The sequence below is a fragment of the Chrysemys picta genome, chromosome 7 (assembly GCF_011386835.1).
Source record: "Chrysemys picta bellii isolate R12L10 chromosome 7, ASM1138683v2, whole genome shotgun sequence".
Classification (NCBI taxonomy): domain Eukaryota; kingdom Metazoa; phylum Chordata; order Testudines; family Emydidae; genus Chrysemys; species Chrysemys picta.
In genome coordinates this window covers 125,216,164-125,325,865 of record NC_088797.1, presented here as the reverse complement: position 1 = coordinate 125,325,865, position 109,702 = coordinate 125,216,164, and the positions used below count along the sequence as shown (strand labels likewise).

At 52.3% G+C, this 109,702-nt stretch overlaps 1 protein-coding gene across 1 annotated transcript; it reads left to right on the top strand.

Moving 5' to 3' along the window:
• The first annotated feature begins 40,917 nt into the window (after positions 1-40,917).
• TRIM8 (tripartite motif containing 8) lies at positions 40,918-94,031 on the top strand. The gene is made up of 6 exons (XM_065552636.1): positions 40,918-43,546; positions 85,822-85,917; positions 87,629-87,862; positions 88,673-88,704; positions 89,860-89,975; positions 93,371-94,031. The coding sequence occupies exons 1-6, from the start codon at positions 42,977-42,979 to the stop codon at positions 93,979-93,981; spliced, it is 1,659 nt and encodes a 552-aa protein (XP_065408708.1). The 5' UTR covers positions 40,918-42,976; the 3' UTR covers positions 93,982-94,031.
• Positions 94,032-109,702: the final 15,671 nt, after the last annotated feature.

Genomic DNA, 109,702 nt, shown 5'->3' with positions numbered 1-109,702 from the left:
GTGCCAGAACCACGCTCCAACCGGCGCAGCCCTTCTCCAGCCAGCTGGCCATGCCCAGGCGGCAGGGCTGGAAACCAAGGAGAGACGAGAAGAGAGAGCACCAGAGAGATTTGAGTGAAGGCCAGGCCCCTGGTGCAGCTCGTGAATCAGAGCAGGGATCCCTCTAGTTCAGTGTCCTGTCCCCAGTAGCGCTATGGAACCAGAGGAAGTGTGCGAGCACCCCAATGGAGGGTTATGCAGTCTGGGAGAACACCTATCTTCCTTACCCCTGCCAGCCAGGGCTTATTTTGTGCCCTGACGCATGAGGTTTGTATTGATTTTATGCTTTTATTCCAGCTAGTGTAATCGCAGCTCTTCTTGGTATCCCTGTATACCGATTATGAGGCCAGAAGCGACCATTGTGATTACCCACTCTCTCACCTCTGGTGTAATGAAGGCCAGAGATTTTCACCCAGTGATCCCTGCACATCTCAGCAGTCTTAATCCAGTACTACATTATTGCCGTCTTGTGGTAGTGAGTTCCACAGGCTTTTACATGCGTTACCTTTTAATGTAACTGGCTGCCTCCTTGTTTCTAACCTGACGAGGGACTGAACAGGAGCCTTCTCTCTCTCCCATTCATTATTTTGTTTACATGTCCTCTATTTGTCTCACTAACCTAATCTTTCCACTCTCTGCTCTGATGGAAACATTTCTGAGCCCCTTAGTCATTTGCATAGCCCTTTGCTTTCTGCTCTATTCTTTTTGAGGTGAGGCAGCCAGAACTGAAGGTGGCATCCCAGCTGAGGTTTATACAATACCAATCAGCATTATTCGCCCTTAATACTCTCGAGCGTTGCACTGGATAATTTGGGAGATCTCACTTTATACCAGACTGAAATGTGGCATGTTCCAGCGTGGCCCCAACCCCTGGGAGCTCTCTAGTCCAATCGCACGTGCCCTTTGAGTATCCACTGCGTGATACGGAGCCAGAAATGCTGCTGATAGTAATGAACAAAATGATTATATTAATTCTGTTTCTGACAGCACCAAATCCCAGAGCTTTGCACGCCTCATGAAACAGGAGCCCATCTCCTTAACCACGCCTCCCTACCCATCCCAGCATACAGCCTGCCGCTGAGCACATGCAAACACAGCTGGGGTCTCCTCCCTGATTCCCACAGGTAAACCTGACACTGGCCCAGCCCCAGCTAGCAGATGATTAAAGATTTAACTTGGCGTGTAATTGAGCAGCTCCCGAAAGGTCCCAGCTTGGGTGAGGACAGTAGTTTGAATTGATTAGACTGTTATGAGAACAGGGTCAGGCAGCCGCTGACCTCGCCCACATAGCCTAAAGACGAGGGAAACGGAAAGCAGGCTGGCTTTTGGGCTGGAGGCAGATCAGGGTAAGTTTCACCAAGTGTTGACTGAAATATACAGGATGCTGCCTCTTTAGCTGCATAAGTCTTGATGAATCCTGCAGCTTGACTGGTCATGGGAGCATGGGTTACATTTAGAGAGCTCCTGCCACACAGTGTTGGCTGAGGTTGCAGGAGTGAGTGGCAGTAGTGGGATTAGAACCCAGGCCTTCCTGCCCCTTGCACAGCCCATGAGGCCATGCTGCCCCTGGAGTGAATTGCATCATTTTCTTCTCTTGATATGCTTATTTTTCCACAATGAAAAAATAAACAATTTAGTGGCTATCGTCCAAGTTCTGAAAACGATGCGATTCTCAGTGTGTGTTCAAAACTTCTGACCAATAGTAGCTTTCGGGGGTTGATAGTATCACGGCTCAGCGGTCATATGCTATGAAGGGATATGGCCCTGAACTAGCCCTTAGTTCGTGTATTGCTGTTCAGAATTTGTCTAAAAGATACCATATAAAAACGTCATACGTCACTGCAAACCTACCTTGGGGTTAGTTCACATAGACGCACTCCTCCCTCACCCTCCGCATGTGTTGCAAACACATAGCTAGGCTTGGATTTTTCTTGGTAAACGTCGATTTCACCGCGCACACACAAATGGATGAAAAATATTTCCATCAATAATAATCGAAATATAGAGAGAGGCAACGTAAGAGAACTGCTGCTTGAGAACTTAGTGGAGTTTGATTTAAGGATATTTATTTTGTATATTTTTGACACGTGATGGTGACGATTTGTGCTATAACGGTTCTGAAGCTTTCCCTTTTTGAAATCAGTTTCTGCTGTCATGGGATAATTATTGCCTGATCCGCCCTGGTGTCTGACTCCCCCATAATTGCCCACAACCGTGAACATTTAAATCAATAAAAATTGAAAAAGTGCTTCAAACTAACCATCAATATTATTGCTCGAAATGATTAAAAACATTAATTCTGCCAAGCCTACACATGGTCCATATGTAGAAATGGACCCAAACTGCCATGTTGATAGCCAGATGCCAAATTCACCATATTTCCAGGGTAGTCTAAGTGGGGAGATTAATGTTTCACCAAACTTTTGAGGCTCTTTGGATCCAGGATTTTGATTCGGGCCTTCAAGCAGCATTAAACCTAGAGGCAGCAGATAAGACACTGAACTGGGAAACAAGAGACCTGGGTTTTACCACTGACTTGCTCTGTGACTTAGAGCAGGTCCCTTTGTTTCTCTTTCTTCTTTACCCGCTTTAAAGCTCTTTTTGCTTTCCAGATAGAAGATCCTATCTAAGAGCTAAGTATTGTTCCTCTCTCAAATTCCTCCAGCACTAGTGACTGGAGAATGTATTCTTCACTCAGTGTCCTAACCTGTGGTGGCCATGTGCTTTGAAACAGCTGCAATGGTCCACCCTAGAGTGGCTGCATTTCAGAGGTGGGTGAGGCCATTCTTGTGTGTCTTTGTTGTAAAACACTTTTGTGAGCCTTTGATGCTACAGAAATGCCAAATAGCGTTAGCTTTGTTTCCTAGCTGCCATTTCCTTTCATGAGTTACTGCAGCTGATTTAACAAACTCACTGGTAGTAGGGGAATCTGTGAATCTATTTTACCCAGTTAATGAGCAAAACAAATACAATTGCTTCCTATGTATAGGGGTAGATTTTCCTTCAGATCAGACTGGATGCCTTTCCCAAATATATGCTTGAGTCAAACCCAAGTTATTGGGCTCAAGTCAGGGGTGACTCAGTGAAATTTTTGGGCCTGTGTTATGCAGGAGGTCAGGGGTAGTTAATTATTTTTTGTCAAGGTCCAGGTTTCTTGATCAAGGTATAGTCAAGGTCCAGACTCTGGGGAAAAGAATAATTAAAAAAGAACAATCATGATGATAATAAGTAAATAAAAAGATTTCGGGATCCGTTCAAAAGTGTCTGGTGGTCTGGACTGCCCACAGTCTGCCTATCGACTATCCCTGGACCAGATGATCTAATGATCCCGTCTGGCCTCAAAATCTATCAGCTTATGAATTATCTTTGGTCTTTCCAGACTAAATTTGTGGTTTTCATTGTGCAGCCATGGCATTCCATTAATACAGTATTTTGCATCTTGATTTCTTAGCTTTAAAAACAAAAGAGAAAATACATTTGCAGATCTTACTATCTGAAATGTAGGGGCCTTTGATCAGGGGAGTTTGTAATGCCACAATCTAAGTAGCATGCATGCAGCGAGGTGAGAAGGCGTGTGCCCTCCATCCATTGTTAAGGGCCTCGTTGTAAATTTCATGGAACTTTTTTACTTTGTAAGAGTAAAGTAAAAAGTGATTCACAAACAGAGCCTTTATGAAATCAAAACCAGTTTTTTTCCAACCAAACTGAGACACTCGGCCTCAAAGGCCCTGTTGACACGAGATAAACTGGGAAGCGCATCTGTGCTCCAGGGCAGCGCCCGGTGCTACCAAAGGTAGACGCTATAATATAAAGAAGGGGGAAAGCGGTTTTGTTTATATTATGAATGTGTTCGACAGTAGCTCTTAGAGGCCCGGTTGTGCTAGGACTGTACGTTTGTCAGGAGTGACAGTCTCTGCCCTGAAGAAATTCCAAGCTAGGCAGAGGCGTGGAGAGGGAAATGACACACCCAAGGGTACAGAAATAGAACCCAGGTCTCTAGAGTCCCGGCTCTGTTAGCCCGTGCTGCTTCCTCTCTTACTAGTCTTTGAACGGGAGCTCTCAAACTTTTTTTGCTGGGACCCGCTTTGAAAATATTTCAGGTGGTGAGGCCCACCCCCAAAAAGTGACGATCCTCCCATACCAGGCCACCCTTACTTCTGCGCTGCTGCTGGGGGCGGCGCTGCCTTCAGAGCTGACCAGCAGCCGCTGCTCTCCAGCTGCCCATCTCTGAAGCGCTCCGGCCGGCTCTCAGCCCCACGCATACGCAGGAGTTGACAGCTTGCAACCCTCCCATAACAACCTCATGTCCCCCAGTGTGAGAACCCCTGGCTTAGAAGAAGACGCTTGCGTCTGTTTGTGCTACAGTTTCCACCAATGGTAACTCAAATGGGGCTGGCCCAGTAGAAGGCAACTCGTCCTCCTTGTCCCATTCCAGCTGTGCCCGAGGACAACACTGACTGCCTCAGATTTCAAACTGCAGCTGTTTGTGCTGCAACCCTTTTCCAAAAGAGGTGGATCGTCTTTTCGCTGTGTGGGAACAGTATTCGTAATTTGCTTTCCCGTAACTCTCGTTTTCTCAAACTTACCACACCCTAACCACAAATCATTCACCTTGGGGCAGACGCCGAGGCCAAAAGGTGAGTGGGTTAGAGCAGGTGTACGCGGGGGAGTGCCATAGAAACGGCTCTGCCAATACAGTCTGAACATCCAGACCGAGAATTGGTCCAAAGCCGGCTCAAAGGGAACAAGAGGAACAAAATGGAAAATGAAGGGTGACGCTTAGGGATAACTCCTAGCAGTGAGATCTCTTAGGCTGCTGAACAGCGGCCTAAAGCAAGCGGTTTGAGTCATTGAAACGTAGACTGATCAAAGCACTGGAGAAGAGACTGTGTGGTTATTTGTACTGCTAGAGGCCTGCTCTGCGCAAGACAAGGAAAGGAGCGGCAGAAGAAAGGTTGAAGGTCAAAGTTCGCACAGCCCGGCAAAGCCAGGCATAGTACCTTGTTCTCCAGAGTCTCCGTCTAGCGGAGACGACGCTGCCTCTGAACCAGAGGGAACAATCCTGACCCAACTGAGAGAGGGTGCAGATGGTGAACTGGCAGATTTTTGTTTTTCTCTCTCAAATTTCTCTGAACTTATCTACCTTGTTCGCCTCACTGTCAGGAAGAAAAAAAACCCCACTCCACAGCCTGCGCCGTGTAGCGTACAGAGTTCACCGTGCTGCACTAATAGATCTGATATCATCCAGAGGCATTGCATGCCGTATCCCGGAGCACTTCAATTGCCACCATTTTATCTATTTTTAGAGCAGTCGTGAGCCCCATTAGCATGATTACTGCTCCGAAAACTTTACAACTCACGGCTTAATACGCTGCGGAGACCCAAGTGTATTTCATACTTTAGAGAGAAACTAAGAGCTCCATCTCCTGTTGGTCTCTACTCAGAAGGCGGGGGGAATCCATGTTTATTTCAATAGACTAAATCGGAGTATTTTGTGGGAAGGTGGCTGGTCGTTCCTCAGTCCAGATCCTAGTGAGCAGCTGTCCTCATCACCCTCTCCTGCTTGTTCCAGCCTTGTCACTTGCAAGCAGATCTGCCAAGCAGACAACTCTTTTCTCCTCCTTGGAGCTGCTCCCTTCGGGTCAGGGCTGAGATGTATGTTGTTCTATGAAGATGGAGCTACTCGGGGCACAACCTGCAAGGCAAATAAACGGCTAAAGGCGAAATCTCATTGCCCTGGTGGGAGCTGCCCGGCAAACCAAAGAGGATTCGTGGGAGCGGTCGTTAAATTCAGCAGTGCCACTAGGCGTGGCGGGGGACAAGGGATTCTTATGAAAACCCCTTGCCCAGATCTCAGACCCAGACTAAGGGGTGTGATATATCACCGAGTGCTAATGTTCTTCCCATAATCTCTCCGCATCCAGAACCCCTGATAAAAGCTTTTGTTCTCTGCTGGCACATGCTCCCTCCTTTGCCCAACTCGCTCCTGTAGATTTAGCCTACAACCAGTTTATAAAGGGGAATTGTCCTAACCATAGTTAAGAGAACATGGTAATGCACTTGCATTTGTGGCATAGCTTGCTGCTGGGTACGAGTGGAATTACTCCGCTGTGTCTCATAAGCTCCGTACTGGTTGACATTCATGGAGATTCTCCTATGGCTCCAGTAAGCAGTAGCTTGGGATTTTGGAACCAGCCGATCGGCGTTCCAGCCCCCTTCCTGCAATGACGTTCCAAGCGAACAGCGTGCGTGTTTGTTACACTCCTCAGCATTCATGTAGTGCCTGACATTTTTTTCAAACAAACGGCAGCTAATTAAGCCTCACCCCACCCCCTCCACTCCCACACACAAACTCTGAAACCCAAAGGCCGTTCCAATTGCTCCTGCTTTAGCTCTGCTTGCCTTCTGGACGACGGCTTGGAAGGGCAGCTCGGAGTCAAGACGCCTCATGATGGAGGAAAACGCCAATCACCACATGGACAAAAAAATTCTGCAAATACAAATTGGAGGAGAAGTGCCGGGGTTCACAAAGACACCTTTGGGGTGAGCTATTTCTGAGTTAAATGGTAATGTGCTTCATATTTATTCTTAGATTAGTTTGCAAATTTCATGTAGCTGGTGGTTTTTAGAAAACTAAAACCATTTTTTTTCTCCCGTACCCCAGGGCCAGCAGCCCAGTACGCAGGAGTGACCCGCTGATAACACCCTGGAGTATGCAGGCCTAGCCCACACGAAACACCCTCCAGTGACATACTGCGTGCTCCACTGTGCGTTTGTGAGCCACTGTACAACAACAAACTGTTGTGTAAAACCCAGTGCTCGTGAGAGACGCTACAATAACAATCCAAAGCATGTAATTCAGTCCTCATGGGCAGCCCTAGCAAATGAGTATGGGGAAACCTTACAGCTGACCTGTGGAACTCATTGCCACTGGATACTGAAGTCAAGAGCTTGCTAGGGTTCAAAAGAGAATAATCTCTTTAGCTGGAGAATGAGATTATCCAGACTGGATTAAAATGAATAAAAAGGATATTGAACCCTCCTGCCTAAACCAGTCACTAATTGGTTGGGATTTGGATGAACCTTCTCCTGTGAGTGGCTTCTTCCATAATTGTGTGCCTCAGGAATCCTTTCACCTTCCTGTGAAACATCACTGACTCCAGCCAGAGCCAGGCCACTGGACTACATGGACCCTGTGGCTGATCCAGTCTGGCATTTCCCATGGAATGAGCTGGGAGAAGACCTGTTTTAATATGAAGAATACTTTGAGAGTCCTTTAAAGAACAAAAGAAAAATAATCAAAACCAGAACGAATTTGTAGACGCCTGGCAAATAGCTCTGTCCTGGGCCTCTGAGCCAGCCAACGAGTCGCTGATCGGTCTTCTCTGATGCATGGGAGGCTGCCTTGATGAGCGGACCAAGAGGCATTGGGAACGTGATCAGCAATGGGAATTCCAGTCATTGCCTTCAAAGGAGCCAGCGGGGTGCTTTGACTGGAAATTGGGTTGCAAATAACAAGATGAAACTCGACAAGAGGGCTTTAGGGAGGCACCCGACAGACTTCAAAACAGCGGCAGAGGGTGTTTTCAGAGATTCATAGCATTTAAGGCCGGAAGGGACCATTGTGATCATCTAGTCTGACCTTCTGTATAGCACAGACCAGAGAATTTCACCCAGTCACACCTGTATCTCAGCCCAATAAATGGTGTTTGACTCAAGCATATGGCCTAGATAGTCTTGAGCAGAAGACTTCAGGAGGTGATAAATCCAGCACTTCCCTTGGTCGTTTGTTCCAGTGGTTAAAAACGTGTGTTTAATTTCTGTTTGGAGTTGTCTGGCTTTCCTTGGCCTACGAAGGCCTATTCCAGCTGGTGCAATGACTCCTCCCTTTGAGGGACCCGACATGACGAGACTGCAGGTGGTTAATACAGGCAGGGATGATTACCTTTCCTGATGAGAGAGAGAGACAGAGACTTCCATAGGGAAAACTCCGAACTGCCCGTCCGCCCAGGCTCTCTCTAAACCTTGACCCGTATATTTTTATCACATTCACTATTACGGTTCCGTTCATAAATGGCTTGTAAAGAGTTAATACACAACTCACAGACATGATAGGCGTGTCACCCCCATGCCCAGGATGTGTCATGGAGGATTAGAAGCGTATTGGTGGAGGGTTATATGCCCTGGCTATAAGACACCTGTTGTCTTGTCTGGACTCTATTTGATCAACCATCTATGAAAACATGTAATGTTAACCCTTTATAAACTATCATTGGACCTTAATCTAAAGTCAGACTTTTTTAAACTAAAGCCACAAGAATTTTCCTTCTTTCTGCATTTTTGCTTTCAGAAGAGGAAGTCTGGGTCAATGGTTGGGGCGCTAACCTAGATTCAGGTGATCAGACTTTGGTTCCTGGCCCCACCCCTGACTTCTTGTGTGATTGGAGGCAAGTGACTTAGGCTCAGCTCCTCGAATGTATTTAGGCTTCTAACTTCCATTAAGCAGGAACTGCGAGACCTTTGAGAATTTGAGCCTTAGTCTGGTTGCGTCTTGGTTCTCCACCTGTCCAACGCAGATGAGGGCACAGCCCTCCCTCACTGCGGTGTCGTGAGGCTAAATACACTAAAGATGGTGAGATGCGCCAATATGAGAGTCATGGGGACAAGATAAGTACCTGTGAGCGCAAATCAAAAATGATGCCTTTGGCCCTATGCATCTCAGACCACAACTACAAGCCTGCCTGTCCATCAGTGTGTCACACGCGTATCACCCCGTGTTTTTCTATGCTGCCCTTTATACACAGAGCAGTGTCCCAGACATCAGCTGTAAGTTGCCTTCAAACCCTATCTCAAGACCCATCCACCATAGGCCCTGAGTTTTACTTTTCCCCGGGAGTGCTCCGCCCCCTGCACTGCCCCGAAGCCCTGCCCCCACTCCACCCCTCCCCAAAGCCCTGCCCTTGCCCCGCCTCTTCCTGCCCCCACTCCACCCTCTCTCCATGGCCCTTGAACACCAGCCGCTCGCTTCTCTCTGCCTTCCCCCAAGCTGTGGGTGCTTCAGCCCCAGAGCATCCATAGAGTCGGTGCCTAGGACCACCTCTTCCTAGGACACCAGCCCATTAATAATGGCTCCATTGCGGGGAGATGGGGCTAAGTGGCACACCCTACAAAGAAATGACACACATGCGGCCCATCTTGTATCACCATCTTACCGCCCTTCATATGTCACTTGTGTGCTTTGTGTCGCTGCATGTGTTTGTACAGCACCCTGCACAAGAGGGGTCCTGCTCCTGATTGGGAGCGACTATAAAACAAGAGATGTTTGCTCCTAGAGATAACCCCGACCCGCGACTCGCAGCGTGTTTGGATCCAGGTTTTGTGATGGTGAATGGGGCCGGCTGCACAAGATGGACCCAGATTCAAATTCCACCAGGTTCCAGTGTTCAAGTTTGGGCCCCTTTGTCACTTTTCTGGTCCGTTAGCGGGGCGTTTGGTATTTAATGGCTGGGTTAACCTGTGGATGATTTTTAAAAGGCAGCTGAGAACAATGGGACCATTTTGTGGCTTCCGCCGGTCATGTGTTTTCCCCTCAGTAACTCACGCCCCAGCAAAATAGCCAGCATGTCACACGCCCTGCTGCGATATGCGGATTTGGTATCTGACGTGCCTGACTCAGAGCCCCCAGGGCCTGGCCTGGATGAAGTGATCACAGGAGGAAAGCTATTTTATTCGGTTGCTAGGGGACCAAACCTGCACCCATGCAAGGAAATTCTGCGTCAGAATTCCGGTCCCTTATTGCGTTCAGTCTCCATTCAGTCCTTGGCCATTCTGCTGAAGCAGCCAACGAGGGAGTCTACAAGAGCCACTTGCAAAGCCAGCTGTTTAGAAATCCGCTTCTCTTTGGTTTTCCTGCCAGCGTTCAGGATTCTGTTCTCTGGAGAGCACCAGTGGGCCAGCACTACATGATCTGCAAGACACGACCCACAAAGGGCCCCAAAATCAGCCTTGGTGCAAGCTGGGGCCACAGACCCCAGTCTGTCTGGCTTTTGTTTGTCAGTAGAAGCGTTGAGGGAATCTTTCCTTGCTCTGTTAGGATCCACACGTACATCAGCTGTTGGCTTCAGGTTGGAGGGAGGATACAGTAGTGTGTCTCCCGAAGACCTGATGAAGCCTGTCCCGTACAGTCAAGCGCAGGGGAGTCTGCCTGGCTCCGCAGAAGTTAATTCCACATGGTCTCTCTCCGAGAGGAGGTTGCTTTTTAGCTGAGCTCTAACCCAGCCTTTGGTGTGGATTTTTGCTCTTCTACAAAATGGTGGCAGGCTTCCCTCAGCGGAGATGGCTACCATTTCTCCTCAGGCCTGTGGACGCAAACTGCTCCTAGTCAAGATGGCTGCCATCTCCCATTATTTCCCAGTGGGACTGAAGCCAGGCTGCCCTCTGGGTTCAGTGGTTAGAAAACTGGCCAGGGAAATGCGAGGGAGACTGGGAGCAGCCTTGTGGGAGGGTTGGAAAGGATTTGGGGAGGGCAGGGTAGACTGAGGGGATGTGTGGGAAATCTGGGGCCCGGAGGGGCAGACTGCGAGGGGATGCAGGAGGTAAAGGGAGGAGCAGAGAAATGTGGGTGCGGGGCAGATGGGGGCCAGGAAGATGGGTAGGGAGAGAGAATGTAAGTGATAAGATACTGAAGGGAAATGGAGGGAAATGGGGGCAGGTGGCTGAGGGGAAGTCTGGTGGGAGGCTGGGTGGGACTCAGAGGTGTTAGTGGCGGCAGGGGGCCCAACTGGGGAATGCTGATTTGGCCACCCTGACTATAGCTAATGAATAAATGCTTGTGCTCCAGGTATAAGATACCAAGGTCATGGGCACCTTAGAAACACTTGATCCAAGGGTAGATTTCGGTCTGATCCCTCATATAGGAAGAGAGCGCATTCATCAGATTAATACAGTGGACTTTATAGAATGGTGATGCCCAACCTCCGGAGCCGATTTTGTGACCCCCGGGGTGGGTGACTGTATTAGGAAAAAGTGTGTTGGATTATGAATAGAAAATGGCAGACCCCGCAATGTTAAAGCTGTGAGCCAAGAACGCTTTAAGCAGAAGCCAACGATTGCCCTGCGGCAACTGCTCTGCAGCGCCCCCACTGGCTGCCCGCTGTGTTGCAGGAGAAGGAAGTGCGTAGGTTCTGGCTGTGGGACCCATCCAGGGAGAGTGGAATAGTGGCTCAGCTGGCAAAGGGGTGGAGTCAGGAAAGCCTCCCTATTCAGAAAAGGCGCTTACATATGTGCATAAATCACCTGGCACCTGCTTCAACGCGTGCCTGAATCTCCTAGCAAGCTGAAGGTGGTAAGAGACCTTGCTTGACCCTGTTGCAAGCCCTCTGTCAGTAGACCATCCTCTGTCTTTGATCTGAAGGAGTCACCCTGGAAGGACAGTGGTGTTTTTTGGTCATGTCCTTTCCAAATATACACAGGCCTAGATCCATAATTGCTCCTGGTACACAACCAGCACTGACATTTGACTCGCAGGCATTCCTGGCCGATTTTACATCGATAGCTTTGTGCTTTTAAAGGGCTTTTCACATTGCTCTTGGGCAAACAAAACGTTTGGTCTTTGGCGAGAAGAGTTGGTTTTGTGCTTAGGGCACTGGACTGGCAATCAGGAGGTCTGGATTCTATTCCCAGCTCTACTCCTTTGGGCAAGTTACCTCAGCTTTCCATGCCTCAGTTTCCCCATCTGTAAAAGGGCAGGAGGAAGTAGCTTCACTTCTCTACCGCACAGGGGTGCTGTGAGGCTAAGTGGATGTTTGCAAAGCATGCTGGGATGAGTAGGTGGAAGGCACTATATAAGTCTGAAGCATTAACTTTTTTTTTTTTTAATTATTAATGGAGATATCCTATCTCCTAGAACTGGAAGGGACCTTGAAAGGTCATTGAGTCCAGCCCCCTGCCTTCACTAGCAGGACCAAGTACCAATTTTGCCCCAGATCCCTAGGTGGCCCCCTCAAGGATTGAACTCACAATCCTGGGTTTAGCAGGCCAATGCTCAAACCACTGAGCTATCCCTCCCCTTCCTGGGCGGTGGGTTTATTAACAAGCACGTGATGCTAGTTGTTTGGATGCAGCGGGGTTTAACTGTGTGACGCACGTAGAAGAGGAAGGAACAGCAGAGAAATAGGTCCTTAAAAAGCATAAATACAGATCGCAAAGGTTACAAAATGTCTCGACCGGGCATAGACTGTCACAGCCTCCAAAAGTCACTCTCATGATAAGGTGACTGAACTGCTGAAGGTTTCAAATGCCAGAGAAACTGACAGCATCTTTGCTTGGTTTCTTTTCAGTAAATTGGGTGCAGGTGAAGATGGAGGGATGGCTCAGGACCTTCGCAGACTGAAGGCTTCTCTGTGCCCTCGGAACAGGGACGTCGTGGATGACGTCTGCACACACACACACTCTCCCCGCATCTCCCAAGCTCCAGAGACCTGAGGTGCCATGGCTGAGGGCACATCTACCGTGGAATAAAAGACGGGCCCTGTCGCGGCTGGCCTGGGTTAGCTGACTTGGGCTGTTTAATTGCCGTGTAGCTGTTTGGGCTGAGGCTGGAGGCCAGGCTCTGGGACCCTCCCCCGATGCAAGGCCCAGAGCCCAGTCCGAGCCTGAATGTCTATACAGCAATTTCACAGCCCTGCAGTCTGAGACCCGCGAGCCCGGGTCAGCTGACCTGGGCCAGCCGTGGGTGTTTAACTGCTGTATATATAGATATACCCTGAGTGGTTAAGACTTGACTCCAATCCTGAAGGTTGTGGGTTTGTATCTCAGTTGATCTCACGCTGAAAGGCCACCTCTAGTTCCCCCAGCTGCAAAATGGGTACCCGATCCACCCGGTTAGGACACTCGAAGGTAGTCAGTGCTGGCCACTCTCTTGTGTCCCTTTGGTTATGAAACAGACATGTCTTAACAGCATCATCCTGAAGCATAGAATCTCAGGGTCGGAAGGGACCTCAGGAGGTATCTAGTCCAACCCCCTGATCAAAGCAGGACTAATCCCCAACTAAATCATCAATCCTGATGCACCTTTGGCTTTGGGGGAGCTGTGACTTTGACCCTGGAAAGAGTATTGTCTGCGCTAGCAAATCTCTCCCCACTGCACTAACACTGGTGCATCCCCTGGTGAGAGTGAGCGCACTAGCAGGCTCAGACACGGCTACCATTGTAACAGCTAGACCCGTTTTGACCAAAAGGGGAGTTCATTTTCCATGGTTCATTCAGCTCTCAGCTGAGGCCGCCAGCAAGAAGCCATTACTAACGCATTCTAAACATTTGTGCAGTGTTGCCATGTGCTGTTCAACAGCTGCTACGTTCTGCCCAGAAGTGGCTGCATTTCACTGGTAGATGAAGTGATCCCTGAGTACGTAATTTAAGCCCTCTAGAAGTATGAGGAGTTGTTATATATGCAAGGCACCAAATTCATCAGAGGAGTATTGTGAGGGAATATTTCTAACTGAACGTGCTGTTCCTCAACAAACCTCCCTACCCAAAAAGTGCCGAGATGTCGTAAACAGCTCAGACAAAAAGTTCAGGCTTATCCAGGGGAGTACGGACAGTCCCCGGGAACAGGGTTCAGGAGGGCTGGAATCAGACCATGGCCCTGTAATTACAGCTTCGACCGCCTCATTCACTCTGGACACCCTTGCACTAGGGGGTGCCTGCTGTGCCCCCTGCTGCTGGCCGGATCCCGTGGGGAGTAAAGTAGCGAAGGAGGCCTCTCAGTATTTCTCACGTTCACATCCCCGTGACCTCTAGGCATCTAGGGCCGTGTGCAGATCCAGAATGATGTGGTTCTATCAGCATGAGTGAGTTAGGCAAATCACGCCAAACAGGTGCTGATAAAACCTTTATCCCCTTCCCTCCCCCCAATTCCAACACGCTTTCTAGAAATGCCATATCGAATAGAAAAACCGTTCAAATAAACCCCACACCCCATCTAACACTTAAACCCATTTTTAATGCTCGGCTCCACCTGCAGAACCAGGCCTGGAAGGGCAGGGCCGGCTCCAGGCACCAGTATAGCAAGCAGGTGCCTGGGGCGGCCAATGAAGAGGGGGGCGGCACGTCCGGCTGTTCGGCGGCAAGTCGGCGGCGGGGCCGTCACTCCCTCTCGGAGCGAAGGCCCTGCCGCCGAATTGCTGCCGTAGAATGAAGCGGCGGTAGAGCTGCCGCCGATCGCGATCGCGGCTTTTTTTTTTTTTTGCTGTTGGGGCGGCAAAAACGCTAGAGCCGGCCCTGTGGAAGGGAGAGGAAAGTTGAACTAACGACATTTGAGGAACTATCCCTCAAATAGCTTATCTCCACTCATCTCAGCTTTCCGGGCTGATAGCGCTGGACCTGCCTGGGCTAAGCAGTAACTGCTGGAAAATCTTCTCTTTCCAAGGGTATAAAGAGCCCACTTCTAGCCCTCAGGGGTTGCGAGATATCGGCACTTTCACACCGTGCCAGCATGTATTACACAGGCCTTGTCTGCACTAGGGTTTGGAAGGTGTTTGCTAAGCGATTAACATCTATTGGTGTAGATCAGTGGTTCTCAACCTGTTTACCATTGGGGGCTACATAGGCAGCTCTCCCTGTGTTATGTGGGCTGCGTCCACACAATATATATAGTGACAGGTTTCAGAGTGGTAGACTAAGGCCTTGGCTACACTCGGGACTTCACAGCGCTGCCGTAGTCGCACCGGCAGCGCTGTATGTACTCCACCTCGCCGAGGGGAATAGCTTGCAATGCTGCAGGCTCTGATTACACTGCCGCTTTACAGCGCTGTACTCGCGGCGCTCAGGGGGGTGTTTTTTCACACCCCTGAGCGCAGCAAGTTGCAGCGCTGTACACCGCCAGTGTAGCCAAGGCCTAACACAATATATATACTACCTGCATGGCCCTGAGGATGTCACATGGGCCATAGCTGTGGGCTGACTCGGTGGCAAGAACCACTCAACTCAACCAGTTTAACAGGTGCTAAAGCTGGAGGTCTAGGCTTTACCTTGACCAGTTTAACGCATGTTAAAGGAACGCTGGCTTGACTATACAGGGCTGCTGACGCACGTTGGCGAACACCATCCAAATCCCAGTGTAGACAAGCAACAATACTACTGTGAACTATCTGGACTGTGGGAGACTGGAGTTACAATTACCTCGAGAGTCACAGCTGTAGTTTTGGATTTTCTAGTGTTCTGCAGGAGCCAGTGCAGTGAACTTTTCCTGTTCTTGTCCTCCTACCCCTTGGGCTCCCCCATTGCGCCTCTGGGTTGGCTCATCTCCCCTGGAGAAACAGAAGGGGCGTGGAAGAGGAGTCGTCTGAACTTGTCTCTCTCTCCCAACAAGTATCTAGGGTGACCAGACAGCAAATGAGAAATATCGGGACAGGGGGTGGGAGGTAATAAGAGCCCATATAAGAAAAAGACCCCAAATCGGGACTGTCCCTATAAAATCGGGACATCTGGTCACTCTACAAGTATCAGAGGGGTAGCCGTGTTAGTCTGAATCTGTAAAAAGCAACAGAGGGTCCTGTGGCACCTTTAAGACTAACAGAAGTATTGGAGCATAAGCTTTCGTGGGTAAGAACCTCACTTCTTCAGATGCAACAACACACTTGATTGTCCTTTTTCCCCCTCCTTCTTCTGTGTGTGGCTTTGACGCAGTTTCCTGAAACTCCCTGCCTCCTTCTGCCAGGGCCTGAGCGAAGGCACACCCCCGATCTCGGAGGAGGGGCAGAGAGCTGGGGAAAACGAGCAAAGACTTTGCCAAACTGGCCTGACCAGAACGTGACACAAGAGCAGGAAATGAGTCACTCCACTGGGGCAGCTGCTCGGCTCTCAGGCATTTGCATAGAAAGAAACCTCACCAGCCCAGGGGAAATTGACACCATCCCTTGGAGCTTTCGCTCAATCTGAGGTGCAAGGGGGTTATCTCGCTGGATCCATCTGTCCATCCTTGATTGTTTCTCCAAGCTTGGAGGGGAGGGGGGGAAGACCTCCTACCATGTCAACACATCAGCCTCTATTTAAAACCAAACCAAAGCAACCCCTTTGCTAGGCCAGGAAAGGCTCTGGCCCCTTGTGCCCCAGGATGGGCCAGGCCAGGGGGAAGGCTGTTGGGGGCCCTGCTAAGCCCCGCTGGCCTGCTCGTTGCACAAGGACAAAGCGCTGCTGAGGGGATGATACAGACATAAATGGTTCAGCATCAGAGCCATTGTCTGCACTGGCTCCTAGCTGCAAAGGGGTTTATTTGTCTCTGGCGCTGGACCCAGCCCGCGGTGGGGACGGGGCTAGGGGGGGACAGGAGGGGTGAGGGGCTCGCTTTCTGTGTTTAGATGTTGATAGCCGGTGGATTGTTGGCTTTTATTAATCATTAAGGACGGGCGCCTGTCCCTTCAAATGGCAGCGCTGCTCTTAAAAGGGCAAAGCCACCCGCGCCTCAGGTGCCACGGCAGGTGGGAGGCTGCTGGAGAGAAACCCACTAGATTGTCCTGTGTGTGTAGCACACATGTACATGGCACAAACCGTCACCAGCAGGAAGGCCTACACGTGTCTGTGCACTAGTGCAATTGTGCATGAGGGTGAGTAGTGTGTGCCTGTGTGTGTCTGTGCGATTGGTGTGTGAGAGACAGATTGGGGTGTGTGAGTGTGCGTGTGTGATCATAGGAGAGTGGTGTGTACACGCATGTGTGTCTCTATGGTGTGTGTGTGTGTACGTATGTGTCTGTATGGTGTATGTTGGTGTGTGTCTGTGTGGAAGGTAACTGGGGTGTGACTGGGGTGTATGTCTGTGTGGTGTGTGTGTATATGTGTGTCAAGTGTGTGACTGTGTTTATATATGTGTGTCAGCATGAGTGGTGTGTGTTGGTATGGTGTACTTCTGTGTGTCTCTATGATGTATGTGTAGACCTGTGTGTCTACATGGTGTACGTCTATGTGATTGTTGTGGGGGGCGGTGTTTGTAAGGGACGAAGAGATGTGTATACCCCCTCAGGCCGGGGCCGTGAAGTGACAAGTGTTAAGTCATTTCTAGTCTATGACACTCTCTCATAGCATGGTCCAGGGGCTGCCATTAAGCAGACGTATTTAGGGCTGCAGCCATTTGAATCCTGGATCATGCCACCCTGTGAGTTCACTTAATCCATAAACCTTCAGCCCAGTCTTAAAACTTCAGCTGAAGCCTTTACTGTATTACTCACCACAGGGGGAGAAGTTTGTTCCACAGTAGCCAGCCACTTGGCTTTAACGGGGGTTTAGCCGGGGGAGTCAGGTCTGAGTCAGGGCTTTCAGCCTCGCCCCTGGCTGTTTAGTTTAGTTATAAACCTTTTTTAAAAGGTCACAGATTTTTACAAGAGTAGATTTCTGGCAAACTAAAGTGAACCCTCTGCTCAGAGCCGGTGACCATTGTCCTGGGCAGTGGTGGAGAAGGGACCTGTCACTTTAATAAACCGTCACTCAATAAATCTGTGCAAACAGCGCCATTCTTCAATCAGATTATAAGGGTCTGCGGCCTTACATAGCAAATACCGGCTCTGTACCTCTGTGGGCTGATGAAATATAGTGCAAGTAGCTTTGGGAAGCAGAGGCAAGTTCTTAATGTGATCCACCAGGCACAAGTCTGCTTTGTAGACAGCATGAAACAGCATTTTCATGCATGCCGAGTGACAAAGCGACCTTCGCTTCCTGGATGTGAAGCAATTTTTTCCTACAGTGCCCGAGACATTTACAGCACATAAAAGCTGGTTTGGGGGATTGAGATGCCTTGGGCTGTGGAACCTTTTGCTGCTAGGACTCCAAAATAGGTCATTAGTGAAGAAAGCTGTTACCGGCCGATGGGCATTTTGGTGGCCTGTGACCGTAAGTGAAATAAGCTACTGGACTCCCATCAGTTCGAAATGGGCAGGCATCCAATACCTCCCAGAGCCAGTAGCTCTCACTGGCAGCCTCAGCGGAGAAGCCAATGATTTAAAGGGCCATAGAGACTGAATTCCTTTCTGATCTCTTTTCAGAGTAGCAGCCGTGTTAGTCTGTATCCGCAAAAAGAAGAACAGGAGTACTTGTGGCACCTTAGAGACTAACAAATTTATTAGAGCATAAGCTTTCGTGGACTACAGCCCACTTCTTCGGATGCATAACGAAGAAGTGGGCTGTAGTCCACGAAAGCTTATGCTCTAATAAATTTGTTAGTCTCTAAGGTGCCACAAGTCCTCCTGTTCTTCTTTTTTCTGATCTCTGTGGTGGTCCCTCCCCATCAGAACTGACAGTGGCAAGGTGGCTCCCAGTGGCAGGGCAGCAGAACATAGATGAGAGTGGTCAATTTATCAGCGAGCTGGGTGCCATTAAGATCATCTGTCACTGCTGGGGAAATGAGGAAGCAGACAGGTGCGGTGACCACTCTAGCTCTGATGCACGGTCTATTGCATGCAGCCAGGGTTAGGGTTATATCCCCTGGTGCATACAGTGCCACATGCCTAGCAAAGCCGCCCTGACCTACTCCCTCTAACCATACCTCTGTTTAGTCTAAACACATCCTTTTCTGCAGCGCCCTGCGCATCGAGTGTGGAACTGAGGGGCCGCAAGGAGAGGGTGAGAGCACTTCCTTGATTAGTTGGAAGGCTCTGAGTTCTTGCCATGTGCAACTCGATCTCTGTGGCTCGGATTCCCTGTGTGCGGCAAGGGCCGTTAACGATTGTAAAAACAACGAGGAGTCCTTGTGGCACCTTAGAGACTAACAAATTTATTTGGGCATAAGCTTTCGAGGGCTACAGCCCAAATACACGTGTTGGTCTCAAAGGTGCCACAAGGACTCCTCGTTGTTTTTGCTGATACAAACTAACGCGGCTACCACTCCAAATGATTGTAAAGTGCTTTGCGTTCCACACATGGAGCCATGACGTTTTAGAGGCTCCCAGGCACAGATTACCCCTTTCCATCCTTTCTAGTCCTTGCTCCATTGGCCTTGGGAAAGGAATGGCAGGCGAGAGGGGAATTCTATTTCAGCTGTCCAGGAAGCCCCAGTAAGAAGAGTTACCAGCAATTAAACGTACGAAAGGCTTCAAGTTCAGTGAACAAATTGAGTTGTCTGTTTGTTTTTAAAGCTTTTCTTATGTTAACAGTGAGGGTAATTAACCGTCGGGACAGCTTTTAAGGCCGGAAGGGACTGTCTGATCCAATACTGACGTCCTGTGTATCATAGGCCAGAAGATTTCAGCCTTTTCCCCCTGTATTGAGCCCAGCCTCTGGGGTTTGGCTAAAGTTTCTCTTCCAGCAAAGCAGCCAGACTGACGTGAGGGTGGGGTGGATTCTTCATCACGGGAAGATTTTAAGTCCCTCTAGGACCCGGGGAGGTGGCAGGGTCCCACAGCTCGGGGGCTGCAGCCAGAACATCTACACTGCAATGGTGTAGGTGCCTTTTTAAGAGACCTGCTCCATGCGCAAACAGAAGGTCTGGACTTGAAGCAGCAATTACTGGGTGAGGCTCTCTGGCCTGTGTTAAGCAGAGCTCAGGCTAGGGGATCCTCATAGTCTCTTATAGCCTTAAAAGCTATTTAACGATTGCAGGGTGGGGTCATTTTTTGGCTTCTGTTTGCGCCATTTCAGAGGTTGCTATTTGTAGTCTCCCTGCTCCCAGGGGGGCGGCGAGGGAAGGCGATCTAGACCTGTGTAGAATGGAACCCTGGACCGGCTCTCTTCTGTGTAGACAGACCCAGAATGTCAAGGCATTAGCGAGCACAGCTGCGGGCTGCCTCTCAGGAATGAGACTATTGTGTTAGCCTCTTGAGCCCCAGCCTCTAAATCCTGTGAGTCACAACTTCATTTGGGATCATCCTCATAGCTCTGTGTGTGTGTGTGCGTGTGCATGTGTGTGTATTTACTGCTGTGTGTGTATTCCCACTGGGTGGAATCAAAACAGCTGTCCCATGTGTCATGGCCCTATACTGCTGCTAGCACACGGGGATTCTCCTTTAGTTCAAGTGGATGGGTGCCAGTGCTTTACAGTGCATCTACACTTGGAGCTGGGGGTGTGATTCCCACTTGAGGAGCAATACTGGCGCTAGCTCTGATGGAGCTAGCTTGCTAATAACAGAGCGTAGCCGTGGCACTGCGAGCTAGTCACCCTGACTACACACCTAGAGTCTCGGACAGGTACGTGCTCGGTGCAGTTAGCCCCTGCTGCTAGAGTGTCTCCTGGAGCTGCGAATCCCACCCCCACTCCCAGCTCTGTGTCCACATCCCCTTTGAGCAGGATCAGAGTTGGTTCTCACTGCTGCTGGGACGTTCCAAGTGTGCCACATGAATGCCCAGGTGGACGCTGATTTGTTACCAATTAATTCTGCATTCCTGCAGCGTGTTCTAACTCAGGCTCACAAAGCACTCTACAAAGGGTAATACATTCAGTTCTACAGCATCCCACGGGAGTCTGGGAGCTGCTAATGTCCTCTTTTTGCAGATGGGGAAACTGAGGCACTGAGCGGCTAAGTGACATGCCTATGGTTACATTGGGACTCTTGCCCAAAGATAGCCTCTGTAGCAGCTTCGCACCCCCTAGCACCATGATGGGATACTGGATTTAATACTGAATCAGAGGGCAGAGCGCCCCTGCCCCCAAATCATGCGCACCACTTCCTGCTGCGTGCTGGGTTCTTTTCTTTTCTGAGCTCTCTCCTCTCAGTACTGGGTCCGGTCCATCTCTACGAGCTATGATAAGATCACAGCCCGTGGGCGCGGAGCTGTGAACACAGCGTACAGTGGTGTCTAGGTGGGAGCAGTAAGAAAGAACAAGCCACTTCGTCATATAAAAATCCAAAGAAGGGCCATGTTGTGTGGTTGAAGAATGACAACGACCGCTTGAATTGCCTTACGAAAATATTTTGCTTGTATTACACAGGCAAAGATTTTTTCTGACGTGTGAGACTGATCAAAGCTTCCAGAAGCTGCAGCCCCCACTCTCAAGTTGCTGTTGTACACAGAGCTGTGTCTTCAGACTAACTACACAAACACAGCAGGTGCAGGCTAGAACGTTGGTTGAAACAATGACGATTTTTTTTTTGTCTGCAGCACTCGTAGCCAATAAGAAAGCAGCAGATTTCCTAGACTCCAGTTTAGTCCTTGTTCATACATGCTGATATAATTAACACTTTTGTTACCGGTCTAAAATATAACATGGGTCAAAGCACATATCTGATGACTTGGCACCAACTGTTCCTGTTTTAAAATCAACATGATTGCAGTCTGCTAATGGAAGAATGAACCACGCACACGGATGCTGCCACGGCCTGTTTGTCTGCGTCTCACCGTAGGTATTTATAAAGTGACACACAGGATCTAGGTGCTTACGGCCTTACACATTTAAAGCAGCGCACTCTTGAACGTTGTATTAGATAGCAGGGTTGCTGTGTGTCGGGGGAGTGGGGCATCGGAAGAGCTGGAGAGAGGAGTGGCCCCAAGACAAAACCGCAGTGGACTGATCTGTGTTACAGAGCGGGAGGCCCAGGATTGGAACAACAGTGAGGCTGCGTGTCCAGGTTGACGTGTTTGGTAGAACTTCCTAAGGACTAGTGGGAGGGGCTGCAGGCCGAAGCTGAAATGCACGTGCAGAGCTGTGCCGAGGACGGGCTAGGCCGGTCAGCGTTGGCAGAGCTGCGTGGAAGACGCTTGCTCAGCACTTGCCTTACGCCTGTGCTATTCGCCTGCCACTTTTACAAGCCCTCCATGTAGGTTCCCCTCCCCCGGAATGAACGCCCTGCACTTGCAAAGCTAGAATCAAAGTTGAGCATTTTCTTCTGCAAGCCACTGACGCAGCCCCATGCCCTCCGGACACAGTGGGGATTGCCAGGGAGTGACTTGTGCCGTTTCCAGGGTGGAGCCGGTCGGCTGTCACTCACGATTGCCAGGGAGTGCAGGAGTTTATATAGAAGCAAGAGTCATGAATAGTTTTGAGCTGAGCTTTTCCAAGGGGAGGTTTTCCTTATTAATAATTTGTCTGGCTGACAGAGCCTGTGACACAGCACCCTCCACCCTGCCCAGCTCCCACAGATCTGAGTCTTAAGAGAGCTTGTAAAATCCAGGAGGAGGAGGACAGCCCCAGGCTTCTAGTGCTGTACAAGAAATTACTTTCCGCTGTTTAAATAGACAGATTCTTTCAGTCGGCCTGCTCCCTTTAAAATAAAACAAAAATCATCCAAGGAGCTCAAAGAATTTTAGAGACCTTAATGAAGTCTCACACCACCCTGAGAAGTAAGTAAAGGTACTAGAGAGGGATCATGTCACCCATCACTGGAATGCAGCCACCTCTGAGGTGGTACATGGCAGCCGTTTAATACCACAAAGCAACATTATGCAGGCGTTCAGGACAAGAAGTGAAAAATACCATATCCAAGTCAAACAGCAGGGCTAAATTTAAAGTGCCCAGGAAGGCAATACTGGAGCTAACATTTGGCCAGCACACTTGGGCGTTACCCTTACTTTTGCGCAAAAACAAAACAAAAAAAACCCACCTGTAATGAAAGCAAAGTCTCAGAACTTTGGCTTTAAATATTATCTAGATGGCAGAACCTCAGCGCCCCTTAATACCATGTTGCATTCAGAGGGACGAGCGCGATCTACTGCATTGCTAGCATCCTTTCCTGTACTATCATGGGTTTTCTTACGGGGTCTCATCCACCTGTAGACGAAGCCAAACTCTGCACAGCGTGTGCACTGAAAAGTTCTCAGTACAAAGGAGCCTGGTTGCAGCCACACCTTGTTTTACTGCATTCTAATGCTAAAGGCAAATGATGTACCACACACAGAGCAACAACTCTGTGCTGTTGGGGCATGACCTCTTAAGGGATCACAGCAGTTTTCTGCCAGGAAGTTGTTTGGTTCACAGGCCCACACACAAAGAAGTTAGATAAAAACAAAATACTCTTGCTGGAAGTTGTAATGTAACATGACTTTATATCTTAGTATTCGGAACGATAACGCACAAGAACCGAAAAACAGAGAGAGAGAAAGCAGGCTGCTCCCTAAAAATGGAGTGAAACAACTCACCCTTCCTTATTCTAGACTGGTTCTCTGCAGAGTGATTGCTGCTAGGTCCGAATTGCACACATCCGTACAGAGCCACCTAGACTGCAAGCAGCACCAGGAAAACCCCCTGCAATTTAAAGTGTCAGTCGACAATTTTAACAGAATTTTCAATACACCACAGAGGTGAGCCTGCGCCCTCTTGTCCGTTTCTGACCTTTACTCAGTCACCAGCTACCCCAAGTGCCAGGAACCCATGCGTCAATACTTGTGGCTCCTTTTTGGACGTGCTAGAGGGACTGGCACAGAGGAGTCTCAGGGAACGGTGTCCACGGAGTATAGGTAGCGACAGGGCCGTATGGTATGAGCAAGGCTGTGAAATCCTGACACGGAGCCCTATCGTGATCTGTATTAATGGCCCTTTAAACAGCCTGACTGGTATGTATGGAGTAGGGGGCGGAGCTCCTGATCCAAAGACGGAGCCTATTCAACTGCGATGAAATTCTAGCTGGCTCGGGGTTGCTTCTACCCTCTGCTTCTTATGATTTCTATTAAAAACCCCTGGCTGGTCCATGCCTGCTGAGTGACTCGGCCTTGCAGGGCTTGGGCTAAGGGGCTGTTTAATAGCCGTGAGAGGGTCCCCAGTCAAGGATCAAGGCCCTGTTGTATCAGGCGCTGTACAGACAAGTAACAAAGACGACAGTCTCGCTACCCTAGCGAACGTACAAACAAGTATTATTATGACAGTTGTGTCCGCAACAATTACACAGTTGTTTCTGGGTGTAATTTTGCACCCTCAGAAATGGAAGCTGGGGTAAAAATCAGTAATCCCAAGTAGTCAGGTCATCTGCTTTGCCTCAGCTGAAATGGGGTGTATATGTTCAGATGTGTTTTTAACACACAGAACAAAAACTTCAACACTCAGTCCAGAGGAATTCTTAACTAAGCATCCTCCAGCATCCCCTTCCAGGTGTAGATTTTGGCTGCCAAGAGGGGCCAGGTGACAGAGCTTACAGCCGGAACACCTGGTAGCCGGCTCAGCCAGTCAGCCTCCCAACACTTTGCTAGCGAACCAGGTGTGTGCTAGAATCCTAACATTGTTATTATGAATTATTTGTGTTACCATAATGCACAGGATTCCAAGTTGTAGCTTCAGAGATTCCAAGGCCAGAAGGGACCACTGTGATAATCCAGCCTGATCTCCTGCATAACAGGCCAGAGAACTTCCCCCAAATAATTCCTAGAGCCGAACTTTTCAAAAAACATCCCGTCTTGATTTAAAAACTGCCAGTGATGGAGAATCCCCCACAACCCTTGGTAAATTGTTCCAATGGTTAATTACTTTCACTGTTAAAAGTTTACATCTTATTTAATTCCAGTCTGAATTTGTCTAACTTCAACTTCTAGCCATTGGATTGTGTTCTACCTTTCTCTGTTAGAATGAAGAGCCCATTATCCAATATTTGTTCCCCATGACGGTATTTACAGACGGTGAGCAAGTCACCCCTTAACCGTCTCCTTGCTAAGCTAAATAGATTGAGCTCCTCGAGTCTATCACTGTAAGGCATGTTTTCTAATCCTTTAATCATTCTCCTGGCTCTTCTCTGAACCCTCTCCAATTGATCAACATCCTTCTTGAATTGTGAACGCTAGAAGCCACATATTATTCCAGCAGCGATCACACTGGTGCCAAATGCAGAGGGAAAATAACTTCTCTACTTCTACTCGTGATTACGCCGATCAAGGGCCAGGACCCCATTGTGCTAGGCACTGTACAAACACAGAACAAAAAGACAGTCCCTGCACTAAGGAATTTACAATCAAAGTAGGAGACAACAGATGGATATACACAGACAGAAGGGGGGAGCACAAGGAATCAATGAGACAATATTGGTCAGCATGACAGGCAGTGGTCTGAGCCATCTCACCAGGGCCAGCTCCAGGGTTTTGGCCGCCCCAAGCAGCCAAACAAAACAAAACAAAACAAAAAGCCGCGATCTGCGGCGGCAATTCGGCGGGAGGTCCTTCACTCCGAGCAGCTGGATTGCCGCCGAACAGCTGGACGTGCCGCCCCTCTCCGAAGTGGCTGCCCCAATCACCTGGTTGGTAAGCTGGTGCCTGGAGCCGGCCCTGCATCTCACTGCCTAATCGTTGTCAATGTTTTTGTAGCCATCATTGCAAAGGAGAGTTAACACCCTCTTCAGATGCCCAGCAATGAAATTCTAACTGGCAGTTGGTATCTGTCATAATAATAACAAGTGCACTCTCCCTTTCTACAGTGCCTTTCAGCCCCGGCTCTCAAGCAGTGAGATCTCAGCAGCTTCAGGCCTGGTCAGTTCTTGGGTAAGAGCCCTCCAATGAAATCCTGGAATGGTCCTATGGGTTTTGTGAGTAGAACGCATTCCTCTGGAACCATCCTGGAGGTGAATGCTTGGCTGCAAGGATGGTGTCGCCAGAAGGGCTTTGGCTTCCTTGACCACAGGATGCTGTTCCAGGAAGAAGGACTGCTAAACAGAGATGGGGTCCACCCATCGAGGAAGGGGAAGAGCATATTTGGCTACAGACTGGCTAACCTTGTGAGGAAGGCTTTAACGTAGGTTCGACTGGGGCAGGTGACCAAAGCCCACAGGTAAGTCAAAAACATGGAGACCTGGGAGAAGGGTCAGAATCTGGGGGGAGCATGGGCTGTTATAGCAGAAATAAGGGAGAGACAAGACAGAACTTGTGGGGGGAAAGGGGGAGTATCCAATCAGTATCTTAGATGTCTGTATATTAATGCAAGAAGTATGCGGAATAAGCAGGAAGAAGTCGAAATGCTAGTAGATAAACACAACTATGACATAGTTGGCATCACAGAGACTAGGTGGGATAACACACATGACTAGAATATTGGTATAGAAGGATATCGCTTGCTCAGGAAGGACGCAGGGGAAAAAAGGGAGGAGGTGTTGCCTTATATATTAAAAATGTATACACTTGAACTGAGGTTGAGATGGAAATAAGAGACAGACTTGTTGAAAGTCTCTGGGTAAGGATAAAAGGGGTAAAAAACAAGGATAATGTCATGGTAGGGGTCTACTACAGACCACCTAGCCAGGAAGAGGTGGATGAGGCTTTTTTTAAACAACTAACAAAATCATCCAAAGCACAGGACTTGGTGGTGATGGGGGACTTCAACCAACCAGACATCTGCTGGGAAAATAACACAGCAGGGAACAGATTATCCAACAAGTTCTTGGAATGTATTGAGACAATTTTTTATTTCAGAAGGTGGAGAAAGCTACTAGGGGGGAGGCTGTTCTAGATTTGATTTTGACAAATAGGGAGGAACTGGTTGAGAATTTGAAAGTGGAAGGCAGCTTGGGTGGGAGTGATCATGAAATGGTCGAGTTCATGATTCTCAGGAATGATAGGAGGGAGAACAGCACAATAAAGACAATGGATTTCAAGAAGGCGACTTTAGCAAACTCAGGGAGTTGGTAGGTAAAATCCCATGGGAAGCAAATCTAAGGGGAAAAACAATTGAAGACAGTTGGCAATTTTTCAAAGAGACATTATTAAGGGCTGTGACGAACTGGGACTGTTCTTGCTGGGGTGTGTGAATGCTGACAGGGGAGTGTGACTAGGATGGTCTGCATCGGGGGATGGGAGCCGGCCCAAGGGAACATACCTGAGCTTGTAACATGAGAACCCAGGAGGGGGTTGGAGGTCAGATGACTCCGGGGCCCGGGAAACTGAACAAAGGCTGTGGGAGGGGTCGCTGAAGGCAGAGTGCTGGAAGCAGGCTGGAAGGAGGCTGGAGAGATGGCTGGGAGGCAGAGATGGCTCTGACCCCCCAAAGGGGGGGGGCTGGGATGCCCTGGGACCCCAAGCTGGACCTAACTGAGGGGGGGCCCTGTTGTCTGTGCCTGCAAGACCTGTCTTGGACTGTGTTCCTGTCATCCAAATAAACCTTCTGCTTTACTGGCTGGCTGAGAGTCATGGTGAATCGCAGGAAGCCGGGGGTGCAGGGCCCTGAGTTCCCCAATACTCCGTGACAACTGGTGGCAGCGGTGGGATCTACTGCACCCCGTGGACGGCGCTTCCTGCAGTAAGTGACTGGGGAGCAGTAAAACGAAGGGGGATTGACGGGGACCAGGCCTGCTGAAGAGTGGGAGAGAGACGGTTATTACCCCTGGGAGTGTGTGACCAGCGAGAAGGACTTTTGCAGTAACAGGGTCCCCCGTGGGATCACAGCGAGTGGTCCCAGGGGCGGAGGAGTCTGCAGCTCGACCCTGGCAGAGAGGTGGTGACCTCGAGAAGGGCTGGCACACTAGGGGGCCCCCTGCAAACTGTGGGGAGCTGTGAGCACACAGGCCGGTGAGTGGCCAGCAGGAAGATGTATGCCAAGCGGCTTAAGAGCGACCTGGTGGAGCTGTGCAAGCAGAGGCGGCTGCGCATTGGGAGGCTCACCAAAGAACAGCTCATCGCCCAGCTGGAGGCGGAAGATCGCGCGAATGAACTGATCCCTGTGTCTCAGGGAAGCAGCCTGGCAAATGCAGCGCAGGCACCAGTGTCTGTCCCAGCTGGGAGTGGTCAGCCGGCTGCTGAGGGCTTCCCGAGACCCCTCCTTCCTATGCCTAGGGGAAGGGTGGGGAGGAGCCCAGCAAATACCGAAGGCGCCGTGATCCCCCCGGCCAGCAGGGGGTCCCCCCGGCGAAGCTCGCCGGCCAGCAGAGGATCCTCCCGGCGACGTTCGGCATCCGGGGAGCGGAATTGGCTGGAATGGGAGAAAGAGCTAAAACTGAGGGAGCTGGAGGATCGTGAACAACAGAGACAGCATGAAGAGAGACAGCATCAGCGTGAAGAGAGACAGCGTCAGCATGAACGGGAGGAGAAAGAGAGACAGCATCAGCGTGAACGGGAGGAGAATGAGAGACAGAGACAGGAGAATGAGAGACAGCGTCAGCATGAACTGGAACTGGCGAGACTGAGGGGCAGCGAACCCCCGGCTGCGGTGAGTGAGGGGGGACCCAGGACTGCACGGAGCTTTGATAAGTGCATCATGGCCCCATACAAGGAGGGGGAGGACATGGATGACTTCCTGGAGGCCTTTGAGACGGCCTGCGAGCTGCACCGGGTTGATCCCGCGGACAGACTCCGGGTCCTTACCCCCTTACTGGACCCCAAATCCGTGGCATTGTACCGCCAACTGGGAGAGGCAGAGAAAGGGGACTACGAACTATTCAAAAAGGCCCTGCTACGTGAGTTTGGGCTGACTCCTGAGATGTACCGGGGAAGGTTCCGGAGTCAAGATAAAACCCCTGAGATCTCATATCTGCAACTAGCCGTCCGCATGGAAAGATACGCCAGCAAGTGGGCTGGTGGGGCCCAGACGAAGGAGGACCTGATTAAACTGCTGGTACTGGAGCAACTGTATGAGCGGTGCCCATCCGACCTGAGGCTGTGGTTGGTGGACAGAAAGCCAGAGAACCCGCGACACGCCGGGCAGCTGGCTGATGAGTTTGTAAAGAGCCGGTCAGGGGGTGGCAGGGAGGAGCCCCAAAGGAACAGGCCCGCCGTGATGCAGAGAGAGAGTCACCCTGGGACCTCCCAAAGAGGGAATATGGGGAATCCCCTCCCACGGGGAATGCCCAGCGTCAGGGACAACCGACCGGCTCGAGGGGACCCACAGGACATGAGCTGCTATTACTGCGGCCGAAGAGGCCACGTTCGGGCCCAGTGCCCCAAGCTCAAGGACAGACTGAGCAGACCGAACCCGCATAGGGTTAACTTGGTAGAGGCCCAGACGGACGAGGGGCAGGCTTCTCACGCAAGAGGGGCTGGCAGCTTATCAACTGCTCAAGAGAGAGAAGGGCCCCAGGCCAGCTCCTCTAGGGGGCTGGATGCCCCAGACTCAGGGTTTTTGGTTTATACGGTGGGCGCGGGGCTGTCCCTCCGGAGAGAGTACCTTGTTCCCCTGGAGGTGGATGGGAGGAAGGTCAATGGATACTGGGATACGGGCGCAGAGGTGACGCTGGCCCGGCCCGAGGTGGTGGCCCCAGATCAGGTGGTGCCCAACTCCTACCTGACCCTGATGGGGGTGGGCGGAACACCAGTCAAAGTGCCCGTGGCAAGGGTACACCTGAAGTGGGGGGCCAAGGAGGGCCCCAAGGATGTGGGGGTACACCCGTATCTGCCCACTGAGGTATTGATGGGGGGGGACCTGGAGAACTGGCCAAGCAACCCCCAAAAGGCACTGGTTGTGACCCGCAGTCAGAGCCGGCGAGGGGCCCTGCGCCCTGGCCTTGGGGGGGGTGCCTTGCCTGAGGCGCAGGACCCTAACCTGGTGGGGAGGGAACGCCCAGGGACGCGGCTCAGGGAGGCTGCAGCTTCGGACCCAGCGGGCGAGAAAGAGCAGGTGGCCATCCCTGTCCCAGCTGCTGAGTTCCAGGCCGAGTTACAGAGAGACCCCTCCTTGCGGAAGATAAGGGACCTGGCCGACCTCAATGCGGTACAGACCATGGAACGAGGTGGCCGGAAAAGGTTCCTGTGGGAGAAGGGGTTCCTGTACCGAGAATGGGCTCCCCCAGGGAAAATGGAGTCAGGGGGGATCAGGAGGCAGCTGGTGGTACCCCAGAAGTATCGCCGCCAGCTGCTGTGCCGGGCCCATGACATTCCCCTCTCAGGGCACCAGGGAACCTGGCGTACCCAGCAGAGGCTGCTACGGAGCTTTTACTGGCCTGGGGTCTTTGTTACTGTCCGACAGTACTGCGGATCCTGTGACCCCTGTCAGAGGGGGAGGAAGGCCTGGGACAAGGGGAAAAGAGCTTTAGGACCCTTGCCCAGCATAAAGGATCCTTTCCAGAGGGTGGCCAAGGTTAAAAGGGCGGCTCTAAACCAAGAGAGCCCAAAGCACAGACCTCCAGACTGGAGCGCTGGGAGAAGACCACAGCCCAGTTGGAACCCCAGAGGTATGGGGGTGGGAAAAGGGCACAGGCCGCATAAACCTTCCCACATGCGAACTGCGAGTGCCATCAAGCACCCCCGACCTAAGGGGGGGCGTGGAACGGAAGGGGCCTGGTGTAATTCTCACCAAGGAACTGGAGGGATGCGGGGGCATCCATGGGAACGGGGGTAGGTTCGAACTTCCCCGGGTCACTGGCTAAAGTGACCCTGCTCAGTTCGGTCTCGAAGGGGGGAGAGATGTGACGAACTGGGACTGTTCTTGCTGGGGTGTGTGAATGCTGACAGGGGAGTGTGACTAGGATGGTCTGCATCGGGGGATGGGAGCCGGCCCAAGGGAACATACCTGAGCTTGTAACATGAGAACCCAGGAGGGGGTTGGAGGTCAGATGACTCCGGGGCCCGGGAAACTGAACAAAGGCTGTGGGAGGGGTCGCTGAAGGCAGAGTGCTGGAAGCAGGCTGGAAGGAGGCTGGAGAGATGGCTGGGAGGCAGAGATGGCTCTGACCCCCCAAAGGGGGGGGGCTGGGATGCCCTGGGACCCCAAGCTGGACCTAACTGAGGGGGGGCCCTGTTGTCTGTGCCTGCAAGACCTGTCTTGGACTGTGTTCCTGTCATCCAAATAAACCTTCTGCTTTACTGGCTGGCTGAGAGTCATGGTGAATCGCAGGAAGCCGGGGGTGCAGGGCCCTGAGTTCCCCAATACTCCGTGACAAGGGCACAAGAGCAAACTATCCCACCCTGGCTTAACCAAGAGATCTTCAATGATCTAAAACTCAAAAAAAGTCCTACAAAAAGTGGAAACTTGGTCAAATTGCAAAGGAAGAATATAAACAAATAACACAAGTATGTAGGGACAAAATTAGAAAGGCCAAAGCACAAAACGAGATCAAACTAGCTAGGGACATAAAGGGTAACAAGAAAACATTCTACAAATACATTAGAAGCAAGAGGAAGACCAAGGACAGAGTAGGCCCGTTACTCAATGAGGGGGAAAGACGATAACAGAAAATGTGGAAATGGCAGAGGTGCTTAATGACTTCTTTGTTTCGGTTTTCACCTAGAAGGTTGGTGACGATTGGACGTCTAACATAGTGAATGCCAATGAAAATGAGGTAGGATCAGAGTCTAAAATAGGGAAAGAACAAGTCAAAAATTACTTAGACAAGTTAGATGTCTTCAAATCACCAGGGCCTGATTAAATGCATCCTAGAATATTCAAGGAGCTGACTGAGGATAATCTGAGCCATTAGCAATTATCTTTGAAAAGTCATAGAAGACGGGAGACATTCCAGAAGACTGGAAAAGGGCAAATCTAGTGCCCATCTATAAAAAGGGAAATAAGGACAACCTGGGGAATTACACACCAGTCAGCTTAACTTCTGTACCCGGAAAGATAATGGAGCAAATAATTAAGAAATCAATTTGCAAACATTTGAAGATAATGAGGTGATAAGTAACAGTCAGCATGGATTTGTCAAGAACAAATTGTATCAAACCAAGCTGATAGCTTTCTTTGACAGGGTAACAAGCCTTGTGGATAGGGGGGAAGTGGTAGATGTGGTATATCTTGACTTTAGTAAGGCTTCTGATACTGTCTCTCATGACCTTCTCATAAACAAACTAGGGAAGTACAACCTAGATGGAGCTACTATAAGGTGGGTGAATAACTGGTTGGAAAATCGTTCCCACAGAGTAGTTATCAGTGGTTCACAGTCATGCTGGAAGGGCATAACGAGTGGGATCAGTTCTGGGTCTGGTTTTGTTCAATATCTTCATCAATGATTTAGATAATGGCATAGAGGGTACACTTATAAAGTTTGGGGCCGATACCAAGCTGGGAGGGGTTGCAAGCGCTTTGGAAGATAGGATTAAAATTCAAAATGATCTGGACAAACTGGAGAAATGGTCTGAAGTAAATAGGATGAAATTCAATCAGGGCAAATGCACAGTATTCCACTTCGGAAGGAACAATCTGTTGCACGCATACAAAATGGGAAATGACCGCCTAGGAGGGAGTACTGTGGAAAGGGATCTGGGGGTCATAGTGGATCACAAGCTAAATATGAGTCAACAGTGTAACACTGTTGCAAAAAAAAAAAAAAAAGTGAACATGGTTCCGGGATGTATTAGCAGGAGTGTTGTAAGCAAGACACAAGAAGTAATTCTTCTGCTCTACTCCGCGCTGATTAGGCCTCAACTGGAGTATTGTATCCAGTTCTGGGCACCACATTTCAGGAAAGATGTGGACAAATTGGAGAGAGTCCAGAGAAGAGCAACAAAAATGATGAAAGGTCTAGAAAACATGACCCATGATGGAAGATTGAAAAAATTGGGCTTGTTTAATCTGGAAAAGAGAAGACTGACAGGGGACATGATAACAGTTTTCAAGTACATAAAAGGTTGTTACAAGAAGGAGGGAGAAAATTTGTTCTTCTTTACCTCTGAAGATAGGACAAGAAGCAATGGGCTTAAATTGCATCAAGGCCGGTTTAGGTTGGACATTAGGAAAAACTTCCCAACTGTCAGGGTGGTTAAACACTGGAATAAATTGCCTAGGGAGGTTGTGAAATCTCCATCATCGGGGATTTTTAAGAGCAGGTTAGACAAACACCTGTCAGGAATGGTCTAGATAATACTTAGTTCTGCCATGAGTGCAGGGACTGGACTAGACGACCTCTCGAGGTCCCTTCCAGTCCTATGATTCTATGCTCCAACATGGTTTGCAACTTGTTTCTATAGTGCCTGAGTGGCAGAGGGCCAAGAATCTGTCCTCATATTTAAAGATATTGGTATGAACTGGGTGCAGGGGTGCCAGAACAGGGGGTAGGGCCACAGTTTGGGCTCTAGGAGGTTTCCAGAGGGGTCACTGATTTTCACCTGTGGCCCCCCACCTTTAGAGCACTTGCGCCGCTCCTGACTGGGTGAATCCTTGTCGTGGGTGGAGACAAAATTTTGTTCAAACTGATATGTGAACACGCCCTTCATTTAAAACAGGGTAAGAGATCGTTAGGGGGCCACACCCAACACAAGGCCTAATAGAGTCTGCCCATAGACTAGCTTCGTTGCGCACCAGAGCTTCCCAGAACGCAGATGTTAAATGTCTGCCGGGCTTGTTAGAACGATGCCAATTCAACTGCAACCCACTTTATCTGGTTTTCTGCTGCAACTAGATTTACTAGTTCGTGGTGAGCTCTTGCTAGGTCACGGTCCCAGCTGGGCCTTCTGGATAATGTGTCTTCTGTGTGCTCAAGGAGTGTGCCTGCCTGTTTCAATAGCCTCGGCAAAGCAAATACATGCATGTTGGAGCGTGTCTCGTAGCACAGTCAGAAATCCATCGATGTTTGTTTTCTTGCTGCTCATCAGGGGAACTGGTGCAAAAGTCTTACGTGCTGCAGCTCCTTCTCGAACCTCGGGCCTAGCCTAGGGTTGCCAGGCATCCGGTTTTCGACTGGAACGCCCGGTCAAAAAGATCAGCGATGCAGGGGGGCTAAGGCAGGCTCCCTGCCTGCCCTGGGTCTGCGCAGCTCCCGGAAGCAGCTGGCATGTCCCTGAGGCCCCTAGCCGCAGGGGCCGTCAGGGAAGCTCCGCGCGCTGCCCCCGCCACGAGCTCTGGCTCCGCAGCTCCCATTGGCCGGTAACCGTGGCCAATGGGAGCTGCAGGGGCGGCGCCTGTGGGCACAGAGCTGCCTGGCCGCCCCTGCACCTAGGAACTGGGCCGGACATGCCAGCCGCTTCTGGGAGCCACGTGGAGCCTGGGCATGCAGGGAGCCTGCCTTAGATCTGCTGTGCTTCCAACTGAAGTAAGTGCTGCCCAGCTGGAGTTTGCACTCCTCACCCCCTCCTGCACCCCAACTCCCTGCCCCAGCCCTGAGCTCCCTCCTGCACCCAAACACCCTCCTAGAGCCTGCACCCCTCACCCCCTCCCGCATTCCAACTCCCTGCCCCAAGCTCCCTCCCACATCCAAACTCCCTCCCAGAGCCTGCATCCCTCACCCCCTCCCGCACCCCTACTCCCTGCCCCAGCCCTAAGCTCCCTCCTGCACCCAAACACCCTCCCAGAGCCTACACTCCTTTCTGCACCCCAAACCCCCTCCTGTACCCCATCCCCCGGTCCCAGATCAGAACCCCCTCCTGCACTCTAACTCCCTCCCAGAGCTTGCACCACAACCCCCTGCCCCTTCCCGGAGCCCACACCTCCTCCTGCGCCCCAGCCCTGAGCCTGCTCTTGCACTCCGAACCCCTCGGCTCCAGCCCAGAGCCCCCTCCTGCACCCCAAACCCCTCATCCCCATCCCAGAGCCCGCACCCCCTCTCGCACCTGAACCCCCTGCTCCAGCCCAGTGAAAGTGAGAGAGGGTTGGGGAGAGTGAGCGATGGAGGGAGGAGGGATGGAGTGAGTGGGGGGCAGGGCCTTGGAGAAGGGACGGGGCATCAGGGAAGGGGTGGGGCAGGAGGTGGGGCAAGGGTGTTTGGTTTCCTGGGATTAGAAAGTTGACAATGGCGAGAGCCATCCAAGGGGGATCGGTATTTACAAGGGTAAGGAGAGCACCAGATCTGCCCGTTGAGAGCTGCATTGAAGTGCGGGGAGCTTAGGGCAGAGAGCTCTTTGGGGAGGAACATAAAGAGTGGGGGTGGGTGCACACCACGGGAAAGTCCCAGCTATTCTTCAGCATGTTCATAAGTCCCTCCTTAAGGACAGCATCATCCTTTACTTCAGATTTCCACCAGGGAAGGGCATGAACTGCATGAGCAGCTGCCTGGATTGACTCTGCCACTTCTAGTGACTCCCATTCGGGGACCATCCAAGCTGGGTTTCCTCACCTTGCCTTTCCACTCAATCCCCTCCTGATTTACCTGAAAAAAATTCCCAACCACCCTCAATCATTCCCTTTTTTAACGAGCCTGGGGGGGAAGCAGGAGAGAGTTTGCATTAGGATAGAGCTGTAGCAGGAATGACTGCTAGGTAAATATGTATGCAGCGGTGGTGTAGCTGGGTGGGTCCCAGGATATTCGAGAGAGAAGGTGGGTGAGGTAATATCTTTTATTGGACCAACTTCTGGTGCTGAGAGAGACAAGCCTTTGAGCTACACAGAGCTCTTCTGCAGGTCGTTATTTGCTAGGCAAATAGTGAGACTCTTCTGACTAACCACGAGCTGGGTTCTCGGAACCTCGCGGTGCATACAAATCTTCGGGGCTGTTACTCTGTGTCTGGGGCTCCTGTGTCTCCTCTTCGGGACGGAAACAGGCTGTTTGTCTCAGGCCCACAGAGGTACGTCCTGACTGGCTTTCAGCCCCTGCTCGCTGGCTCTCACACAATCGCACCGAAGTTTTACATAAAGTTATGAAATGGGGAAGTGTGGAAAGAACCCAGCAAACCAATTTCATTCACGAATGACTGAACTCAAGTACAGCTTAAACTACGGCTCATGGAGCCCGAGTCTCTTTGCTGCCCAAATAGACTCTACTTAAAGAGGAAAGTTGGTCTTGTGGTTCAGGCACATGACTGGGGGTCAGGCAGGTCGGATTTGATCCTCCCTGACCTTGGGAAACTCCGCTAAAGCCAAGTTTCCAGAGGGGTCACTGATTTTCAGGTGGGCACCTCGGGCTGGATTTTGCAGAGGGACTGAGCCACTGGTTTCAACGGGAGGCGTGAGCGCTCAGCCAGTCTGGAAATCAGGTGTCGCAAGCCAGGTACACAAAAGCAGGGACCAGGCATGCATCCGAAGAAGTGGGCTGTAGTCCACGAAAGCTTATGCTCTAATAAATTTGTTAGTCTCTAAGGTGCCACAAGTCCTCCTGTTCTAAAAGCAGGGACTGCTCTTGAAAATGCCGGCCGGACTCGCTGGGTTTCATTTTCCTCATCTGTAAAACAGGAATAATTACCTGCTTCACTGATATGTGCAAAGTGCTTTGAGATCCTTGGATGGGAGGTATTACTAGATTACAAATCGTATTTCCTTAACCCAGCTAAAAAAGAGGTGTGAATGGTGTGGATCTTTGGGGGTGTCTACACAGCAGCTGGAAGCATGGGTTACAGCCCCCCCTCCCCCCCGAGACCGACACACGCTAGCTCTGCTCGAGCAAACATGCTAAAAACATCAGTGTGGCCACAGCGTCCCAGGCTAGCCTCCTGAGTACATACTCAGGGGCTTGGGCGGGTTTGCACTTGGGTGGCTAGCCCAAGCTGATGTTTTGAGCACAGCGTGAGCCTGTTGACCCACACTGGGAAGCCCACTCCCAGCTGCAAGTGTAGACGGACCCTGTAAGTCTTGGGCAAGGGTTTGACCTGTCAGCTGAACTCAGTGAATCTGGAAATATATTTAGTCATTTTGTGCCGGTTTGACAGTGCTGGGGACCAGCGTCTCCTGTTTATCCCCAGACCAGGCAGGGTGGCAGTGACAGTGCTGCCCATTCTGGCGCGACCATTTCTAGAGGTGTCAAGAGAGGTCAGTCTGCAGGGTTCATTCAGTGCTTGGCCCCTGAGCCCAAATTGCCATCAACGGGGCCAGGGGCATTGGTGGCTTCTGCGACGCAGAGACTCCTGTCTGCTAGAGATTGGATTCAGCCCCACCAGTGCACAGCACAAGGGGCACCAACCACCCATTGGGTTGCGGTGACTTGCAGGCACTTCCAAAGTTAGCAAAGGCAGAAGATTTCACATCCCGCACTGCCATCAGCAGGTCACGTCGGGGCAGATGAGCACTTTGGTCTGGTTGTATTTATATTGTGCTGGGCCATCTGCCAGCCTGATGGCTGTGTTTTGTGATGCTAAAGAAGCTCGCAGTGCCCTGTAATAATGAGCGTACTATGCTTTGCCATGCTCTAGTTTCCTCTCTCTGAGGAGCTCAAAGCATTGTTACAAACAGTGACAAATTAAATCTCACAACCCACTGAGAGGTAAATCACTGGTATCCCCATTTTACAGATGGGCAAAGAGAGGCACGGAGAGGTCACGTGACTAACCTAAGGTCACACAGTGAGTCAGGAGTCCTGACTCCCAGTCCTGGGCTTTCACCACAAGGTAGTGCTTCCTTCTGTAAACATGCATTACAGTGGTATCTTGATTCGGCAGAAAGCACTACGTGGTGTTTTAATCTAAACGTTCTGTTTTTAAGCCACTCTTGTGTTCTGCCTTTTCAGTTCTCCTTATGGGAAATGTGTTTACATTGGAAACATATTTTGCTTCCAACACCTTAGCACATTCAGCAGGAGTCGGATATACAACCCCCCTTCTCCGGCGAAAGCAGCTGCTGATAAGGAGATTGGCAGGAGAGATGTGATAACAGGCACACCCCTATGTGCTCTTCCAAGGGAAAAGGAGAATTGCCCAGTCTCCAAGAGAAAGAAAAATAAAACAAAAGAAAACAACACAGGTGAGAATTTGGGGTTTAAAGAGACTGTGTGGGCAAAACAGAAATTGTTCAAAACACAGCGAAAATGTCTGGATGCAAACTAATGGCCCCATTCTGACCCTAGGGTAAAATGTTCACTGGGAGCTAGATTGGCCCATGAGTTTTTGGTCCCCACGGCCAGTCTTGCAGTTCGCAAGACCCCAAGCTAGAACCGGCTGCTGGAAGGGCTGGATCAGTCTACGAATTGCTCCCCTGTGTGGCTGGAGATGAGGTTCTCCATCCCACGCTGGTATCACAGCATGATAGGGACGCAGGCCCTAGGTGAGCTGTCCTGGGACACTGCGTTCAGATTGTGTGTGAGGCTGACCCCGATTGTACTCATTTGCCAGGCTAGCAACTTGATTCCTCATCCCCTGTTTGTGTGGGTCAGGACTTGGCTCTGTCTTTAACTGAAGTATATTCTCCTTATTTTTCACCAGTTAGCTGCTGCCCTCCACCCTAGAGATGGCAGCATTCAGATCCTGATGTCGGTTACACGGAGCAGCTCTCCTGAGGCAAGGTGCCATAGACCGTAGTCTGTAAAATGGTGTGAAGGTTTCTGTAGATTGTCAGCAGCTGCTTCCTGGTCTGCTGTGCGCTCTCTAACCCGGCTGGCTGGGAAATCGTGACTGCTGTTCGGAGCCGACTCAGCTCCCCTGAGCCCGAGGGTGGGGGCAGCTGAGTCGGATGCAGTAGCACATCACGGCCCAACTATTAAGGCAGGAACAGGCCAGCTACAGGCTCCGGGGCCCGCGGAATCAGTACCTGGAGGTGCTTGGGAACAATTGCTGTAAACCACTAATGGCGCTTCTCACCCTCCAGCTTGCTAGGTGCTACTTCAGCTGTGTTTGAAACCATGGCATGGATGCAAGCCGCCACCAACCCTTTCAAATGTGGTTATGAACCCTGGTGAGGACAGGCCATACAGAGGCTGTTGGGCCCCAGTTTAAAAGCAAGTGACTATCGGCTCCTCCTTTCTCACTTGACCTGCTGCCCGTGTGTGTTCAGAGTCAGATCGGCTCATTTTCATGAGTAAAATGAGTGCTTACTACTTCTCTCTTCCTCAGTACGTTGGTCTTCACCACTGTAGCCTCCGAGCACCTGCTTTATACGCCTCTTCTCCTTGCAGAACCAACGCAGCATCGAGAGAGAGAGAGAGAGAGAGATCCGGATTCTAGGCTGCGTTGCTCATGGTCAAAAGAATTAACGAAACGGTGATGTTATGGGTATTGTTTCTTGAAATCTGTAGCAATCCGCCAGGCAGCACTGAGGCTCGGGGAGCTTCTAGGCAGAGCTCTACAGTAAAGCAGAGAGAAACAGAGGAGCTTTAGGGTTAGCATTGCGTTGAGCAACAGAGGGTCTTGTGGCACCTTTAAGACTAACAGAAGTATTGGGAGCATAAGCTTTCGTGGGTAAGAACCTCACTTCTTCAGATGCAAGCATTGCGTTGCTTATTCTAATAAAGGTCCATGTTCCATGTTGGAAGAAAGTGATGCTCTCTAGGATTCTTTGCCACTGGCACATGACGGTGTCCGAGATAAACTCCTTCTGGAGCAGGATCAATAACAGGAAAAGAAAACTGCCAAATTCAGCGCTCCCCGGCCCTTTGGGTTTGACAAGCCCCTGGACTGGCCCGAGTGAAAGGAGTTTCACCAAATCCCAAGCGGCGATGAAGCTAATCGCAGAGCGCGGTGAAGTACAAGTCAGCTCACCGTGATCAGCATTGGTGAGTAAAGCTGGAAATATTTCTAAATCATTTATCTTCGCTGAGGAAAGAGATAAGAATCACGCCTAAAAACTGGGGTGAGCATTTAATTCCAGAAAGGATTTGGCTCCAGGGACACTTATAGTGTTGCCCACTCTCACAATTTTATCCCGACTCTCATGGTATTTGGTTGGGTTTTTTTCTTAAAGCCCCAGCTCCCAGATTCATGTGACTATTCATATTTTTAAAAGGGTAAGGTCTGGGCTTCAAAAACATGACCCAAGTGTAGCTCAGAGGCTCAAAACACAGAAGTAAGATAACAAGTAACCAAACTTCATTATTTTTGGTTTCAGTCTCATGATTTTGAAGCCAATCTCAGTCTTTTTTTGGGGGGGTGACTCATGATTTTGGAACACTTGGGGTTGGCCGTACTTAGACTGCTCTTCTCATAGGGTGCAGAAAACGTGGAGGCCTTTACAAGGTTGTATGCAAATCTGTAAGACTCTGCTATGCTTAAAAACCAACACCCCTAAAACCAGTGCACACATCCCTACAACGTCCTAGCTCCAGGATCAGTATTGTTGGCAATGCGTTAATCTGTCTCTCAGATCTCAGGCTGAGTTTGCAGGGCGGGCAGCTAGAAAAACCACCTATTTTCCTGGAGAGCTTTGGTCGCACACAACATGGTCTAGTGCTTAGGACTTAGCTGCTCTGTGCCTCAGTCTCCCATCTGTAAAATGGGGATGATAGCGTTTCCCTATTGCACAGGGGTGTTGTGAGGGTAAATATATTAAAGATTGTGAGGCCCAGCTCCCCAAAGGTATTTGGGCACCTACCTGACGTCGATTGCAATGGGAATTACGTGTCTAAGGGTGTCTCTACACCGCCTGCAGCAGCGAGCCTCCGAGCGCACGTTGACAGACTTTGCTGCCTTGCGCGTTCGGCCTCTCGCGCTAACCAGCGGGGCCTGGTTGTTTCTTGCAGGTCCCCTCCCGGGTGACCCCAGACGTCCCGATAAAATTGGGACTGTCCCAATATTTAGGCGTTCGTCCCGCATCCCGACCGATGTTTAGTCGGGACGCCATTTGTCCTGCTATTTAATGGCGCACCCCCTGCGACCCGATATTTTCTTCCTCTCATCTGGTCACCCTACTGCCCCCGTCCTCTCCTGCCAAGGATCGGACGCGCTTTGGGGCAGCGGCTGTCTTGGTACCGCTGCGGGACCCAGGCCTGGGGGTGCTGAGTGCCACGGTCACAGCCCTAACCCTGCCAGGGGTGGGGTGAGGGTCGCAGGCGTGGGGGAGGTGGAGATCGGTGGAGATCGGTGGGCCCCCCCCCCCGCCACTTCTGCCGCCTAGGTGCGGCCGCTTTAAGGCAGGAGGCCGAACGCGGCGGTGTTTCAATGTATCGAATTGTGGCGGTCACGTGGGCCGGCGGGGCGGGGCCCGGGCTAGAGGCTGCAGCGGCGGCTCAGCCCCGGTGTGAGACGGCGGCGGCGCGGCCACGGGCGGGGGGCGGCAGCAGCAGCAGCAGCAGCGGCAGCAGCGGGCGAGGAGGAGTCGGCGGCCGCGGCACCCTCCGGACCGGATCCCCCCGCGCTCCCCGGGTTGTCACTCGCCGGCGGCGAACGAGGCGCCGCGGCCCCAGGGGAGCCCGCTCGGGGCGGGGGGATCGGGCCGCCCCCCTGCGCAGCGACAGCCCGAAGAGGACCCGGACCCCCCCCCTCCCTGCAGCCTCCATCGCCCCCCCCCCCCCGGGAGCCGCTTCCCTGGCTGAGCCCCCCCCAATCCCGAGGACTTTGGGGTCCCCGCACCCCCTTGAGGATTTATAGTGCGCTGTGGGGGTCGCTTCTGCTGCTCTGGGCTGCCCCCCCCACACGCACCCCCCCTGCACCTGGGATGTGACAGCCTGTTTCTGGAGCTGCCCATTGACTATGGCCCCGTAGCTGTCAGGAGACCTTATTCCTTCTGTATGGCCCAGCCTAGGGGAGCCGCTGCCCCGGTCGCCTTCCCCCCGGCGGGCGTGTGACATCGGGGCGAGCCCGCTTGGGTTGTGGCTGTTTCGTGGTGTGTGGGGGGGTTTCTTTTTCTTTTAATTTAGTAGGAGTCGGTTTATTTCCCCCCACCTCCCCCTGCGTGTGGCAGAGACTCCGGGGGGAGAGAAGGGAGAGCCTTGAAACCATTGTACTGCCAGACTATTTTTGTATGATTCTGGGGGCGTAGGGAGGAAAAGAAGAGACGTCTATTTTTATTAAAGAGATTATTTAAAAAAAAAAAGAAAAGAAAAAGAAAACCAAGATGGCTGGAGGTGGCCGTGATGAGCGTGTTGGCTTTTTTTTTTGATCTGATGATAAAGCCAAAAGACAACAGCAGCTGGTGCTACACAGACTCGATTTGGAGTTTCCCCTCCTTAAACTGACACATCAGGCGCATACTTTACAGGGTGGTGCCGTCTACCAGGTCGATTCTTTTTTCTTGTTTTTATTACTTTTTTTTTAAATCTACCCTTCTTTCTCTGGTGGCTCTATTTTTAAAATCCAAACTGAGAGAGGCAACTCAAAATGGCTGAGAATTGACTAGATCCTGCTGGAATTGTACATTTCAGCCGTCTTCTTTCAGCTTCTCCCTCTCACCCCCTTTTTTGCAGGCTGGATCTGAAAGGAGAAATAGCTTTCATGTCAGAGAGAAAACAGAGAAGAGAAGGAAAAGGAGGGGGAAGGGCTCTTCATTAGCAGTTGAGAAATTCCTTTTCAGTTTGATCAAGGCATGCTTGTTTTCCTACCAGCGACCCAGCTCTCTCCCAAATATTGAGCTTCTGTTTTGTTTTATTATTTCTCCTTTTGGATGTTTTTACCTTGAATCAGAATCTCTCCAGATCCTGAAACAAGATTTTCATTTTCTAAACCTGTTCCCTAGTGAGAATTTAGAGCACAGGTTGATTTTTGTTTCATGGGCCTTTTTTTCCCTCCCTCTCCCGAACCTTTTTTCTTCTTCTTTCGTTCTCATTCCTGTCTGTGAAAGGAGGAAGGAACAGGGAGCGTTCCTTTGGCTCTGGGCTGGAATTTCATCTGAATGATTGACCCATCTTCCCACTGTATTCTTCCGTCCAAGATCTCACTATTCCAAAGCAACCGACAGAATTTTTTTTGCTGCTCAGCTGGGTTAGAAGAAAATCTTTGGGGCAGTTGAAAGAATCCAGTTAGTTGTTTCATTGTTTTTTTAATCTTCCATTTGGATCTTAACTCTTTTTTTTTTTTTTTTTTTTTTTTTTTTTAAGACTAATTCCTAGCTCCCCTCAGGGAGAAAAGGAAGGGGGGAAAAAACCGGAGACAGTCTATTCTCTTGGGCTTCTGACCGGGTTGGTGGACAAAAGTCCCTTTAAAATATTGAATGTCAGTTGCAAACCGAAGACAAGAAAAATCAAATCCGGAGTTCTAAATTTAGGAGGTTTTTATAGAACTTGGACTCTGCTACTGGATTTTGTATGGATTTTTTTTTTCCAACCTTCAGTAAGTTTCGATTCACCTTCCGGAATCAAAAGAAACAAAACTGCTCCTAAGAGTTGTTAAAATTGTGGGCTCTAAACCCTGAAAGCTTCTGTGTTTTTTTTCAACTGACACTGGCCCTTAATCAAATCATATATATACATTTTGTTAGTGTTTGAGTTTCGTAGAACTCTGCTCTGTAGGTTATTTTACTTTGAATTTTAGGATAGACTGTAGTTTTTATTTTTTATTATTATTTTATTTTTCAATAGCAGTTTTCCGGCAGACTTCCCACTGCAGGGGGAAGAGCCCACTCTCCAGCTGCATCTGTAGATCAAACTGAAATAGTAAGAGAGAGATTATAAATCTATCCGTAGAAATGGCTGAAAATTGGAAGAACTGTTTTGAAGAGGAACTTATATGTCCCATTTGCCTGCATGTCTTTGTGGAACCCGTTCAGCTTCCTTGTAAGCACAATTTCTGCAGGGGCTGCATAGGGGAGGCGTGGGCCAAAGAGACTGGGTTAGTGCGCTGTCCGGAATGCAATCAGGCCTACAACCAGAAACCCAACCTGGAGAAGAACTTGAAACTGACCAACATTGTGGAAAAGTTCAACTCCCTCAACCTGGAGAAGACCCCCTCGGTCTTGCACTGCGTCTTCTGCCGCAGGGGCCCCCCGCTGCCCGCCCAAAAGATTTGTCTGAGGTGTGAGGCCCCCTGCTGTCAATCTCACGTGCAGACGCACCTGCAGCAGCCCTCCACGGCCCGGGGGCACCTCCTGGTGGAGGCGGACGATGTCCGGGCCTGGAGCTGCCCCCAACACAATGCCTACCGACTGTACCACTGTGAAGCGGAGCAGGTCGCCGTGTGCCAATTCTGCTGCTACTACAGCGGGGCCCACCAGGGCCATTCGGTGTGTGACGTGGAAATCCGGCGTAACGAGATCAGGGTAAGTGGACCCCGCGGTTGTCCCTTTCTCTGAGACGGTCGTGCTGGTTGCAGCGCGCCCGTGGTGTGCATGGTGCTGTCCAAGAGATGAGCAAAGGCAAGTAAGTCCTTGCCCCGAGGAGATTCCAGTCGCAAAGAGATGGTCAAAGTCCTTAAAAATAATGTGTCATTGGAACTGACCTGGGTCTGGCCAGTGGGGCAAGGCGAAGGGACTTCATAGATCTCTTCCAATTTGAGTGGGGGATGGAAGCGAATCACTTCCCCTGCGTATTTGCCTATCTGAATCTTTACCTAGCCCCCCCCGGCGATTCTTTTTGATCAAGGGCTTTTACTCAGTTGTGAAGATTCCAGACTCAAGTGGGCACAGTCAAATCTGACACCCCCTCCCCAAATTCCATCTGCTTTAAAATCATTAGGGGAGGAATTTGCCACCTATTCCCCGATCTACCTCATCTTTAATCCTCTGTTGTGCTTTGAGAATCTTTTTATTTGTTTATTGAAAAGGCCCAGTGTTTATGTAGGACCTACAAAATAACTCCTGGCACTCCTCCTCCCTGAGGGTTCTGCAGCTGCCATTTGATGCAATGTCCTGTTCCTAGCTCCTCAGTGGTGCTGGGGTAGAAATGAGGAAGTAAACAAAAGCAGACATGAGAGACACAAAGTAATATCTTTGACTGGACCAACCTACATACTGTGTCTCATATCCTGTGGACTAGTGTGGCTACAAAAGCACTAAAGCAGACGTTAATTTCAAGCTGAGCTGGAAAGGCATCGTGGGGGTGGGGGAAAGTGCGCGCCAAACAGGGGTGGGTGATAAAATCACTGGGATGGGGTATGTGTTTTCCGCTTTCAAGGGGTTATTCAGACAATGGAGTGGAGGTGGAGGAGAGGAAGCAGCGAGGCATTTGATGGGGATCTTTTGAAGTCATTTGTCACCCACTGGTGACAATAGGACTTGAAACCTTCCAACTGCTTTGCAGACTAATTAACAAAGAGGATATGGGTAACTTGGCGAGGCAGCTAATTATGGGTATGTGGTTATAAGGTAAAGGGTCTGAGTGATCCCCTCCTTGGGCCATTTGTTGCAGCGAATGAACGCTGAACGAAATCATCCTGGTTTAGAACAAAACATCAGCAAAGAGAGGCCCTTTGCCCGAGGACTTGCTTCCAGAACCTTTTCTGAAGGCCCTGTTTGCTTTCCAAATAAGCGAGGGTGGAAGGGAAATCAGATGGGTTCGTAGGTTGAATTGCATTGAAATCTGGTTTCAGGCAGCTTGCTCCCAGGGGTGGCAAGCAATGCCTTGATTACAATGCATCCCTCCCTTGGTATGGCTTGTCCGGGTCAAATCAGCCTCTCCTCTCTCTTCCCACCGCCCCGGGCTCCACCAGAGTCTCCCTCCTCTGGCGATGTTTGAAACCCCTTGGAGGTGCGTGTTGGGGAGGAGGGGTGAGGCAGGGGTAGGAACTTGAGCAGCTGGGGTTGGTGTCACCAGTGCTTGGCCTTCTCGGGGAGAGGGCAGCATGGGGGCGCAGAGGGCTAATGCGCCAGCTTTTCTGCCTGTGGGCGCTTAGGCTGACATTTGGCTGAACAATGAAGAGTTTGTGGTGGGGACGGGTGGGACCCGTGCCCATCCTGGGAGGAGCACAGACCACTGGGGTTTCGCGAGCTCGTGCCCAGAACTGGAATAATAGGGGGTTTTGTACGTTGAAGCTTGTTTGGCAGCGTGGCCTGGTGGAGTCCTTCCTGCCCTAATCCTGGGGTCTAGTCCCTGCCTTTAGCTGCGGAGACTGGGGACAGCTAACAAGCGCGGAGGCCATCAACCCATCCCAGCGTTGCTGTCTTCCTTGGGAGAGGCCTCTCCTCTTCTGTTCTGCTGTCTCCCGCACAACTGCTTCAGGGCAGTGGGGCCCTCGCTTCCTCCCAGCGCCAGAGTGCGCGGAATAAATATTTAACAGTGAATCTAATGGTGATTGCTGTGAAATGGGGATGATTTCCTGTGTATTTTAATGCTGCCAAGATGAGTCACCGTTTAGCAATTAAAAAAAAAAAACACACACGGTAATAAATAAAAAGCGCAACATAATTACTTTCCAGTTGGATGGCCAGGCTGGGGGGGGGAGGGGAGATGCTCTGCAGAGAGGACCCAGTGTGAGCTCACACGAAAGTGGTTTTTCCCCCTCCGGGTTTGTTTGGGAAAACCAAGGCTTGCATGGAGCAGCTAGTGGTTCCCCCCCCGCCGACACCCACCCTGAGGAAGGGCAAAGACTCAGCCAGGCTTGTGAGAAGCGTTTGCTTCTGTTAATTCATCCTCTCTGGGAAAAGTAGAAAAGATACCTTCATCCCAGAGTCGGGAGTGGCTGGCCGGGCTGGGAAACCCACGCAATGGGGTGGTCCGCTGCGCAGCGCCAAGGAATTTTCCGGGTGCGTTCCCAGCAGACTTGGATCTCATCCACGCCCACTTTTAAAATGTGTTGCTGCTCGAAGGATACCTTCTGCTGGCTCGCCATCAGCCCCTTCAGGGGGTTTCCTGGCTAAACTGCAGGGTGCAAAGCTACGGCCAGTCAAGGAATACACTTCAGCCTCACTGCAAACCTTTACTATTTAGGAAAGATGGTCCAGAGGTTAGGGAACTAGCTTGAGACGCGAGACCTGGGTTTGATTCCCTGTTCTGCCACAGACTTCTTGTGTGACCTTAGGGGGGTCACTTAGCCCTTGTGTGCCTCAGTTTCTGCTCTGTGCAATGGGGATGGTGGCACTGGTCCCCCCTACAGGGCCATGCACTGAAGATTGTGAAGTGCTCCGATGTTGTAATGGGGACCCGATGCATTCCTTACATAGATTAGGCCAAATATTGAGGTTCTTAATCAACAGTTCTACAAGTCATCAGCCTGAGTTTGTCTGAATAATCAAGGCACCATGATCCAGTGGATAAAGCCCAGAGCTGGGAGTCAGGAGATCTGGCTTCTGTTCCCAGTTCTCCCATTAGCTCACTATGTGACCTAGGTCTTGTGCCTCAGTTTCCCCGTTCAATAAAATAGCAAGAAACCCACCTTTTGTCAGTAGGCCTTGGGATCTGCCCATCTATATGTTCAGTGTGCATGGTGCTTTGCAGACAAATAAGAAATGGCAACTTCCTGCCCTCGGGATCTTGGACTCTAAGGGCCGGATCTGGTGGTTCTTTCTCAGGCGAATATTTCCCTTTGACTCCCATGTCTGAGTGTGGTTAGCCACAACACAACAAGAGACGGCAAAGAACCCCAAAGAGCTGGGCTATATAATGACATTGATGAATGGCTAATAGCACGGAGCTAGTGAGATCTGGGGCTGCGGGGAAGGTGTCTGAGAGTAACTGGTCATGCGATATTCCTCATGGATTTTTTTGTAGCTCCTTTTTTTTCATAGAATATCGGGGTTGGAAGGGACCTCAGGAGATCTAGTCCAACCCCCTGCTCAAAGCAGGACCAGTCCCCAGACAGATTTTTGCCCCAGATCCCTATAATGGCCTCCTCAAGGATTGAACTCACAACCCTGGGTTTAGCAGGCCAGTGCTCAAACCACTGAGCTATCCCTCCCCCCTGTTCGGAGATTCCGGGCCTGATTCTCTCCTGTCACCTTCCTAATATCAATGTGTAGCGGGACTCTGAATCCAGCTCCATGTCTGAACAAGGGCCTGGGGCTGACATCGGCATTGGAGGCCTTTGAAGGTAACCTGATCACAGCTAGCCAGGTGACAAGTTGTGATCATTGCCTCGACAGGCCCAAGGCATGTGGCCATCGTATTAGTTTTCTTACCCGAGTCCCCTGCGCCGATCTCTGACCCTTTGTTTGTGTCCTCCACTTGTTAGGTCTAGTCTTGGAGACTGTACGCTCTTTGGGTGCAGGGACTGTCATTTTCAGTGTGTTTGGTCTCAGTTGTGCTAGGGCTGTACAATCTAGTTGAGACCTTCGAGTACCACCACACTATAAACAGTATGTTGAGCATGAGTCAGGCGAGATCTTTCCAGGTTGGCAGGCGTGGGGGCGCAGCGTCGGCGCGAAGACCGTATGGGAGAAGGGGCAGGTGGGTCTCGAATAAACACATGCAGAATTGCAAAGGCAGATAGTCTTGTACGTAGATTTCAACTCTTCAGGGCAAAGGATTGTCGTTTTGCTCTCTGTGTGTACAGTGCCTGGCACAGTGGAGTCCTGGTTCATGATTGAAGCTCACGGACACTGTTGCAATACAGATAGCACATATCGTTTGTGGTTAATCTTTCGCGTGCGAATGTGTGTAATATATCCCCCCCCCCCCCCCCGAGATGTTTTCTCCTTTATTTCCTGTTTTTGTGGCGTGGAAATAAAAACCCTCTGTTTTGTTCCATTTCATTTTGTTTGTATCAAGGAATCAAAAAATGAGGTGTTTCTCTTCAGGCCCTGCCTTCATTGTTGAAATCTTAAAGTTCCTGGGCTGCCCTTTATCCCTGGTCATAATGGAATCTCCTTCCAACCTGGCAAAAGAACCCATCTTGGGAACAATTATTTGTTGTTCTTTTGGTTTTTATTTGTCTAGTTAAAGAAAAGTTTGTTTCCGATTCTGAAGTCACCTAATGGGGATTTGAAGGAAGACAGGAAACAAAACCAGCAAGATATTTTTCCTCCCAAACATTCTCCAAATGTTGCCATGTTCATCACTGGATGCAATTGACTCACTGAATCAAAGCTCACTTGAGAATCTCAAAGCAGACAGGACAGAGTTAAAATGCTGTTTATAACCTGTGCTTTGGCCTTTCTTTTTTTTTTTTTTAAGGGATGCTGAGGGTTTTTAATCCTGCTATTTGTCTTGCCTTAAAGGTAGAACAGTTTGGTGTGTGTGTGTTTGGGGGGATTCTTCTATATTCTGAATAGCTGTCGTATTTTTTTAAGAAGAATGGGAGTTCTATATATGAAGAGCATTATTTTGGTGAGACCTTTTGCAAACAATGTTCAGTGCTCCCCCTTCAGGCGCTGAGGCAGTACAGCACGGTTTCCAGAGCAGGGCTGATTGGGCTATTGCACGGGGAAGATGGTTTTGGCTTTATAGATGGCCGTGGTGGGTTGGGGAGTTGTTTGTTTTTAATCACACAAAGAGCTGAGTTGATTTCAGCTCTGTGTTAAAATCCAGGAGGGAGGAGACCCGTAGTATTTGCCAAAAGTCTGAAATGGATTGGTGGGGGGAACAGTGATGAATTCTCAGCTCCTGCTGGGGGAGATTTTTTGGGAGCGAAATTTCTGTACAGAGGCAGGCCTTGTGCCAGTGCACTGCTGGGAGAATTGGCTGCAGAGCCTGACACAGATGTGACCTGTTAATCGTGCCTGTCCAGGCAAAGCAGTGGCCGGCCATACCCTCCCTGCAGATGATCTGTGAAAAATGTCCATTGTGGCTTTTTTCCACCCCCTTTCCTGGCTGGCCCTATCGATTTTTCCCTGACGCACTCCAGCAAGGACAAAAAATTGTCAGTTACACAATGGGTTTCAAAGGGGGAGCTCTGCAGGCCTCTGTTTGATAGACAGCTGTGGAGCTGGGGGAATTTTTTTTTTTTCCCCTTGAAAGGGTCCTTCTCTCCCAATGGTAAAAAAATGTTATTGGAACTGGAGTGCCTCTAAATACTGGGTGGCGGGCACCGGCTAGAACGGAGAACCTGTAGGCAGAGCTGAGGTGGGTTGCATTTTAAAAACAAAACCAGGTTTTGTATCTTATCGTGCGTAGGGTTTGATTTAATAGGCGTGATTTCCAGGTGATTTGTTAGCAGGTGTGCGTGCGCGGTACAGATCATCGGATGGGTAGTGTTTATACATATTTGCCTAGAGCTTGGGGTAAGTGAGTACACGTGACTGTGGTCAGTGAGGGCAGATGCTATGCAAGCATTTTCCCATAGTGCTCTGCAAATGTGCCTCACTCCAGACTCACGACTATTCCAGCACTAGGTCCCACCCAGTGCACCTCCGCACTCGCGGGAAGTCCCTGGCTATTCTAGTCCTAGACACCCCGTACATAGCTCTGCTGATGTTCAATTCCCTGCCCACAGCCCTTCGATGTTCCTCGGCCCTGACCTGGATTGCCCCTTGTTATTCCGGTGCTGGGCTGCCAAATGGGACCTGGGTTCTGTGCCCTGGGATTCTGCGTTTCTGTGCAGTGTCTTTTTAGGCCATCATAGGTGATCTCGTCAGACTGCCCTGGCCCCATCTCCATGGCTTTAACAGTCGTTGGTTTGTGTAGGCTTTGCTGCTGCCCTTGGTTTGCCTGACGATTTAGAAGACAGGAAATTAAATGCATTGGATAGCAGGAAAGGGTGTTTCAGAGGAATCTTGGGGGCGCCTAGCCATCCTTGCTGTAAAGCCTTTGAAGTCCGGGAAGTTACCCCAAGCATGAACTTGTCTTGATCCTAGGAGTCTCTCAAAGCAAGACGGTACCTTTAGGCCATCAGTCAACTAAAACGGTCTTGAATTTCCCTATTGAATTCCTTGGCTGTGGGTTGAAATAGTTCTTTCCTCTTCCTATACCCTCTCCCTCGTCTTCCTTACTGCATTTATACTAAGGCCTCGGAATGCAGTCACACCTAGACAGCTTGGTTGCTTGTGCCTGCTTTGCTACAGATCCCCATCCCTGAGTGCTTTGTACAGAGCTAACTAAAAAATCAGGGCAGAGACCGGAGGAATTAAGAGGCAGAGGTCGGGGAGAGGTTTTTGGCGGAGACCGGATACAAGATATGGAGCTGATGAAATGGGAAGGATGGAAGAAGGCTGCTTGGTGTGGTAGGAGCTGCAGAGGAGAAGGCCCTTGGGCCTCAATTTGAGACTGCATATAGGCATGTGCAGTGGAGGAGGGACAACGTTAGGGGTAGGCGTATATAGATTACACACGCATGAGAGACAGGTCCATGTGATACTGTGCATAGCATCTTTTATCGAGGCTCTCAGTGCTTTAGAACCAGTAGTGAGTTGAGGTCCTCCCCCCCACCCATGGTTTAGGTATTATCCCATTTTACAGATGGGGAAACTGAGGCACAGAAAGACTGGATGATTTGCTCACCCACTGAGTCCGACAGCTTGGGGTTAGAACCTCCTTCTTCCAACTGCTCTCCCTGTTTCACAAATTCTGGCCCCAGGGCCTTCTCCTCTGCAGCTCCTACCACACCACACAGTCTGCTTTGAAGAGCTTCAAAAGCAAAGGGAGGCAACCGTGAAATAGACAGGGAGTCAGTGCAGTGTTGGCCGGGTCTGTTCCAGTATAAACCTGCAGGTATTTACACAGCTTTTGATGGCTGTGGAAATACCCTTGTTGTAATAAACTTGGTCCAGCATCTTGTTAGGTCTGAGGCTAACCCGTGGGATTCATAGAGTGCCATTCGCCAGAGAAGCTAGGCAGTGGAGAACCATTCTCTTCTACATGTGCTCTGGCTGGGGGAGGAAAGGGCTGGGTAGTTGAAAAAGAGAGGAGAGAAAAGAGGCCTTAATTTGAAAGTATAATTTCTTCCCCTTCCCCCCCTCTCTCCTCCTGTTGGGAACAGAGGCGTGATGGGGAAGTTTGACACCCTCCCTGACCAGCTGTAATCAAAGGAGCGGAGGAGTTTTGGAAAATATTAGAGAGGTTTTGAAGACGCTTCCCGCTGGCCTCCCCTCCTCCTATCTCCATGAATGGATTGTTCCCAAACTTCCCGATTGCAAGGGCTGGTTTAGGCCAAAATCAGATCTCCTGGCTCATACCAGCATAAGCAAGAGCAGAATGAAGCCGCCTGTCTGGCCGCCCGAGGAGCAGGTTGTTGGATTAGTGGCACTAGGTTAGAGTAACGAGGGAAGCTATGACTGCCTTGCAGTGCGTTGGCCTATTCCGTTGGGGTGTGTGTGTGTGTGGGGGGGGGGGGGGTATTTTGTTTTTCCTTAGCACACCTCAGTGATCCTACCAGTTTTTGCACTTGTAATCAGAGCTGAGCTGGGCCTGACAACAGCAGATCCTCCCCTGGGGGGGGACGGACAACAAAAGGTGGGGAAGGAAAGGAGGGACTAACATTGAAACAATGAAATAGCCGAGAGAGGGCAGCCCCGTGAGGGAGCTTTGCAGAAATGCTAGCCAGTGCGGGTGTTTTATAATCCGCTTCTGTGCTGCACTGGCCTGCAGCGATCAATGTGATCTGCGCGGAATGCTGTGAATTCAGCGGCTGCCGGCCGTCATTCTGTCAGAATTCAAATGGACGTGTACATACGGATTTATAAATCAACACTCAGGGCCGGATCCTGCTCTGGGTCGTGCATGTTGCGCCCGTGGGCTCCAGGGCAGAATCCAGTCTGTGCTTTTTATTGATCTCCAGACTGGTGACTGTCACCTTTCTGCCTTAGCCGCAGAGTAGGCTAAGGGGGGGTAGGGTTATCAGCCCCTTCTTGTTAAGAGAGATGGTGTTTAGTGGACTTGTAGCCAGGGACTCCTGAGTTAATCTTAGGCTCCTTTATTCACATGTCGTGTGAATGTAGACAGGCTGCTTCACTTCTCCATTCCTCGGTTTGCCCACCTATAAAATGGGGCTAACATTTATTATACTGTAAAGGGGGGTTGTGTTTGTTTGCACAGTGCCGTGGACAGAAGCGTTGCAGTAAACTGGCTAGTGCGGAGTGGGTGTGTACACCACTTCCCTTTATTGCATGGAATCAGAACTGTTCAGCTGTGTGTCATAAACCCTGTACTGATCAAGAAGATTCTCCTTTAGCTCACAGGGTAGGGGCCTGTGCTTTTGGAGGAAGAGGGAACTAGTCCTGAGCAGCTGTTGGAGGGCAGCATAGTTTTAGCCACGAAATCCTGGGGTTGTTATAAGTATTTTATGTCTCTCCCCCAGATCAAGCCCGTGAAAATAGTCCTTGTCCAAACCCAGTTGTTTTCAGCAAAGGAGAATCTGCAGCCCCAGGTCCAGCATTCAGTCACAACCTCAACCTCTTCCTCTTTCTTATTGGTTGTATTACGGCAGCACCAAGAGACCCCAGCCAAAACTGGGGTTCGCTTCTGCTGGGTGCTACATAGCTATCTAGCAAGACGTCGCAGTCTAAATTCTTCCTGTCTCCTGGTGATGATGTACCTGAAAAAATGGGGATTTATTTTTCAGCCTGAGGTTCTTCTCTCCCCTGTCTTCCCTCCTCCCCGCCCCCACTGATGCTTTTTATTCTTTGATTTGTGCCTTTTATTTTTGGACACCTCCACAAGTGGATTTGGAAACTTCTCAGTTGCGGATGGATCCAGAGGAAGCGCTTGGCAGACACGGAAGTTCTGGCTGGGGAACGAGCGCTCGCACGCTCTCTAAAATATGAGTGAATATTGGCAGGCCGACAGATAGTATAATCTAGTGGATTCGTGGTGAGCTGGGCTCTCTCTCTCCCCCCCCCCCCCCCCTCCCAGCCTGTTCTCCTAGGACGGATCCTCTTGTCTCCTCCTTGCTCCTGCTTTCACAAACCTCAGGGTGACCTGGTTTCTGAAGCTTTGCTTCAGTGCTGGACCTCTTTAATAATAATAAAAAAGGTTATTAAATTGAACTGGCAATTTCCCTAGAAATACATGGGGGTGGTATAAACCCTGCTTTGAGCCCAGTTATTGTGTGGGTTTCATATCCTGTCCCCTGGAACCTCCCTCCAGTCGGTTCTGATGTTTTGCTGGGGCGCTGCAGGTGAGTTGAAAGATTGATGCTCCACCGCAGACAGACGAGCGTTGATTGGGATTGGAGGGGGAGGGGGTTGGGGCCTCTTCAAGGTTGTGCAGCAGGCATGAGATGCAGGTGTAACCCCCCCCTTCCTCTCCTCCCCTCCCCCCTGCATCAGCACAAACGGCAGGTCGCTCAGTGGAAACTGATGTGGCTGGGCGAGGATCCCTGCTTGCAGACAAAGGGATTCTCTCGCTCTTGTGTGCGCGCGCGCCTGTCTCTTTGTTCTCTTGGCCGGGCACGCCGGGCTCTGACGGCGAAAGCTCATTTGAGCTCGGCTTTCCAACAGGCTCAAAGGGGGGAAATACATAATAAAGCCACGAGGTCTCCGTCACCGCCAGAAGCGTTGGGGGAGGGATGAACGATGGGAGATTTGGCCCCTGGTTGGTTTAATTTCATTTGGACATCCCTGGGCAAATGACACTTTTAGCTCCAGGGTTGTTGGGTCTAGTGGGGCGCAGGGCTGGGGTGGGCTGGCAGGCCAATAGACCATTCTAGCTCTGATATTGAGGGCCTGTCCACCTCAGCTTGACTTCAATAGAGCTGTTCTGGAGCTGGTGGTGTGGGACATCCTGCAGCTCACATCTTGCTCCGATGGGAAGACCCTTGTGGATGGGGTCATAAGATTACATCCCTGCACCACACAGGGTCCCCAGTTTTCTCTCTTCGCCCCTGCTGTGCTGTTCCCGCAGGTAAGCTGCCTCCCCATGCGTGCCCTGTTAGCCTCGCGTGTTAGCCAGCAGGAGGTGACTACCCCGCCCCAGGCCAGCGTTCCAACCCAGCAGTCGTAACAATGTGCTTGTCTGTGGCCTCCATCCAGGGATTTCAAAGCACGCGCCATGTGTCGGGGAAGTGAGCTTAATCGTACCGCGGGGATGTAGGCTGGCGTGACCCTCGTTTGACAGCTGGGGAAACTGAGGCACAGAAAGGGGACGCGTCTTGCCCAAGGTCACACGGCAAGTCGTGGGCAGAGCCAGGAGTCCTGTTTTCTAACCGCTCGTCCCTGTGCAGACGCCATCACCACACACGCTGCAGTGCTGAGAAGGTGGCCAAGACTGGCGCGGGCGGCTTCTGGCCCCGATTCAGCAAGCTACTTAGGCACATGCCAAGCATGCGAGACGTCCCCATTGAAGTCAGCATGGCTACTCAGGGGCTTACGTACCTTGCTGAATTGGGGCCCCAGTGGCCCAGTTTTCCTTCCTGCCCTTGATTCACTTCAAGGTTGGCTTGTGATTCTGGTTACCTGTTAATGTGAACGGCACTAATCTCCATGCACCAGAGTGCACCACGGGCGGCTCATAATAAACACTGACTCGACAAACCAAAGCTCAACCTCCAGCTCGGTGGTGAAGCTCCCCCCAGAACAGAATGATGTTCTGCCCGAGAGGCGAGGCATGCAAAGGGGCGCGCTGGATGATGGAGGGGCTGGAGAGGAGGGTCGAAGGGGGCATCGACACTGATAAAAGACCCGCTGCACAGCCGCAGCTGGCCTGCATCAGCCGCCGTAGGCTCCTGAGATTTGGGCTGCAGGCTCTGAAATTGCAATGTAGATGTTGGACTCCCCTTCAAGGGGGAGGGTCTCAGAGCCCAGGCTCTGATTGGTGGAATCTCCTTCGTTGGAGGTTTTTCAGGTCAGGCTTGACGAAGCCCTGGCTGGGACGATTTAGTTGGGGATTGGTCCTGCTTTGAGCAGGGGGTTGGACTAGATGACCTCCTGAGGTCCCTTTCAACCCTGATATTCTATGATTCCAGCCCACCGCAGTTTTTAGCCCCCTAGCTTGCAAGCCTGAATCGGCTGATCTGGGATCTGAGGCAGGGTGCTGTGGGTATTTTTAATCCCAGTGTGTAGCCATATCCTAAGGGAGACTGAAGAGACCCCTAGAATAACATGTAACCTGAATGTAGCACTTCTCCGTGAAAGATCTCAAAGCACCTGAAAAAAGGGGGAATAAGGGTCAGTTTTCCCACTTTTCTGGGATTTGTGGGGAAATGAAGGAACAGAAATTGATTTGCCCCAGGCCACAGCAGTGAGTCAGTGGCTGAGTGAGGAAAAGAACCCAGGAGTCCTGGCTCCCAGCCCCCAGGCACACCATTAGCCCACAGCTGCCTGACCCAGATCCTGCCAGTTGAAGGGAGCAAATGTTCACCTGTTGAAGGTCAAACCAGATTTCAGACCGGATTCTGAGGTGTGCAAATATCCAGATAACATGGAAACAGCCAAGAAAAACCTGCAAGCAGTCAGGCTCTAAGTCCCTAGGTCAGAATAAACACCGTTGTGAGTGAAGCCAGGAGCGCCTGGTAAGGATCTGGGAGCACAAAAGGTCAAAAGAGATTTTGGAGAGAATGAGACCTCCAGAATTTCCCAGAAGAACAGGGGGCATGATGAGCAAACTCTAAATCCGGGCAAACCAAGTCTCCGAGAGCCATTGCTGCAGCTGCAGTGGAAGGGCATGCTGGAAGAAGACAGAGTTTCAGTGAAGACACTTGGACACCAGAAAATTGGCCTCCTTCTTCGATCCCTGCTTCAGAAAATGGCAGTGCACCCGAATCCAGAAATTAGGCCTGAATTTGAATCAGTGCTCTGACATGGACTCCATCTGTGGCCACGGGCAAGTCACTTAACCTTGCTGCCTCAGTTTCCCTATCTTTAAAATGGAGCTAATGTTAAGATATGGGGAGGGAGAATGAAAAGGTGTCATAGACCTTGTGCTGCTGAATGCTACAGAGTCCTAATGGAGACTTTTGGAGCTTCAGGGGCTGTACTTTTGAGTCAGGAGACCCGATTTCTATTTCTGCTGATAGCCAACTTCCTTGGGGCTGCTCTGGTTTACATGTACCCCTATGGCTGTGGGAAGCAGGAGCACACTCTTTATGCCAGAACTGAACTAGCGCAGAGTTCTTATGCTAGTTATGTGCCAGCTGGGAAGATCCCCTGTGCAGGGGTTTTTTCCCGGACTTGTCTCCACCAGCTGTATACCCCTCTGAAGTGGAGTGGATTGTGACGGAGAATCTTTAGATATATTAATATCATCTGCAGAGAGAGGATACTGAAATCCACTGTAGCTTTATCAACCTCAGGGTCGGTTTGCAGATCCCAAGATAAACAACCAAAGTCCAAGGATGGTTCCCTCAAATACCTCAGCTTAACTCTCCAAAACTAGAAAGAAATTCTTGCCACACATCACTTGAGGTAATTGACTAGGCTAGATTCAAACCCCTGAGCACCAGTCCCTGGAAATCAAAACAAGAAGATAAATGAGGCATCGGGATCTTAAGATCAATAGTGTCAAAGGCTGCTAACAAATCAGGGAAGATTAAAAACCAATGATAGACATCCGGATGCTAACAGAAAAAAAAAATGTAATTTTAAAACAAAACAGTTACAATAATTGATTCTCATGGCAAGTACCCAGAATGTGCTTCCCAAACACAGAGGGAGATGCTGTCCCTTCCCCAAGGAGCATATGATGCAAGAAGATCCCCAGATCAATATTTACTAATCATACCTATTGAAAAGGAATGTCTGAAACACCTGCCACTACTTCATGGTCTCCATCAAACGGCCGGGACATCTCAGTCCCTGAGAACGGCCATGGGTCTGACGCTCCCCGGGAAGAGGTGCAGTCTGATTATAGCTTGAGACCAAGGAAATTCAGCTCCGCATCTGAGCATGGGGGTCTCTCAGGGTTGCAAGGTAAATTGGGTTGTGTGTCAGGGAGGAAAAAAAATGTCTTGGGTTAATTAACAATGGCTTAACCACTGTTCAACTTGGCATCGCTGGTGCTAGTCAAGGGAAGCGTATGGTCATAAAGAAAGGTGGGTGCAAAGCAGGGTGTGAAGAAGACCCTGGAAATCGATAGTAAGAAGCTGCAGAGATTTTCATGGAGTAGGAACTGCTGCTGGCCATGTGTACACCTGGTCTGAACTTGGGTTTTTAATGCCATTTGGCCCTGTTGGTATTTTAGTTAGTGCTGGTTTAATGCAAGTATAGCCAGGGTTCAAAGAAGGTTCTCTACTATCCCAGGGAGCGAGCAAAAAGAAAAGACAGGTGTGTTCATGAGTTGATGGGCAGATTAGGATGGCCAGCAATCCTGACCCGTTGATCTTAAAGGTGATCTGCAAAGAGGAAGGAAATAACAATTGTGCTCTTTATTCCTTCTTCATGATGTGTAGAAAAAGCTGTAAGGTTGTTTTCGGTGTGTTTGGGTATTTTTGTTTTTAACCTGACATATTAAGAATTAAACCCTTGTCTCCCTTGCTTTTGCTGGCAATCTCCTCGGAGCACTTAAGGTATGTCTATACTACCCGCCGGATCAGCAGGCAGCGATCAATCCAGCGGGGCTCGATTTATCGTGTCTAGTCTAGACGCGATGAACCGATTCCCAAGCGCTCTCCCGTCGACTCCTGTACTGCACCGCGGTGAGAGGCGCAGGCAGAGTTGATGGGGGAGCGGCAGCAGTGAAGACACGGGGGTGAGTAGATCTAAGTACATCAACTTAGATCGTAACTTAGATTGATTTCCCCCCCCCCCCCCCCCGCCCAGTGTAGACCAGGGCTTAGAGACCTGTGGATGAGTGTTTACACAGCCTTTGCCTGCAGGAGCAGTACTGTTGGATGCCTTCACAAAGAGAACTTTTCTCCCAAGTGTGTGTTGGGTGTTTGAATTCAAACACCAAGTGTAGAGCAAAGCCAAGGGTTTAAGCCAGGGATAGTCAATTACTTTTTGTCAAGGTCCAAATTTCTTGGTCAAGGTATAGTCAAGGTCCAGACTCCAGAAAAAATGATAAGTAAATAAAAAGATTTCAGGGTCCATTCAGAAGCGTCTGGAGGTCCAGATTTGGCCCACGGTCTGCCTATTGACTACCCCTGATTAAAACAGTGCAATTGGAAAACCCCACCCCAGCTCTCCCTTGCTCAACTTTAATCTCTTGAAATGTCACAATTCTACTAAATTTTCCAACAAAAATGAGGAAGTCGGGACTTCATAGATTTCCCAGGCCAGAAGGGACCATTATGATCATCTACTCTGACCTCCTTTATCACATAGGTCGTAGAACTTTCCCCAGATAATTCCTAGAGCATAAATAATTCCTAGGTTTGGTATTTTGGGTGGGTTTTTTTTTTGTTTGTTTAAAAAAAAAACACTTAACAGATCTTTTTAAATTTCAACTTCTCCTTTGAACCTCATAAAGGGGTACAAACTGATGTGGCTGTGATAAGGCTGAGCAACTGATGGTCTCCTAGGCACATTGGCCTGACAGTAAAGACACTGGGAATTTAGCCGTATGGACTGGGAAATACAACATTTCCTTTCTTTCTCAGCTGTGAGCCCATACTGTTCTTCCAAACTGGTGCGCTCATCAACCACATGGTGTTAGCTAGAGGCCCTGGTTTGCCATAGGCACAGTGAGTTTCCATCCCATGTCTTCCCAGGAGGCGTGGCCTTTGTGCGAAATAATCCTCATGACATCAGAAGGGATCTGTGACTTCCTGAATGGCCTATCCGCTGGCCCAGCAAGGGGAGGGAGGTGCTGCTCTCAGTAAGGGGCAAAGAAAGCCAGAGGCTCACTGGCAGATGCCTGGCATGGGAGGAAACACTCCACACATGTTGACAGCCTGGGCTCGTTCACATCAAGTGCCCCTAGTAAGCAGCAAAATACCCATCGCTGTCCCATTGGCGTGACCCCCTTTGGTGCTTTCAGTGACCTCTTTATGAGCAGTAAAGTGCATGGGCAGAGCACCCAGGAAACTATTTTCTTGTATCCCCTCCCATCTGGGCTGTGCATGAAATTTACCTACGACGGGCGCCACTGGAATTAAGAACCGAGAAGCCTGTGCAAGAGATTTCCCTCCTTTATTAGGCAAGCTCTCATCTTAAAGCACCACCCCAAGCTGTTGGGTCTGATTTCCCTCCTGCTTGCAGCTGTAACTCCATTTGCTTAAATGGAATCGGTCGGAAATCACACAGCTGAGTGGGAAGGATTGGGCTTTAGCATTGGGGAAATTCCCACGATCTGTCTACAGGAGGTCAGCTGAGATGGCCTTACGGTCCCTTTGGGCGTTCGTATACCGGTTCAGTGGAAATGAGGAGCCTAAATGCCATTGTGGAGCTGGCCCTGAGCTAGTTTACTGGGCCTAGCGTAGAGGCCAAATCCCAGAAAACTGGGGTGTAGGTAGACTCAGCTGGGAAAGCCAGCGGTAGAAGAGGGATTAGAACCCAGATTTGCTGGCTCCCAGTCCTGGCCCTTATTCATTAGAGAAGCATTCCTGCTTAGGTGCTGCATCTCTTTGGTGAGGACACTTTTACAGCTGAGCACAGGTAGGTTAATGGACTTCACTCAGGCCCCCTTAGGGAAGCTGGCAGCCCTGGCCTGGGGTGACCAGATGTCCCAGTTTTATAGGGAAAGTCCCGATATCTGGGGCTTTTTTAATATGGGCTCCTATTACCCCCCCCATCCCGATTTTTCACACTTGCTATCTGGTCACCCTTCGCTGGCCTAGCTTAAAAGGCAAGGAGACCAACATGGTGGTCAGACCCAATTTTTTCCCAGACGGGAGGCTGCATTCGCCGTACTGGATTCTTACCAAAATGATTTGCAGCTGCCCCCGCATGACCGTGGGACTCCATCTCCCAGAATGCAATGTTCTACATAGCCTGGCTCCTGAGAACAAGATGGAGCGTTGCATGCTGGGACACAGTCATTGTTGCCACTTTGATGCTCCTTTTGCCATCAATGGGAGATTTGCCATTAACTTCAGTGGAAATGGGATCTGGCCCAGAACCCCCAGGAGCGACGTTTGCTCTGTGGCTGCTCCCCTGCTCCCCGTTAGCCTCCATCCTCCCAGCATAGGCCTGGATTCAGCATGGGAGTCAATACGGTTTGGCCTGTTTATGCCAACAGAGAATTTGGTCCCTTCGGTGTGAGCGCAAGATTTAAATGATCTGATGTCAAGTATTTGTTGAGGGCCTTACTTAAGACTAAGGGCAAAGATTCATTAATGGCTGTGCCGTGCTAAGTATAACAAATTATTGTTGGACCTGATCTGGACAGGTACGGAGCACTTGCAATGGGACAGAAAATATCAGACAGGCTGTTCTGAGCGAGGTAAAAATCTGTTTTCCCCATGGAGGTGGTTATATCCTCTCTCGATGTGCAGGAAGCTTATTGCCATGGATAGAGAAGATTATTTCACACAATGTGTGATTAACCTCTGGAACTCCCTGCCGCATTATATTAGTGAGGCAAATAATTTATTAAGTTTGCTCAAAGGAGCAGATGCTTAGCAGTAGGAACAGAATCTGAAGTTACTTAAGCAAGGGTTAGCTTTGGAGCGGAGTCAAAACTCCAGATCTGAATACCCCACCCTTGAGAGTGTTTGAATTATGGGATTGCAATCCTGTAAACTAATCGCCATGTGGGGTTTCCCCATGGGGTTGCATTGTGCCACTGGCCAGATGTATTTCCGCTAGGGGTTTGTCTCCTTCCTTGGAAGCATCCCACAGTGGTCATGGTGAGAGATGGGATGTTGGACTTGAGGGACTATGGGGCTGTTCCAACAGGACAACTCCTTTGTCCTGTGCCATTCAGTGCAAGTAGCCTGCAGTATTAACTTCAAAGTCAGGTCCCGTTCCTGCCTTGGATTCTTCTTGCTAGGGTTGGTTTGCCCCAGCATTATAATGAAAGCTGGGGCAAGATAATAAATAGTCTTAACCGACACCTCAAAATGTGAAGAAACGTGGAGGCTAAAGGTAGCTGAAATTGTTTTCTGGTATTACTTTACTAATCGGACTGAAGCTGCCCTTCTCCACTGCCTTCCATTGGAGGATCGCAGAGCACTTTACAAATGTTCATTAAGTTCCAACATAGCGAAGCATTATTATCCCCACTTTACAGTCACAGAAACTGACCAGAAAAGGGAAAGCGATCAATGCAGGGAATCGGCGTCAGATCTTGATAGTATCTGGATTTCCAGTTTCCTGCTTCAACCACTAGACCCCACTCCTCCGCAGCTGGGTGATCAGGATGACTTTTAGTCAGTCTCCATCCTGCGAGAGGCTCTGTATCCCTTCAGCGCCTCATCCTGAAACTGCCACCCCGTGGTACCGTACATGTTCCTTTTATAGCGTGTTGGGGGTGGGGAATCTTATCATGAGCGAAAAATGAAAGTGTGTGGGATTCTGCTCTTGTGAGTTGTGGTGGCAGGGGAGCCCCGAAGTGTTAAATGGGCGCAGGGGTAAGTGAAATCAGTAAATATAATTATCCCCATTTCATGGGGAAACTGAGGCACCATGGTTCAGTGACTTGTGCCCAGCGAGTCTGTCACTGAGCTGAGCATAAACCAAGATCTGGCTCCTATTCCTGTGACTTAATCACAAGATCATCCTCTCTCTCCCCCCAGACCTTCCCCCACACCCCTCAACTAACCCTGATCTGAATAGAAACTCAGAATGGCCCCTCTTCACACACCACCCCCTGCCCCCCTGTGCATCTCAAGATAAACAGTGCCAGCGAGGTGATGCCATTAGACCCGGGTGCTGGCACCGGTAGTTAGATGGTGTTTATTTGTGGTGCTTTTCTTTTTATTGGCAAGTTTGGACAGACCTTCAGAAATCCACCTCCCACTCGGAAAGTAACGTGACTCTTTCCTAGTAGGAAAAGGGCCAGGTTTCAAGGGAGGGTTGTGGCAGAGATCCGTCCCTCTGCTGCCATTCCCACATAAGAGAAGCAAAACCCACAGCCTCAATCAATACCATGAGGCGTGCGTGTATCTAAAATGTGTATAATTTTTTTTAAGAGAGATCTATATCCTTTTGCTTTTTAAAATAAAACCAGGCTGCAAGCAGCTGCTGGTTGGCAGCTTTGCGGGAACATCTGGTGTTCCCGGGCCGTTTTTCAGCACATTCGAATGATGGGATTCATAAAGATCCTAATCCAAGCCTTTAGAATTCTGAGCAAACACCCCCTCCAAAAAAAAAAAAATTATCCAAGCTGATTTTGTTTTAAAGGAGACAGCTGACGGGTCCTGAGCTTCAGTAACGTTGTAATTGGTAATGGCATTTCATGGTTGAAATGCCAAGCTGCACGGGCAGAAATCTCACGGTGCTGTACACTGCTGTTGCTGGGCGCTGTTTAATCAGCGGTCGGGTTTTGCTCCAGAAGTGAGTGCCTTTCACCATTTGTAGCGAGATCCCCATGTGTCCCTTACTGTGTGTGGGATTTGAGCAGGCCTAAATTAATGTTTGTAAACCGCTTTGGGATCCTGCGACGGACGGCGCGGGAGCAGTGCAAAAGCTGATTTTATTTTTCGTGTTGATTGCCGAGTCCAGCTGGCTCTCAAATTCCTCTGGTTTGTTTCTCTCTGTTTAGCTGAGGCAGCAGTTTTGCCGTTTGCTGGACTAGCCATTTGCAACTGTTAGAAGCACCAAGGGACTATTTGTAAAAACTGGAGTGTTTGTATAAAGCGAATGATGATGCAACAACATTTTCAAAGAGTGCCTAAGCCTAAATCCTATTCAAAAGGGGTTAGGGTCAGATTATCAAAGGTATTTAGGCACCTACGATCCAAATAGGCACCTACTGGAATTGCTCCTATCTGCAGGTTGAGGTGCCTAAATCCCACTGACTTTCAGTGAGGTTCTTGAATGCCTGAGTCACTTTGGAAAATGGGTCTAGGTTCCTGGGTACTTTAGACAATGTTGCCCCACATCGGCACTAGAAAAGTTGCCCTGGTTTAACTTAATCCGTGTGGAAATCTGTCCCTTTAAACTAGCGGAACCGCCTCCTAGAGATGCATTTAAGCAGCTTGAACCCGGGCGCATATCGATTTAGTCGAAAAGGGTTAAACCACCAAGTGCCTCTATATTAGGGTTTTGCATCAGTTTAACTAGATTGAGTTTAAAAATCAATTTATTTAAAACGGGGCAAGCTTTCTAATGTAGACAGGACGGAGGGGCTGGATAGCGAAGAGTGGGCACTTCAGAGCCAGACTGTAGAGACAACTGAAAGTTGTTACTTTCTCGTCCTGCTGGGTGGTCTCAACCCAATTCCCAGTGATGGGCAAAGTGCCCACCACAGTGGGCAGCGACTAGTCCCCTTGTTGCTGGTCTTGGCAGAGGGCGATCGAGGACTGAATGGAGATCGAACCGCCCGCTCGCCCCTGAAGCAGTGTCTTCCGCGTCAGGACTGAGACAGGTGGGCCAGTTTTTGCTGCCTGGTCTGTTCCCTAGGGGTGCCAGTGTATCATCAGCTGGAAGTGTGGGCAAAACATAAGGATTTTTTCAGCCCATTGTTAGAATAAGAATGAGAGCAGATTGGGGTGGGTGGGGGGGGGGGGGAGCCTGTCAGGTTCAAATCCTGGCTTAGGTAACAGATAAAGATGGATTTAGATGATCCCATCTCAGTTGAAATCATAAACTCCCCACACAACTGGCAGACCGAGATCCGGGGCTGGGATAGCTGTGGGGGCTCTGGGTTGGGATTGAGGGGCATCAGCAGAGCTGTGGGGGTGGGAGGAGAGCCCTGGACTGGAATAGCCAGATCGGGCTTGAGGGGGCAGGCAGGTGGTGAGGAGGTGCCCAGGTCTGCGATAGCAGTGGGAGCTGTGGACCGGGATTAAGGGACGTGGAGGCGAATTGCAATTGAGGGGCACTGGCAGTGCTGTGTGTGTTGAGTCCAGGGCTGGGAAGCAGGGGCTGTTGCAAGACCAGATGCACGGGCAGAACATTTTGGGGGGCGGGAGAGGTCATCAGAGCGGGTTTGATCTCCCATAGCACATGTCTCTGCTGCACCTGGCTCAAGCCGGAGCTAGGGGTTCTCCCCCTCTGACGAGCATTAAATCCACTCGTGCTTTCTTTAAAAGATCTCCCCTCGTGCTCCAGAACAGGTGAGGGAAGCGGCGCAGCAATAAGCTAGATTTGTACCGTGTTCCTGTTTGAAAACACTCTGGATCAAAGATCCCCAAGGAGCTTGAGGACACGGTCTTCCCCTGGTGCCTGTGTGTAGATTGCCATGTGCTCTCAGGCTGGAGGGACACAGGAGTTCTGGCGATGATGAATTTCCCCCAGTAAGAAAGGGGGTGAGGGTGTGTTTGCCACGGTTAGTGGCTGAATGCAGTGGAGGACCAGAATTCTCTGCTCACTAAACGGCACAGAGCGAAATAGCGTGAAGCATTTTAAAGGCTGAGATCTTATTGTCTATCATGCTTTCCATCTGAAGCTCTCAAAGCACTCGAGAAACCCTAATTAACCCTTTTTCACGTACCCCCAAGATAGGGAAACTGAGGCCCTGAGACATGAATTGATTGGCTTGAGGTTACCCAGGTCTCCTGACTCTTCCTTCCTGTGGTCTGAGCCACAAAACCACCCGTTGCTCTCTCTCATTTATTTTCCCTGCGCTGTAGCCAACACAGCCTGTGTTTTCCAGGATTTCATGGCTGCGGAATTCACACAGTGTTGAAGAATTTGACTGCAGAATCTAGATTTTCATTGGGGAAAATAAAGGTCCGGTCTCTAACCATTAGGAGTGTGGAGTTGATCTGAATGTAATCAATGCTGTGATGTCTGCAGGCAGCCTGAAAGCTCTGAGAGGTCACGCCTTGCGCACATCTAGTTGTGGTGTTAACTCTGAAGCCTAATGCTAACGCAAGTGATTATTTCACTCCTTAACCTTTTAGCAAAATCATTGGCTGTTGTGCTTATCCACCATTGATGCAGTGAGTGTATTAGGGAGGTGGAATTGCTGGGATACAAGAAGAGGAGTTCAAACTCCCCGGAGAATTTCAAGGTCTTTTCCCCTCTCACGCTCCTCGGAGCCTAGGCTGGAAATAAAGGAAGGCAGCATTGCAGTGTGACTGATTCAGCCATTGCATGTCCCCAGTTCTGCACGCCGTCTGCCCACCGGGAAATGGACTGGGTTCTAATGCCGTTTTGCATTGCCTTCGGAGACCAGACAACTGCTGCTTGGTGGAGCTGGGGGTGAGATTGTGGAGCTGAGGAGTAGCTGTGTCTTGTGTTGGGCACTTGCAGGCTCCCATCGGCTCGCGCTGCCTGTTGTGAACTGGAGGGAAGGGGCAGCTTGCTCACCACTGAAACCGAAGTGTTTTGCGTCACAGTAAAAAATAAACTGAGAAAGGCCCCGCAGGTTCCACCCTGCCCCCACATGGAGCAGACACAGGACTTGGCTGTAGCCCGTCGAAAGGGGGTTTCTTTTTTGAGGCTGCCGGACACAGGCAGACCCTGTGGTTCCTTTTGGCCAACCACAGTCTGTGCTACCTAGTTTTTCCATGCAGGAGCTCCCTGAATCTTGGCCTGCACTTTGCAGTCGTGGAAAGGACTGCTGATTACAATCCGCCCCTGGCCCCGCAGCCTCTTAGCAGCTGGGTGGGGAGATCTGCCTCTTTCCCTTCTGAGTACCAGGTCGCTGGTTTGTGCAGGATTTCCTGAGTTCCTGTCCCTCTGAGAGCCTGCCTGGTTACTGGTTACCCTACCCTCTTGAAATCCAGCAGGGCCTCTCTGTGCTGCCTCCAATCTGGCCCCACGCCCCAGCCTGAGTGTATTAGCAGAGCCACCTCGTGCCAGAGGAGGTGGCTTGGCGAGCACAGTGCATGGGAGGAGTGGGGGCTGGCAGCACCACTCGGCAACAGGGTAAGCCGCAGTGCGACCTAGTTTAGATCTTCCAAAGTACAGAGCGGATCTTCCTGGGCTTGGCAGGGGATGGAATGGAGTTGGGGAGGGGAGGGGCTCGCCTGCTTCCGCAGAGGAGGAAGGGACCCGAAGCAAAGCTGGGAGCACGACCAGCCAGCCAACAGATGTCGGAAGTTTGATAGCAGGCTGCGTAGCACTGGCTTCAAGCAACAGCCCAGCATCTCTCTCTGTTCCCGGCCTGCGCTGCTGGGCTCTGAGAAGGACCAGAGGAGGGTTTGGGTTCAGAGCGCCCCGCAGCTCAGGGGGTTAGGCTCATCTCTGGCTCATTTATACCGTAACCTTGCCAGCATCACAACAAGGGGGAGAGATTCAAGGCACCCAGCTCCCAGAAGGTGTTAGCAATATCGGGGCAGTTAAGCGGCGATCTCCTATTCTAAAGCTGGGGACGCATGATGGTGGCTCCCCAGGAGTTAGGCGAGCCACCCAAGGTTGCGCAATGAGTTGGTGGCACAGCCGGGATTAGAACCCCAGGGCTTCCAGGCATCCGCTGATTATGTTCAAGCCAGCAGGAGAGATGAGCTGCTGGCTTTGGTGTCACATTGTTTCCCTGGGTTGGCCCCACCAGGAGCAATGAGCTGCTTGTGAAAGAGAGAATTAGGGAAAATCCAGGGACTGGACGTCCCACCCCTGGTGAAGTCAGTGGGAGTTTTTCCACTGTCCTCAGTGAGGGCAGGACTTCACCCCCAGCTCTTTTGTGATTGTTGTAAAGGGCTCTGGCCAGGACTTTCAATGTCCCAGGGGTTTGGTGCCTGACTCCCTTAGGCTCCTTTGCAAACACCAGCTGCTGGCTTCAGCCCCTGTCCTGTTGATACAGCACCTGGTCCCTGACTGCGCCTCCCCGGTGCTGCCACAATACACAGTATAAATCATCATTTCTGTGCTCCGTGGGCGCGCCCGGACTGCGGGAATAAATCCCTCTTCCGCAGCCCTCGTCTCTTACCATACCGTGGCCGTCTTGTTCTTTTTCCTCTGGCTTTTCATCCTCTCTCCCTCCTCTTCCTGGCCAGACTTCCTTTCTGCTACCCCTCCTCTTTGTCTCCTATGCTCTGTGCCCCCCACCCCCACACACACACACCTGGTATTGCTGTTTTGCTGAAAATCAATACAACTCTTAAGCGTTAAAAAGCACAAGAGAGAAGTGATGAGCTAAGGAGCCGATGGAGGCGAGCGGGGTGTGGGGCCGGGCACTGGAGCCCGCCAGGGCTGAGCACTGTGCATTTGGAGGGGCTGTGCTTCAGGGGTCGGGAAAGGGGTGGCCTTAAACCCACGTTCTAGCAGTTAGATGGGGGGGGGACACGACACTGTGGATACAGGGTTGAGTTCTAATGCAGGCCTTGCCTCCTCCTCGTCCTGTGACGTTTCGGGGCCCGACGTGCTACATCCCAGTCAAGCTGGGCGCCCAGAATTAAAAATGTACCCTGTGCCCTTGTCAACCAACGGGAGACAGTTACCACCACCCCCTTTGCAAAGCGCTTTGAGATCCCCCCGTGAAAGGCAGCTGTCGAAGAGCTAAGGGTTGCTGCAAGAAGATCTAGGATGATGAGCAGTCAGGGGGGGAGCTCCCAACCAGGGCGTCCTAGCTCCGTTTATGTACCCGTAACGGTTTTGATTTTGCCTTGGGCCATATAACCTCTAGGTTGCCCTTTGCAGCCCTGCTTTCTGCAGGGAGGTTACGGTTTCGCTGGCCCATCATCTCTCTTATCTCCTTTGCTTTAGAGCAGACGGGAGCGTGGGCTACTGTTAGCCATTCAGCCGCTCGCTGGGCCAGAGGCCGCACTCTGGGGTCCTTGCGCTGATGAGGCCACGTTGGCTCAGAGCTTCTGACCTATTTCCCCTCCCTCCCCGAAAGGCCTTCCCTAGCTGTTGCCCCTGGTTTCTCCATCCTGTTGCCATGGTGACTGGGCAAGTGAAAGTAGCTGTCTCTGATTTGATGTGGTGGGGCCTCCCCCTTAGGAAGTTTATGGCTGGGGATGTTGTTATGCCCTTAGAGAGACTTCCCTGCTTGTCATGCAATTATGGCCAGGAGGTTGATCTCCTCCTTGGGAAATGTCAATATTGATCAGTTTCCCTCCCCCCTCCCCATGGTCCAGAAAGGGGGAATTTTTCATTGTTAATCATCAGGATTTATAAAGAGGGATATCCCCCCCCCCCCCCCCAACTATCGATTGAGGGAAAATTCCAGAGAGAGACTGTCTCTCTGCTGGACCATGGGGCTGTGATTGAGTGTGAGAGCATGTGTAGGTGAAACCCAGATCTCTGCAAAGAACTCGTCCGTCCGTCATGCCTGATGCAGCATTAAAAAAACCAACACAATCTGTGGCCGTTGTGAACTATCCCGGTTACGAAATCCGCGTTTATTTTCGACTCTGGGAGCAGTGCCGTCTCTTGCGATGGTGCCGTGCGGCCGAGCTAACCATTAGTATTCAGGGTGTTCGGGGTTTTGGAATTCTGCCAGGGCAAACGTAAGTTGATTGCAGATCGAAAATCAGCCGAGGTCACTAGAAGAGCCTCTCTGTAGACCCGGAGACAGCACATCCTCTCACTGGCATTTGACCACTGCCTTAGCATTATTATTTGCATGACGGTAGCACCTTGAGCTGTGCAAACATAGTGAGAGACCGTCCTTGCGTCGGAGAGCATGTCCAAACCTAAACGTGGGAGACAAAAGGCGGGAAGGGAAACGGAGCAAATCAGTAGGTCACACATCCGGTCCGTAGCGAGCTGGGAATCGAATCCAGGTCTCCAGAGTCCTGAGCCTGTTTGTTATCCACTAGGCCACACTGCCTCCCCCATCCCACATGTACGGTCTTCCTCTCTCCAGCCAGCCTTTGCCTTCTGCCACGTTCCTGTTAGTCTAGTGGCCAACGCAGGAGCCCTCTGCTCTGCAGAGTATTTTGATGCATATAAAGCACCTGTGCCTGGATTATGGCGTTGCAGAACCTGGACTGTGTCGTCTTCTAATGAGTCTGTCGGGGGGAGCAGCCTGATGAGAAAGGAAAAGCGTTCTCCTCTAGTGCTCGGGAAGGGCAGGCAGATAGAAGAGGAGGTGTGTCTGGCTGGCCCGAGATGGAGCTGTGACGTCCTCTCCCTGTCCGATCTGTCCTCTAACCACAGCGATATTTGTCCTGGCTGTCGCACCTGAGTTAAGCGTCAGGCTGTGACTCTAGGCAGTAGTTCCCCAGGACTGGGGTGGATCGTGCTGGTGCAGTGTCTCTGCACGAGGGGTTCACACTGATGTTACCATGCGTGTCTGGTTCCCCTTTGCAGATCCCTGCCTGCAGCTCCATGCTCAGCCTCACGGTATCAGTGCTGGGATTGAGGGAAGGAGCTCGTGGATGGAACAGAGAGATCACCAATGTGACCAGGATAAAGCCACCGTCCCCACCTTACCTGTGGCCGGGGGAACGGGGGTGGGGGGAAGCGCTGGGTGTGGGGGAGGGCTCCTCCTGCATTCACTCCCGCCAGGAGCTTTCTGCTCTTCCACTTTCTCCCCTCCTGTTTATCCTTCCTAACCCCCTTTTCTCTCTCTCCCCCTCTCCTTCCTACTCTGGCAGAGGAGCCTGGCCAGCTAAGGACATGTCTGACAGCATGCACTGGTCTCCAGCGGTTGGAGGAAGGCTTTGCCTGCTTGAGGGGGTGGCAGCCTTGGGCGGGGGAGAGCCGGGAAAGGATCAGATCATCCGCCTCGCTGTGCAATCACAATCATTGGCATTGTCTCCCCCTGGAAACCGCTGACTGTGGCTTTCCTGTCTCAGGCACTCCCCACCCCAGAGGGGTGACCCATAACAATGCCGCTGAGGACCGGGCGACCCCGCAGAGGTCCCTGGCTCACACGGTTCCAAGAGGGGACGTTTTCTAGTGTCTCTAAAGAAAACGGGCCCATTTGCGGGGCCATTGAAACAGGCAGGACTCTTGCCAGGCGGGCCCCCCGCGGCGGTACCAGCACCCAGGAAGTGAATTCAGCAGAGGGCACTCTCAGGCTGCCCCATGGGAAATGCGGCTTGTCTCTTTCTACGACTGCAGTGTCAGGGTAAGAGGGGAGAGAGAAGGGGCTTCTTCTGTGGCTGTAGGATGTGACGTGGGTGGAGCCGCAACACAAGGAAGGAAGGCAGGCCCAGTGGTATTTAGGCTCCTAACTCCCATTGGTTTCAGTGGAAGTGAGGTGCCTCAATACCTCTGAAGATCTTCCATAGGAACGCTTGGCCAACCCGACCATGGGGCCAGTGTGTGATGCTTCAGAGGGAGGCCACTGTGCACACAGGGAGGGGTGGGGAATTTCTTCCTGACCTCAGCCTCCTGAAGCATGAAATTTAATTACCTCGATCTTGCCATGCGTGACTTGAACATTATGGCCCATAAAATTATCCAGCCGCAACATTTGACTCCTTGACCCTCTGTGAATGGGCTTTCCCAGGCTGGGGGAAAAGGAGTTCCTCTTGCTTGTTCTGACTGTGTTTGCTCTTCCTTGCTCCCCGTTTACGGGTGGGACCGAGCAGCGTTTGCTGGGCCCTTTGTTGCCTCAGGTGCCCCGTTCTGAACCATTTTGCACATGGTGTCCATGGGGGGGGGTAGGCAGTATCTAGACAGAGGGAGGGGGAGTTTCTCATAAGAATGGCCAGACCAAAGATCCATCCAACCCAGTATACTATCTTCGGACAGTGGCCCCAGAGGGAGTGAACCTAACAGGCAATGATCAAGTGATCTCTCTCCTGCCGTCCATCTCCACCCTCTGACAGAGGCTAGGGGCACCATTCCTTACCCATCCTGGCTAATAGCCATTGATGGTCTTAATCTAGTTCTCACTGGTCACTGGATTCTCTGCTTGTGTGTGTTTGGCTTTGTAGGGGGTAGATTTCTGGGCAGGACTGGAGTGATGCACAGACCCCCGGCGTGCAATAATTCCCCACCCCCTTGGCGAATCCAGACCCTGTGTGGTGGGAAGGCTGCCCCTGGAGTTCATTAGAAAGTCTGATGAGCTCTCTGGCATGTTGAAGCGAGTGTGGGGAGCTGTGACCAATGACTATCCCCCTCGCTGTCAGCTGTGCTGGGGAGCAGAGCGTGATTGACTGGGTGCAGCGGGGCCTTTTGCTTTAGCGTTGTGGGTGGGTGGTTGGAAACAGCAGGGAGCAATGACTGGAAACGGGGCTGGCGGTGCGAACCCCGGAGGAAACCCAGGCACACCATTTAATATATGGAGATTTATCTATCTCATAGAACTGGAAGGGACCCTGAAAGGTCATTGAGTCCAGCCCCCTGCCTTCACTAGCAGGACCACATACTGATTTTGCCCCAGATCCCCCTAAATGGCCCCCTCAAGGATTAAACTCACAACCCTGGGTTTAGCAGGCCAATGCTCAAACCACTGCGCTATCCCTCCCCCCCACCCCTTCTGTTTCATACCAAGCTGGGTTGGAGCCTGGTGCAGTGCAAGCCCCCCTCACCCCCAGTTCTGCAGGTAAACCTCAATCCAGACCTCATGGTGTTCTCTAATTCCCCCACCCCCCCCCGGAGCTCCCCCAAGGAGAATGGGGAGCGAGCCCGCAGTGTCTCCTGAGCAGGGGAGCTGGCTGCGTGGGGGCTTTTTCGCAGGGTAGGGATGGAGGGCCACCTGGTTGACAAAATAAAGAAACCGGGAACACGATGCATCTTTCTCCTCCCAAACTAGCCAGTGGTAAGAAGGATCCTACGGGCATCCATGTCCCCCTCCCCTTCCCGCCCAGCCTGCAGGCAGTAATCTGATGGGATGGGGGAAAAGGGGACGTACCATTAGGGAATGAAGTCACTGCTGCTGTAACACAGATTCGGATTGCTCTGTCCAGAGCCGTGCGATGTTTCAGCAGCAGGCGATGACAGGAAACGGGCTCTCAGCCCTCTCCCACCCAACGTCCTCCCATGGGGCTCCTTCCATGTGTCCCAGTGGGGAACATCAAAATTACACTCAGTGGTACCCAGACCCCAGTGCGGACAGGTGCAAATGAGGGCGGAGCTTGACTGCCGGTGTTGTGCAAGTAGCATCTCACGACATCCGTTACGGCCATGGGGTTTTTTGGGGCCAAGAGCTGACCTTGATCCATGTCCCGCTATGGTTGTGAGTCCTGACTCCAAGGAAGGACTGGAAGCGGACCGAAATATACGAGCAATAGCATATTGTTGCATCTTACTGGGGAGCGGGGAGGTGGCTGGACTCCTGGGTTCTCTTCCTCGCTTGCTGTGTGAATTTTAAACAAGTCACTTCCGCCCTCCGTGCGTTAGTTTCCCACGTGTAGAAGGGGGCTCCAGCTCACAGGGGTGTTGTGAGGTTTGATTAAATGTTTGTCCGGTGCTTTGCGATCCTCCGATGAGGCGCTAGAGTCAACCGAAAGTGGTTATTTGGGAAGGTGACAGGTGCTGCCCCAAGGAGGCATTTGGTCACGACTTCACCACCCAACATGTTGGTTTCAAACACATCGGAGCGAACTGTGGAATTTCAGTGCCCATATATCTATTTTTTTTTAATTGTGGCAGATCTGCAGGAGGGCTCTGTGCATAGCCCCCAAACATAGAAGTCAATAAACGCGGCAACCATTTGGGGAATCATGTTCAAATTCCACTTAGAAGTACTTTTGCGATTACATAACTTATTCTGTTCAAGGATCTTAAACCAAATGGCTCCTCTGTGTGTCATGGGCCCTATAGAGCTTGGTGCTAGGGAAGATTTTCCTTTAGTTCAAGTGGGCAAGGCCTGTCGTTTTGGAGCAGGAGGATCTGAGTTCTGTCCCTGCTGGGAGTGTGAAGTTCAATGTGGCCCTGCTGTATTCAGCCCAATCACCTCCGTGAAGCGATTCCTGGTTTTGTTACAAGGCTGTCCACAGAAATACGAGGCACCTTTGTCAAATCATTAAACTTGCAAGCACCAAAAGCCAAAATGCAACTGAATAGATTGCAAGGCCAGACGGTAACCACTGTGATTGTGGAGTCTGAATTCCTGTATATCACAGGCCACAGAGCTTCCCTAAAACGACACCTGATTTCCTTATAAAAGGCTGGACCTGACAGGAAGAACAGATCGGTGCAAGCAGTGTGGTTTTGATGCATCCGTAATGGTTTGCAAAACAAGACAGGCCTCTTTGAAATCCAACTGCAAGAGTGATCTTGAGGTGTAGCTGAGCGGGGGTGGGTCAGTTCTCAAGACCAGTTTTGCATTGTCTCCCTCCTAGGGCGACATTCAGCCCTTGCGGGCGTTGTGTATATTTTCCCCTTATCCTGGTAGCGTTGGTGGAACTTGGCCCGAGATTTGGATCCACCCGAAAGTAGCATGAGCTGGCCAGACCTGAAAATAGATGATATGTGTGTTTAGCTAGCTGGGGGGGAGGCGAGGCGTTCCGCTCGCCTAAGACCTCCTCTGTTGACTGCTGGTTACTGTACATTTGTGTAAGATGAAACCCAGAAAACATTTCCTTCCTGTCTATGTAAATGGATCGGCCTACAGTCAGTCTCCTGGGGGTTGGAGAGATAATTAAAGGGCCAGCGACTCTCTGTTTGCGTCAGTCGGAGGCACTCATCCGGAGCGGAGCGTGTTTCACCCCTTCAGAGGCTGGGGTTGTTTCAGGTGGGGTCCCAACGTTTGCCCAAGGAGTTAGCTGCTTCCTGCTCTGAGGCCGTGAAGTTCTGCGCACTGATTTCTCTGTGTTAAAGGCAACACGATGCTCCTTCTCCTACAGAGACATTGCGCATCGCATCTGATGAACTAAGGCGGGGGTGGGCTTGCATAGGATTTGCATGAGAGGCATGAAGGGGTCTCGGGGTCACTGATCTCCTCCTCCGGCAGTATTGGAGCGATTCCCCAGCACCGTACTAAGAGAGGAGGCCCTGTCTTCTGTATCGGGACCCTAAATGCTCTTTGTCATTTAAAGTTTCTGCAGTAGGTGGGGTGTTCACCCCAGTGCCCTGGCCAAATTCCAGCCCTAGTGTTTACTTCCGCCCTCCCACCCCCCCGAAATTCCTTCTGTGGTTTCAAATGGGTCCGATGTTCGTCACTTCCTGTCTTAAATTGCACTCGTGCTGCGGCGTGCTGTTAAACACGCTCCACCCCAGAGATGGCTGCGTTTTAGTGGTGGCTGAGCCATCTCCATATAAAGTCTGTTGCTTGTTTACAGGCTGGAGCACGGTAGCCCTCCCCTGGATGGGAAGGGGTCGCCATAGTTACGAACGCGTTTCTCGTAGGAAATTCACTTTTTTGTGGCGCGGGCTGAAAAGCAGGACGTTGGCAACCATGGAGGGAGGAGTCTGGTGTTGGATGCAGCCTGTGTGTGTGTGTGTGTGTGTGTGTGTGTGTGTGTGTGTGTGTGTGATGTGTCTCTTAGTTCATTGTGTTCTAAAATCCAGTGCTGGTGACTTAACCTCACTGCTATGCTGGGACGCTGGGGCAGCCAGGATCAGTTTTCCCACAGGACTCTGGTCTCATTGTGGAGCCCGGATACCGTTTTACCTCTGGCCGATTTAAGGTGTCTGGAGCCATTGCTCCGTTTGTGACCTCTTTGCTCTTGCTGCATCTTCCTCCTTCTGTGCCGCCCCCCTCGTTCCCTCCACACACACACACACACACCCGGTTCCCTCTGCTCTGTCTTTCTGGTTGTTGCAAACAATGTCCTTATTCACTCGGGTGCTCAGCGCTGTAATTTGGCTGCAAGGGGAGAGCCAGAGCGAGGAGAGAGAGAGAGATCAAAGCCCGCTGTACAGTGAGAGAACTGCGCTAGCTAGCCAGTTGTGGTTAAAGGGACAGTGTCAGGTGGTGTAGATTTAAAAAAAAAAAGTTTTGGGTATTTAAAACAAATATTGTAATACACTCTGATCAGAATATAAATTTTAATCGTGGCTCAGTGAAAGCGTGTTATTTATTGTTTGCATTATGGTTGCCTTGAGAGACCCCAGTCTGCGATCGAGGCCTCCCTTGTGCAAGGCGCTGTACACAGATAACAAAAGGATGGTCCTCGTAAGTTACAAGAGGAGAGAGAAATAACCAACAGACAGGGTGAGGAACAAGAGGATGGCAAAGTGATTCTGATCAGCGGTCACAGAACGCGAACTAGCTAGCCAAAGTTTTTGTGTGTGGGGAGGGGGGTGGGGGAGGATTTCAAATTGCCTTGTGGCATTTGCAGCCCAGACTTCTGCCGCAGCATGAGAACTAGCGAGCAAAACTCACTAGAGCCAAAAAGAAACGGGGGCTCCTCTGATTGTGCACTGCCCCAAGCTCAATGAAGGAGCAAAAATGTCAACGAAGGGCAGAACCAGCGTGCAGCGAAATGTAAAGGCTTAAAATGCTGCTTTCGTGATCGCGGGGGTTTGTTAGTAAGGACTTAAACAAGCCTTCCTTGGAAACGGTCAGAACCCCCTTCTCACCGGTGGGCACCGGTCTGCGTCTGATGCGATGCAGAGATCCCAGCAAGAGGTGCCATGGGAGAACCACAGCCAGACAAAGCTTTTTGGTTCTTGCCACCAGCTGAGCTGCTGGGGGAGGGGGCTTCACAGGGGTGGATCGTGTGGCAGATTCACGTGCAAGTTTGAATTTAGTCTGGGTAGGTGCAAAAGCACGAAAGGGCTCGCTGACAGGAGGCGGATCCCCTTTGTTTTCAAGGGGAAGGGCGTGCACGGGAAATCTCGCTTCTGTGATCCCGAGAGCAGGAAAAACAGCTTTCCAAGGACGGCCTGGGGTGGGACCCACTCCCATAGAACTCCATAGGAGCTTGGCCATTGACGTCCGTGAGAGCGGGATTGGAGCGCGTCGTTTTCAGCTTCTGCCGTGGGTACAGCTCAGACACCGAACTACCCCAGGCTGGGCTGTCGCCTTGGGTTAGCGATGGCGGCTTCCAGGCAGGGCTGGGGGGTGCTGCCGGGGGTATCGATTATTATCTGCTAAGCGCTGACCAGGGCTCCACACTGTTCAACGCTTGAAAGTAGGACAGTGGCAGGATCACGATCGAATGGATTGGGTAGAAACACGGCGTACAAGCGGCCAGCTGCAGAAAGTATGGCCTAGTGGTTAGGGCATTCGCCTAGACCATGGGAAACTCCGCTTCAGTTCCCTCCCGTACTAGTATGGGCTTCCTCTGTGACCTTGGATGAGTGTCTCTGGCCCTCAGTTCCCATCTGTCCAATGCAGATAACAGCCCTGCCTTGCTCTCTTTACCTTGTTTGTTTGTTTCCCTTCTGTCTGGAAACTTAAAATATAGATATAATTTCTACAAAGTTTTAGTCCCTAGTACCAAAATCACCTCCCCCCAGGTCTGTGTATGTATTGTGCCCAGCACCATGGGGCCCTGATCTGTGATTAAATGCTGCTGTAATACAAGCAATAATCGTGTGTGTGTGTGTGTGTGTGTAATGATTGCTGGAATTTTTATAGGCAAATCCTATTGCCGTTCAGTGAGATTTGCGCACCTAACTCCCCTCGGCACCTTTGCAAGATTCCAGTTCCCGTGCACTCACTGTGCTCTAGACATGTTTAGATCAGAGAGAGAGAGCTAGCTTAGCTGAAATTTTCAAAATGGATAGTGCTGTAAGGTCCCTCTGTTTTGGGGGTGCCCGATTTGAGACGTCACAGGGTACATCTATGCTCCCGTGAAAGCGAGTCTCGGAACCCGGGTCACTGACTGGGGCTTGCGAGGCTCATGCTATGGCACTAAAAGTAGCAATGTAGACATTTGGGCTCAGTCTGGAGCCTGGGCTCTGAAACCTGGCAAGGGGTGAGTGGGTCTCGGGGCCCAGGCTCCAGCCCAAGCAGGAACGTCAACGCGGCTATGTTTAGCCCTGTGACATGAGCCCGAGTCCATTGGCCCAGGCGCTGACCCTCACTCCCGTGGGGTGTTCTTTGTTGCAGTGTAGACGTGCCCCGAAAGGGGCCTGGTTTTCAGGAAGTGCCGAGCCTCCTCCACGCTTGTGCCCTGCAATTAGAGTTAGCCGTTTTCGCAGCGAGTGCAACCTCTCCTTCCTGCTCACCAGTTCCCCGCTCCCAGGCCTCGATCCTTACCAGTGTATCCGTCGGTCTGAACAACCCGGCGATTGGTTTCTGTCAGTGGAGCTCCGTCTGGGAGCTGCTCGCAAGCTGTTGGTGGTGACTTAGAATCATAGAATCTCAGGGTTGGAAGGGACCTCAGGAGGTATCTAGTCCAACCCCCTGCTCAAAGTGGGACCAATCCCCAACTAAATCATCCCAGCCAGGGCTTCCTCAAGCCATCACAGGGTACTTAGCGCTTAGGATCCTTGCACTGCCAGGTCGATGATGCATGTACCGGTTTGAACAAGCATTTGCGAGTCCGTCTCTTCCCACAAACAAAATTTCACTCCTGTTCCTGATCGCAGGGGACCTCAACACCGCTAACCCGAATAAACATTCCCAGGTGTTCGCCCAGCCCAGACCAACATAGATCCTCTGATCATTAACCGGGGTTTGCTTTCCTCTGGTTACCTTTAATAACAACTCGGTGTTTGTGGCCTTCGTATACTCGCAGAGCATGATCCCATCCTTCCCTTATCATGGTTGGATCCCATCCTGGCTGGGATGATGTAGTTGGGGATTGGCCCTGCTTTGAGCAGGGGGTTGGACTAGATACCTCCTGAGGTCCCTTCCAACCCTGATATTCTATGATTCTAAGTCACCACTATCAAGCTAACCTTACAGCTACTTTTTTGGGGGGGGAAATGATATGTGCCGATAATAGAACAGACAGGCGGGGAGTGCTGTGCTGCTGGGGGTCGGAATACGTCCGCTCAGCCCAGGCTCCGATTCATTTGGGATCCCCACTGGCAGGCTGCTCTGAGGAAGTAAAACAGTATTTCCCTCCATTCAGAAATCCATTGTGCTCTGCTGCTGGAACCGCTTCCGCTTTCCGCCTGTGAACCAATGTATCGCCGGCTGCTAAGGAACCAGTTACTGCCGTGGTAACTATGTACGGAGTGAACAATAGACTCAACACAGTGGGGGCCAGTCCTGCCAGGTGCTGAGTGGCCTGCTTCCTATGTGCTCAGCACCCAACTCCTGCAGCACCTTGCAGGACTCGGCCCTTGTCAGGTTGGACTATAAAAGAGACTGTGTTAAGTGTTGGGGCAGCATCTCCTTACTTGTGGGGATTTCTGGGGCTAGTAACGTTATTTATTAATAAGACACTGTCAAAATTTGCATATAAAATAAGAATCCTTCCCTGTGTTACTGACGGCACCGGGAATTACTAAGCCTCAGAGAGTCTAAACAAACAGATCTGCTTTTCACCATTGATGCGGTTGATTTTCTTTTTGCGTTTCATTTGGCTGGAGCAGTGAAACTGGACCAGTCAGTTTCTCTCAGTGTTTCTGGTCAGTTTCACTTTTGGTTTTCATAGGCTACTAGCTTCATGTCCTTGTATTTGGGTTCACAACACCACAGGGGAAGGCTTAAATTTAAAACAAAACAAAACAAAACCCCACCTCTCTACCCTGAAACAAAAAGGAAATAAAATGAAGATTATTAATCTTTTGTACTTTTTGTTCCTCAAAATTCATGTTGTGGGGCAGTGTAAACTGGGTTTTTTTTTATTGCTTTTTAAGGATAAGGGTTGTTTTTTTGTTTTTGTTTTTTAAATGGAATAAATTGATCAGCTGCCATCCCAGCAAATGGTTGCACCGTCCCATTTCTCAGAGAGAGGGCATAAGGTTTCTTAGACTCTGGGAAATGCAAACAGATATCCAGACATCAAACAGATGCAAAGGGGCTCAGGTTATCCCAACAGGAAAGTTGGCATGAACTGTGAGACTTTGCTGCAAATCTTGGGGTGCGGGTGGGGGGAGGGGAAGGATCACTCGTTAAGTGGTGAACCCTGCTGAGCTGCGGGGAGGAGGTAGTTCCCGAATTCAGAAATACCTATTTGGGAGGAAGTCACGGGGAGAGGGAAGGGATATATTTTCCTTTTCAAAAATATTATTATTAATGGAGATATCCTATCTCCTAGAACTGGAAGGGACCTTGGAAGGTCATCAAGTCCAGCCCCCTGCCTTCATTAGCAGGACCAAGTACTGATTTTGCCCCAGATCCCTAAGTGGACCCCTCAAGGATTGAGCTTACAACCCTGGGTTTAGCAGGCCAATGCTCAAACCACTGAGCTATCTCTCCCACCCCCCATACCTAAATATACCTAAAGAACTCAGTCCATATTACAGAGAAAGGAAAGTGCTCTCATCAATACAGCAAGGGGTGGTTTCTGCCTATATTTTTTATTATTGGAACTAGTTGCGGTGGGTGCAAATACCTCTTATCCCATTGTACCCTCAAGCATTCAAAATCATGAGTCAGGACCCCCAAAATCAGAGATTGGCTTCTGAATCATGAGCTGAATCAAACTGTCATAAATGTCAGGTTCTTTTATTGGTCTTCTGGTGTCTGAGTCTTTAGATCATACTTATGACACATTTTCCAGCTTTTCTCTGCACCAGTGAGGCCTGGGAACTTCAAGCAAGCAAGCGAGCAGTGATTCTCATGTAATCACAGGATTCCAGGAGCTGGGGCTTTAGATGAAACACCACATATTGTGGGGCTTGTAATGGAATCACGAGAGTTGGCAGCACTGCATGGAAGGGTTGAAAGGAGGTATAGATAGATAGGGGTTAAATAAGCTGCCACAGGACAGGAGAGACACAAAGTGTGTTGGTCTGGCCTTTCCAGAGGCTTGGGCTGAGAATCGAACCCAGATCTTTTGCATTGCTGCGCAGCGCTAACAGCTGTGAGCCGGTAGACCTGCTCCAGGTGCTGTTCTCATGGTGGGATGTAGAGTCCCGTTGAGGTCAGCGGGAACTTTTCCTGCAGACTCCGGGGGGGCCTGCTGCAGGATGTGTGTGGGCACTTACGATGGAGCTGGAGTGTGGGAGAAGAACCAGGGCTCAGGAGCGGGGAATGCGAAGGGGATTCTGCATCGAGGTTGCTGAGCGGACACAGCCCCCGGAGCGTCATGGGTCAGTTGCCTGCAGCGTGAGAAACCCAACCTGTGCTGCACAAGGTCTGGGTGAGCCTTCCTGGACTGGATTGCTGACGGCGCTGCACCCCTCCCACATTTAAACTCCCCGGCAATCAGATGACTGAACTCTGGTTTAACCACTCCTTGCGAGGAACGTAGATGTATTGACACCAGTGGCAAAGCTCCCATTGAGTTCCATGGAGCCAAGGTTTCCCCCACTACTTTTATATTAAAAAAAAAAAAAAATCCTACTGTCCCCACAGAGTCGAAGACCACGCCGCATTGATCGGTCACCACGGAGATCTACAGGGTTCTGGGCTCTCAGGAGTCGGTGTTAGGGGCTCTGGCTGTGGAGAGACGTCCCCCTCAACAACATATTCCTCTTGCTGCGTGGCTAGAGGCTGGGTGTCACGTCTGAGTTCTTTGCAGCGTGATGCATGTCTTGTTACAGAATGGGCCACGGAAGGAGAATTGAATGGGGCCGTCCACTTCCTTCCTTGCTCCGGCAGGCTGGCATGGTGGCCTCACGAAAGGCTTTTGATCGGGCTGGCCGTGGGAACAGCCGAGGTTACATGGTATGCAGCTTGAGGCCAAGGATTGGAACGGGCATGCAAGCAGGAGCTGTGCCGGAGACCGTCCTGGGGGTTCTTTAGCGTTCCAGAGAAGCTTGCGTTGCTCCTGTTTCCATGGCGGCCTTTCTGCTGCAGAGGCTGTAGTGGCTTTTTGTAGAGGTTTCATGAAGCGCTCGGCTTTCTGGGAAGCCCCTGAGAAGTGATTTTTTTTTCCTCTGAGGGGAAGCTGGGGACGTGGCAAAGTTTGTCAACTCCTGGCTTGGACAGTGGTGATTCGTGGTTAGACCTGACTTCCCAAGGGTATTCCAAAAGCAAAGAAATCTTTTCAAGCAGTGAGGTAACCTTGTGAGCAGATGCAGAGGGGGCCAGCTCTCCGGCTGGTTCCCTGCGTGTTGATTGAGGAGAACCAGGAGCCAGTCATAGGGGAAGAAGTGACCCACAAAAATCAGCAGGGTCCTTTGGACAGATCTTGCATTTGATGAAGATTGTTGGCTTATGTCAGCGGCAAACATTGCTTGGCATGGGGCTGGGGGAATCGGACAGCCCGTCGTCCGCTGTGAGTGAGATATGCCGCTCCAAGCGGGCCGCGTTGTTTAGGAGAGAAATGCCCACATGCATTCCAGCGTTGACATTGACCCTGCTGGAAACGCCCATCTCCTTTCATGGCGATTCCCAGTTCTTCCCAATAGTCCGGCGCTTGTTCTGGGTGTGGAGTGGGAGCCATCGATGTGGCTGGCAGTAAGCAAGCGTCAGGATGGAGCTATTTTCTTGGAAGTCTTGGAGTCCCATGGGGCGGCAGAGAAAATGTGGGCGACGCTGGTCGGTGGCGCTCTTTGGGACAGTGCGAATGAGTCCAAGCAGGGAGGCTGAGCGGGGATCTGTCTGTGCCTTGTGCAATGCAGAATATGGCTCGAGTTAACGCGGCTAAAGGACTGAGCTGCAGCGTGTAACTTTCCCATCAGTCAGTGGTCGTTGGATTCCATGTGGGGAAACACCAGCTGTTGCCTTCCAGACCGTAAAGCACCTTATAGGCCTTTCCATCCAGAATAGTGACCCCGACTCCTGAGCAGGCCTTCGCCGGGGCTCTGCTCCAAAGTCGCTACGTGTTTAAACGCACGTGCTCTTGGGATAGGTCACAGCTAACTGGTCCACCTGTCCAGACCTAGGGGGCTTTACCCTGGGGTCTGGCCAAGCTGCACTCATAGAATCCTAGAATCTCAGGGTTGGAAGGGACCTCAGGAGGTATCTAGTCCAACCCCCTGCTCAAAGCAGGACCAATCCCCAACTAAATCACCCCAGCCAGGGCTTTTTCAAGCCGGGCCTTAAAAACCACTCAATGCAGGCTCCAAGGAACGGGCACTGGCAGGCTCCATAGCTGCATGGTTCTGTGGCTTGCAGAAGGAGGGAGAGGTCTGGCCCAGACTGAGCAGTGGTGGACTGGATCGCGGACACTGCTAGACTGGGGAGCCAGGATTAATATGCCTCAAATCTTCCTGTTGACTCCTGTGTGGTTAGTAATTGTACTTGGGCTTTTTAAAGGCCTGTGACACAGAAGGGGGCAGGTTCTTATTCCAGCCAGTAGAGGGGAGTGATGAGGGGGGCAGTGAAGCTCAGTGGGTGGGGTATCGCACTGTCAGGCGACCGGGGCTCTGTTTCCAGCTCCACCACTGACACGTGTGACCGTAGGCCGGTCACGTCCCCTCCCTGTACCTCCGCTTCCCTTCCCACGTGGCCTTGTCTGTTGAGATGGTGAGTTCTTCAGGGCAGGGGCACTCTCTGCGTATGTACAGCACCTAACACAGCAGGGCCCTGCTCTCCCTGGTGGCCAATCAGTGCTACTGCAATATAAATATTAATAATGCTGTAAGTGTGTAAGTGTGTGTGTGTGTGTACATCCACAACCTCCAACACCAGTTTCTTACAACCACCTAGAACCACACACACACCAGGGGCACCAGAACGGGAGGGACCAGGGAGCCATGGTCTCCCCACTTTTAAAATGGGAAGGGCAAAGCCATAAGAGTAAGCGATGGGGGCAGGGGGTGGAGAGGAACGAGCAGGGAGGTTCTTAGGGGAAAGAGGCTGGGGGCAAGGCCTCGGGGAAAGGGGCAGGTGGGGAAGAGAAGGGGCAGGGTAGGGCCTCGAGGGGGAATGGGGAGCCGGGGCTCAGGGAGAAGGGGTGGTGAAGGGGGGGCACCCTCCCACACACTTTTAGGGTGCTTCTGCTGTTCCTGACGCACACACCTCACCCCCTTCCTGTTCATTGCGCATGTAGTCAGGCTCACTAGTGCTGCAAGTCAGTTTCCCCCTCAGGTCCTCATGGAGAGCAGAGTGGGGGCTGCGTACAGACTCACTGGGTGATGCTGGTTTGATCCAGTGCTGAGATTCGGGGCCAGTTTGACCCATCAGTATCTCTTGAAGGGACCGAGGCTGGAGGCGAAGAAACCCAAGAGGGCCCACTCGTCTACTAGTGCTTGACTTATCCAAGTGTTAATGAGGCTGCAGGTGCCCCAGACCTTCAGAAAAACAAGAAACGAGGAGGCTCCAAATTCTTGCTTACGAATTAAGTTGAAGGCTTCAGCCTCTCCCTGTGGTGCAATTAATCGTGGCAGCTCCGTCCACCGCCTCTCTCCCGCTTTCCCTCCCCCTGCTTAGACCAGGAATTAATTACTTGATTATAAATCCCCGAGTGCTGGTTTATATTAGCAATAATCCCCTCAAAATTGGTCTTTGCTGCCATTTGCCTCCATGTCCCCGTTGCTGTGCCGTGTCCAACCGGTTCGTTTCCCAACGACCCCTCCCTTCTGCCTCGGTCATTAACGGTTAGGAGCCCAGCGGCTTTTTCTGATGGGATTAATGCAGGAAGAATTAAGGGCAAACGTCTGAGAATTGTGTGTGTGTGTGTGTGTGTGTGTGTGTGTTAGTTATGGGCAGGGCGCCCCTGACGTAGCAACTGGAGTTGCCCGGCGCTGATCTTATACCAGTGGCTCTTCGCTTGCCTTCTGGCAGGGATGCCGGGCCGCCGAGCCAAGCTGTTTAGCAGATGATTCATATGGTTGTAGCCATTTTTGGATTTCTAATTTATTCTGTCTTTTAGGGCGTGTGCGTGTATGTCTCTTCCATCTGGCTGAAGCTGGAAAATACACTGTCCTCTTCCCAGAACAAGGTTCCCCCGGTTAGAAAATAGAAGTTGCTTGCGGGGCAGCTTTGAAAATGTTCTGTCCTCGCTCACCCCTAAATTCTCAAGGCCGGACCTTCTCTCCAAGTGCGCTGCCGTCGGGGGGAACCTGCCAGAGCGTCCTCTCTCGCCGGAGGAGCCTGAAACCCCCTTTTTAATCAATGGGAAAATGTACCAGCCCAGCCCCAGATTCCACCTTGACAGTGATCAGCCTAGAAAACATCTCATGATATTTCACTCCCCCAGCCAAAAAACCTCCTTGTGGTGGGAGTCGGATTTCGCAAGCTTGGTTTAGGCTGAATCTTTATTATCTAAAAAACACGTGTTTCAGAAATGAGGTCACCTTCTCCCATCTTTTGGGACGCATCTGAAACGCTCTTTAGCTGCATTACCTTCGTATCGCCCCTCTTGTTGTGTCTTTCGCTCTTTACACAACAGAAACGATGCGAAGGAACCGCGGGGGCACAGTTAGGTCCCAAATAACCATGTTTACTAAATATACATGAACACGTGAGGCCTGGGGACAGGCACACGGCTGGTCTGACTAGTTTCTGGCAGTGTCTACAGCATTGAACCCAGTGAGCGTCACTAGAGGGCTCACAAGCTATTAAAAGGGATACTGCCTTGTTCCTATACACTGCACATTTCACTCAGATCAGCGAGGCGATACTATAAATAGTTCCTTCTGTCATCACCCCTGAAAGAATCGGGGACTATAGGGATTTGGACTGGAGGTCAAGAGATCTGGCACTTGTACCCAACTCTTCCACTGATTCGCTTTGTGACCTTGGACATCTCTCTTTGCCTCGGTTCCTAGTGTATCGAATGAGAGTAACCTTTCTTTTCCACAGCACTTTGGGATCCTCTCATGTAGGAAAGGCCTCTAGAAGTGTAACTTAGTAGTAGTAAGATCCACGTATATGTAACACCCTGTACCGGGAGTTATGAGTGGGGATTGAACTTGCAAACTTCGGTCCCTATGCATCAGCTTCTATCTCTAGAGCTAAAGGAGTAACTCAGTCAGTTGCTGGTGTAGTAGGCTCTTATCCTTACCAGCCATTAGAGAGGGCTACAACATGCTCAGCCAGCCTGTTAAATTTATTGCCAGTATTATTATTCCCTGGGTTCTTTACTTGGTTGCTTAGACACAAACCCTGTCCCTGAATAATGGGGAAGTGGGGCTACACGGGACAGAGGGAGGAGAATGGATGGGGAGCAGATGGGATGCACTTTTTTCTCCATTCGTCTTGTTTACCCTTTTACTCTTGGTAGCCCCTTCCGATTGCGTCAACACTTGTTCGTAACCAGACCTGGTGGTCCTATAGGAAGCGGCGGTGGCAAAGGGGACTTGTACGGGAGACCCCGGGAATACAGTACAGCCCTATGGTTCTCCGAAGGTCTGGGAGGGACAGTGGATAGATATCTTTGCGTATTCAGTGGAGGCAGCTGTGAGTGGGGCCAGCAGCTCCTCCCTCAGTTTCTAAAGGTGTGCTGTTTACTCCAGGCCAGCCGGAACCCCAGATCTCCTCCTGCTGGGGTGCCAGAGTGTCTGCCCCGCCAAACCCAGTCAGTACCGGCCCGTTGGGTAATTGTGATGGTCATTGTCCCTGTGACAGGGCTGGGCAGTGTCGCTCGTAGCGGGGAGCCGAAACGCAGGGTCCTAAACAGAAACGGGTCAGACCCCACAGTGGCCAGGCCCGCTGCGTGGAGAGGGAACGCTGACCTTTCAAACCTGTTCCGAGGTGGTTTCCACGCACAAACAGGCTTTCAGCCTAGAGGAGTTTCCTTATCAGCTCACGAAAGCCACCAAGAAAGAACCAATATAAAGTCCCCCGTGAGGGAGGAGGCGGGGATGTCTCTCTCGCTCTGTAAGACCCTCCCCATCGTCATTGCTACCCCAAAAAGCCAACCAGGCAGAGACTGGCACTACAGAGAGGCTGCGAATCAGGGATGGATGCTGCCTGCTAGCTGGGGAGGGGTGCTTGGGATGGGACCTCGTAGATCAGGTGGCTCTGGGGAATTTCAGACCCCTGAACGGTTGACCCGGTAGCCGGGACGCCCCCTCAGCCGCCCTGCTGATGTTGTGTAACGCAGATCCCGCTTGCGTCTCTCCTCCCTCGCGTGCCCTGTGGCTCACCTAACGGCTGCTCGCCCCCTGCTCTCTTGCAGAAGATGCTGATGAAGCAGCAGGACCGCCTGGAGGAGCGGGAGCAGGACATCGAGGAGCAGCTCTACAAGCTGGAGTCGGACAAGCGGCTGGTCGAGGTAGCTGGTGCTTTTCCCTCCCTCGTGCCCGCGCCTGTCAACCGAGGCAGGGTCTCGCGCGGCAGCAGGGCACGAGACAGTCCTCCCGCGCCGGGGGCTGCCCGGGCATCGCCTTCCGTCCTCGAGGCGGCTGCGGCTCCGTGGTGCTGGGCATGCTGGGGTTAGGGGCACGGAGGTCCAGCTGGCATGGAGTTAACTCTCTGCTCGGGGTCAGGGCAGAGCTGCGTTGCTTGAGGATCCAGCAGGGGCCCGATGCTGGTGGGAGGTCTCCCGGAGCTGCTGGCCATCCGGATTCGTTAGGGGAGTCAGGGCCCAGAATGGACCCCCAAGTGAAGCCGGGGCTAAGCGTGGGTGTGGGGAGCAAAGGGGCTGATGTGGGGCTGCCCTCTCGGGGGAGGAGGGGGCGCCCTGCTCAGACGCTGGGGGGCTGGGATGCAGCCGGGGCTGGGTTTGTCTCTCTGTGCCTCATTCCTCAGGTGCCAGCCAGGCAGCCCTGGTTGGGGAAGTGGGGGAAAGTCATTTGGTACAAGAGCTTTCGTTGCCGCTCCACGCAGCCCCTCTGCCTGCCCCCAGCTCCATCAGGCTATTGGGGGTTCTCACTGCTCTCCCCCGGGGCCATGGAAGAGGAAGGAGCGTGGGGGGGGAGTGGGGGAGGGAACTATCTTAATACACTCCAAGCCAAGCTGGGTGCCAACGCCTCTCTGGGCAGGGCAGGGGACCCAGAGGTGCGAGACCCTTATATAGGGACGTTGGGGGGAAGCGCCGAAATCCACAGGAGAGGGGAGACTTCGGAGACCGAGGTTAATGTTTTCCATCCCCCTCCTCTTTATGGCCCCACGGCATGGCAGGTCACCCCCCTGGGGGGCTCAGGCAGGGCAGGGGGCACGTGGAGCCTTTCAGCTCTAGCTCGCTGGCTCCGGGTGAAACTGACGGGGGGGTGTCTCAAGCCGGTGAGCATGGAGGGATCTGGCCCCTCGGCGGGCAGGCTCGGCTGAGGATTCAAGGCCTGAACGGGCCCTGGAGGCAGCTCCCCTCGCTGGTGGAGTTGGCTGCTCGGGGGCGGAGTTGAGCCCCCATACACCCCCGGCGCTCTGCTTGGATCTGGAGGGAATTCGCTATCCCAGCAGAGGCCATGAGCCTCCACAGCCGCCCTGGGACCTCTGCGGTTCCCAGGCTGCTCAGCTGCACGGCCAGGGACGGTCCGGCTGGCAGACAGCCCTGGAACTGCTCCTCCACCCATCACGGCCCTTCCCAGGCACGGCAGAGGCAGTGCACCGAGGCCTGCGGCTGCAGGTCGCATTGGCTTCTGGATGGAGTTAGTGCAGGGTGGGGCAGAGGGCAGGGAAAGGCTGTTCTCTGGGTTGTTAGAAGCTAGGCCTGGGTGGGCGACACTGATTAATCCACTGTGATCACTCCTCAGCTCCCCCCCGCTTCCCCGAGCCAGGAATGGAACCCAGGCATCCTGACCCTCAGGGCCACGCTGTTCCCTCTTGTAAATACCTCCACAGCCCTGAATATCTTGGTCAATGGGCTGAGGCAAAGGCGAAGGGCTGGCCTGTCAAGGGGGAGCGGCAGGGCAGGCCGGGGATGTCGGCACAGCACTAGCAGGCCCTGTTCCCGTCCCTCTCTCCCCGAGGGCGGTGGGCGGGGCTCTGCAGCGAGCGGGCGTGGCGGGCGCTGACCCTGGGCGCTCTCTCCTCCCCCCCGGCAGGAGAAGGTGAGCCAGCTGAAGGACGAGGTGCGCCTGCAGTACGAGAAGATGCACCAGCTCCTGGACGAGGACCTGCGCAAGACCATGGAGATCCTGGAAAAGGCCCAGGCCAAGTTCTGCAACGAGAACGCGGCCCAGGTGCTGCACCTCAACGAGCGCATGCAGGAGGCCAAGAAACTGCTCAGCTCCGTCCAGGTCATGTTCGACAAGACCGAGGACATCAACTTCATGAAGGTGCCGAGAGGGGGACCACTGGCCATGGGAGGGCAGAGTGGGAGCCCAGGGGATAACGGGCCGGATTCTAACGGAGTAGGGGAGGGATGGGGGACCTCTTAGGGCAGCAACTACTTTGTCAGGATCCCTGGCCTGAGCATACCCCCTCCCATCGTGCCCCCAGAACAAAGACACTCGAGTTTAGTGATGGGCTGGGAGCGGAGTCACCTCGTGATTCTCCCCACGCCGGCGATACCCCCGTCTCCCAGCCTGGAAGAGGAGGTGGAGCGCCATAGGGGAGGGGCTTCTGGGCAGGGGACATGGCAGGATCGGCTCCTCCCAAGAGTCTAATTTTGGCCCCAGTCTCCCGGTGGCCAGAGTAGCTTTTCCAGCCCACCGGCCCGTGTGTTCGGCTGTGAGCCGGGACGCACCTCCGTCCTTGCTGTGGATTAGCTGGTTTTTCCTGGGGTAGGCTGGCAGCGGTTGGCCCTGCCCGAATGGATCATCTCTAAACAGAAAGGTGAATCTGAAGGCTGCTGTTTTGGAGGGTGGGCACGACGGGGCAGTGCTGCGTTAGCCGTTCATCCCTGGAGAGCCTCCTCCTGAACTGTAACACCGGCGCCAGGTGACTCTGTCCTATCCCAGTCCCTGGCGGGTGACTTATCCGCATCTCACGCCCCCCGCAGCAATTTGGCATGATCTCTGCTCAGGAGAGAGCCAGGCCTGGAGCGCATGGGGCAGGGGTGCTGCAGGTCCTGGGAGAGGTGCATCGGGACACAGCTGAGACGATACACAGCAGCCACTGACCAGGGTTTCTCCTTTCCCTTGTAGAATACCAAGTCCGTGAAAATCTTAATGGACAGGTAAGAAGCCAGTCTCTTGGCAACTCAGGTTCTCAAGCAAGGGTGGGATCGGAGGCGTTGTCAGGCTGTGTTGCAGGGCTACGGAGCGTGGCTTAGACACAGGGCTAGGCCTCTCGCGACCTGGCTTCTAGGCCCGTCTCTCACTGAGTGATGTTGGGCAAGTCACTTCCCTGCCAAGTCTCAGTTTCCCTCCTCTGAAAAATGGAGCTAAGAATGTACCCCCCAGGGGTTTGGGAGGTTTGAGTCGTTGCCATGTGTAGAGTGCTTTGAGATCTTCAGAGGAGAAGCGCTGTAGAACTAGAAAGCGTGGTGGTTGTATGATCTGGAGCCATTATCTGGGGTGGGGAGGAAGGTGGGGAGAAAAGTCACACGCTCTCCCAGAAGAGCGAACCCTCATCAGAAGGGAGCGAGTGCAAGACGTGGCCCTGTTAGCTCAGTGGATCCATCCCTGGGCCTAACGACCGGCACTGCGAGGACTCACGGTCGCCACCCCTGCAGGGTGCACCTCTTGGTCTCGCCAGCATGGTCCTTGCCTACTTGCTGGCCACAGAGATGCACACAGGGCACCCGGAGGAAGTCCATGCCCTAGTTGTGACATGGCCAGGTCTGGGAAGGGCCCTAACAGATACATTCGCCTCCAACAAGGGCAGCTCCGAGGAGAGCCACGGACTGATTTGGGAGGAGAGATTAAAAGAGCTGGGAATGGGGGGCCGTGATCACAGGGCATAAGACCCCCAGAAGGGAGGGGGCCAGTGTCGGATGGTACCCAGGATCTAACTGGGGCTAATGGGCTGAATGGAAAGGAAACGCAGGCTGGATATCAGGAGCGACTTCTTGCCTGTGCCACGTCCAGCTACGGGGGCGTCTCCTAAGGGAAATAGCGCATGGGGGTTGGGGGATTCGCACCCCGGGGCCCTTTTAAAACTGGGCTGGCCAAAGCCCCGGGAAATGGCGCCCAGGAGAGGACTGGCTGATGGAAAGGCCTTTCCGTCCCTGGCTGAAGTGGCGCTAATTGCAGACGTTCCGCAGCTGTCAGCCCCTGGGAAAGGCTTGGGGAGAGATCGGAGCCGGGCAGAGCGTGGGGGGGTGAGGGGAGCGGAGGGGAAGCTCGACGCTTTTCATGAGTCCTTTTGCTTTCCTTGCCGGTTCCTAAAGGACCCAGAACTGCACGGGCGGCAGCCTGCCGCCTCCCAAGATCGGCCACCTCAACTCCAAGCTCTTCCTGAACGAGATCGCCAAGAAGGAGAAGCAGCTGAGGAAGCTTCTGGAAGGTGAGGCGTCCCTCTGAACCATTGGCCTTGTCACGCAGCGCTCTGCGCCCTGAGATCGAGGTGCCGGTGGCATTCGGGGAGAGAGGAAGCTGGATCTCCCCTCCCCCCACCCCACCCCGGTGTCATTGCTCTGAGGTCAGCAGGGTTAGCCCAGGGCTGGAGTCCATCTGCTCTTTGCAGCATGGTGCTGACAAACCATTGCTCTGCACGTCCAGGGTTACCAAAGGAAACAGGGCAACTCCCCAGGCTAAAAATGTGCAGGGGATTGAACGCACCAGTGCTTGTGCGTTAATTGCACGATGGTTTAAATCAGCCCAGAACCCCTTCGTGACCTCTGATCTCTGCGTCGCTGCAGTAAAGCCACAGGGACTCCAGTGGCTTTGCTCCGGATTGATGCCGGGGTGACCATGATCAGGTCCGGCCCTTTGTGCGTGAAGGGGGTTTACATGCAGGAAACGGCCCTCTGTATTTTGTGTGTCTGCAAGGTCGGCAGACCCATCAGGAACCATCCCCTGCCACTCTGCTGCCCTTCCCTGGGGCTGCTACGTCCACCAGGCAACTTGCAGAACTAGTCTCCAGCGCAGGTTGTCCTGGGACTATGATCTGGATCACTGGGATGAGAGAGTTCTGGTTTAAGCAATCACTAAGGATCCCTGGGCCCTTTTCCCAGGACAGACGATAGCGCCGGTGCTCTGGCCCAGTTGGAGAACTGCATTCTGCTTCCCTACATGCCATTTCCATTGGTTGTGGTGTCGTTTGTTGTGTCCATACGGTGCCATGGGCACGTCTGGGGCTTCACCTGACCCAAGAATCTTCCAGGCTAATGTCGAGTTAACCCAGCACGCAGAACAATGAACAGGGTCTGGCGGGAAGGCATGTGGGAGGATGGAGGATTGGGCAGTGGTGATGAGAGCTGCTCACGGGCGACTTCCTGTCCTGAAATGCTGTGCACGGCTGCTGGCTGTACCAGCTTCCCCAGGCGCCCCCTGATGGCCGAGCAGGTTTAGCCATCAAAAGAGGCGGCACAACTCCGTGCCAGGGGCCCACGCACAACCGCTGCGCCTGCGCCCGGGTGAATTTCAGGCTCGGCAGCCAAGACAAAAGGGGACTGGCGTGAATTCTTTTAAATAGATGCTAGTCTTTTTAATTACTCTCCCGGCTCTCCCAAAGTAGTGACAGAAAATGGCTATGCAGGCAGGTGACTTTCCCACCCTGTTCCAATCACAGAACACACACAGGATCTGGGCTAAATTTACCTCTGTCTATCTCTGGTTCCCATCACCATAGTATCTGGGCACCTTCCTGCCATTTGCCTTTAGCATTAACTTAAATAACAGCAAAAGAAACCTCAACTGGCTGTCCTTAGAGTTTGTCCCTGCAGGACCCTTTTATCCCTGTCCTGAGTTCCCTTTGTCTCCTTTCATAGCTCTGGGTTGGAGCTAATAGGGCCCACCTGATCTGGCTGCCAAGGTGAGTCAGCAGACATAACTCTGCCTCTCTGTTATCAAGAGGCTTGCAGGTCTGCGCGGGCAGCTAGAACTTGGCGCCCTGTACAAGGTAGAAATCTGAGTCCGATTTTTCTCCTGCAAATGGCTCTGGAATCAGTGGTGTTTCTCTGAATGTCTGCTGTTCTGCCCCTTTAGATAAACAGGAGGCAGAAATCCTCTCTAACGGATGTAGATGGGATTCTGTATTGAGGCTGCCGGACACAGACGAACCCCATGGCTCCCTCTAGTTCCCAGGATAATTAACAGCCCGTGGTGGCTAGCATCGCCACCGGGCAGGGGCTCCTGAAATCACGGCCTGGGACTGCAGAGTGTGCTTCACACGCTGGGGTGACTGCGCTAGCCCCAGATCTGGCTTCTCCAGGCTCTGTGGTTCTTGCCCGCCCTCCCCCACTGCCTCCTCTTGCTCCTAGGCCCTGCCAAATGGCTGCACTACTAATGCAGAGCGTCCCTAGCTCAGCAAGGAGGGTGAGGTCATGTTTGGCTGGTGTATGGAGCCCTGCATTTCCAAGAGACCCAGCCGGGGTTCGCCTTGTACGCTGGCCGACATCAATGCAGCTCCGGGGCTGGGAACGGGCTTCGGGAGGGCTGGAACCAGACCATGGCCTTGTAATTACAGCTTTGACCACGGCTCTGAAACCAGCTTCCAGCTCCTCCTTCCCTGTGGGCCATCGCCTCGGTGCAGGGGGCAAATTCCATCCCTTCTCTTTGGATGGTTGCCCGAGGGGGCAGACTCTAGCTCCCTCCCTCTGGATGAGTGCGGTGATCGGTGGGTCCGATTCCAGTGCCCGCCCTCTCTGAAGCATGGCAGGGCTGCAGTCTGCAGGGAGAAGGGACAGCGGGAACGTCAGCGCCTGCCTCTTGGATCGTTTCTGCAGCCGCCCCGCTCGCTGGGCTGTGCAGGATGGAGAGCTCCTGCCTGCAGGGAGGGACTGGCACCGATAGGATCCGCAGTTCCTAGTGGGCTGGCTCAGGAGAGCAGATGGGGTGGGGGTTGCCTCTTCCCACTAGCTTCGGGTGGGAGACAGGATGGCCTGGTAGGTCTCCCCCAAAGGCCTTGATGCTTTATTGGTCCCAGCCTCAATTTTGCCTAGACTGCTGGGAACGGGAGGCCCCAGTCTAGCTGGATTGGCTCATCCTTCTGAAGCCAAGTTCCTGACAGCGTCTTGGTTGGGTGAGACCTGCAAATCCAAGGCTCAGCATGGGCAACAGCTAAGATCCCCTGGAGTGTTTCCTGGAAGCTGCAGTTTGCCCACGTGTCCTGGGCCAAAATCTCCTCTCTGCTTTGTTGCTGAATGTTAAGTGATCTGCCTGGCCGCTTGCCTCCACCCCAGAAGCAGTTGTGTGCCAGTGGTGCCCTGTGTAAAGCATCACCCACTGGCGATGGGCCAGGCTAGAATTGGTTGGGAGACCACCAAGGGCTATTAGATGCTGCCAGAAGAGCTAATTGTGATTCAGTAGGGGGTGCTCTCTCTTCCAAGTCAGTACCGCACCAATGCCCTAGGAGGCGCTGTGCCCCCTTCCCCACAGCTACAGCCCCGCCCTGCCTCCTCCCACCCCGGCTCGTCCCCCTCCTCCTCAGCGCCTCCTGCCCACTGCTGAACAGCTGATTGGCGGCGGGTGGGAGGCACTGGGGGGAGGGGGAGGAGCCAATCAGTGGGGCCCCCCAAACAGCTGATTGGCGGCAGGTGGGCGGTGCTGAGGGGGAGGAGCTGATCAGCAGGGCCTGCCAAACAGGTGATTGGTGGGTGGCTGGTGTGTGCTGAGCACCCGCCCCCCCTTTTTTTTTTTTATCTTGGATGCTCCAGCCACGGAGTTGGAGCCTCTGGCTCCTGAATTCCAGCGGTGGTTTCTGATCTGGCTGTTTGTCTTTTCTCTCTCCCCATCCAGGTCCCTTCAGCACCCCGGTCCCATTCCTACAGAGCATCCCCATGTACCCGTGCCCTAGCGTCAGCAACTCCGGAGCGGAGAAACGCAAGCACTCCGCGGCCTTCCCCGAAGGCAGCTTTCTAGAGCCATCGTCCGGGACTGTGGCTAGCCAGTATATGAGCCAGGGGGCTTCCGCTGGCGAGGGCCAGTCCGCACAACCCATGGTGCCTTGTAGCTCCACGCAGCACATTGTCGGACTGCCCAGTGGCCCGCAGCCAGTCCACTCTGGTTCGGTCTTCAACCCGTCTCACTATCCCAATAGCACGTCATCTCAGCAGTCTGTGCTATCCCAGTATGGCGGGCGCAAAATCCTGGTGTGCTCAGTGGATAACTGTTACTGTTCCTCGGTGTCCAATCACAGCGGGCACCAGCCGTACCCCAGGTCGGGTCACTTCCCCTGGACAGTCGCTTCGCAGGAGTACTCTCACCCGCTTCCCCCTGCTCCGGCTGTACCTCAGTCGCTTCCCGGACTTGCCGTGAGGGAATGGATTGACGCATCCCAGCAGCACGGGCGGCAGGATTTCTATAGAGTCTACGGCCAGCCTTCCACCAAACACTACGTCACCAGTTAACCATCAGACTCCCCATAGAGTGTTGTTAATTACACAGTCGGAGATAAAAATCCAGTTTTCTTGCTTTCTTTTTAAATCGCACCCAATTTTCTTCCTTCCCACCTCTGCGGAATTTGGGAGGCTCTTTTCTCTCATCTCTCTCTTTTTTTAATATTGGTTTTTAATTTAATTTTTTCAAAATTCCTCCCTTCGCTGGAAAAAGATGAGGACGAAATTAACGAGAAGAAATGAATGAGGTTTTTCAATCAGACATCTGGTTTCGAATTTCACACGTACTTACTACTTTTTCTGGTTTGGAAAACTTAGAGGGATGGTGGCTCCTTTTCTATTTCAGTGTCTGTGGGTCCTTTTTGGTTTGGTTAATTTTTATTTTTTCCTTCCCTTTAAAAAAAAAAAAAAATTCTATCATTGATTCAGTAAGAAACGATACTTGTAGATTTTTGGGTTTGTTTTTTTTTAAAACAAGACTTATCTTTTTTTTGTGTGTGTGTGGAAAGGCCACTTATCATGCATCCTGGCATTTTTTTTTCCTTCTTTCGGAGATTTGTAAATACACAATGGCAGGAGATTTAATGCACAAACAAACAAAAACAAAAAAAAAGGGAAAAGAAACTTTAAAAAAAAAAAAAAAGAATAAATAAGAAAAAATATTTCTGTTTTAGTTTCCGGGGGGGGGGGAAGCGTCGCCAAGTTGCACACGCCCCTTCCCGTGTATCGCTGATGCAACTTCCTGTAACAAGCACTTTGTATAAAAAAAAAAAAGTGGACTTCCTGCTATAAGGCACAGGTATTTATTCTGTAACCAATTTTAGAACACAAAAAAAATATTCAAATAAATGTGATCACTTAGTGCAAATGCCTCGCTTTGCTGCCCCTCCTGCCTCCCCCTCGCCCCCTCCCCCTCCCAGGGAACAGGGACCCATCTCTGCTCCAAAAGAAGGCTGTGACTTCATTTTAAAAATAGGCTATTCTCCGGTTTGGTGGGTTGGAAATGACCTAAATGAGCAGTGCCCGGGTTGGGGGAACACACGCAGGCTTTGGGCCGCTCACACTGATGTAAATCTGGAAGAACCCTTTTAAAATCAAGGGGCCCGATTCTGGTCTCGGGTCGGGCCCGATTCTGCGGCGGCTCAGTGCCTTGGATCGTTGCGGTTGGCCTGCTTCTCCGTTGCTTTGCACGCTTTACCCGATTCTCCTTTCATCTTACTCTAGTTTTGCCGTGGTGTCAATCCATTGACTGGAGCAGAGTCGCTCTTCATTTGTGCTGGAGGGAGCGGCGATTCAGCCCCCTTGTGTCGGCCTTTTGCTCCTAATTCAGCAGAACACTTGAACGCATGCTTAAGTCCTGTTGATATGACTTCCTATGGGTGCTGAATGGGTGCCATCCCTTGTTCTGATCTGGTCGCGTTTCACATTCACTCTGGGAGGAGTACGTGACCATGCCTGGCAGAGCAGTGAGGGCAGCCCTTTGACTTCAGTGGGGCTACACCCGGTCGTAGGGGCTACTCCAGGTAATAAGTGCGTGCGGAACCAGGCCCTCATGCTGGTTCTACCCAGCGACGTAAAGTGTAATTACTCCTGATTCTCGCTGATGGAGCGCGAGATTCGAATCAGGCCCGTTTTCTTGTCAATATAACCCAGTCCCCTGGGGTGCTGTGTGAGAACCGTAATTGGGCTGTAATGTTCTAAAAGCTGTGACCAAGCAAGGTTCTTGGGGGATGGGGACAGGACAGAGATTGCCGTCCCGAGGAACTAGAGTGAAATCTTGTTGGCTACAGTGTTTGTAAGGATCTGCTTGCCTTTATCACGTAGCAGTGAACCCCATATGGATACAGTTCAGAGCCACCCCGGGCACATCCGGGGCTGGATTGCACATCAGTTTGTGGCCAACTAATGGGCCCGGAGCGAGTCTGGACCGAGAGATTTAGGTCCCAGGGATGGGTGGGCGTTTCACGTCTCTGCTTTTTATAGCGTAGCCCGTACTTAGGCCAGCCAACCTGGAAGCTGTGGGGGCAGAACGGAGAGAGTTGACTTCCACAAACCACCGAACTCCCCCGTTTTGCTGCGGAAGCAAGGTGAGAGGTGCAGCCGGTGAAATCCGGCTCAGCTCTGAGCTGGTGACTCTGGGTTTAGCGCCATTGCCCTCGCTCGTGACTTACACGGGCGTTAGTGGCATCTGGCCTGGCCCGGTCAGGACACCAGACTCCTTCCTGGAGGGACGTTTTCATTGAGCTCAGCCGATGTTTTGGCTTCAGCCACCAGTGAGTGGGAGGGAGGCTCTGAGGTCCAGGAACATTTGTGGTTCCTGAACTGGTGACAGCGTCCCGTGTTAGCCGGCGGAGGGCTGCGGGCTAGGAGAACAGGCAGGGTAGTCTAGGCTAGCACTGCAGAACCCAGGGTCTCGGCATTGGCTGCTCTGGCGCAAACAGAACCAGAGTCAACGCCTGGGTGTGTTTGGCCCTGGAGTTCCCATTTGGGCCCCTCTTTGATCCACGCTGCCTGTGCATGGCCCTCAATCCGCGCCGGCTCCTGGCTGGTCACAAACGGTATCGGGACAGGAACTGCAGCTGCGGCCTTTATTTCCCGACCTGCCGTGTGCAAACGTGACGCACTGCTGCTTCTCCCCACTGGCTACCGACAGGCGCATGGGGTGCAGAAAGATCCTCACGCAGGCGCTGCGTAGGCATGAGTGTACCAACGGAGCAGGGGGCCAGGGCAAGACGTACAAAGGGATCAGATCCCACTGGGGTTTGCGTTCTTCTCTTCCCCGTTGCATTTGAACATGTAGACATGGAATAAAGGTATTTTCTGTCCCCCCTCGTTCAGCGTGTCCCCTCCTCTGGCTCTATCCTCCCCCCCGCCTGGCCCTTTCTCCTTTCCCTCTGGTTCCCAAGAGGCCAAGGTTCGCAGGCTGGCGTGGCTTAGTGGAGGACTGGCGCTCGCAGAGGGCTGGGGCCTGCTCCCATGCTCCTACAGAAGTAATTCTGTCTATTACAGCAGCACCGAGAGGCCCGGTTGTGTTAGGTGCTGTACAGACCCTTAGTGAGAATCAGCCCCTGCCCAGAAAAACTCATATCCCAAATACACAAGAAGGGTGGGAAGGGAACCGATTTGCCCAAGGGCACCGGCAGAGCCAGGGGTGGAACCCAGATCTCCTGAGTCCCAGCCGATTGCATTATCCACTGGACCCAAGGGCTAAACTCTCAGTGTCTGTCTACGCTGCAATAAAGGACCCAGGGGACTGGGTCTCCGAGCCTGGGATCCAGCCAAGTCCGTTGACCCAGGCTCGGAGACCCAGGGCCATGTAGACGTACCCTCTTCGGCTTTGACGAGAGACCGATCGCGCCACTGGGTTCTCCCGGGATGTCCCAGCGGGCCGTGGCGCAGCTCCCCCCTCCGCAGAACGGGGTTTGGGAGCCGAAGTGGTCCCTCTCTCTCACGCAGTGCGAAATGCAGTGGTCGTTCCTCATTTCGGCCCCGATCCAGCGAAACATACAGAACAAAGCGGCCGTCTCTGCCCCCAAAGAGATCCCCGGGGAAGGGCTTTGCTCAACAGGGAATACAGCAACGCAGGCGCTTAAGGACTTGTCTGAATCCGCTACAGAGGGTCCAGTCCTTGCTTTACTCAGCTCAGCATGTCTGTTTACGCCGGAGGGGCAAGTGGGATGGAGGCACGGAAAGAGAACCCTTTACTTTCCCCCACCACAGGGAGCTGGTGTACTGGGAAGGGGGAGGGGAGGATACCTCAATTGCTGTTTCATTCCTATCCGGTTGGAGCAGGAATTAGTCCTACTGTGCAGGGAAGGCTTGTCCTTGTTCCTGTTTGAAGTCAGCTGGGACTTGAGCCTTTGGCTTTGAGGGCAGCAGGGCCTAGCCCTAGATTTCCTCCCTCTTCCCCGCCCCATTACGTCATTGCTCTGTCCTCCCCCACCTTCCTTTCCTCCAACATCTGTCCCTCATGTGTTGAGCGCGTCTCCGGCTCTGGGCTGAGACGCCCGTGCAATGGCACAGTCCCATATGGACCAGAAGGCGCCCGGCTGCAGGCAGTTTGCTGCTGGCAGCTGCAAAGTGTTTCTGTCATGCAAACCTGCCCCATCCGGCTGGTGTCCTCGGCAAGCGTTTGTTGCCAGCCTGTGGGTTAGGGACGCATCATGATACCTCTTGGAAGCCTCATCAGCCAGGCTGAACAGGGCGTGGGTCCAAAACTCGTGGGGGGTTTAAAGGAGCAGCTTCGCATCCCTCACTAGCCAAATAGCTAATGCGAGGAAACTAAAATGCGAGTTTGTATTGCAGTACGTTGCCCAGTGTGTCTGGGCTCCGCTGCCCTCTGGTGGCTGCAATCAGCCCTGCTGAGCTCTGTGTCATAGGCCCTGTACTGAAAACTGCTGATGGGAGTTCTCTTTTAGCACAACCTGTACAGTCCTGTGCTTTTGGAGGAGAGATTTTTCCCTGACATTCTGGGTGACGTTGGGGTACAGCACGGAAACCCCCAGGACGTTCTAAGCCACTGTGGATTTGCTACAGGAGCATTCTTCCCATTTTACAGTTGAAGAAACTGAGGCACAGAGATTGTGACCTGCCCTGGCCTTTGACTCCCTAGGTGACCTCAGCCAAGGAATTTCACCTCTCTGCCTCAGTTTCTCTCTTCTAAAATAGCTGTTTTTCCCCCCTTTCTCTTTTTTGCAGCAGGTCACAAGTTTCCATGCGTTTCTTTAAAGTCCGTATGCAGAGAACTATAGAGAGGTGGGGTTTTTGCGGGGAGCGGGTAGGGTGGTTGATCTGTGACGGTTCTCTACAAAGGCGATGTCAGGCATCCAGGAGCGGCAATAGTCTAGAGATCTGTCTCGGAGAGAGTCATTTTTTGAAGTGGGAAAAGGCGCAGCAGGGAACCCTGCTAACAGGTTAAATAGACACAGCCAATTAAAAATATTGTCCATCACTCCTTCCTTTCGCTAGTAATGACCCCGGTGAGTGTCAACGTCGAATCCCGGCAGCGCTGCTGTTTACATTCCCTTTTGCATTTGGACCGCGGGTCTGTCTCCCCGAGTCCTGTTTTGTTGCATGTTAATGAACATGATTGAATATGCTCGTGTACAAACAAGCTCCAACAGTGGGAAGTTGAAGCTAGATCAATTCAAACTGGAAATAAGGTGTCAGACGAGATGGTTATAATGGACCCTTCTGGTCATTAAAATCTACGCCCCAAACATTTCTGCCCAGCCGTGAGGACAGAGTTTGGTAACCACTTGTGACCAACTCATCTGCCCTGGCTACCACAGCTGCTTTTCCCATTAGCCATGCTGCCTGTTTGTCCTGGCAGCCTGGGACCATCGGGGCAGCTCTCCCATCCTGCAGGGCACAGAATGCCATGGGGGTGTGCAGTGCTGCGTGGAGCAGTGCCCCCTGGGACACCTTAGCTCACAGACAGCTGGATGGACGGACACCCCGGGCCTCCCCGGCATAGACAGGTGGTTGGGGGTCACCTCCCTACAGCGCTATGACTCCAGGAAGACCGCCATGTGGCAGTCTTGGGCACAGCTAGCTGGTGGTTCGTATTCGCCCTGTTGGGAAGCAAAGCGTGGCTGGAGCACCCACGTCTCCCAAGGGATCACAGTCCCGGTGAAAAGCTGGCGTGCAGACGGGGCCTGGGGGGGAAGGAGCGGAAATCCAAACTGGGTGTGAGGCTGATCTAGGGGCGTCCTTGCATCAGCCGTCTCCAAGGCGCCTGTCCGGGCTACGTAGGGACTGACGGACGCGTTCGTCCGACCAGCTTCCACTACCCCAGTTCAGTGCGTCTACGTGACAGTATTTATCCCCACACAACAGGGTCTGCCCAGGCCTCCTCCGCCCACAGCCATGGTCCCATCAGTGCTGTCCCATCCCATCCTGCTGCGGGCAGTGAGGTTACAGGTGCCTCTCACCCGCCGCAATGCTTTCGGGGCCATCCTCTCGCGCTGGGAGGAAAGACTTAGCCGATCACACAGCTACGCCTGGAAAGGACAGACACAACGGGACAGAAGCTGGTTAGTGATCTAGGCTTGGTCTGGAGTGACACTGTCATGGCCTGTCGGGGTGGGTGATAAAACCACTCCCCTGACCCCCTCATAGCTATCACATCCCAGTGCGGACACAGCCAGAAGAGGGCTTTGGTGGGCAGAGTTAAGGTTGGCTGGGGATTGGTGCTCCTACACCGGCAGCAGAAAACCCCTTCTGTCAACGTACGCTGCCTTGCCGCTAGGGGCCTAGGATGGCAGAGTTTTCATGGTGTAGTCATAGCCCCGGTGACCTCCTCTGCAGCAGGAATGAAGCAAACCTGGTGTGGTAGGATGTGACTCACGTGTGGAGTCGGCCGTGCGATATCCTGCCTGCACGCTCAGAGCAGCCTGCCTTGTGGCTGGGTGCCGGGACGGAGGCTGACGGGACCTTCCTTCCTGCCTTGCCCCCTCCCTTCCCAGCCAGCGGCCTGGCATCTCTTACCACGCAGCGAGGCCCACGCAGCTCCAAGCTGCCTTGAAACCTGACATCATCACCCTGTTCCCATGCACTGTCCATGCAGGCCGGCTCTTGGGGCCGGAGGGAGGAGAGGCCACAACAGTGTCTTGCAATGAACTGCCCCCCCCCCCCCACTCCCCGCCCCCGTGAGAACAGAATTCCCGGCATGTCAGACCAGGCACCACGCAGGTTCTTTTAACAGGGGGGTTGAAGCACAGCTAGGCTGAGGTCTGTTTTAAAATGGAAAATCTGTCAGTCCCTTTGCAGATGGATGCCCTTTGGCTTGTACTGGCCTGCCTCAGAGAATCCGACAGTCCATTACACTGCAGCCAGAGAGAGGATTTTTTTAAAGCCGGTTCTGTTGTTATTAACACGTGTCTAGCACAGAAGACGCTCATTGCTTTACAGTCTCTATATAGGGAGTTCACTCACCCCCGGCTGAAATGCAATCACCTCTGGGGTGGCTCGAAATATGGCCAGTCATTAACACCAGAGCCCGGAAGAATCCCATTGCTTTGCAGCCCCCGCGCCCGCTTCTGCTCTCACTCATGCTGGTGTAAATCAGGAGCAACGCCATTCAGGGCAAGGGAGCTGCTGGTGTGAATCAGATCGGAATCTGGCCCTTTGTGTAAAGCGATCCCCATGGAAATGCAGCCACATCTGGAGTGGAATGGGACAGTCATTCCTGCACGCGAGCCCGTCCTCTCTGTTCTACCCGTCGCTGGCTCTCGGAGCTGTTCCACACCCCCAAGGTGGCTGCTGCTCCTGCGGCTGAAGTCCTCTGCGTCACTGTTGCAAGGTTATTGTGCTGCATTGTCATCACTGCGTGCTGTGGAATGAGCCAGCCTCACCTGCGAAGCGTGGCCCAGGAACTGGCTCCGTCAGCACTTCTGATGCGCTGCCTCTCAGCTGCTGGCCTTCCTCCCCAGCCCCCGCTGCCTTTTCATGATATATGGAGATCTACCTATCTCACAGAGCTGGAAGGGACCCTGAAAGGTCATCGCGTCCAGCCCCCTGCTTTCACTAGCAGGGTCAAGTACTGATTTTTTGCCCCAGATCCCTAAGTGGCCCCCTCAAGGATTGAACTCACACCACTGAGCTATCCCTCCCCCTAGCTCAGGCGGAGCAAAGGGCCCGGATGAGCACAACTCGGGGGAGGAAGGCCGAGCTGCTTGGCAATCTAGGCGGAACTATTGCATTGAGAGAAAGTGCTCAAAGCCCAACTCCAGCTGGACCCTGAGCTGGACGGCTCGAAAGCTCAAAGGGGGCTCTTCCGTGGCGTTCTGCTTTGGGGCCATTTCTAGGCCAAGGCAGGGTAAAAGCAGCGTGACGGGAGCAGAGAACGTGGCTCGGGGCATTTCTACATTGCAGCCAGAGGGGTGACTGCAGTGCCCGTAGGCATATGCCAGCTAGCATGGCTCGCTAGAGCGGTGAAGATGCAGTGGCGTGGAGACTAGGACCTCAGGTAGGTACCCACCATTCGGGGCCGGCTTCTGCTAAAGCTGCCCCCATTTTCACTGTCTTTAGCCCAGGTAGAGCTGCAGTCTTCACCCCGATTGCACCGTAGCTAGATCCTGAACCTCCAACTCCCCCGGATGTCATGGAAGTTGCAATCGGGGGGAAGACTGCAGTGACATTGCTGGAGTTGTGCCATTGCAGCCAGGGTGTTTGGCGCGGTTCGGAGCCTGCCTGTCCTTGTGAGAGCCGGGAAAAATCTGATCCCACCACTGGGTCCCTCATCGCTCCAGACCCTTCAAGCCAGATCCTCTCCTACTGCTGTGAGCCTCATCTGAGGACCAACCTACCTCCATCCCCTCCGTGTGCTCTTCTGCCATGCAGCCTGGGGAACGTCCAACCCTTTAGCACAGCCCAAACCTGCCAGAACACAATGATTTCTGTCCCGGGATCAGCCCAGGAGAGCTAAACCCCCACTGGCATATGGGCGGGCCCAGCACGCCTCCCATTTCAGTGCAACCCACGCATGTACGCACCAGGACACAGGAGGGTCTTAAGGAGCAGGTGGCAATGCTGCAGTCACAACGTCCGTTCTTACGCTGCCCGAGCCCCTTGGTCAGACAACGAGGGATCTGTCTCAGGCAGGGGGATGTTGGTGGCGACTTGGAGTGGGGGAAAGTGCTGGCCCGCAGCACAGGCCCTTCAGCGTCAAACCACAGCCCAGGAAACAAAGCCACTTTGGAGCACGGATCTGCCTGGCGTGTCCGCCTGTCCGTCCATCTGCCTGCCGGCAGCCTGGGAAGCCGTTCACCTGGGCTTCTGGTCTGGCTGCACGTGAAGAACTAGGGAACATACAGGGGTTGTAGGGGAGGCAGGTGGGCAGCAGGCTGGAGTGGCGGGAAGGGGACCGAGGCCCAAGGTCACGGGCAGGGAGGAACCCGTCCTGCTTAGCTGGCAGAGCTGTGTGTGTAACTCGGGACATTTGCCCTGTGGCTCGCTCCCGTTTTATGCTCGAACGCTGAGCAGCAGGGACAGCGCCTGCTCTTGTTCCCTAGGCGATCTTAGTTCATTTCCTTTCCTTTCATCCGTCACTGCCTACAAAGCCTCCTGCGTCAAGCCCTTTCGCCCAAGCAGCTGCACCTGCAAAGAGAATCCGACCCGGGAGCGTGGTCAGTTTCACTATGCAGTCAGCTCGGCGCACAGGGAGCGACTCTGTCTTGGTGCTTTAAGCTGGCACCTGGACTGATTGCAGGGGAGGTTGCAGGAGAGCGGGGTGGGGGTTGGATCAATACATCAGAGGGGCCTTGTCTGGTTCCTGAGCCACCCCTGCTCCAACAATCAACAACGGTCTGCTTAAGCCACTCCCTCCTGCCGGACAAGTTTTGCTCAGCAAGGCTGCCGGACACCAGGACTATGAGGTCACAATGACACTCTAACCAGCCCCACATAAGTTATCGGTTGGGATCGAGCCGGGGACGGGGACCTCTAGCACAAAAGGCCAGAGTCAGAGTCCATTGAAATCAATGGAAAAACTCCCAGGAACCGCAGTGAGGTTTGGCTCATGCCCCGAAAGCACAAGCCTTGCCCCTCCGCAGTACTTCTGGGCTGGGAATAAGACAGCGTCAGCCGTCAGAGAGGTAAGACAAAGGCCTTCTGCACAGTAAACTCTCCCTCTGTGACTCGAGTTCAGGGCCTGTTTTTCCATAGCAGCACGGAGCCAGCTGGACACCTTTTTGGTTTTATTATTTCCTCTTGATTTCTGGGCAGCTGATGCCCTTTCAGTTGAGATGCCCCGCGCTGGATCTCTAGCGCTGTTAGCTGAGGCAAATGCGAACCCTCTCCTCGAGGGAGGCGGCGCCAGCCACAGGTACGAGCGTAGGCACAAAATCACGAATGTGGAGAAGGCTGTGGCCCTTCCTCCCCAAGCAGGGCCATCACAGAGTGAGAGAGGGGCATTCGGGGCCTGGGAAAAGCCACCCCACCGAGGCCGGGGTACCGTTTTAGAGGCAGAGAAGAATTCCGCAGCCTTCCCAGGGCACTCGCATCTAGAGTTGCCAACACTCTAGGATTCATAGAATATCAGGGTTGGAAGGGACCTCAGGAGGTCATCTAGTCCAACCCCCTGCTCAAAGCAGGACCAATCCCCAGACAGATTTTTGCCCCAGATCTCTAAATGGCTCCTTGAAGGATTGAACTTACAACCCTGGGTTTAGCAGGCCAATGCTCAAATCACTGAGCTATCCCTCCCCTCTGGAGTCTCTAGAAATTAAAGATTGTCATGCGATGAAACCTCCGGGAATACGTCCAACCGAAATTGGCAACCCTGCTCGCCTCCCAGCTCGGGCCAGCTCAGCCCTTGCAAGAAGGACTTGTTGTTCTGCAGGCGTGTCTGGCTGGGGGAATTTCCTGGGTGTAGAGGTAGCGAGTGTTCAGAATTAACAATCCCAAACAAGGCCTGCCCCAGTCAGTCCTTATCATAGGATTTTTCTGTCTCAACTGTTTCCCAAGGGAGACCTGGCTTTTCGGCTAAGTGAAACATGTGACAAGTGCCTGCTTTCCGTCGAGAACTTCAATTTTTCATCAACAAGCCCCAATACCCAAAAAGCAAAATATTTCCTGCCAGGGTGCCTCATGCAACCTGTAGTTTCACATCCCTCTATGGGCCAGGCACCTCAGCTGGACTACATCTCCCATGATGCAGCACAGCCAAGAACTCCACCAGGTGGGGAGAAGGTGGTGCATTGTGGGAAATGTAGTCTGAGCAGGGAGCCCATGTGGTTCCCCAGCGGGAGGGAGACATTTCAGTTTTCAGCGGAAATATTTCAGTTTTTCACTGAAAATTTTCAATGAGGGTTGGAAAACCCTCATTTTTTTACCAGCTTTATCATCTAGCGAAGCTTTCTATAGCGCATCTATCGCTAAACCATCTGAGCTCTCTACATAGAGCCAAATCCTAAAAGGTGCTGAGCTCCCAGCAGTACTCCTCACCGGTGCTTCATTTGTGCCGGGGCTTGCCAGGGCTATGCCCCAGCACCGCTAGGCCTGGCAGTTCACAGCCCCGGGACCTCTGGGCTTGCCACATCAGTTACGAAAGTAAAAAAAAAAAATTGCTTCAGCTCCAGCACTTAGGGTTACCACATTTAACAAATAAAAAAAGAGGACCCTCCTCGGGCCCTGGCCCCGCCCCTCCCCCCCCACAGCCCCTCCCCAACTCCGCCCCTTCCCCGCCCTAACTCTGCCCCCTCCTCCCTCCCACTTCCAGCCACGCGAAAAGGGCTGCCCGAGCGCTACTGGCTTCACGGTTTGCCAGGCAGCCCCCAGACCCTGCGCCCCCGGCCGGCGCTTCCCCAGCACAGCTGGAGCCTGGGAGGGGAAGCGCCGGCTGGGGGCGCAGGGTCTGGAGGCTGCCCGGCAAACCGTGAAGCCGGTAGCGCTTGGGTTTCAGGCAGCCCCTATGCCTCTGGACCCTGCGCCCCCGGCAGGGCACTTCCCCTCCCGGGCTCCGGTGGCGCAGGGTCCGGAGGCACAGGGGCTGCCCGAAGCCGGTAGCGCTTGGCTCTTAAACAGAGCCGAAGAGTCAGGGGAGGAGCAGAGCCGCCGCGGCCGGAGGCTCTGCTCCTCCCCTGACTCTTCGGCTCTGTTTAAGAGCCGAGCTGCCCGAGCGCTACCAGCTTTGGGCAGCCCCCATGCCTCCGGACCCTGCGCCGCCGGAACCCGGGAGGGGAAGTGCCCGGCCGGCAGCTGGGGTCCAGAGGCAAGGGGGCTGCCTGAAGCCCATAGCGGTCGGGCAGCTCGGCTCTTAAACAGAGCCGAAGAGGCAGGGGAGGAGCAGAGCAGCCACGGGAGGGGAAGTGCCCGGCCGGCATTTTCCCGGACATGTTCGGCTTTTTGGCAATTCCCCCCGGACGGGGGTTTGAGTGCCGAAAAGCCGGACATGTCCGGGAAAAACCGGACATATGGTAACCCTACAGCACTTCTTCCATTGCAAATTAAGCACTGCTCATTATCACCTTTCAGGATCACCCCCACCTTGCTTCTGATGGAGAAGACCTGTACTTATAGGGCTCCAGCTCCGCCTCCTTGCAAAGCCCCGCCTCCTAGCGGCAGTCCCCATGGGAAATCCACTGGGCATGCTCAGTAGGATCTCTGCTGCTTTAAAAGGGAGGCTACAAGCCCAGGGAAGGACAGTGGCTGCAGCTCCTGCTGGCCTGGCTGCGTCAGGAAAGTAAGGAAGCTTTGGGTTGTAGCGCACAGCATGTGTCCTGTAGCTTATACATTCAGCCATGATCACGGGGAGAGAAACCAAGAGGCAGAAGCAAAAGAAAAGAGCGACTGGAAAAGCAATGGCGAGTGAGGAAGGGGCGATGCCTCTCACGTCACAGCTGGTTTTGTCCCCCTCAGTCTTGGAAACTGAGGTCTGACTCGGGACTTGTCTACATGGGGAAGTTGACTGGAATAGCTCCCGGGGGAGCTACGCTGTTCTGGACTCAAAGTGACTAATTCTATAAGACAGTCCCCATGGGGCACTAGTCCAGTCAATGTCCATGCAGAGAAAAGGTTCTAATTTCGGTACCCCCATAGCCCACGGCAAGGGGTCGCTTTCACTGCTGGTTGGGGCACTCCCGGCTAATGCACACATCCTGTGTATTCACGCTGCACATCTTTACCCCACCAGCGGATCTGGCCCTGGGCATTGATAGTGTGCCCCTCACCCTAGTATTGGGCCTGGCAGGGGTTGCATTCTCAAGGTGGTTCTCCTCCAGGTAGGCCTCGAATGTCTTCTGCAAGGCAAAGGTGGTTTGTCCATCCGCCTGGTGCCCATGCTGGATCTTGTCTGAGGTTCCATCGAAGGGACTGCTGTGGGGCAAGGTACCGGCTCAGCAGCCCTGGGGGCTGAAGTCCGGTGTTTTCCCCAGAACGGATGCAGCCCAGGCAGTGGCTGGGTGAGCTCCTCCAGACGGCCCAGCTGCTGCGCTTTAATCCCGATACCTGGGCAGGGGAGTTTCAGGGGACTTTCTACCCAGGCTGCAATTCTTGCCTCAGGCCAGGTCTGCGTTTGACTAAGGCTAGGGAGAAAGGAAAGATGAGCCCAGCCAAGGAACAAGCAGCAAACCAGGGGTCCCAGCCCCTTCGCCTGGCTGGCCTGTTCTTAGCATGGAGGGAGTTCCTAGGAGGCCCTGGGAACAGCAAACAGTGCACTGCTGAGACACCCCCCCCCATGCCAGCGCAGAGCCGCGGAGGACCCCGTGCGGGGGGATTCTCAGGCTGCCGTCTCCACCCCTCTTCGGGTGCCGGCTTCACTGCCTGGCCCTGGCTCCCAGGCACAGAAATGCTACGGGAGCCCCTTGTGGTGAGACCAGCCCACGGGGTGCACAGACTCCTCCAGAGGCTGGGTTGCTTCTCCCAGCCCCGTCCCAGCTTGTCAGGAAGCTGGACCTGCACCAGAGCCAGCCTCCGGGCCACCTACACAGCACAGCTGGCCTGCAGAAAGCCGCCTGGCCGGCTACGCCACCCGGCCAGCTCTTAGGCCAGCAGCAGTGATGGCTGCTGCACCTGCTTGTTCCCAGCCTTGCTGCTGCCGGGACATCAGCATTATCCCTGCCTTGCCGTGCTCCAGGTAACCCGGTCCTGACCTTTGGCTCCGGCATCTGGCTACTGCCTCCAGCTCCGATTCCTGGCTACTGACTCCAGCTCTGACTCCTGGGCTCCGATTCCTGGCTACTGACTCCAGCTCCAGCCACTAGGCGTGACTGCCCACGCCCCAGTCCCTGACACAACCCTGGCAGGTCATCCGACACTGGTTCAGACACGGGTCTGAAGCAAAGCCCAGCTCCTGGCCCGGCGAATCTCCAGCCACAGGAGCAGAGCCTGTGTGCTGCCTCCATGGGCAGGAGGGGGGAGTGAAGGACAGGCCCCAGCCGAGCCGGAGGGTGGGGAGAGCTGGCGCTGACTTCATTCCCTGTGCTCTGCTCCGGTGCTGTGCAGCTACCTAGGAACCGTGAGCAATCAGTGGCGATTCTGGATTCCCAGGACAGTTTCTGAACAGCTGCATGGCTGAAAATAATCCCCCGAAAACTGGCCTGTAAACCGCCTCCCTGCTCCAGCTCCGAATCGCCCGATTGTTTTTGCAAGGGCTTAACCGGGCTGGGGTGGGGACGGATAACCCACCCCTGGCCCATTCCTTCCCTACAGCTCCCAGTGGATGGCTCAGCGGAGAGGAACCCCCCGCTCCAGCCTTCCCTCTCGGAGCCCACCTTCTGCTGTGGGGGGCGGGGACAGGAGGTGAACCGAAGGTGGCCCCTTTGGGATGGGGGGGCCCCAGGGTGCCAGCTGGAGTGGGGAAATAGAGGCTGGCTGGCAGGGCAGAGCACTCGGGTGGGGGGGCCCTGCATGGGGGAAGGGAGCTCTAGGGAAAAGGAGGCCTAGGGGCAAGAAGTGGGGGGCCCCTCAGATAAAAGGTATTTCAGGGGAGAGTAGGGCGGGGTGGCCATGGAGAGATGGAGTCTGGGGGGCGCAGAAGGGAGACGCACTGGAGTGGGGTGGGGGGAAGCTTGCAGGGTAGAAGCCCAGGGAAAGCAGCGGGTCGGGGGCCTTGGATGCCTCGAAGCAGCAAATACAATTTCCCTCCCTAGCCACTGGGCCCGAGATGGGTTGTTGTGGCCTTTAGGGGCGGTCATCAAAGCCCCAAATGCAGCAGGGAGAAAGATTTCACCCCTCCCCTCTCCTAAATACTCCCCTCCCGCCCCTGCTCCCCATCCTCTGAAAACCCGAGTGTATCAATCAAGCTGCTCTCCATCCCCCACATACACACAGACCCCTCTTCCTTTCCCTTGCACTGCAGGCAGGAGACAGCTATATATATATATAATGTCAAGATGACTAGCAGGGATGGGGTCCCTTTAAGAACTCCGTGCCCTGCTGCCTCTGAGCACGAGTTGTGGTCGGTCAGTTGCAGACAGGATCTGCAGAGGGCTGGGGGTTTCCTGCCCGGGACTTTGCCCGGCCTCCATCGCTGGGACACACACATACACACAGAGCCTTTGTCCCATTGTTTATCGCCGGCTGTAAACACGCAAGGCTGCAGCTGTATTTAAAACAAAAATACTTCAGCACCAACAGCCCTGGAACGGGGGGCGAGGCCCCGGGCTGGGTGCGAAAGGGCGGCCCTGCGTTCAGAGGGGTGGAGCCCGTCTCCGACGCTTTGGAGGAAGGACCCCATGGTAGGAGGATGTGGGATGCGCTGCCCCCAATGAAGATCTCATCCTAACCCTGATCGATAAAGATCAGCTGAAACACCGCAGCACGAGGTTTTCTATCCCTCGTTGTCCATACAAGTATCCGGTCCCATCTTGCTGAACTTGGCCTCTAGGACACCTTGCGGGGTGCTTGGCACCTCCAAAAATCAGGCCCCAGCGCCTGCTTGTTCTCATACCAAGCGCTCTTCTGGCAAAGCGGCCGCTTAGTGGTAGGCGGGTGAGTCAGCGTGAACATGTCCCAGGTGAGGAGTGAATCACACGCTGACTAACCAGGCCCAACGGGTTCCTGCTTTACCCCAACCTGCCGTCTCAGGTGGAAGGACAACCATGTGTGCTGGCCGTTCATCCCCATCCCTTGTGGCATATGCAGCTTGCCCACCGATCTATAATAACGCAGCTAGAAGAGCCCCTCTTCCGCTCCCACGCAGATGTCTTGGCTAAGAGGCCAATTCAGACTGTGTTCAGGGAGCCCGATAAGAAAGATCTCCTGGTCCTGGTAACTTAGCCCTGCCCATATT

What these genes read in the sequence shown, in the direction of transcription:
- TRIM8 (XM_065552636.1), top strand. Translation starts at nt 42,977, where the DNA reads ATGGCTGAAAATTGGAAGAACTGTTTTGAAGAGGAACTTATATGTCCC. An exon ending in TCCGGCGTAACGAGATCAGG is followed by an intron (nt 43,547 to 85,821) that starts GTAAGTGGACCC and finishes GCTCTCTTGCAG; the next exon opens with AAGATGCTGATGAAGCAGCA. An exon ending in GCTGAGGAAGCTTCTGGAAG is followed by an intron (nt 89,976 to 93,370) that starts GTGAGGCGTCCC and finishes CTCCCCATCCAG; the next exon opens with GTCCCTTCAGCACCCCGGTC.